This window comes from Neofelis nebulosa, chromosome 10, assembly GCF_028018385.1.
Source record: "Neofelis nebulosa isolate mNeoNeb1 chromosome 10, mNeoNeb1.pri, whole genome shotgun sequence".
NCBI classification, from domain to species: domain Eukaryota; kingdom Metazoa; phylum Chordata; class Mammalia; order Carnivora; family Felidae; genus Neofelis; species Neofelis nebulosa.
Genome location: NC_080791.1, coordinates 90,703,331 through 90,847,509, shown reverse-complemented (window position 1 = coordinate 90,847,509; position 144,179 = coordinate 90,703,331).

The window sequence follows — 144,179 nt, the reverse complement described above, 5'->3', positions numbered from 1 at the left end:
AGGCACCCCATCTTTGCTTTTAAATGGAGATAGATAAAGAGAGACTTCGATTCCTATCTCTGGATGAAATTATCTGCACAAGATATTTGGAATCGCCATAAGCCCTCTTAGGGCCTGAAAGAAGCTAACCTAAGAAAACAAATCAACATTGTTAAAGTTGGCAGAAAGAAAAAAATGAGAAGAACAGGGTCCCTGATCATATAATCAAGCAATCAATAAATCAAATCTGGAATCATCTAATTTGTTATATAACATAATAAATCTATTTTGAGTTTGGTTTCTTTTACTTGTATCCAAACTTACTAATGCACTAAAAAGACATTAGCCAGAAATTCTAATATTCATATTCCATCTATTCCAAAGAGACCATCAGGTGAAAACTCACACCAGCCATTACACAAAAGTGTGACTACTCACAAAACGTGTCTATACTCCAAGGGAAGAATGTTCTGTAAACTAAGGCAATACGTTCTTACGTACAATGTCAGAGTAGACCACTAATGTTTCCTTGTATAATGTGAAGGCATCTACACACCATGCTACTTCACCTTATATACGTGTGAGTTAATCAATCAAAATTTAAAATATCGAGATGGTTTTCACCTAGTATATGATCTTCACTTAGGTGGCCTCTCCCTAGTAAGTGGTTTCCCGCACATGGTTTATGGTATTCCTTCAGATTGCCTAAAACTATCACAAAGGCCTCGGTTGCAAGTAAGTTTCAACTCAAATTAGCTAGAAAAATAAAGAGAATTTACAGGCTCCTGGGAGGCTCAGTTGATTAAGCGTCCAACTTTGGCTTAAGTTATGATCTCATGGTTTGTGAGTTCGAGACCGGCATCGAGCTCTGTGCTGACAGTACGGAGCCTGCTTGGGATTCTCTCTCTCTCCCCCTCTCTCCCTGCCCCTCCCACAGTTGTGCTCCCTGTCTCTCAAAATAAATAAATAAACTGGAATAGAAAAATAAAGATAATTTATTGGCTCACAAAATCCAGTTGCTCTAATTACGTCAGTTAGGAGCTGGGTTTCTCTCTGATTCTCTATTCTGCCTTCTGAGGGCTTTGGCTTCATCCTCAGGCTCTACTAAACTTCTCTTTGAACCAATCCAGCATCAACACAGCCATACACAATCTTGCTTCATGGTAGAAAAATGACCCTAGCAGTTCTCAATGTCAAATCCTAACCTCACAGTCTCTAACGGAAGAGAAAAAGCTCCTCTTTCTTGGAAGACTCAACAAACATCCCACACTCATTGACTCTAATTTATATATAACTATTGGCTAAGTTAAAGGATGGAATACATCAAATGGTGTAGGTTAATCAGTGTCAACACCTGGAATTGGGGTGGGGTTAATTCTACCTAAACAAATTGGTTGATGAAGAAAGGGGGATATCCAAAAGGAAAACTGTTGTCCTCTTGGTGAGATAAATAGGGAGGAATGGATGCTTGGGAGACAAAACAAATATCCATTACAGCGTGGAGAAATTAGTATGCATTATTTAAAGAGACAAACATGCAGGCAAAGGAGTGAAACTTTATTTTATTTTATTATTCTTAAATCCTAATTAAAAAAAAAAGTCTGACTTCTCCCTAATGAGTTTAGGTAGAAGGGTTTGATCCACATGATCAAACCCTTTGAATGGGTGTGATCTACGTGAAATAGACAAACAACACTATAGAAAAATTACACACACTACTGTACAAATCTTGAGTTCCAAGGCTTATATTTGGCAGTTTGATTATTCATTGCATATTTTTTATTTTCCTTCTAACATTAAATTCCAACTGTCTCCACAACCCCCACAAATCTGTCACTTGTTTTACTTTGAAAGCTCCAAGAACATAAGCCACAAAGGAAATTTAAAAGAAAGTTTAAATGTACTTTTGAGTATCATTAAACCTGGTGCACATACCTGCCTCACCCCTTTTTGTTCCTCTCAATACCTCTACTTGGCTGACTTCTAGTTGGCTGGGGGTAGAAAAAGAGAAGGAATTTAAAATAAAAATATTAGTTTTTAATGCCCACAATTTCCACATAATAAATTTTCTTTTCACGTTAAATACTTGCAGAGTGTATTCAGCTATGCTCCATTAGCACCATGTTATACAATTTTTAGCTAATTGTACATTGTTTCCTATATAAGATTACCACTGTGTTATGTCATTCATTTTATTGTAAGCTTTCTGCTCTTTTGAACAATGCAGAGTACAAAACAGCATAGAAATGCAGGATATGACTCTCATTATCATTACCATACTTTAGTAGTTTTAATGAGGTAGGGCTTAGTAATTCATAATAAAGATTATGCAATTTTCAATATTGTAATTTTAAAAGTGGCTTAGTATCTGCTCAATTTACCGTTATTTCAAATATGCATCACATTATCACCTGCAGGTAAAAATTCTAGCTATTTACACTAATATCATGATAAAATCATCATCTGACACATTTATTCAAAATCATTAAGACCCAGTCAGCATATTGCAATGGAGTTATATTTCATTTATTTATCCATCCGTTCATTGACACATAAAAGCATTCAGCATTTAGCATTTATTTTCTAAGTCAGGTATTGTCTATACAAACGTAATGACACGCAGTTTGCTTCTTAAGAGTTCAGTATCTAACTTGTCCATGTGCTCAAGCAATTTATTAACATAGGTGAGTTTCTCAACTTCTCTGTGCCTCAGTTTCCTCATCTTTCTAATGAAGATAATAATAGTACCTACTTTGTGGGCCCGCTGTGACAATGGAATAAGAAAATATGCATGAAGTGCTAAAAACAGTCCAGCAATCTAATTTGTACTCATTAAATATTAGCTATTATTGTTAGTATTATAAAAGAGAATAAAAATCACAAAAATAATAACTAGTTCTATTAATCTGTTCAATATATTCTGAGTGCTCACCATGTTCTGGTCTATGCAAGTCCCTAAGAAGATAGCAAAGAAGGACACAGATACATTATCTGCCCTCATGGGCGTCTGATCTAACTCAGGAATAAGAAAATCATAATAATATTCTGGGGCGCCTGGGTGGCTCAGTCGGTTAAGCGTCTGACTTCGGCTCAGGTCAGGATCTCACGGTCCGTGAGTTCGAGCCTTGCGTCGGGCTCTGTGCTGACAGCTCGGAGCCTGGAGCCTGCTTCAGATTCTGTGTCTTCCTCTCTCTCTGACCCTCCCCCGTTCATGCTCTGTCTCTCTCTGTCTCAAAAATAAATAAGCATTAAAAAAAATTTTTTTAAAAAGAATATCATAATATTCAAAGGGAGCATACAATATGAAGGAGACAATATAAAATATGTTGAATATCTAGTATGTTCCACATCTTATGCCAGAAACTTTAGAGAAATTATCTCATTTTATCATCCTATGAGGTAAAGCTCACACAGTGGCCCAAGGTCACACATTTCCTAGAATAGCTCTATACTGTAGCTCAATACTATTAAGACCTCCTAAATCACAGAGCAATTAGGGTAGCTGAGGAAGTCTTCACCAAGAAAATGAAGAGCTTTGAAAGATACCACTTTGAGAAATAAATTGGAAGTAACTAGCAAATTAATATTTCCTAATGTGTGTTCTATGGAGCACTATTTGCACAAGATATGGACAAAATCACTTAACGTGGAGAAGATAGCAGTGTTGGTATATTTTTTAATCTTCCTGAGTCTCATCATAAAATCAGAGCAACTAGGAAAAAAAACCAAAAACCCACCAAAAAGAAGTTATAACAAAATCAAGGGGCAAAATAGCCCCGTGGCTCAATATTAGGGGGTGAAAACCACCACCAACTCTATACCTGCATGGTATCAGAATCCGTTATGGGAGGAAACAGAGCGAAGCAACTGATGAACCAGAGAACAGAGAAACCTTAAAACTGTCAAGAGGTTCTTAGCAGCAGCCAAGCTTCTAAACTAGGGAGGGGTTTTACACATTCATAGGTGATTGGAAGGAGTCAGTGGTAAAGTCTGAAGGACTGAAGCAATCTGGGACTTATGTTATGCCCTTTCTAATCCATCTACCAAAGTCCCCCAGGACAAACAGCAGCCAAGGAGAAACTTCTGGAAATTGATTTGAAATTGTAAAAAATGGAGCTATTAAAGAAGAAAAATAGAATACCCAGATAAAAATTTGAGTGGGGAAAAGCAAGTCTGAGAACATGGTTGAGGAGTTCACAAAATAACAAAAAAGGTATTTATAGACCCAGGATGTTAAAAACAGCTATTATGACCAATTTTCCTTTCTTCGTTTCTTTTTATTTAAAAAGATGATCAACAGAAAAATTTCCGGTAAAATCCTATAAAAATAAATCATAACAAAGGAGAATAAGGATTAAAATAACATCCTTACAATTAAGTCATGTCCGCAAGATCTACCTAGAAACTGATGAAAAGTACAACTCAATATTTCCGATACAGAAAAATGATATAAAATATAAAAGTACAATACAAATGAAAAATAGGAAACTCATAAATGGGTTTTAAAACTCAATAGAAAAACATGTCTTAAAACATTCCGGGCACAAATGAAGGCTAAACCAAACATACATAAGAGCAAATGAACACACACACATACAACCATACTCACACAGCCTCAAAGAGAAATAGTAGCTGAAAAGAAATGAAAAAAAAGTAAAACCATAAAATAAATTTAAAATATTAAATACTTTGAGGAAAATATAAAATATAACAGGTTAAAAGAGAAAACTCAACGTAACTATAATTGGTGCTCCCAAAGAAGAAAACCCAGGCAATGCATCTAAAACAATATTAAAAAACTATAAGTCCAGAAAACTTACCTGAAATATATAATAAAATGGCATATTGCAAAATATATATGTATAAAATACATATTGAAACATATGTATAATATATATTTATATTCAAATTTGTATACATAAATTTGTTTATATAAATATAATTATATTTATATTTTGTGTGGATAAAAATATATCCATATATATGTGAAAATACATATATTTTCACATATATATCTGAAAATACATATTGAAAATGGTGAATTATGGTACCTGTCATAGTTTCAAATACTTACATTCAAAACATAAATTTCTGGGGTGCCTGGGTAGCTCAATCTGTTAAGTGGCTGACTTCGGGTCAGGTCACAATCTCATGGTTTGTGGGTTCGGCCCTGTGTCACACCCTGTGCTGACAGCTCATAGCCTGGAGCCTGCTTCTGTTTCTGTGTTTCCCTCTCTCTGCCCCTCTTCCACTCTCGCTCTGTCTCTCAAAAATGAATAAACGTTAACAAAATTTTTAAAAAACGAACATAAATTTCTGATTCTACTACAACTATCCAGCAACCCTACAGCTAAAAAGCAACTCTCAAGGAATTTCAAAACAAACGTTCCTTTTAATTAATTATTTTAGAATACTATTACTCTTAAATGTGTAATTGTTCTTATAACTCTTTTAACATATGAACAAAAATGCTATTTTTTATTTCTTTAAAAGTCAAATGGATTCATTAATTTGTTTGTCTCTGAATCAGAGAACCTATAACAAATTCAGTATGTCTCTGGACTATATGCTGATAAAAAACATGCAACTAAGTTCTGATGGCCTTTAAAGTTATAAGTACAAATTAAAGTAAGATTAGGTTTCCATGTGTCTGATCTGACATTGCACAAATAACCCCCAAAACTGCCAACTTTCACAACACTGACACCTGAAACACTTAGGGTACAAAACTCTTCAATCCCTTCAAATCATTCTATGCAATGTTACCTAGCCATTCTGACCATTATTATTTCCCTTCCTCTTAACTTCCGTGGAAATTATTTTCTCTTATTTGGCCCAATCCTTCCTACTGGATAAGATTTCTTTGAGCTGTTCCTACTAACTTTTTTCCTCATACATAAACTTACATTTGTAATCTGGTTCACTCCATTTCTGGCAACTCTACATAACACCATTGTTTGTCCTATTCCTTAAGCACATGGGACCTTCATCATCATTAGCTCTCTGGGCTTATTCTTTCTTGAGCAGGATCTTCCATCAGGCCCAAGCAGTTCACCCAAGTGGGCAGATTGAATAGGAGTCAGCAATGCTCCATACTGCCACATCTTTCCAAAAGACCTAGGAGTGCTAGAATTAAGAATCTGTCCTGTATGCAAAATAGATTAGTTTGGGATTGACATGCCATTTGCTGTCACTATTCATTATCCATGTCCTAAATTTTCTTTTTATTCCATTTAAGGGATAAATTTAATCTCAGAATCGTTCACTCATATACTGAACACCATTATCTACATATGAAATCCATCATCTACAAAATTTATACCATTCAGCCATGTTTTTTTCCCCTTTCATGTCAAGTATATACATCAACAAAGCTTTTATTTGCACAAAGGTGTTCTGATAATTTTCTTTTAAATAATGTGATTTAGATCTTGCCATGCTGAAAGTACCATAAAAATGTTAAATTTTATTTGCCCTAAGGTAGTGCTGAGACTGATGAGAAGGCCTTGGGATAGTATAGACTGTGTGTTGACATCATACTTTTTGGAAAAAAAATATTTTTTCACCTTTTTTATGGAATAGCTAATAATATAGAACACTGAATATTGATGAGGAGAGCCCAGGATTAAGCCTTTCAGTCACTAATTTCCTATTTTCAGCAGCTGCCTTAGAAATAGATGCCCACTTAAGTGATTTGATTAGTTGGACAAGTTACTTAATATTGCTTTTAAGAAGCCCAAATTACCAGATTAACAATTTTCAATAGTTTTTGCTGTTGTTGTTCTGATTCAATTTAAGTGAGATATATGGGAAAATAATTAGCTGCAAATGATCAAGGTAATTTTCAAGAATGTTAAGACTTAATCATTACTTCAATTACCTTACTCTGATGTTTTTGAATGAGTATAATCTTTTTTTTTTTTAAGAGTCTTTTAACCTGTTTGGGGAATGTCTAAATCCAAGACTGTGAGCAATGTGTCAAGTGAAAGAGAGAACTAACATCATATTACATCTAAAAACCTTTAGAGAGAGCAATTAGTACCAGAAGGGCAGAAAGGGAACCCCAAAATCCAACTTATCCTGGTCAGTCTGCTAAAACTCTGCAGGACCATTACATACAAGTCTGAATGACCTCCAATCCATGAGTTCAAGAAATTTAACAATTTTAATTAAGGTTACATCATTTGGTTCTGATTCTTTTAGTAACCCTATAGCAACAGTATGAGACAAAATTACTATTGAGTAAAGCTCTTTTTTTGACTACCTAAAATAATAATGGATAATACTTCATGAGTATTTATTATGTGTCAGGCACATTGCTAAGTAGTTTTGTACATGTGTGTGGCTAATTGATGTGCCAACTTTACTGGGCGTCAGTGCCCAGAACATTTGGTCAAAAAGTATTCTAGATGTATCTGTGAAGGTATTTTTTAAATGAAATTTAACATTTAAACCAGTAGACTTCAGGTAAAGTGGATTATTCTCTACAATGTGAGTGAGACTCATCTAATCAGTTGAAGATCTTAATAGAACCATGACTGACCTCCTTTGAGCAAGAATGAATTCTGCCAGCAAACTGCCATCTCTTTCCTGGATTTCCAAGCCTGTCAGCCTAGCCTGCAGATTTTGTTCTTGCCAAGCCTCCACAGTCACAGGGCCAATTCCTTAAAATGTCTCTCTTTCTCTCTCTCCACACACACACATCCTGTTGGTTCTGCTTCTCTGGAGAACCCTGACTAATACAATGTGTTATCTTAGTACTCTGACAACTCTATAAGGCAAATAGTATTGATATTCTGGAATTACCAAGAGACTAACCAAATCAAGATCATAAGGTTTCAATTTAAGTCTGTCTACCTCCAAAGCCTAAGCTCTGGCTGCTATATGATAATGCAAATTAAGCAAGAAAATAAAGCTGCTATACTGGAATGCAAATTAATTAAAAGCAAGTATGTGAACATATGTGCACATGGGCATGCGTGTGCATGTGTGTTCACATGTGTTTAAAGGTGTGTGGGTGTGAGAGGAGTGTGTATGTTGGGAGGGTGGTAGCCATAGAGCAATTTAGCTGAAGGCAATTTTCCTCTGCATATTTGGAAACTCCTCCATTTAAAACAATCAGACATTTCTTAAGTGGTTGCATTATGTTTTTTAAATTAAATAAGCATTATTAGAAGCTTCATCTCCATATGAGTAAGTCCTGTCTTCTTGGATCTGGAGAGAAATTCTAGGTCACTCTCAAGCTAATGAAAAGGAAATTATTTTTAGAGGAATGCAGAGGATAAGTGTCAAGTTATTTGGATTTATATCCCACAGAGTAGGACTTAGTATCTAATTCCTTTAGCATATTGCTGACATGGAGGTGTTCTAATATCTACTACATCGTCTAATTGTGTACTTAAAATACTTCATATACATATAAATATATACATGATATGTTTATGTTTGATCTTGATATTCCCCCATGTTTATGTGTCAGACGGTGATTCATATACTTGTTAAGAAAGGAAGAATATATTTCTCTCCCATGTCCATTTATTCCCACAAAGTAAACCTGGGCTTGATCCAGGGGTATCAATGAGCTAATATACCTCCCAAAGTGTCCAACTCATGATTAACACAGTCAGGTCACAAAGGTACCACTTAGCAGTTCTGGAAGAAGGCCTAACTTACTGCCAGGCAGTAGTTCAGATGCCCCAGGAATTTGGCTCAACATCACATGCAGTAGCTCTGGGAAGCACGCTAAATCATACTCATCAAGATTTCTGCCAACAGTGATGCTGAATGGGATCCACAATTATTCTAAAGCCATGCCAGAGACACTGCCTGTGGTAACAAACGCATTCTTCTGCTTTAGAATAGAATCAAGAAATGTCAGAGCAGCAAGATAATTTAGAGATCATAAATCAGCACCCTATTTTCCAGATATAAAAACTCAGTCTCAAAGAAGGGAGGGGACTTGTTCAAGTATACCAAGTTGCTGCTAGCATGGTCTATTGTCCCTTACATGGTTGATTTTGTGCTATTTCCACGGTCTCAGGCTCCTCCTAATAAGGTGTGCTTGCCAGAAAGTTCAGACTATCATAATTCAATCAAAACTAGAGACTTTTGTCTTTTGTCTATTCCTTCATCACTTTTCCCGGTAACTTTCCACAGGAAATCATAATTGTTGTTTAGGTCTTCAATGATGCTGCAAGCAGCCTTCCTTGAGTGATCCTGAGTTTATCAGTTTTATTCACAAGAGTGGAAACACTTTTCTCTGATGTGGAAGGCAGAAAGGCTACAGTCCCCATAGCAGAGCCCTGAGCCTGGCACCTCCACCTGGACAGGCAATTGTTTTCACCTCCTCATGCCCTTGCTACAAACTCTGCTGCTCATATTTTCCAAACATCAGGGGGCTCTGCAGTGTTTCTGCCACCAACAGCAAAACCCCAAATAGCCCACAAGGTGAAACTCAGAAGCCTGGAGCAAAGCCAGACAGGCCAAGAGGATGCAGAAGAATCCCAGAGAGACATAGTTCTTGGTGAGGTCAGAATGGACATCTTTTCCTCAGGTTCAATATATTTTATACCATTTATAGGATGAAAACGGGAAAGGTAGCCAGAATTTACTGTTTCCTCTCTACTAGATATGGTTCTCAGTGCTTTATATATTATGTCCCCCATGGCGCTATGTATGAGTGCATATTACTTGTTGTTTACTGATGAAGAAGCTGAGACTGGACACCCAGGCAGCAATCGACAGAATTAGGAGCCCGACTCCAGAGTCCTTGTTCAACAGCCTGTGCTTAAACAGCAGGCACATTTCATGGGGATAGAAGAATGCTAATCACAGAAAGCAGTGAGGTCCTAAATGGTAAATAAAACCCACCTTGTTCCTCATAAGGACTGCAACCTAGGCTTTTCTAACTATTATTGATAAAATAGGAAACCAGACTTTTTAAATCCTAAACCTAAAATAGAATATCCAATCAATCCAGTCAACCAGTTAATTCAATTAATTCACTTTAAAAAAAAATAAGCAAAATCTATTCATTTCACTAAAAAGGGTTGGAAGTTTGCCTTGAATGATTAATCAGTTCCATCAAAACAGACAATTTGGTGGCTCAGTGTGGGCACTAGCACCCTCTTGGGAAAGATGGCAGAACAGTCTGATACAAACAGCGTGGGTTTTCATAGCTTCCATGGTAAAAAGAAGGGAGGCCAAAAGGATGCTAAAACATCTGAGCAAAAATCGTTACATGAATAAAATAGTAAATTAAAAGCTGGGATGATAAAAGCAAAAAACTCAGCAGAAACTGGCATGGACAAGAGTCTTGAGAGCATTTCTCTGAATAGGCAGGAACCTTGCAGTTTGAACTTGAAGGACCTACAGATGAAATTAACAGAAGTGAAATTTGAAAGGTCACCAGTGTGTAAATGAGATCTCTAGTCATAGCACAAACTGAAATGACACCAAGCAGGATTGCCATTAGTTATGTAAATGTGGGTGTCTATACTGACAGCCTGATTGATGTAGGTTCAAAAGGGTAAACAAGAACCAATTCAAACATTGCCAGCTCAGAAACAATACCAGGTCTCAGTGCAGGTAGCAAGGAGCATGGGACAAAGATGAATTATCTTGTGAGAAATTGAACTCAAGAAATCCTGGCTTTGCATGTGAGGCAACTCATCAGGAAATTAAGTTTCAGCAAGCAATAGTCAAAACATGGTGTCATGGTAGTCATTGTGAGAGCGAGTCAATATAACCTATAACCTGAAAAAAGGAATAACAATCTAGTATCAAGCTAAGTCTTCCAGTGTCAAGGGGCTACCAATCCCTGATGTAGGCTTTCTCAACTTCCTAGCAAAATATCAGTAAAAACATAAGATAAAAATTTCACAGAACAAGAAAACTGAGCTTCTCAAGGGAAGAATACTATGAAGAAATTTAGGTCCTGCTAGGCTGTGAGCAGGAAGAAGGGCAACTTAAACATCCTTTTATGATATGTCCAACAGCTCTGCCTAGTTCTTTCCTGGTTTCACAATCATAGAGAAATAAACAACATGGGACCTGTTCAAAACACTTATCAATACCCAAGAAATAGAATGTTGCCTGCAACAGAATGCAAAAAAGTGGCCACAATCCATGACTCATCTCTGTATCCACATCCTTTGCAATGCGACTTTGCCTTTCTGCCATGAAAAGGTGGAATCTCCTTTCCTTCCCCTTGAATCTCAGCTGGACTTGTGACTTGCTCTGATCTTTGGTATGCAGCAGAAGCAATGCTGTGCCAGTTCCAAGACTAAGACTCAAGAGTCCTTGCCCACTTCTGCTGTCTCCTGGAAACGCACTGCTGCCATGCGAACAAGCCCAAGCAAGCCTGAGGGTGGTAAGAGACCGTGTGCACAGAGATGAGTCGTCTTCCATAAGACTGCGAGAGCAGCCAGCCCCTAGCTGACCTGGCACTGACTGAAATCCAATGAGCGAGCTCAGCCAGGCAAGAAGATTATTCAACTTGAACCCAACTCAAATTCCTGGCCTGCAAAATAGCAAGCTTAATAAATGTTGTTTTAAGCCACTAAATTTTGGGGTGGTTTGTTTTACAGCCTATTTGATATATCACCCCAAAGATTCCTTACTGGGAGTACAGAACCCTAATAAGGATTTATTACCGGAATCAGAACCTAACATTAGCAGGTGTTTGGCAGGGCATTCTAAATCCAATACATCTACTTGTTTGTTTATTTGGGAGGAATGATGTCTTTATATTCTTTGCATTAAAACCACTATTTTTCTTAGTAGGTATTTGTTTCATATGCTATAGAAGCCATTTCTTCTTATAAAGCAAGTATGGGAGAAAATGGCAAGATGAGACTCAAAAAATTGCAATAAAAGTAAAATTTTAATTTAAGTATATATTGGATGCTAAATAAAGCAGAACTGACCTTTGGAAAATGGATTCAATAAAATGAAAGGCAAAATTGAGATGTCCTACCAGGATGCAGAGGAAAATAACCAAAAAGAAAATAAAAAAATATTAAAGTATCAAGAATTTGTATAAAAATTCCAAGGCTATGATAATGAAAACTGTGAAAATAGTATAGGAATTTAGCCTAAGTGACAAAGTCGAGGTTTGGAGGAAGGAATTCAGTTATCAAAATAAATACAACCACCATAACTCCTATTATTTATGGAACACTTTTTTATAGATTTGATATGGTGGCCAGTGTGAATTGCTCAGCTAAGCAACACTTTTACCAACTGATACTTGGGCAAAGCTTATGCCTTCTTGAGTGGGACATCAACATCCCTGATAATTCTGAACAGCAAAATAAAGTTACCTATTTATTTATCAGCCAGTTGTGTGGTGGTATCAGGTGCTTTGGAAAGAAGGGGAAGTCGCTAGAGAATGTATGATAGAATCTCTCCAAAACACAATTGCCTTGTATGATGACAGTTGCCATTGAAGTTTCTCAAATCAGAAAGTAGGCATGTAATGGTACATGCAAGGTACAGGCAAGATCCCCACAACCTGGTAACCAGTCACAGGATCATCCAATACTAGAAAGGGTTTTTGCCTTCCTCCTCCTAAAGTTTTTTTATTTTTTTTATTTTTTTTATTTTTTTAACGGTTATTTATTTTTGAGACAGAGAGAGACAGAGCATGAACGGGGGAGGGTCAGAGAGAGAGGGAGACACAGAATCCGAAGCAGGCTCCAGGCTCTGAGCTGTCGGCACAGAGCCCGACGCGGGGCTCGAACTCACGGACCGCGAGATCATGACCTGAGCCGAAGTCGGACGCTTAACCGACTGAGCCACCCAGGCGCCCCTAAAGTTTTATATTCTACCAATACTAAATGCTTACCATTCTAAAATTTTTTATATGTTTTATTTATTTTTAAGACAGAGAGAGACAGAGCATGAGTGGGGGTAGGGCAGAGAGAGGGAGACACAGAATCTGAAGCAGGCTCCAGGCTCTTAGCTGTCAGCACAGGGCATGACGCAGGGCTCCAACTCACGCACTGTGAGATCATGACCTGAGCCGAAGTCGCACGCTCAACCGACTGAGCCACCCAGGCGCCCCAAAACGCTTATCATTCTAATTCCACACACCATGGTGTTTCCTACCTTTGTGCCTTTGTCCATGCTTGCTTCCTCCTCATGTTTGCACATCTTTCTCTCACCCTCCCACCTGCCATTCTACCAGTGATACACCCTCCTTGTTTGTTCTTCCATGAGTAAATCTACTTATTATTCAAGGCTCAGCCTAAATACCCTCTTCTCCAAAAGGCCTCAACATCCCTCCCACTGTCCTGGTACTCGCAAAGCATTCTCAGAGTTCTCTGGGCTGTTCTATTTCCAGGCAACGACCACGTGTATTGAAAAGATCTATTCACTCATCTGTTCCTCTCTTAAAGGAGAAATGCTAATGAATAAAATAATATTGAAGTAAATCAACCAAAAACAGGAAAGTTTATCACTTTCTATTTCAATAATTACACTCATAAAATAACGTGTAACAACATTAAAATTCTCTCAAAGTGTAATGTAAATAAAGTAATAATAATTGTGCAGTGGAGAGGTACTGTTTGTAATATCCTTGACATGGAAACCATAACATCAGTCAGTGCGTGTGTTACCTCCTGGCATCATCTGATTCATTAGGTCATTTAGAAATAAAAATAATAAAACATTCTTATGAGAATACTTGAATGAAATAAATATTATACTTCCCCAAACAAAGAAGCTTATTAAAGTAAAAAAATGAAGATCTAAATAATCTTTTGAGGGGCTCCTGTCTGGCTCTTGATCTCAGGGTTGTGGGTTTAAGCCTCGTGTTGAGTATAGGGATTACTTAAAATAAAATCTTTAATATAAAACAATAGGGGTGCCTGGATAGCTCAGTCAGTTGAGCGTCTGACTTCAGCTCAGGCGATGATCTCACCATTCGTGAATTCAGTCCCAATCAGTCTTGCTGCTGTCAGCGCAGAGCCAGTTTTGGATCCTCTGTCCCCCTCTCACTCTCTCTCCAAACATTAAAAATAACAATAATAATCTTTTGAGTTAAAAAGCAACTATTCTTTTTGAAACATGATTGTTAGGCTAATTATTTTTACTTTACTATTTATTTTTCCAATAGACGTTTTTTCACACAAATCACTCACACTTGTTAGCTATCTATTCCTTAGGAAAGAGTAGACCTTCTTTATCAATGCATAGACTAGTTCTGTTTGTCAATTCAAAAAGTGCACCCAGCTAGCATCCTAGAAAAAGCTTTAGTCTGATGACACATAGATGGTGAATCCTCAGCATGTACTTATTTCGTATACACCGTGATACCTTACAGTGCTTTATGATTTACAATTACCTACATATATATTATCTCATTCAAGCCTCACATCAATTCTAGGTGGTACGTATTAAGATCTTCTCCATTTCGCAGATGACAAAATTAAAGCAAGTAGCAGGTCTGGCCTCCAACTCAAGGCTTCTTACTCTGATTCCAATAATATTTCTATTATACTACAGCTATACCCAGCCCAACCTTGATAATCTATGTAATAAATTCATTTACAGTACACAACATAGTACAGTATTTTAAGTACACACACAGAATTCATGGTTTGTGGGTTGTTGTTCATTCATATAAAACAGTAACATTCACACATTCAATAAACATGTACAAAATCATTGTAGACATTGTAGAAACAAATTCATGTCTGGGGAAGGTTGAAGGAAATCGACAAAGACAATAATAATACACAGAATTTAAACTAATAATTTATTTTTTATCTATTTGATTATTTTCAATAATCTGGAAGCTATGCTAGTATTTACCTTATTAAATTTCACTTTTAAAAAAGCATTTGAGTAATTTAGCTTGTTTGATTTGAGTTTATTTACCAATAAATTCATTTACTAGGTTAAGCCATATGGAATTTCCAGCATTCAAATATTTTTGACCTAGAAAAACAGTAATTTCAGGTGATTCAATTTAATGTTTGTATAAAGTGGTATAGAACAACAATATTTTCTGTCTCCCCAGTCAGCAAACAGATTACATCAAATTTGATGAGATGCCATCCAGTCTAAGACAGACTGACAACTTCCTAAACTAGTCAGCATTTTCATGAGTAATAAATCTCATTTAGCATTATTTAATGCACTTTTAAGGAAAATTTCTAAGGCTTTTTTGGCATGGCTTTATCTGTATTTACCACCATAGGAACATAGATATCATGACAGAGATAGAACCATGAGGGTGTCAAATCTGTTACAAAAGTAGCAATATTGGGGGGTATTTCAAATTATATCGGTCAATGGCAGTTGACTCGGTAAATCAATTGTTTTCAACTTTTTGTGTATTTTATAATGCCTGTGACAAATATAAAAATGAACACCTACGGAAATTCTGTTTGGGTACATCGGGTTGAGATCCAGGCATGCACTTTGACAAACTTCTGAAATTATTGTGATACATGCCATAGGTTAGAAGCCACTGTAATAAATGCCATTTCAATAAGATAAATGTCGAAAGTAATTCATTCACATGGGCAACCCAGTCTGCTATCGTCTGTAACTATAATTTATTGAGGAAAGCTGAAGAGCAACCTGTCAGCATATACCACAGGATTCATGTAAGAGGGCAATATTCAGATAGAAGCAGAAAATACCAGTGTCTTACAAAGCTGTTTTTTTTTTTAAATATTCAGATCTGTAGTATTCCAAGCCAGAAACTGCAGGTAGGACACAATAAAGCCCTCACCATCACTCCCTTCTATTCTGAATGGACCATCTATTTATCCCTGCTGAGGTCAATGAGATTTCATCATCCTTCTTGAATTATTTACTTCTTCTGCTGTAGCCAACTACCACAAACTCAATAACTTAAAGCAATACAAATGTATTTTTTTATAGTTCTGGTCAGATGTCAAAAATCAAACTGTTGGCAGGGCTGCATCCCTTCTAAAGCTTCAGAAAAGAATCTGTTTCCTTGCTTTTTTGAGCTTCTAGAACTGCTTTCCCTAAAATCTTTGGCTTATGGCCCCTTTCTCCACCTTGAAAGCCAGAAGTGTGGTCACATACCCATCTCTTCTGTAGTCAAATCTTACTGTCTCTTAGAAGAATTACTCCCCACCCAGATAATTCAGGACAATCTCCCCATCTGAAGATCTTTAAATTAACCACATATGCAAAGTCCCTTTTGTCATATAAAATAATATTCACAGGTTTCCAATACTAGGTCATGGATATCTTTGATATCTACAGATAGACAGATTATCATGGATATCTGTTCAGCCTACTGCACTTGTTAACACAACTTTCCAGCTGAGTATTATCACTGAGTATTATCAGTGATAATAGATGGAGGCTGGCCTGTGCTATGAAACATCATTTCCTGAGATGAAATATCTTTGGATTCTGAGTATGCAATTTTAGAACTCTAAATTCTCTCATCCAAAATCCTCATTTTACAGATTGTAAAACTGAAATCTCCTAGGGGTTTGCATAAGGTGTCTTGGATGGCAGACCTTGCTGGTGACAAAGATATGGCTAAAGCCTACGCCTCCTAATAGCGACACCAATGCTCACTCTGTCACCATCCAATGACCTGATAAACAGATACTCAGAAAGCAGCGGGGTGCGGAGAGCTCTATTCACTGTGATGAGCTTACTCTCTGCCAAGCACTGAGAGACAGAAAGGGCCCTTGTTGCTTCCTCCAGGACTCAATGAAAATCCTGATGTCCTGGAATGGGTAAGGGTTTGTATGTGTTTTTAGAAAAGCCAATCAATTAACTAATTTCTTGGTTGCAGCAAAATTTGCTACTGTAAATTTAGTCAGAAAATGAGGCTAATGTCACAAAATATAGATATCTGTAGTTTTCTCACAAACTTATGTTGACTGTTTTCCATGCCCATCCTTGAAAAACGATTTGCTATAGCAAATAGAAACAGGTGGGATAGAGAGAAAAAGGGAAGAAAGAGGTTTCCTTAGGTGGGCAATAGGAGGCCTGTCTAGACAACTCTCTCTTCTTCAAAAATATGGGGGCAGCATTTGTGATGCTATGGGATTGGTTATGGAAGCTGTCTGTACAATGTGCCCATCCAGTAGGGTATGACTATGACATGGACACTGACAGCCTGGTGTTGAATTTATGCCTCTTGTATTACTTGGTTACATACAAATGAAAATAACAGAATACCTCCCTGATAATAGCTTAACCCATAAGAATACTATTTGCTTATCTAACAAGACATCTGGAGGCAGAAATCCCAGGGTTGGTTCCAAACTTAGTAAGGCCATTAAGGAGCCAAGAACTTCCCATGTATCTGCACCACCACCTGCAGCATACAGGTTCCTATCCACAGTCTAACTGCCTCATAGACACCACATTGCTGCCACAGGTTCAGTCACTGAGTCTTAACACAATAGCGCTAAGAACAAGAATGTTGTTGGATAAGGGATCCAAAGATAAAACAACATATCTTCTTGTGCCTCTCTCATTTAAGGAAAGAAAAACTTTGTTAGAAGTCACCAACAGACTTCTGACATCCTAGTGGCCATAAGTAGGGGAAAAGCTTTCTAAAGATCATTCACTAATATGGGTGAACTAAATTTCTATGATTGCCTAAAGCAATTATATTTCATCCCATGTGTCTAGTCCCACTGCTACATAAAGAGGCAAGGATGTTCTGTAATGAGAAAAAAACAAGGAAATATTGTTGGCCAGGCCAAAATAAAGTGGTTGCCACCACATCCACATGTATGTCACACAGGACCACTCACCTGTCTCTCCTTTACTCCAGGCCCCCTACATGGACAGGTAGCTTTCATTTACTATTCCAATTAATTTATTTATAAACAAGCGTCTTCCCCAACCAATATGTCTTTTAAATATTAAAAACAAGTTTTGGGGCACCTAAGCAGCTCAGTAGATTAAGCATCCAACTCTTGGTTTCGGCTCAGGTCATGATCTCATGGTTCATAGGATTAAGCCCTGCACATGGAGCCTGCTTAGGATTCTCTCTCTCCCTCTCTCTCTCTGCCTGTCCCCTTCTCTCTCTCTCTCTCTCTCTCTCTCTCTCTCTCTCTCTCTCTCTGTCTAAAAATAAATAAATAAACTTAAAAATAATTTTAAAAAGATTTTTTTAAAAAGCCATACACATACACACACACACACACACAGTGAGCAGAGGGCTCAAGCCTAAGCACACAGTCTTCAGTGACAGTAATTTTTACAAGCTGTTTTCTCACACATTAAGTACATATTACAAAAATCTATGGGCATGGAGGAAGCTACTATAAGGTTTAGAACACACACAATATGATATGGTAAAACCTAATTAGTGCAGTTAACACATGTCATGCTTGGCCTGGGACAATTCTAGTGTAACCTGTTGCCCTGTGTAAGTATAAATAGTATCCAGTTTCACTTTCAAAAGTGTCCTGATTTGGACAATAAATCATTTCATCTCTTTATCTAGTACATCTTTCATGGCACAGTATATTTACAACTTTTGACCACAAGTAATGAAATGCAACTCAAGCTAGCATAGTAAGAAAAGGGGAATTCATTGACTTATGTTAACTAAAACTTCCAAAAGTAACTGGCTTCAGGAATTATATCTTAGAGCATTGTGTCTTTTTCTATTGCTTAATGAATCTATCTTCAGGTAGCAAGGACAATCACCTTTGCAAGTGACAGTCCCTTTGTCACACCTTACCAACCTGGCAACAACCTGGTGAAAGACACCATTATGTTAAAGGTTCCTGCAAAAGATCCCGAGGGAGGAGTCTGGATAGCCTGAATTGAGCCACGTGCCCATTTCTAAAACCACCATTAGGTTCAGGAGAATAATGTACTTTCATAGCTCAAGCCTGGACCCTGTGTCCACCCCTGTGTTTGGGGCTGATTTTATGAAGTTAAAGGACTTATCTTTGCTAAAACATATGGAATAGCTTCCTCAGAGGAAAATCAGTTCTGTTATCAAAGAATTGGAAAGGGGGAAGCTAAATAAAACAGATGTTCATTACCCATAGGGACAATTTTTTGACTAAATCTTTCAGAAGATGCATGAGATGTTCTGCTTTTACTATTGCAACATAGCATTTGTCTTCCAGCTCAGCAATAGGCCTTCTATGTGTTAAACATTCATTATGTTCATAACAACAGAACAGAGAAGGAAGAAACAGGACTTGAACTGTTTAAATAGTTCTTTCCTACAGTAAAGCTTACTTGGTTCACAATTAGCCCACATGACTACAGCTTATAATAGTAAGAACCAAAAGTACATGGAAAGAATGAACCAGAATTCTAACACACACAATCGGTACAAATTATGTTTTAACAGGTTCTATTTCAAATGAACCTTTTCCCCCATTTTTTTCTGCCTGAGAATTATTAATGGCATGGCAGGGGTATGTGGCTAAGGAGCCTGTAGAATCTTGGCCACTTTGCATTGCCTCTGTTCTGTAGTTGCCCTGCCTACAGAAGGAGAAATCACTCCTATACCCAAAATCAATTCAAATATCAAGTCTAATGACATTACACATCACCAAGAGAGTATAGAAAGGTTTATGACTCATATAATGGGATTTATTTTTCATAGAGCAGGATAGGCACCCAAGCTGGTTGGGAGCAGCTTGAAGAGAGGGAGAGACAAGTGGTTTGGGTATTTATTGTGGCTAAGAGGTAGGAACAGGGATGCTCTGCTCATGTCCTGAAGTTTTGTGATTTGAGTCTCCATTTATAGTGCTCAGATGTAGGGCAAAAGGGAAAGGTGGAGGGTGGTGCCTCAAAGTTGTCAGTGGTCAAACATCAAAAATGGAGGCAGCTGACTTATTAAAGCCTTGTGTTAGAATCCCAGCTCCACCATTTACTAGCTACATGGCCTTAAGTGACATCAGGTTTCTGGATTTGTTTATATTATAAATGAAGACCATCATATGTACATTATAGGGTTGTTGTAAGGATTGAATAAGTAATAGTAAACGGCTTAAAACTGTGCCTATTTCATAGTAAAAATGTAACAAATATGATTTCCCCCTCCTCCTGTGCACCTGTAATCTTCTTTATGCTCTAGGTGGTATAGTCTAGGAGGCCATTCTTGATCTTCTTTCACACAGGAAAAAAATGAATACATTTATTCATAAATATATATGATATATACACACAAATACACAAACACACATGCATACATGTAATCAAATGTATGTTTGTTTATAAGAGAATGCCAAAGTAAAAGTAAGGATTAACTCAAGACAATGAATGGTTAAAGAAGGGAATATAAGCCATCCAAAAGGCCACAGTGGACAAGTTAGTGGCTATAGCCTCAATTCAACCTCCATAGATATCAGACTACTTCATATATGTTAAGTGTACCATATCACATCCAGAATGATGGCAAGGTAGATATTACTTTCTGTGAAGCAGCCTAAAGATGGACATAGGAAGCACCATCCAAGAATGTAACCAAGACAGTTTTAATCTTTCCTCCAGCCTAACCAAACTTTAAACAGGTTTCTTCCTATCTCTAAGCTCGTGACCTCCCTTTCCTTAGAGCACTTACTTGAGAAAACTTGTGAATTCCTTTTCCACTCCTTTGAAATGTATATAAATTTTCTCCAAGCTCTTGCCAGCTTTATTACCTGGGAAACGTCTTTCTTAAGAATGTGTACACCATCTCTTTAAAATATAATCATCAGTGAAGAGAGCACTCCTATCTCCCAATTTCCATAGGAGAATGAGACCCTTGCTCCAACTGGTAAAACTACTTCTTGTCATGAAGATATAAGAAAGCTTAGTTTTCCTATGGGTAAAGACAGTTAGCAAACATAGATGCCTTATGATCCCCTCCATCTCAGCTCCTACAAACTCTCCAGCACTCTGTTTCAGTGGACTTGAGCTCCTATGGGTTCTATCCTCTCTCTTACATTGCAACAGTCTTGAATAAAGTCTTCTTTACCTGTTTATCTTTGTCAGGAATCCATTTTCTTTTAACAGGTACTTTCTTTGTATATCCAATCTTAACATTGTTTTACTTTGCAGAAAATGCTTTCATGCATGAGCTAGTAGGTTTTCTTTTCCTTCCTCTGTGTGTGTGTGTGTGTGTGTGTGTGTGTGTGTGTGTGTGTCCGGGGGCATATTTCGTGCTGTGCATTTACCCAGTAAAAGGGAGACTCCATTCAGGCAATAAGTACACTCTGAATGATACATGAGTCTCAATTGCTCGTGCTTCCTCAGTGACTTCCTGCATGAGATTTTCACACACTGTGGACAATGAGTTATCCCTCTTATATATCAAAAGTTGCAATGTCATTTACTTCAGCGTGAAGAGAAGAGTACTGTGTTCTAAGTGTGCTAACTTCAGGGAGAGTGGATGGCAGTATTCTTCAGACACAGGAAAGGACCTTCCCAGTGTCTCACTGAATTTCAATGCATTTTTAACAGCTGAAATTCCAGTCAGGGACAATAGCCCCCTTGGAGAAGCACCCTATTCCTTGTTTATTTTGACTTGCTGCTATCACAGTGGTGTGGAGATGACAACTGATAAGCTTAACCAAAAGGAACCAGAGTCTGGGAAATGAGTGAGAGAGTAAGAAAAAAATAGAGAAAAATGATAATGAGAATAGCAGATGGCTCACTTAAAAGAAAAAACAGTCAAAATATAAGATGCAAGTTATTCCCAATAAAGTTATCTCTATTTACACTGTGGTTTTGTATATTTTACACAATACACTTCTATTCTCTGAAAATTTATGCTGTAATTCACTATGGAGTATTTTATATCTATTTATCACTGAATCTTATTCTCAGAGTTTCAAAATGTAGCATACCTACAAAGAGATTAATAAGAGTATCAAAAATAGTTGTGGCCCTAAATTATCAGACTGTAAAATCTAGGTTAGGTAAAACAGGTTACCAGTTATGTCATATACTATTATGTGGGGCAGAAGGAAATAATAGGAATGAGGAGAGCTAGGCTTATGACTCCACCCCAAAGAGCTGAGGAATGCCAGAAAGAAAAACCGAAGGAGTATATTCTCAATAATACCAAGGGAGAACTCTAGGGTAAAAGCTGCTTCAGAAAGATAACAGCAATAAGTAGAGAGAGGCCTCTCCCAAAACAAGGGGAAACATCCAAGTGATTTCAAAACATGTCTCCTTAATAATAAAGAATATATGAATTTCAATCCTAAGTTCAATATTAAAACCATCTGCATTTAAATTGTTGAGCAAATAGTAATCGAAAAAAAAATTTATTCAAGCTTTTAAAAGACATTTTCCCTTATAAGTTTTCCTTTTAATTCTTTGTCATCTTATTTTATGTGTTATTTTTAATATACAAGCAAACTTATTTATTATCATCTTAAATGATTTTTAAATTATTTTTATATAATTATACTAGGTCATCGCTTTTTTAATGCCAAAAGATTTTGGGGAATGAAACCATCTATTCCCACATACGACTTGGAAACTAAGGAGCAAAACTACCTCCTCTCACAGAGCTGTCTACATTAACATGACTTTATTATTCCCATGTCTTCATTAGCATATTTATTATTCTATAAGTCTCTTGCCCAGGCAAATAACTTGGCTGCTAATTACAGAAACTTCCTGAAATATCCATCTACTCTTCCATAGAATACATTAATAGACAGTTATGCCCTAAGAATCTTCTGAACCTCTTGCCTTTAAATCGTTGCCTTCAAGTTTCTACCACTTCCAAATTGTTATATCATGGTACTTACTCAGTTCTAATTAAGCCTTCCTCATCCCCCCCAATGCTAACATCGAAAGACACACCTTAGCTCCAATTATCAATAAATTCAACCCTTCATTCTCCCCTGAGACACTACCAAAGCTTTGGAAGTTTTGTTTCCTCTTACCAAGAACAGCAAAACTCAGTTTTGCCTTATCAACAGTCTGTGATTATTTATAAGATGACATTCAATGATACTTCGGCTTAAATGACTAGAATTCCCATGCTATGAATGAAAACTTGAGCTCCAGAGCAGAGATAAGCTGCATCTCAAGGGGTCAGGTTCCATCTGGCCACCAGATTGCTTCCAAAGGAGACATAAGTAGTGTTCCTGTCTAGCCACTGTTTTTGTCTCCCCAACAAATTCTTTCTTCCTCCCTTCTTCTCATAACAGAACACATTTTCTTATGAGAAACCCATCCCATAGAGTTTGGCTGAGACTCTCCCCTCTCTCATTACTGCATGTGTGGCCCATGATGCCAACCTAGATAATCAGAGCACTGCAAGCCACAACAGTCCCAAAAGGACCGAATCAGAGGCCTTCCCATGATCATCTATTTTGGAAAAGGGATGTTGTCTTCTCTGGAATGTCAAATTATGTGACTGATTTACATTTAGAGTTTTCAGGGGCCATCTTTCCTACCATATGGTGAGAACTTGTTTGAGAAGGAAACCAGCACAGGGATAAGAAGACCCAGGGGTTAGGGGTGGGGAACAGACATGATCTCTGATGACTTGAAAATTCCTGAATCTAGTCGTTACTGAAATATTGCCTTTGAATGTCTGTGTGAATAACCTCAGCTGTTAAAAAGTCAATAAATCCTTTTAGTTCAACTTAAGGAGGATGGGTTTCTGACATTCGTAATCAAAGTTCCTTCTGTAATGGAGAGAAGAACAATGCTAATGGACTGATCCCACTGAAACAAAAAGTATAATCCTAGATGAGGGCTATCCATGTTGCCATGAGTTATTATAAAGTTCACACGAGTTGCTCTGTGAGCACACCCACATGCTTCTGCTAATGTTGGCTGAGCTTCAGTCATACCTGAAGCTCCTTGGACTTGACTATCAGTTAAGAGTCAAATGAAAATGTTTCTGTTTTTATGAACAGGAAAACCTCGTCTCACATCCTGCCACTGAAAGTTTTATTCACAGCTTACAGATATGTATGCTCAGTGATCACCTCCTTTGTATAACTAGAAAGTAGCTTTTGATACTCATTCTTGGTATTTGTTCCCCTCACTTTGTCTAAGAACACTAGACCCACTATGCTGAAGAAATACATTTTGCTTTTCCTTCTTCCACCATACTTAAATAACTGTAACTTCTCTAAACCAGGATGTTCATAAAATAAAATAAAATAAAAAGGAGTAACTGGAAAATTATAAGGCAAAAAGTATCATTTAGTTTCAGGGAAAGAAAAGCTAATTTTGACTAAATTTTCAGATCTGAAAAAAGGAAAATATTTATTCTGGATTCCAAAAACATTTCACCCAATTTTGATTATGCATATTACTTTACGTACTCCCCCTAAAGATAACTTATTTAATTGGTATATAATAGTTACTGTCAGGTATCGTAGATTCTGGGTCTAGAGTTCTTTCTTGTCCAGCAAGAAAGCAGGATGCGGGATTAAAATGTCCGGGAGAAGACAAGAGCCCCAATTAAGGGTCCTTGCTCTGTTTTATTAGGATCAGAAGGCTTACAAAAATGGTGATGGACGTGCACAAAGAGACAATGAAACTGTGAACATTAACTCATGGGCCTGAGGGAAAGGGGGTTTTGAAAATATGTGGTGTTAGGGGTTTGGATTAATACAAAACAAAATCTTGGTGCTGGCTGGAAGGTTGTTTACAGCAGGCATGAGGCACCACCTCTGTTTACCTAAACTGGTCTAGGGGACAAGAAAGACAGAGCAACCTACCTCAGGGTCAACAAGACACCTTTCTTTTGCTAATTAGCTCAGCTCTGGGCAAATTGGCCCCACAGGGGTCTATAGCCCTATATACTTGTTTACCTAATTTGGCCCTTCCTTCCTGTGAAAGTAGCCTTTTGCTACAGTACTAAATTGGGGGGCGTTTCCACCCTAAAAACCTAATCTTGTTTACCTCATATACCTTTGTTCTATATGGGGGACTTTGCCCAGCCCTCTCTATACCTATTTACCTACTCTTGTTTACCCAAATTTGGGAGTGAACATTCTATGGCTTTCTAATTCTTTATGTCTTGTTAACCCATCAGTGCAGGGTCAGGGAATTCCTAAGCTTATTCCCCACAGTAAGGCACCTGGCTGGCTCAGTGGGTTAAGTGTCCAACTCTTGGTTTCAGCTCAGGTCATAATACCACCATTTGTGAGTTCAAGTCCTACATCAGGCTCTGCACTGACAGTGTGGAGCCTGCTTGGTGTTCTCTCTCTCCCTTTCCCTTTACCCCTCCCCAGCTCTCTCTCTCTCTCTCTCTCTCTCTCTCTCTCTCTCTCTCTCTCTCTGAAAATAAATAAACTTAAAAAAATAGTTTTTGTCAAATAAGTTTGCCTTTACTTCCCCTCAAATCTCCCTAAGTACAGTAAACAGCATAAGCTAGGTTATGCTGTGATAATAAATATCCCCAATTTCAGTAGCATACAACAAAGGCTTACTCTTTACTGAAACCTTCTTGGGGCATCTTAACTCTGGGACTGATACTGACAAACCAGCCTCTAGGTGGAACATTACGGGTTATTGTGGCAGAACTTGGTAACACACATGCTGGGAATAAAAGCTGCCACTCCCATGTTGTTAACCAAGCCTAATATCAGTGTGGTAAGGACAGCATAATCCTTCCCCCCCCCAAAAGCAGCAAATATTCCATTACAGTAATCTTGTCTACTCTACACATACTGATAAATGGGAAACTGAATTTTTAAAAAATCAGAGATGTTGTTGGAAGTCCATCACCTAATCTGAAATGACTTTTAAAACTCAAGAAAAACATGCTTTAAGACATTGATTACAGATCTGATAAAAATTCATTAGGAATCTGTGACAAGCATTTTCATACCTATACTAGCTAAGGAGATATTTGCCCCCTGTTCTAGTAACTGAAAGATAGCAGAATATGCCACCACAAAATACACCTCTTTGGCATAAGAATTATTTTAAGCTGATAGCGACTGAGAAGCAGCAGATACAAGAAAAGCTCTCTGCTCTCCTCTTATTTGCCTAAAAGCAGAAGATAAATTTTCAGAAGTATCCCCACCCCCTCTCCACCAGGAGGAACAAAAGGTAGAAGACAAATTTTCAAAAACTATCCCTACTCCCCTCTCTACCAGGAGGAACAAAAGTTAATGACTAGACACAACTTTAGACCCTATCAGCTTGAAGAAGGCACTAAAGGAATCTATTTAACAAACTTTACTTAGAAGCCTAAACTGCTTTTCTTTGTTTTGTCATTTCTCTACAAATTTTATTGTTCTTAATCAAAGATACTCTATAATCTGGAGTTCTAAGCCACTGCTTTGAGTTATTCATTTACCCTGGATATCTCCCAAGTATACAAGAAGCTAATAAACTTCTATTTGTTTTTCTCATGTTAATCTGTCTTTTATTATAGGATGCTCAGCCAAGTACTCAGAAGGGTAGAGCGAAAATTACTATTCCTCTCCTAAAAAATTAATAGGAAGCTAAGAGAAAAATAAACCCAACATTATCAGTTCAAGGAAGATCTAGCCTGGTAGCCAAGAAATTTTAATGAGCAATAAATTCTTCTATGCCCACCCTTACTTTGTTAAAGCACACAGCAACAAATATTTATTGGTTAAAAAGACACCATCAGTAATGCATACAGAAAACTTCTGAATTACAAACAGCTCCACTGACATCCATGTAGCACTCCTCCTAGGACTTTTCTAATGCTGAGGAGTTGATGCTTGCAGATGATAAAAAGTTATTATTGTTTTGTGCATTATCAATATATGATAGAAAAGATGATTATCTTGTTCCTTAATATAATACTTTGTCTGAGGGAAATGGAGAAGAGAGAAAAATACCTCCTCTGTTGGTCAGTAGATTTTTTTTACAAGAAAAAATATCTAATAAAAACGAAATAATTGCATTCACCTTGTTTTGACATTTTTTTAAAAAGGTTAGTACAAATTTCTCAGTTTCCATTGTTTTGTTAATATGGAGAAAGCTTATAAAATAACAATGATCTTCCTTAGGAAAAATCAAATTACTTCAGTAATAAAGAGTTTCATTTATAAAACCCAAAGGAGGTAATAAAATATTAGAAAAGCACTTGATCCAGGGTTTTCGGTACTCTTAGTAGTTAGATTGATAACACGGTCAAACTAACCCCCTGGACAGAACCAGTCATTAAGATGCCAAAAACCACTGATTCAGGGACCATGAAAAAGTGACAGTACTGATAGGGAGTGTTATTAGGTTTCTTGGTATATTTTGCAGCCAATCTGTTCACACACAGATTTCTATATAGACTTATTCCATAAAACTCACATCAGAATTCTACTTGGCATATAGTCTATTCCTACTCTCAAACATGCCAGGTTTGTCTTTGGAAAATTCAAATAAAATGTTTTAGTGGGGGAAAAAAATAAAAGAATTTGCACTAAAGATCCTAATGCATTACTGGAGGAAAAAGAGGATCCCTGAGACACATTAGGGGCCATTAGTTTTACTTAGTGCAGAAGTACATTTTAGTTGTTCCCTTTGAAATGACTATAAATACGAGAATTTATTTGGAAAGGGTCAAATAAACTGAGATTGGACAAATAAAATTGATATGGTAATTACTCTTACACACGGCTCATCATACCGACAAACATCATAAACACGGGTAGCGTGATGAATTACAAGTATTCAATCATAGGGAAGCTGGCTATATTAGCTTCATGGGCTTATTTAGAATGTGTTGCACTAATAAAATGGAAAGGAATAAGTGAATAAAAATTCTCCCCAGAAGCCATCATAAATAATTCATGTAAAATATTTCTTAAATTGGTACAAATTTCAATGTAAACTGGGTACAAATTTTTCCCACTATACCTCCAATTATTTAGCCTCTATTGTGAGACCAGGACAGGTATCCTGAGGTCTAGAAGTCAGTAATACATTGCTATTTCTATTAACAAAAGGCATTCATTCATTCATTTATTCATTCATTCATCATGGAGAGTATTCCTTTTAGTTTCCAAAATTTAGTATCAATAGGGGTAGGAAGTCTTATTCTATGCCTTCATTGTTAAAATGGAAATAGTGCTCTACTGAGAAAGTCTCCTGATCCCAGCACATCCCACCATCCCACACCCCTAATCCATTTCTGGATTGAAACCCTAGATATGCCTGTCTAAAATTTAGAAGAACTCAGTGCACTTCCAGTCATGCACATTGAGTCAGTCACTTAAAACTGTCAGGGTCTCGCTTCCTTCACACAATAAGAGGAATGGTATCCTCAGTGCTGGCAAGCTACAATTAATATTGTAAATAAAATTCAGATATCTTTGCAGACATAGTGAAGATAATTTGTTGTAGACAGAATTATAATCCATTGAAGTTTCCCATTCCCATTCACCAAAGTGTCTAGACAACTCTGTTGGGAGGAAAAGCTTTTTCCTCTTTCAACCTAGGTCTAGAACTTGGGGGTCTACAGATTAACTGAAAATAGACACATAAACAAAAGGAAAGAATAGTTTTATGTACACACGCACAAGAGAGTTGCTCTGAAATAAATAATTTGTGAAATAGCTCTAAGTAAAAGTTTATATATATCGCCTTAACAAAAGAAGGGTTTTTAGGACTTCAAAAGGAGGTTATGGAAGATTCTATTGGGTTTTCTGGGTATTCATGGTAATGAGCAGTCTGAATTTTCAGGAAATTCTCTGGGATGGGGGATTAAGGGTAGTTGTATTTATGGAGGCTCTACTTCAGTCAGATAAGTGTTCTTCCTGAATATTCTGTAGTTCAAATGTTTCCACTTTAAAATAATCTTTATATATCAACTGCAGATTCCTAGGATTCAATCCTAGCTTCAGATTCCTAGGATCCAATCCTGTCTTTACTTTCTTTTCTAGAAAAATACTGACCATAAACAGGGTCTACTGATGGAAGAAAGATTTTAAAAATAAAAGGCCTTTTGCTTGGACTTTCATTTGCATTTGAAAGAGAGACCAACTAGGCTGTGCCTGTGATTTGAAGATAATTACACAGCATGTGGCCACATTAAATTTTGAGGACTTGTTTTAAGTTACTTTTAGAAAAAGAAACAGAGTCTTGAGGCTTTCTTCTTTTTGTTTGTTTCTTATTAAAAGTTTTGTAGTCTTTATGTAATTATTTGTCTAGGAAAAAATTTAAATATATTTATAAATTGATTTTGCCTTTTTCATCATATTTAATTTTTCTCAGTAATATTTTAGGTTTTATCCCTAGGTCTGAAAGGTTAGGGATCTTGCCAATTAGGGCTTATTCTTAGGTCACTCTATAACTTAAAGAGCATCAAAGCTTTTATGTTTTTCTTTTTCCCATTACATTTTTCATTCTTGTAGCCCATAGATGAAGTTTCTACAACTTTTAATACATAAGGCATTTGTTTTCATACGAATCAAAGCTACTACTATCTTTTTAATCAAATAGTTGATATATGAAGCCACTACAGTCTTGTGCAATGATGCAGGAATCTGAGAAACTGAAAGACAAAAATACAAAAAGCAGGATGCAAAACAAAAGGCAAATTAAAATAATGAGATTCTTAACTTTCAGGAATTTAGACCTTAAACGGATGCTAGTACTTAAATTTTTCTTGAAATCATGGAAAAGAGCTGATTTAAGCCTGAAGAGTAGCAGAATATCTACCCTAAAATATGCCTCTTTGGTATAAGGATTATTTTGAGCTGTTTATTCTTAAGAAACTGCAGACACAGGAGGAGCTCTGAAAACATATTACTCTTTTGTAAGGGAAATATACATTTACAAAGGAAATCTCCATTTGTAAGGGTGTCTCCCAGCCTGTACCAGGAAGAGAAGGATGACTCTAAATCACAAGAAACTCTCATCAAAGGAGAAGGCACAGACTTGAATCTGCATAACAAACCTTACCATTATTTACAGTACTTTTGCTGATAATATCCCATAACTACACTCCCACCCCCAATCCCCAACATTTATTTTCTCTTTAGCTAAAGCCGGTATTTAAGGCAGTGGTTTGGGCCAATCTTATAGGGAGTATTACTGTTCTGGGTATCTCACCTGCATCACAAGGTATATATATTATTGAGTTTCTGTTTTGTAGTTGTGGTTGTTTCTCATATTAATCTGTCTTTTCTTACAGGGGGTTTCAACTACAGAAACTAGAATGGTGGAGCAAAAATTATTTTCTTCCTTTATAGTCTTCTGCTCAGATGGCTTCTTATTCAGAATTACTGCTAAGTTTTGGCCCTAAAGATTAAAAGAAATGCTTAATACAATATTCCAAACAATGGAACATTTTTTTATGAGGTCAGTTCTCAAACAGGGGCAATTCTGGTCCCTGAAGACAATTAACATCTGGAGAATTTTTGGTATTCTACTGAGATTTACCAACTGGTGAAGTTTTAGGTGATGATGAGGTGGTCCAGAGTCTATGGCCAAGAAAGAATTCTTGAAGACATCTTTGGTTCAAAAAGTTGATTTTATTAAAGCATGGGGACAGGACCTTTGGGTAAGAACAACTGTACTGGGGTCATAATAGGTAACTGATTATATGTCCTCAGGTTGGGAGGGGGTTAGGGATAGAGTAAGTCTCTAAGGAATTTTGGAAGCAAGGTATCCAGGACCTTGAGAGTTTAGGTGTTGTTAGGAAAATGCCATTTATTCCCATTTACTAAAATCTCAGTCATGAAACCCTTCCGATGTATATCAGAGGGCAGTAAGCCTAGAGTATAATTGCCAGCATGTATCTTGGGGCAGTGGAGATAAAGAAAGTTTCCAAAGTATTTTTATATGTTAGTGTAGACTTAGAGGATCCTCAAGGTTGCAATAATGTTAAGGTAAGATTCTGTTTTGCACCTAGCAAAATGTCATCATCATGGAAGCAGCTGAGTTCCTAGAAGGGGTCACTCTGCTGTTTTCAAAGACTTGTCAATGGGCTGTAGGCAGTAAGAGAATTTACTTTTTCATTTGTCTTTGTTTCCCACATCATCATGGCAAACACTTAAACCCCTTTCCTTTGTTCTTGGGTAGCCAGGAGTGTCTGAGGAATATCACACATACTCCATTGGGGAAGGGGGTACTATTAGCCTGTATTTTGCCCTCATCAGGGACCAGGGATGCTGTTCAACATCCTACAACACAGGACCTTCCCTACAACAAAGAACTAACTGGCTCAAGATGGTCTACCACAGGTTGAGAAACCCAGTGATACCTTGAGAATATAAGGCTTGCTCTACAGACCCACACAAAATGGATGCTATTTTGAACTCTAGGGGAAAAATGTGTTTTAGTAGATTCAAGTTATGAGGAATTTGGGATGTATAATTTTTGTTTTGTTTTTTATTGCTTTTTTCTTGGAAAGTATAAACAAAATCTTTTGAGATTAGCCACATGGTTTCAGATCTGAATTCATCTACGTATTGGGCCAAATGCTTACTGCTCCCCAGCTGGTAATTTAAATCCTGGACCTCCCATCAGTGATAAAAAAAAAAAAAAAAGAAAACAGTTAAAGCTGGCATCTTATCTTAATCTTGAAAAGTGAATTTTGAAAAACGTATTATCAATGCTACATAATGATTTCTATCTGTATGAAGCAAAATGATTCTTCAAGAGAAAAACACAGCTAACAGTGCCAAACTTACATCAAAGGGCACATGAGAAATTATGAACTTGATTATGCATCTGAAGATTCTAAAATCATAACTATAAATAAATAAAAAATTGAGGGCATTAATTGAAGAACACCTCCGCCTAAACAAAATTTTATAGGTATAGTCACCTTCATAAGGAAAAGTATGAGGTACTATCTTCTTTTTTTTGTCTTAATTTTTTAAACTACTTTTTTTTTTTTGAGAGAGAGAGCACGCTCACTTTCATGGGGGAGTGGGAGAGAGAGAGGGAGAGAGAGAATCCCAAGCAGGCTCTGTGCTGTCAGCACAGAGCAGGATGCGAGGCTCTATCATGAACTAAGCCGAAATCAAGAGTCATACGCCCCTAGATTTGTATTTTAGAAAGACAGTTCCTTAAAAAATTTTAAATAAAAAAGAAAGGGGTTCTCTCTTGGGGTTCTCCCTCTCCCTCTCTCTCTTTTTCCCTCCCCAACTTACACAGGAGTGCACGCTCTCCCTCAAAATAAAAAATAAACGTTAAAAAATTAAAAAATACAAATATAAAAATGATACTTCTCTAATATAGAAATCCATACTGTCTCCCTGCCTAAAAGGCCCTTTACAAAATAATTCAAATAACTTCTCCTGACTTAAATCTCTGTTTTTTTTTCTCTTGTTTATGTCCTAATCACAATGTCCAATCAAAAAATACCAAATTTTTTTGTTCCTTAGTCCTTTACTAGAAAGGAGGCAAAGTTTTATCTCTATCCTCTTAGAGTCTTTGGCTGGGTCTGAGAATTTAATTGACATACAGCAAATTAATAGGAGAAAAAAACCAGGGTTATTTAATAAGTGCTTTTATATTGAATTAAACAACCAGAGGCAGTTGTCTCAAAGTAGCTAAACTGTGTGGGGAGGGTAAAGGAAGCTAAGAATTATTTTGACAACATCTGTTTGTACAGATTCCTCTTGGCTTCACCATTCTGCTCATAGTGATGAAAATATTTCTTCCTTCCTGGTATAAACATGACATCTTCCATATTGGAAGTCTTATCTTCTGCTTTGAAGAAGAAAAGGGGGAAGGGTCACAGTGCCCTTTCTTAAGTGCCCTTAGCTCAACGTAACTTTTATGTCCAAGTGGCATATTTTGGGTGACATATTTTGTCATCGATTGTCTTATGCCTGTCAATATTTCCTGCCTTTCCACATTTTGAACTAAATTTCTTCCTGTCCTGAGACAATTTTGGACTCTTTTTCTGCTCACACATCCTCAGCTTCAGCAAGTCTTCCAAAGCTAACTCTGCCATTTCCCTTCCCAATTGTACTGGGTCACGTTTTCTTTGAGTGTTTAAACCTGGTTCAGTTGGCTGTCATCACAAATTACTATTGTAAGTATTTATAACTGTTTATGCACATATTCTTGACAGATCTATATGTAACTACTACATATAGTAGACACCAAATATGCTATATTTGCAAATACATGTATGTATGAAGAAACTAATTTTGTGATAAAAATTTCAATGACCATAATCTGATCTTCCTTAAGGCATTTTATAAACATTTTATAAACACATGAAGGGGCTTATTACTTTGGGAGTGGGGGAATCATGAATATTTTAATTAATAAACATCTATTACATAAATATGAATATATGATCACTAATTACCACAGTGATATGCAATTAAGAATCTAAACATATTCAACACTTGGTAATTCTGAAGGTATAAAATATGACCTCTGGCTTTAAGAAGCATAGAGTCAAATTCAAAGACAAGGTAGATACAGGATGGAAAATACAATTAAATGAGACAACCCAAAGTGTTTTATCAGTTTTGGGCATGTATTAGTGCTCAATGAATATTATCTTGATAATAAAGATGATGGTGGCAATGATGCTAAGCATCAAATGAGTTGTAAAGACATTAAGACACTTATTGGCATTAAGATAAAAACATCCTGTGAGCAGAAACAATTTGGCAAGTCTTAATAATAAGAAAGATAGGAATTTGATCATTGGAAAATAAAAGAAATTATGTGCAGGTAGTTGGTACATGATCAGTGGCACATAAATAAGAAGATGCATTTGTATTAATTGAGCAAGAAAAAAAGAACATTGTCTAGAAAAGCAGCAGTTAAAAAAGGATATAGAGAGATAGATAAGGTCAAATTTGTAGGATATTTGGAATGTCTGGCTTCAAAATTGATGTTTACTCTGAACGTTACAGGGAATCATCAGAAGTTTATGAATGGGAAGGATGACATTTACAAAAGTAGCACTTAGAATGAGTTTCTTATTCAAAATTACTGCTAAGTTTCTCACGTTGCCAGAGAGGCAACATTGGTGTAGTGAGAGCATAGGGTCTTTTGAGTGGCAACTCATGCTCTTTCCCTCTCTCTCTCTCAAAAATATATAAACATTAAAAAAAATTTTAAAGGGTATGCATAATAAGTGAAACAGTTCAGAGAAAAAGAACAAGGAAGTCATTAGGGAAGGCTTCAAGAAGGAAGTGACTTGAATTTGCTCTGGAATGATGAGTAAGATTTAAGTGGCCAAAAAGGATGGGAAAAAAAAAAGACATTTTGATGGAGACATATCATAAGCAAAAATGTGGAGATGCGAACGTGTTTAGCATGTGCTTGAGACAAAAAGTGTAAAGAATGAGTAGTTAATGAATCTGTGCAGGGTTTGAGAAGGGTGGATAAATTAATAAGGTCTAATAGAAGCCTAAATGGAATCATAGATCAATATGTGTTTACTATCAAATTAACTACTTAATGCTAGGTATTACTCCAAAATTACAAATGTGTTTGTTTAACACTCATAACAACCCTGTGGAGTAGGTATAATCCCCAACCCAGAGATACAGAAACTTAGGCCTGAAAAGCTTAAGTAAGAAAACAGGACTTTGGTTAACATTTTTGAGCTCCCACTGTGTGTCCAAAGTGCCAAATCATCATATATATATATGATATGATTTTTAATATGATTTGATTTTCATATGATATAATATATATATTGTATTATTATAGAGTCAATATTTGAATTTAAATCCATTTCACTCAAAAGACCCCATGCTCTCACTACCCCAATGTGGCCTCTGTCTATCTGGCAACATGAGTTCCAGCAGAGAATCTTGTATACGTGAGTGACAGGAAGACACTATGGTTGAAATTTTAAGTTCAGAGGAGTATCACATCAAGTTGCCTAACACGTGTTTTTCATCTTTTAGATAACATAGTCATCCCTTTTATTGCATCCTTTAAAAAAAGTATTTTTTAGCCATAAAAAGCAGTTTCTGAAACTAGAATTATAAATGGGGCCATAAGCCAGTACTTTGCAATTCAGATGAAATCATTAGAAGGCAGCACTGACATTCTGTCTTAGACTCCTCATGTGGAGGGCAGCTCTGACTCAACAGGATTCAAACCTGGGCTGAGACACATCAGAATGAGTGAGCTAGGGGGATACACTGTAGTGGTTTTAGGGAAAAAAAAACACATAGCATCATGTCAGAGCTATTGGTAGAAAACCATAATGGGCTGAAATGAGATTTAAATTAAATGGATACATGCTTCCAGTGACCATTATAAAGACTTTCAAGCTAGCAAGAAAATCAGGCCAAAGAATAGCTATGTCTAAAACTTCCTACCAAAAAAAACCGAAAAACAAAAAACAAAACAAAACAACTTGGCAAGAGGCTGAAGGGTGGCAAGAGTATACCACCCCAAAATATGCCACTTTGGTGTATTGATTATTTTGAACTGTAGGTACTTGAAAAACAGCAAATGCCGGAAGATGTTCTCTCTGAACTCTTATCTGCCTAAAGACAGGTCCTTCAAAAAACACTCAATTATCATAAATCCCTTCCCCAGGAGTTTCATCAATTGGGGTCGGGGGCAGGGGGAATCTGATTTTTATCACAGAAGGGTAGAGTTCCATAATCTGTCAAGAAAAATTTTGTCACGAACTATCTATCATACCTCCCATCTATTCTTCTAAAGCCTCATTCATCATTCCTAAAAATCATTTACTCTCCTCTAAGGAGCCTACATCCCCCCTCCTCTTTCCCTATTAAGATGGTATTTATGCCACCTTGGAGAATCACTCATTTTTCCCTGGTCATCTCCCACATTATATGAAGTACACATGTTAATCAACTCCTGTTTGTTTTTCTCTTGTTAATCTGTCTTTTATTACAGAGTCTCAGCTAAGAACTAAGAAAGTTAGACAGAAAATTAATTTTCCTCCCCTACAATATCTATGTCTATATCTAAACACACACGCACACACACACACACACACACACACACACACACTCTACACACAGTCACTTGCTGCTGGCTGGCTACAAAAATGATGCCTTCCAAAATGATTATTTTAAAATGCACATACTAATTTCAGCCAAGCCAAATATAGCCCAAAAAAGCTACTGATGCTAATATACAATATTATTATTGACTTATTAAATTGACTCTTAATGGGATGTTTGCCTTCAAAGTTCAAAGTTAAGCAACTTAATATAGTGGAAAGAGCATGGAAGCTGGAGTCTAAATGGTATTCAACAACCACTTACTACTTATGAATAATAGTAACTTTAGCAAGTTACTTATTATCTCACTCTCACTATTATAATTTACAAAATGAGGTATGATTACTAGGTTGCATGGTTTTTATGAGTAATAATTGAAATCAAGTGAAGTGATAGTCTGGAGTATGTCATATAGGATATTGAAGAAATACTAAGTCCATGTGTCCGGTTGCCTTGTTTGGGATGCCTGAGAAGCAGCTCTCAGACATGAATTGGAGTGTAAGTAATAATCTGGGAGGTGATGCCTGGAAATGTAGTCAGGAAAGGGGAGAAGAGAGGTGGGGAAAGAGGCCAATAAAGGAAGTGTTAGCAAACCATCAGGCTTTGGGTAAATGGAGCAAGATGCCACTGTAGAAATCTGGGAGGCAAAGTAGAATACACCTTAAAGTTACCAAAGTGAGGGGCAAGGAAGCTGGGATATTTATCCACTACTCTCCATCTGTCATGGTCTAAAGCATGCCTACATGGTCTAAAGTAATAACTGTCTGGCATTCCTGGCTTATCATATATACTGGACTATGGTTCTTCCCTTGACCAGAAAAGAGTTCTCAGGCACAGAGAATCACAGGTGTTTACAGAGTCGAACTCCTTTAGACTAGAGAGAGGTGAGTGCCAAAAGCTTGTGCATCAACAACATCTACTAAATGGATATATAGAAAAGTATTTTAGGGGTGCCCTGGCTGACTCAGTCAGTAGAGCATGCAACTCTTGATCCTGGGGCTGTGAGTTCAAGCCCCATGTTGGGTGTGGAGATTACTTAAAAATAAAATCTTAAATAAATACCACTCTTTCCAAGAATTTACCAAGATTCAGTCCTTATCACTTCAATTTGACTCCTCCAAATTCTATATGTACAGCAGCCATAATGGTCTTGTTTACTGATGTATCCCAAGCTCCCAGGAAACACTAGGCACTAAATAGGTATTTTTATTCATTTTATAATATGTAACATTTATTCTTCACTTATTAAGAACCAGGCATTCTGATAAGAGACATAGTTACATTATTGATATATTATTTCATTCAGTCTTCAGTATTTTCCTATTATCCTCATTAATAGAAGAGAAAAAAAGGAGAGGTTAGAAAATAAGCTTAAAGCCATACAATAGATCTGACTAAAAAACCTATATGCTTGATTTACATAACACTGCCTTCCTCCTGACACTCAGACCCTTGCAGACACATGTCCATTTTCATACATTGAGCAATCACCATCAGTGGGTGAGACCAAGACCTAATCTCTAGTCCTCCTTCTTTGGATATCACACCCATCCCTTAAATTAAATCTCTTTAAAGTGAAGCCCTGTTTTCCACCACAAATTTATTTTGCAGACAAACTGTGTGGAAGGTATCAGGCTCAAATCCCTGATGCTGCTCACTAAACCTAGCATAGCATCTGCAAGCATATTAGTTTATACCGATCCTAATACCAATCCTTTCACGGATCCTCTACTAGGTATTAACGGCTTAAGTGACTTGGGTCTTATGAAGAATCCTCTTATGAAGATTTGTGTAAGTCCAGATGCTAATTTGGGCATACACATCATGAAGGAGATAATAGTTAAGAACCATACACAAGGTAAAAAAGTAATGATGTGTGAAAAGGTGAGATGACAAGATTATAAAATTCTTTGCAGTCTTTTTCTGACACTTGCCTGCAAAAGGCCCACTATTTCAGGATAGGATTCCATCTTAAAGAAAATAGTCTTTTCTTTGCTCATCGTGGCTATTAACCATCCTTGTGGAATCACTGCAAGAATAAACTCTGTTTTGCAGTGAGTAGCAAGGGTAAATGGAGGTGAGGTTATTTCACTACTGCTTTAGGCCTGGCTAGAACTGCCCTGGTTCTCAGGAAAGTTTGAGACAAAGTCATTATTTTTTTGCCAGTCTCTTTTCAGGCTCAGGTGTTGGAGGAACATATTGATTCAAGCTTTGTGATAATTCAGTAATTGATAATTTTAGGTCCCAAAAGGCCTTTAAATCCTAAACATACTGAAATTTACAAAATAATTATTTATCTCTCAACTGGGGACAATGCCATCAAGGTGAGACACATGGCAGTAATACAATGTTGTGTCGGTTGAGGACTTATTTCCCCAAACAATAGTTATTTATTGTCTACTATGAGATGAGAATAGTCTAAGTGTGGTGGGTACAGAAGTAAACAAGATGTTGAGGCATGTCCCTGGAGGGGTGTGTGGGGGTAGTGGTTGCAGAGTGACTTAGTTTCCTTGCTGGAGGTTGAAGCCTAAATTAAAATTGTTCAAGGCCACTCTTGTCTTTCTTACCATTCAGAAGTCATAGAATTATCCAAGAGTTCACTTAGAATCTGCTAAACAAAAGGAGGCCAGGAATCTACTGACCATTATAAAAGGCTCTGTCTAGAAATATATCAAAGATTCCAGTCTTAACATGCCTTGATATTAGGGGGAAAATGAAAGACAGCATAACCCAGGCATTCACTGAAGACAGATGCAAGACACGCCTCTAGGTTCCATGTGGTACTAGTCATTTCCATGCACTGCAAGTGAAATCATAAGGTGCTCATGTCTGTAAAGTAGTAAACCTTACTGCAAAGCACTACAAGACAGCTTCATTCATATTCCTCGCCTTGGAATTCATTCCACACTTTACCTTCACTTTCAAACAGAAATCATTCCACGCCAACTGAACATTATAGAGACAAATAGAATATTTGCCTTGTACCCTCCAGCCAAAATTAGCAAAGGTTGACATTCTATTATGTTGGCTTCATATATTTTTAGGGAAATAAAATTATAAGTTCAGTCAGAGTCTCTCTCATAACTCTTCCAAATACAATTCCTTTGCTCCCTCTCTGGAAGTCCATGTGCATCCCTTCTATCTTTTTCTATGTATTTTTGTATCTATAGATAACTGTAATAATTTTGTTTACTTTTATGTCTTACTTAAAATGAACATCTGGAAAAAAACTCCAAACATATGAAAGTATCATTATACAGCTTGCTTTTTTCACTTAACTCCTTATTTTGAGATCTGTTCGTGTTGATACACTTGGATCTGATTTTCATTTTATCTGCTGTATGGTATTCCATCCAGTGGGTTTGCAGAATAAAAACAAAGCAAAAAAATCTATTACCATAGTGATATACATTACAATGTAGCCCCATATAATTTTCTGGCAAGATGCGGTGGCTCTTTTTTATTCTTATTGTTTTAACTAAGGTGGAAATTCTGTCTCCCATGCCATTTAGCATAGAAAATATTGTATGCTCACAGATAGCTACTAACTAGGAACTAGAAGTTGGACAGTCAAGTCCCAGATTTACCTGTAACCAATTATGTTACCGTGAGCTTGTCACAGTCAGCTCTGGTTCACAGTTTTCTCACCTGTGTACTACCTGAAATGACTGAGTGTTGGAGGGGAAAACTACTGCATCCAGAAAAATCACATTTCCCTTCCATTTCATACATCATTCTTATGAGTTGGTAGATATGAAACTTCAGAACCAAAAAAAAACAAAACAAAACAGAGGAGAATAAAAATGAATGGCACTTTCAGATAGAATTTCCTTGCTCCATTTAGGGCTGGAAAACAAAGACCATGGTGGCTGTTATTTACACTTAATTACTAATATAGACAGCCAAACTGTATCATGCACGGATGGAAAGGCATGTGATTTGAAGGATGACAGGAAGCACCACACCCCCCACCTCATACAAACACAACACAATACCACCGCCTTACCTCCCCATCAGCTCACAAGAGATCTGAGTTTATCTTTCCCTAGAAATGTTCAGATAAGTCTTGGTGGCAAAATGGAGTGCAATGTGAAATTGATTAGATTGTAAAGACTTCACTATCTCAATAAAATATTCTTTGCTTTGATACCTCCCATTCACATCTGTATGATTGGCCTCTTCTCTTCTGCAGCCTCATTGGTACCATATCCACTGCCACCCATTTCATGTCTTTTAGCACTTAAAACTTTGTTTTTCAATACACCAAGTTCCTTTTCAAGTCAAAGGCTTTGCTTATGGTATTTCTCTCAGCCTGGAACACATTTCCCCTGCTTTTCACTTGGCCAGTTACTACTAATCTTTCAAATTTTAACTTAAAAACTCAAACCTGGTTAGGCAACTAAGCCATATAACTTCAAAACATCCCATAGTCTACAGTAGTACTAACTGCATTTGTAAGTAAATAGCTTTAGTGGAATACTTCGGTTGACACCTTTCTTTCCTAAGCAATTCTGAGCTCTGTCTCAAACCCAGAGTTTGTGATTCAGCATATTTGAAATGGTACCTGAGAATCTATATCTCTGATAAGTTCTTAGGATATGGTGATGGGGGTGGTCCATTTATGCACCTTGAAAACAGCTGCAGTAGATAGTTCACAGGTAAAGATGCGGTGAGAACAAATAAACTGTGTACAAGGGATTTATGATCTCAAAGAAAGTGTCTTTGCAAAATGACAGAGATGAGTGTTCTTGATGAAATGCTCAGTAGGATGGACAATTCTGGCAATGCTCCACTGAGGACTCAGGAAAATGTTTGTCTTCCTGTGCATCCCACTAGATTGTACTTACTAGACCTTGCTTAAGAAAGCGTTTCTGCCATTGTTTCTCTATATTCCAGAATCCTTGCTATAGAAAGCAACTCTTGAGAAAACATTTACATAATTTATTGAACTTACACTAGCCACAAGAAAATCCACACGAAAATTAAAGATGACAAAACAACAACATTTATGCATTACAAAGTTATAACAGGGTAGGATCTGGACCAATTGCACTTTGAATTTATTTAAATAATTATTATAAAATCTAAATTTACAATTTATTTCATATGATCCTATAATAGCTTTTCTTTTGGAATGGTTTATCTACTTCTGAATTGGTGTGTCCCATTATAATGAAGCTAAGATCTTTTTTTTTTTTTTTTTTTTTTTTTAACATTTTTTATTTATTTTTGGGACAGAGAGAGACAGAGCATGAACGGGGGAGGGGCAGAGAGAGAGGGAGACACAGAATCGGAAACAGGCTCCAGGCTCCGAGCCATCAGCCCAGAGCCTGACGCGGGGCTCGAACTCACGGACCGCGAGATCGTGACCTGGCTGAAGTCGGACGCTTAACCGACTGCGCCACCCAGGCGCCCCTAATGAAGCTAAGATCTTACAGTAATGTCATAAAAAACCTACCTTTTGCTGAGAAGTATTCTCAATTATACTGGAAAGAAATTAAAATCTCAACTCAACACCCAAAAAACAAACAATCCAGTGAAGAAATGGGCGAAAGACATCAGCAGACACTTCTCCAAGGAAGACATTCAGATGGCCAACCAACACATGAAAAAATGCTCAACATCACTCTTCATCAGGGAAATACAAATCAAAACCACAATGAAATACCACCTTCCACCTGTCAGAATGGCTAACATTAACAACTCAGGCAACAACAGATGTTGGCGAGGATGCGGTGAAAGAGGATCTCTTTTGCATTGTTGGTGGCAATGCAAGCTGGTGCAGCCACTCTGGAAAACAGTATGGAGGTTCCTGGAAAAACTAAAAATAGAACTACCCTACGACCCAGCAATTGCACTACTAGGCATTTATCCATGGGATACAGGTGTGCTGTTTTGAAGGGATGCATTCACCCCCATGTTTATAGCAGCACTATCAACAATAGCCAAAGTATGGAAAGAGCCCAAATGTCCATCGATGGGTGAATGGCTAAAGAAAATGTGGTACACACACACACACACAGACACACACACACACACACACGATGGAGTATTACTCGGCAATCAAAAAGAATGAAATCTTGCCATTTGCAACTACGTGGATGGAACTGGAGGGTATTATGCTAAGTGAAGTTGGTCAGTCAGAGAAAGAAAAACCATATGACTTCACTCATATGAAGACTTTAAGAGACAAAACAGATGAACATAAGGGAAGGGAAACAAAAATAATATAAAAATAGGGAGGGGGACAAAACAGAAGAGACTCATAAATATGGAGAACAAACTGAGGGTTGCTGGAGGGGTTGTGGGAGGGGGGACGGGCTAAATGGGTAAGGGGCATTAAGGAATCTACTGAAATCATTGTTTCACTATATGCTAATTTGGATGTAAATTTTAAAAAATAAAAAATAAAGAAAAAAAGAAGCAATCATACTGTGGTAATCATTTCACAATACACATGTATTAAATCATCACGCTGTACGCCTTAAATTTACATGTTATAAGTCAATTGCGTCTCCATAAAGCTGGGAAGGGGCAGACAAAAACTGCTGCTTTTTTTGGTAAAACTGTATTTTTACTGTATAAACTATGCAATATATTTTAATTATTTAAAACAAAAAAGAAACTAAAATCTGTAAGTTGACCAAAATTAAAAGAGGTAATAAAAGATGAAAGATGTTTTAATAAGGATTCGAGGCTTATGTTATGGGGGGGGGGGGGCTGTGGGGAACATGTCCTGTAACTCTACAGACTTGAGTTCAAACTCCAGTTCCCAGTTTATTAACTGTGTAACTGGAGCATGTGCTCGGCTCTCTGAATCAACTTACTTGTCATCACAGTGATTTATAGGAAACTTCTGATAAAATGACTTGCACACAGTATATGATCTATACTTTCCCCCTTATCCTCATGTTCTCACAACTCTGGTGAGCTAACTTGTGAGATGGAATGATGGGGGGAAATGCCCAGGGGTTCACCACATACTCTCTACAACGGAGTTCAGACCAAATTTTGTCTATTTCCACTAAAGATAATTTTTCAAACTCTAGCTATGATGAACATAAAATTGCATTCTTTCTGTTTCTTTAGCAGTAGGTGACTTTCCAATATCACTACTTTTTCTGAAAATAACTATTCTTGAGGAAGAATTTAAAAAATTTACAGCATTTAAAAGTAATTAGGGACAGAAGAAGTAAAAAAGATAAATAAAATGAAAAAGTCACTAATAACATTATATCAGATAGTGATTTGAAATTTCTCTGACTCTAATGGAGAAAAGTTCAGAGTAAATGAGAAGTTAAAATCTTATCTTTGTATCCTCCAGAGCGCTGAGAACTTGCACATAAATTCTCAATCAATATTCAATAGGAAAGAATAAAAGTAAATTATATTTTTCTTCCATCTAGAGATTTACACTGTTCATTTCTAAACTTCTAATCATGGTCCCATAACAAGAATATTTTTTATTTTTTTGGAAGCTCAACTCATCAGCCACTCTAATAATCTTTTTCTTTTTAATATTTGATAGTGGAGATTTTAGAAAATAGAAGAAAAAAATGAGACTGTCTTATCGTTTCTTACTGTCCAAATCAGTCATCTTACTTATGACCTAGATGACTTCCAACAGTAATATCTCAGGATGCAATTCTACAAGCCTACCCAATCACTTTAATGAACTTCCACCATGTCTGAAAAGTAAAATGCCATTTATGACTAATTTAATGGTCAGAGATAAAGTTGTCTTGATTTCTCTCCTAAACTGCCTGGCCTAGCAGCCACAATCAGCTTCAACCCCCTTCATATAATGAGGAAAAAATTGAATTAAACTGGAGAGCCTTGAGCCATTATAATGGTTAAATCATATTTCTCTACATTTTATGCCATGTATCTATATTTCTGCTATATAATAGCAAAGGAACTTAGAAAAGGGACAGCTAATAAATGAAGGAATATTGTAAGATAATAACTACAATTCTCTTTAAAGGTCATCTATAGATGAGAAAGTATAATGCTCTATTAATACTGCTTGTCATTTTATGACTGGGCATCATTTCCTTATAGAAATGTACCCCAGATGTTACTTTTTCTCTCTCCCACACACACAAAAAACAGATTAACATCTGATAAAGTATTCATATTGAGAAATGCTTTGCCTTATAATGAACTTTAAAAATGAAAAAAAATGTATTCCGAATGAGGAAAAATGTTCTCTTGCAAGTTGCCAAGTATTATCTCATTTCTTTCTCTTTGGTTTTCTCTGGTCGTCCAATCTCTGAAAAATATTTGTCAGAGCTTTTCATCATAAAACAGTATCCAACAATATCTTGCCCTTGCTATTAGTATAAATGAGAGTCAAATTGATATATTAATTGAATAATATATAGAGAATATTATTAAACATTCTAAAAATATATATTTGTTGTCTGAGTATAAATGCATTGTTATTTGTACATTAACACAGCAATTAATGCATTTACATCTATGTACTAATTAATAAGTATTACAATTTATAGCTAATGTTTTATTATCATTAAACATTATATTATTTATTATTTTCTCTAGTATTGGATAGTTAATTATTTCTATGATGTAAAATAATGCTCTATGAACATTCTGGTAGGTAGAGTTTTATGGATATCAGTAGTTATGTCTTCTTGCAATCATACTTTGAATACTGCAATCTGGCTCAGAGTAGTTACCCAATAAACACATATACAGTCTTACTAAATTCAGGAAATAATGCATATTCTTGAGATAATAGGCAAAGAACTACCTTTGTCATATTTGATACAAAGACCACATATGACACAGACACTTCAAAGAACTATAAATCCTCACTGAGAACGCTTAGGTCGATCTGAAACTTAATAACGAGTGTGTTTCTTTCATGTGTTTAATCTTCCATGTTCTGGTTATTTCTTGGTATATTCAGATTGCTTCTTGGTTCCCATCGTCATGTGCCTCAGGCATATGTGCCTTCTAAAGAATCACACCGCTCTTAAGAAACTTCTTTTCTCCCTTTACTTATTTTTACCTTTCTAACACAATTATCTATTTTCATCAGGGACTGACTCTGTGCTTTATCAGCCAGAATACTTAAAATAAGTATTTAATTAAGATGTTACTATGTGACCAGCACTGTGATGTACACTATGGGAAAATACTGAATTAGCATAGTCCTGTTTCATTTTTGATATGGTGATTTCTGTCATTAAGTAACTGACACTGTGTTCCTCAAACAGGAAGAGCCCTAAAAACAGCTCAGAGTTCAGATTAAGAAACAGGATAACACAGTATAGGCTAAAGTAATTGGGAAACTTTCATGGAAGGATTGGGACTTGAAAAAACTGTGAAAAATTAGTGAAATTTGAAGGAAGAAAGGGAAGGTCATGTCTGGTCAAAGGAAGAACATAAGGAAAGGTATCACAAAACACCATCCATATAGATTTAAGGCATTCTGTTAGGGAGTAGTAAGGAAGTGTTAGTCAAAGTTTGAAAAGCCAAAAGTAAAAAAATGGCACAGGACGAAGGGGTTATATGATGGAATATATTCCAATGACTCTAATATGCCAAGGTAGTGTTTCTCCAAAGTTTGCTTTTCATGGAACACACAGAAAATACCATTTATACAACAGAGTGGGAAATGTGATGAAGTTATAAATGGTTGAATCTGATTATCCTGGGGGTTGCAGCTACCCAGGTGCAGCCCTGCCTGCCTCAAAGACAGAAGGAATGAATCATCTCAGCAATCTAATCCTCAGATCAGGGGAAGTGTGTGTAAAAGGTCTGGATATGCTAAACAGCCTTAAGTCATGACTAACTTGTGTTCCTGTTCTCAAGGAACAAACTTTAATAAAACAGAGAACTGGTGAATAAAATTGTAGTACCAAAGGATATCTCTGATAGACAACCAATTTTTTGGTTGATTGAGATTTTAGCAACATTCAAATCAAACACTGGTCTTGTTCATTTAGCATAGCATTTAAAGACCTAACACCTTGTCTATATAATTTGTTATAATCAAGTGGCTTTGTGTGTAAGTAGGCAATGATATAGGCATGGACAAATTGAATGACTGGATAAAGTGATCTAAAAAATTTGGAAGTAAAGTATGTGTTCATGTCAGGGTCACGACAAGGTCACCAGTAGCTCAATCAATAGAATAAAGTGTATTCTTCCATTATATAAAATCTAGCAAATTTTTTAGTCGTCTGTGTCAACACTATGTGAAGTTCCATAATAAAGTTAAATGGGAATATGCATAATCTTACATCTTAACCCCTCATTTAAATATGTATAAAGGAAAACCAGTGAAGGGAGGCAATCTATTTAAAGTACCTTAGGGAACTGAATATCCAAGACAGGGCTAGAACCCAAGTTTCGTTACACCTAGCCCAAGACTCTTGATAGGATACCACACTGACTCATTGGCAATTTTATGTGAATATTAGAATACAATCTAGTCAGTTCCCAAGAGTGCCAAGTCATTACATTTGGAAGATTCGGTTGGAGCCAGTGTCCCTACACTCCTCTATCAGATGCTATAAAAATGAAAGCAAAATGTATCAGCTATCACTGTGTAATAAACCAACCCAACATCAATAGTTAAAAGAACTATATACTTAGCTTATGATTTTGTGTATTGGCAACTTGGATAGAGCTCAGATGAGTGGTTCTGATCCTACTCACTCATGTGTCTATGATCTGGTACTGGAGGCTGGTTGGTCTAAGAGGACTTCAGCTGGGATGGCTCATGTCTGTTCCATATGGTCTTTCATCCTTTACTAGGCTAGACCGAATTTGATAACATAGTGACTAGACAGAATTCAAAGAGAGACAGCACAGAAGCATTTAAGGCCTCTTGTGGCCTATGCACATAATTAGGATAGTATCACTTCTACTACATTTTATTGACTATAGCAAGTCATAAACCTAGCCCACATTCAAAAGGCAGATAATAAAATCCACATCTTGATGAGAGGAGCTGCAAGTCAGCTTGAGGAAAAAACTAGGGCCTATTTGCAATCTACTGCAGACAGGAGGGACTTTCATCAGTATTCTTGCTGCATTTACAATATAAGAAATAACTGAATTGAATGGGGCACCTGGCTCCCTCAGTCAGAAGAGCACATGACTCTTGATCTCAGGGTTGTGAGTTGGAGCCCCATGTTGGATGTAGAGATGACTTAAAAAATAACTAAATAAATGAACTTTAAAAAAATAATTGAATTTTAAGTTAACTGAAGCTAAGTCAGTTCTCTGAGTTTATAGTAACCGAAGTCTTTTAGCAATAGAGTCCATATCCTTAAATGTGTACTTTTGGGAGGAAAAACAAACTGCAGAAAATCATTCTTGAAAAAAATGATTTAAAGAAATTAACAATATTAATGATTGTGAATGAAAATCTAAACTAACAAATTGAGAATGTATTACTGCAAATAAAAACATGTGAGATCTTTCCTTCCTCCACCAGGCTTGCAAATAAATGTTGGGCTGCTACAGAATTCTGTCCTTGGAATTTTTCTTTTTTTTCTCCATATTTTCACATTAGACATCATCAGTCCTATCACCTTAAATATCACAAATATGTCAATGGCTGTCAAATTCTTTGGCCAACTCACAGCTTTTCTCTAAAACCAGATTTACAAGCAATAGCTTACTGTCCATAACAACTCAAACTGACCTTGCACTAAACTAATCTACAGAATTGATTCTGTAACAAACAAACAAACAAACAAACAAACAAACAAACAAACAAATATAATCTTTCCCAAGCTTTTTTTTTTCCATCAGTATTAATTACCCAATGTGCAGGTAAAAACTATTTCTTCCCTAAATTCTTCATATTCATCCATTAATTGTTTTTGTTTCTATTTACTTCTAAAATGCACCTTAAATCCAAGCACAGTTTACTAACCTACTGATTAGTTTAATGAACATTATTTTGTTACTTCCAACAAGTCTCTCACCATTCTCCCTGGTTCCTAAATCCCATCTTCCAAGAGTAGCCAGAATAACCTTTTAAAAATGTATAATAGACCATGTCATTTTCCTACCTAAACCCTACCAGTGGTACCCCATTTTATTTAGGCTAAATCTGAACTCCTTGTTTACCACAACCTAAATGGTCACATCTAACCTGGACCTTGCCTCCAGCTCCAACGTCATATTTATTGTCCCTTATGATGCTGCATCTAGGCCTTTTATACATGCTGTTTCTTCCACTTACAAACCTCTCTTTCCAAATTTCTGCATGACTGCCTTCTCATTGTTTGGGTCCCAGCTCAAGTAGAATCTCTGAGAGGTCAACCCTAGCCACACTAGGCAGAACCATCCTTCATCCCAAATACTCTACCATATTATGTTCTTTTATTTTTTAGCAGTGAAAATAACTGAAATCTCTACTTACTTTCTTAACTTTTTATTGTCTATCTCCCTAGAATGTAATTTTATTATTACAAAGATTCTATTTTGTTTACCACTGTTCTCATAGGACATGCTTGATAAATATCCATTAGCCTTTAATATTTTACAAAACTCTACTTCCTCAAATATCTAGGGCAAACCTCTCGTCAATCCCTACTGACCCCCCCTTTCAGCACTGACTCAGTGAGAATTCAATATATCTATTATCAAATCTGTTAGTGAAAGAAGTAAATCTAGATGTAGAGAAAATATTGAATTTACAGGTACTATGTAAAATTGTAAAATTTATCTATTCTAAAGTTTGCTGCTGCTGTTGTTTTTTCAAACCAAGGTAGAAATTAAATCTTTCATATCTCTTGGAATCATCATTCCTACCTCTTTTCTCACATTTCTTTTAAAATGACCATAAATGTTATAAATACAAGGATTAATTTACATGAATAAATATGCATATATTTGGCAGAACAACTAGACAAATTTATATGTCCAACTGAGCTAAATGTTATTCTACATTCAGGTTATGTTGGTATTATGAAAATTTTGTCTAAATAACATTAATGTTAATTTTTCTAGGACCATGGAAGTAAACCTGACTACCCAGGAAACCAAAGAAAGGGAAGGAATGAAAGTAAATTATCCAACGTGATGTCTTTTTTAAACTCAAAATTGCCAAAAACATACAGCAGCCTCATTTTGAACTGAATTTCATAGATTATAAATTTTTCAGATGGCAATTAACTTTAGTAAAATATTTTTATCTACTTTAAATGTCTTAAGTGTCTAAATATAAAATAAAACACGACAGGTATTGGCTAACTGTTTCTTTATTCAGCATGGCATGAAAAATTTAACACCCAAAGTATTTTCTCCTCTATAAACTACTGAATGGAATAGTTCAGATAGTGCTGTTATATTTGTTCATTTGAAAATTGATAGTGTACAGATGGGGACTGGGACTGTTTTTTCCCTGTAAACAACTAAAGAAAATAGTGGGTTTATATTTGACAGTGCCTGAATCTGAATAAGTTTAAATACTTGTCAAGATAAGACATGGCAAGGCTTTGTGTCTTGTGACTATTTTAACCTGTGAGATCTACTGCAAAATCTATAAAGTAGTTTGTATTTCCTCAAACTTTGCTTTCATTATCTGTGTGATGTCATTATACTTTTTCTCCTGTTCAGATACAAAACCATGCTACAATTCTTTGATATAAAGAAAGAAGAAGTCTAGTAATACTGAACTTAGTGTCTCAGCTCTCAAGATTAGCACATTTCAGACTTAACCAAATCTATTTTGTCAAAAAGATGCCAAGGTGTGTACCTTAGTGAGCATATTAAAGAGGGTAGTTCTGCAGCAAATGCAACTGTAAAAATGTGGCATGACCTTAAAAAATAATACCAAAACAATTCTGAAACAGAAAACAGGAAAGAGGCAACCTGTCAAAAAAAAGATACTTCTTCTATAAGAGGAAATTAAGGAATTCCATTAATAATCATGGTGTAAACACAAGAAATGAATTTAGCCTACAGCCTTCAACAACTAGAAAACTGGAGAGAATATATTAATCAAGTATTCCCACACACTGGAAAATGGATATAAATGACTATGATACCTGAGAGAAGGGAAGTAAGATGAATTCTGTAATTGTTTCAGGTTATTATATGGCCTGAAGGCAGTTTCCAGACTGTAGGGGAGAGATGGGACTCAAAAAGAACCCAGCAGTCTCACTATGTTCAGGAGACAGAAATGAATGTTCATGGAAGTGAAGCAACCAGAATTAACAGGGCCCAACACTAGAGAAAAGAGAACTTCCCAGCAAACTCTGTAGATACACAGAGGGGTCCCCCCATGTCTTTAAGTGAGTACTGATCTGTGGACACGTGAGAGGAAACTAGCTGAAAAAGAACCACTGGAAAGAAGTAGGCAGAGCAGTTTCCAGAGCTCACTGTGGGAATAATCTGTGCTTCTCCCAAACTTCCTATTTTAGGATGCATCAAGTAGACTCCTCAGAATGTAGTACCTTATATTTGGAGCTCAATTAGTCCTAGACTAAAACCTAGTCTGGAGTCACTCCAAAAGAACTAAAAACCAAGTCTCAAAAGGATCAAACTGAACCCAAATAATTTAACTGTCTGCCAGGACAAAAGTCAAATGCTAATGAAAAAATAAAACACAATCTAAAATTCAGCAATTTTAAATTCATAACCTCCAGCATCCATTGAAAAAATTGGGAGGCATTTGTAAAAGTAGGATATTATAACCCAACCAGGAAAATAGGAGTCAATAGACACAGAGACAGAAACAGTGGGAAAAAATGGAATTATTAGATACGGATATTAAAGCCACTGTTATAAATGTGCTCCATTGTTTTAGAAAGTAGAAGAAAACAAGTATGATGAGAAAAATATAAAATATTCTTTAAAGACTGCCTATGACATCTAAAGATTAAAAAAATACAATATATGAAATGAAAAATATACTAGATATGATCAACAACAGCTCAGTTTATTCAAAAGAGAAAAATCAGTGAATTTGAAGACATAGCAATAGAAACCATCCAAAATGAAGCATGGAGAGAAAATAAACTGGAAGAGCATCAGTGACCTAAGAGATAATATCAAGCATTCCAACATACAAGCAATTGGAAAGTCTGAAAGAGAAGAGAGGACCAAAAATACGTAAGTAATAACCAAATACTTCCAAGAGTATCAAAAAAACCTAAACAAAAAATAATAAAGAATACCATGCCAAGGAACAGCAAAATCAAATTGTTGAAAACTGTGATAAAGAGAAAAACTTAAAAGTAAAAAAGTCAGGGAAAATATAACAATTTTTCTAAAAACCATAAATCTTGACTGTTTATGAGAAGACGTAGCATAATAATCACACATATCTTCTGATTTCCAAATAAATAAAAATTCTTGAAGCAAATGAAGGGTAGCAGATTACATCACTACAAAATATGCCACTTTGGCAGAAGGATTATTTTGAGCTGAGACAGATGAGGAAGCAGAAGCAAGAAAAGGTTCTTTCCCTCTTCTATTTGCCTAAAAGCTGAATATAAATTTGCAAGGTATTCCTCCTCCTCTCTCTAGCAGGAAGGACAAAGGTTAATCCCTGCAGATAACTTTAGATCTTATCAGCCTGGAGAAGTCACCAAAGAAATCTACATAACAAACTTCACCAATTAGCCTTTCTCTCAGCCCTTAGAAGCCCTAAAATCTGCTTTCCTTTGTTTTGTCATTTCTCCACAAATGAACTGTGCTTTCTTAAAGATGCTCTAGGAGCCAGAATTCTAAGCCACCACTTTGAGTTACATATTTTTCCTTGGGTATCCCCCATTTATTCATAAATTTATATCTGTTTTCTCTTCTTCCCTCCTCTTAGTCTGCCTTTTATTACAGAGATCTCAGCCAAAAACTCAGAAGGGTAGTGGGAAAATTATTTTTCCTTCCTTACGTATATTTGGCAAGGCGAAGGTGCTTATAAAGAGAGTGAAAACCTGTTCAGGGAGTAATAGTGAGATTAGGAGAAGATAAAAACTGTAGTGCCTGGTTTTATTTTCTAGTTCCCAATATTGTAGCATTTCTACAGGATTTTTGAAACTATCTTGACTTTTAATTTTTTAATTTTAATTCTTGTAAAATGTTTATTCTTGAGAGAAATAGAGAGAGAGAGACGGAGAGACAGAGACAGAGCCAGTGGGGGAGGGACAGAGATATAGGGGGACAGAGGACCTGAAGTGAGCTCTGTGCTGACAACAGAGACCTCAATGGGAGGCTTCAGTTAAGAAATTGTGAGGTCATGGGGCATCTGGGTGGCTCAGTCTGTTGATCATCTGACTTTGGCTTACATCATGATCTCATGGTCTGTGAGTTCAAGCCCCACGTCAGGCTCTGTGCTGACATCTCAGAGCCTGGAGCCTGCTTCAGTTTCTGTGTCTCCCTCTCTCTCTGCCCCTTCCCCACTCACAGTCTCTCTCTCTCTCTCTCTCAAAAAATAAACATTAAACAAAAGTTGTGAGATCATTACCTGAACTGAAGTCAAACTCTTAACTGACTGAGCCACCCAGGCACTCCTAATTTTTTTTAAAGTAATCTCTATACCCAATGTGGGCTCAAACTCACGACCCCAAGATCAAGAGTCATATGACCAATCGCATAACTGTAGGATTTTACAGGTAAAAATTCCATAGAGATTATCTAGTCCTATGCTGTTGACTTATAGAAGACATGTGATAACAAAGCAGGTAATTAAAATCAGACAGCTAGACAATGACAGAGATAAAGCCAAAGCTTAGTTCCTTTTCAAAGAAAACAACTTTCCTTTTTATGGTTTCCTACTTTACAAGAATTGCCTGAATGTTGTTAATTGAATATATATACAAACAAACAAAAAACCTTGACCTCATCTCACACATACTAAAAAATGAGTTAGGATGAATCAGACACCAAAATATAAAACATATAACAATACCACTTATGGGGGCGGGGGGAAGAATATCATTATGGCTTTGGAATAGGCAAGGAAGTTTTGAATAGAATGTAGGAAGCACTAATGATTAAAAAAGAATTGCTTAACTGCCTTTAGTGAAAATAGAGATTTTGCTTATCAAAAGATACTACTAACATCAGGAAAAACGCAAGCCACACACTTAAAGATAAATTTGGAATGCATATTTCTGATAAAGGACCTATATTCAGAACATATTCTACAAATTAAAAAACAAAACAACCCTGAGAAAAAGACAGGCAGGCACTTCACAAAAAGAGTGTATCCAAGTCACTAATAAATATATGAAAAAGATACTTGGTATCATTACCCATTAAGGAAAGACAAATTAAGGCTACTATGAGATACATCTACATACCTACCATGATGTCTGAAATTAAAGAACTCACAAGGATCTGGAATAGCTGGATTCTCCTACCTTTCTTATGGGAGAGTCCATTGGTACAAAATTTTGGAAAACTGTTTGCAGTGTCTCCTAAAGCTAATTGTACCTACACCTTAGGATCTAGTAATTCTACTTGTGGTTACATAATCAAAAGAAATTAAAATATATTTATAAGAACCCTTATGCATTTTTAATCATAATATCCCATCTGGCAACAATACAAATGTGTCAGTTCTAGAACAGGTAAATGAAGTGTGGTATTTTCTATTCAAAAAAAATTTTTTTGATGTTTGTTTATTTTTGAGAGAGAGTGCAAGTGGGGGAGGGGCAGAGAGAGAGAGGGAGATACAGAATCTGGAAGCAGGTCCCAGGCTCTGAGCTGTCAGCATAGAGTCCGACGCAGGTTCACACTCACGAACTGCGAGAGATCACAACCTGAGCTGAAGTTGGACACTCAACCAGCTGAGCCCCAGGTGCCCCCGAAGTGTGGTATTTTCAAATATCAGAATAGGATACATCATTGAAAAGGAACATAATTCCTGGTACACACAACAATGGATAAACCTCACAGGCATAAGGTGGAACAACAAGAATCCACAGTGCACTCTTCTGCACAGCCATGGTAGAGAACAACCCAGAATGACTTTGGCAAATTATGTTTACACATATCACAGGATGCAGCCATTCCCCTGATGATCTGTCCCACTAACATTCTCACAGGTTCATAAGGGATCAAGTCTGAGGATATTCACTGTGATACCACATATTGTGGATGGGAGTAGGAGGCTACCCAGGTTTCCTGTAGGAGAGTGGTAGGTAAAATATTGTAGATAGACCGTGCAATCACAAAGTACACTAGATTACAGTACAAAGAGCAAAATGAAAAAAAAAAATATATATATATATATATATATATATAGCGCTGAATTAAAAAAATGAGGAATAGAATGAGGTCAGTAGTACAGTTCCTCTTCTGTAAATGATGTGCAGTAAAACAATAATGCATTTTGCTAGGGCACGTGCAAATAGAATCTGCATTAAAAAAATAAAGGGGCCCGTGGGTGGCTCAGTGAGTTAAGCATCTGACTCTTGATATCGGCTCAAGTCATGATCTCAAGGTGCTTGAGGGGATTCTCTCTCCCTAGCTCTCTGCCCCTCCTCCCTCAGGAATGGGCACACACTGTCTCTCTTAAGATAAATAAGTAAACATTAAAAGAACATATAAGAATGTTTGGGGGGGAACCGGTTAAATATGAATAGTTGGGAAAAGAAATTAAGAAACAGGCTTTGTATGGACAAATGAGGACAGTGTACCTTGAACTGAGGTGTGTGATTGATTCAATGCTCTTCACCCGATGTCCAAAAAAGTTAGAAAAAGAAAAAAACTAAAGCCGAGGGTAAGATGACAAAGGTGAGAAGTGTAACAGCTCTATGAGCATCCAATGCACATGGCAGTGCATTTCGTTTCATTTTTTTTTTCAACGTTTTTTTATTTATTTTGGGGACAGAGAGAGACAGAGCATGAACGGGGGAGGGGCAGAGAGAGAGGGAGACACAGAATTGGAAACAGGCTCCAGGCTCCGAGCCATCAGCCCAGAGCCTGACGCGGGGCTCGAACTCACGGACCGCGAGATCATGACCTGGCTGAAGTCGGACGCTTAACCGACTGCGCCACCCAGGCGCCCCTCGTTTCATTTTTTAACATCCCTTTGCAAACAGGCTCTGGGATCCAGCGGCGAAAACTGAGTCAGACACTGTGAAGGAAATGTTGTGTTATAAAAATACACCTCTGTTTTACTTCTACTTTGATTTCTGAGGCAGGGTCACAAAGTGAAGAGAAATAGGATTCTGCCAATTGTCCGGAGCAAGCCAATATAAAAGTTCCCAATTTAAAATAGGAAGGGAGCCCAGGGTTCATTTAGCTCAATTATCTCAATTTAAGAACTCCAGAAATAGTGGGCCACAGTGAAGTGACTTGCCTGAGATACACAGCAGGTAAGCAGCATAATTGCAGCTAGAACCTCACTGTCGGCCCCCAATCCATGAGGTTCCTTTGGTTTGCTTCACTGAGCTCACTGCTCTCCTGAGGAACATACCCGACATAGGGAGGCTACAAACCATGGTGAAAAAATACTCAGAGGTCCGTATAAAATTACATCTCAGGCAGTCTGAAACTATTTAGAATATGTTTGTTAGGGTGATTGATTTTGAATTGCCTTGATGAAAAACACAATTTCAGTGTCGGTACTTACGAAGTGGACTGTTTCCCCAAAATATCATTACCCGCTTTTTGGCCTGGGTAGACAATTTGAAGAAAAATTTAATTTATTTTCACTTAAATGAAATATTTCATGGTCCTCATTTGGAACTCAAGTCACTGTTTGTAACCACAGATGAAGGAGGTACAGAAGATTCTGCCAGATCAGTTCTTATCCCAAAGCTATTAGCTGGAAATTGTGCATTTTGATAATTTTCTTGCCATATGCCACTTTCTCTGAAAGTTTCAGTGTTAATAATAATGATTTCAGTCATCGAGTGTTCTGTTAATTAAATTGGTGTATCTAGGGGCGCCTGGGTGGCTCGGTCGGTTAAGCGTCCGACTTCGGCTCAGGTCATGATCTCACGGTCCGTGGGTTCGAGCCCCGCGTCGAGCTCTGTGCTGATAGCTCAGAGCCTGGAGCCTGTTTCAGATTCTGTGTCTCCCTCTCTCTGTGACCCTCCCCCGTTCACGCTCTGTCTCTCTCTGTCTCAAAAATAAATAAACGTTAAAAAAAATAATAATTAAAAAAAAATAAATTGGTGTATCTAATGGAGATTTCATAGTTACCATTTTGGGTAAGTTGTTTATTATAATTAATAGAAGGTAATTTATAGAAAATGTATATATGGAAAGAGATGCCACATTGCCTCTACCAGCATTGGTTTCATTTCTTCTTTATCACGTGGCAACCGCAGATTTTGCCTGGGATTGACCTCATTCCTCCTCCAGAATTGTCTCTGAAGTAAACGGGTCACTTTGATGCTTCTCATGCCGTAGTGACTGAGGCACAGATGGGCAACAACATCCAATCAACCCAACCCCTTCAGTCTGGGTGTCCCTCTGACCTCAGTGTCTGCCTCTACCTGGTCAAATCACATCAAGAACAAAACTCCTTTGTTATGGTCAAGGCTAAGCTAAACTGCCATGTTTGGCCAAGAGCCACAGCTGACATTGTGCTTCATGAAGCAAGCATGCCGCACTGAGGATCAGGCCTTCACACAGAAGAGGAGGCAGAGCTAGAAACATCTGAGAGGATGAGAATGGACCCCCTGATGCAACTATGCCAGGAAGCCACTCTACTCTGAGGCTTCCTATTCCAGTATGCAAGTCCTATTTTTTAAGCCAATCTGAATCGGTTTTGTGGTTATGTACAACCCAAAACACCTGAAATGAGACATCCTGTAATTTTACTATTTAGAGATAATCGCTGAGAACAATTTACTTTAGAGACTTTAATGCTTATGTTGTGTTTGCCTATTTGAGTTAAAATATCTTAAGACGGGCATCTGAGTGGCTCAATCAGTTAAGCGTCTGACTCTCAATTTCGGCTCAGGTCATGGTCTCACAGGTCATAAGTTTGAGCCCCACATCAGGCTCCATAATGATAACATGCTTGGGATTTCTCTCTCTGACCCTCCACTGCTTGCATGTGCTCTCTCTTTCTCTCTCAAAATAAATAAATAAATAAACTTAAAAAAGATTTTAAAACAAAGTTGGGAATCAATAGTACATACAGTTTTGTAGGCTGTTATTTTATTTTAATGAAGATGTTATGAATATATGTGCATGTCATTAAATTTAAATCACATTATTTTTAATGACTTCACACTATTACATTATATATTTGTGTCATAATTTATTAAATAGAGACTTTATATTTGGACACTTAGGTTGCTTCCAATTAAACAGCAACATAATGAACTTTGCAGCTATATTCTCTGTCATATCCATGCTTATTACTTTCGAATAAATACTAAGAAATGTGACAATTATAGGGTCAAATACTGTGCATAAGTCTAAGGATTTTGATTTACATTCCTAACTTGTCCTCTAAAATCACAATTTCAACCTCAAAAAATTGCATAACAGTGTTCATTTCAACATTACCTCCATGATACAGTTCTTGGTAGGAAAATGATAAAAACTTCTTCAAAGGTATGAAAATTATAATTTACACATTATTATATATTATAAGCAATATCTATGATATTAATATCATAGTTAATAAAAAATATCTATCATTACTTGAGCAATTTATTTTGTGCCAGGCTCTTTAAGGTTTTCCTAATTTAATCCTTCACAATATTCCAGAGAGTTAGGTGTTATTAACTTTATTTTAAATAGGAAAAAATAGGTTTAGAGTGCAAGTAAGTATCTTGAGATGGCATAGCTAATAAACTGCAAAACAACTCAATTTTACTATTATTCGACCCAACAATCTCTGGAGAGGAAAAGAATTCAAAAGATGCCCTGGAGAAGTCCAACCTGGATAAGGAATGTGATGACCATAAATTTTGTCACAATTGATTATTGACATATTCATTTTGTCACATCATACCACCAAGATTAGTGTTTGTGTAAGATTTTTCAACTTTAATAAATTATTAATATTAACTATATTAAAATTAGCTAGGATGATCACTGTGAACTTTATTTATTTATTTATTTATTTATTTATTTATTTCCAGTATAATTAGCGTACAGTGTATTAGTTTGAGGTATACAATATAGTGATTCAACAATTCTATACATTACTCAGTGCTCATCACAATAAATACATTCTTAATCTCTTTCACTTATTTAACCCATCCCCCCACTACTTCCCCTGTGGTGAATACCAGCTTGTTCTCTATAGTTATAAGCCTGATTTTTGTTTCGTCTCTGCTTTTCCTTGTTTGTTTGTTTGTTTTTAATTCCACCTATGAGTGAAATCCTATGGTATTTGTCTTTTCCCTGGTTAAATTATTTCACTTAGTATTATACCTTCCATATCTATCCATGTTGTTGCAAATGGCAAGATTTCACTCTTTCTTATGGCTGAGTATTTTCCCATTATATATATATATATATATATATATATATATATACATATATGTATACATATATGTGTGTATATATATATATATATATATATATATATATACACACACATACATAACGGAAACACACACATGCACACACCACTTCTTCTTCATCCATTCGTCTATCAATAGACACTTTGGTTGCTATCATATTCTGATTATTGTAAATAACGCTGCTGCAAACACAGGGATGCAGGTATCTCTTCAAATTAGTGTTTTCGTATTCTTTGGGTAAATACCCAGTAGTGGAATTAGTGGATCATATGGAAATTCTATTTTTAATTTTTTGGAAAACCTCCATACTGTTTTCCAAAGTAGCTGCACCAGTTTGTATTCCCATGAACTGTGCATGAGAGTTCCTTTTTCTCCACACCATTACCAATGTTTCTTGTGTTGTTGATTTTAGATATTCTGACAGATGCAAAGTGGTATTCCATTGCAGATTTGATTTGTATTTTCCTGACGATTAGTGATGTTGAGCATCTTTTCATGTGCCTGTTGGTCATTTGTATGTCTCTTTCGAGAAACGTCTGTTCATGTCTTTGGCTCATTTTTTAAAAATGTTTATCATTTTTATTTTGAGGGAGAGAGCATGTGTGTGAGCAGGGGGAAGGAAAGAGAGAGAGGAGAGAGCGTACCATGCAGGCTCCAAGCTGACAGCACAGAGCCGCATGTGGGTCTTGATCTCACGAACCGTAAAATCATGACCTGAGCCTAAATCAGAGGTCAGACGCTTAACTGACTGAGCCATTTTTAAATTGGACTGTTTCTTTTTATGTTGAGTTCTATAAATTTACATATTTTGGTTTATTAACCCTTACCAGATATGTCATTTGCAAATATCTTCTCCCATTCAGTACACTGTTTTTTTCAGTAAACCTTAATTTTTACTTGCAACCATCTACTGGTGTGTAAACTGCACATACAGTGAACGTAGTTCTCACTTTAACACATGGTTAAATATGAAAGGAGACCACAGTTAACACACCTTTCTTTACCAAGACCCATTGCTGACAGAATCTGATACCCTTTTTGAGGCAAACACTGAGCACTCACCGATTAAACAAAGTGTGCTCAGATATGAGCAGTTAGGGTCAGCTTACAGTTTCTGATCTCAGCTGAAAGTAGAAAATTTATTTGATGTCCTTGCTAGGAATTTGGTGGACAAATAGTTGTTCTGTGGGACTGGCTGTGGACAGGCCAGTGGGGAACGTGGGCAACATGAGGGATTAGGTTAGGTGTACATGAAGTAAATGCAACAAATAAAGGCTAACCAGTCGTACCTCTAAAGAGTGATCCGAAAACCCTTGCTACACTTGTTCTGTCATATATTAAATAATACAAATAAAAGACTACTTTATTGTTAGATGATACTTTCTAAGTTTATAGTAAGTTGCTTCAGAGGCAATGAGCTAAAAATAAAGAAAATATTTTTAAATAAAAAATTAATGACTAAATTTTGTCATGTAAAAAAGATGATGAGGTGCTCAGCTTGCAACAAATATGTCAACAATTATTCTCGATCATAAGAATAGTGATATCATTGACCTCATCTAAGCACGAAGACATGAATTTATAGAAGATATATCAGTACCTACCTCAAAGGTTAATATAATTTCAAGAAAATGTGCCCCAAGACAATTTAAAATATGCAGCTACAGAAGATGTTAGGTATCATGGCTTTTCATTTAGATCAAATAACTATTTCTGAATTCATTTTGCTAATTTTCAATTCCAAAATTTCGTACACACAAATGAAAAGTGAATCAGTTGCTGTAATGGCTAGCTCCATGAGTAGCATGTATGCCTCGTAAATAGTTTAATTATTTGAATTTGATTTCAGTGTCTCATATATTTGAATAGAAATCAATTAATTCCGTTAATGGAGTTTTAATTCAATTTATGAATCCAACATACAAACGTTTCAAAATTCATTCTGTTGAAGGTGAAAGATCTAATATTGTCATTGATAATATTAAAAATTTACTTAAAAAGTTTAACATTTGTAATATAAACAAAAATATTGCGGGAACAGTGTTATGACAAAATCAGCATTTTTACTAATTTGTTTCCAGTTATAGTTTCTATAGGAAATTATCCGCAAAAATATCCTCCATCCCATATGCTCTTCTTATGTGACCTTGACACTCCTCTAATAAAGTGGTTGGAATATATTCCCCCTGCCAAACATTTGTTAATGCTCTATTAGAGTATGGCAAATGTCATTAAGTGACTTCTAAATTCTGATGAGAAACACCATGTATTTCTGCTTTGCTCCATTGAGACACCTGCTCTTGTCGTCTAGCTGCCACGTGGTAAGAAAATCCATATAAGTTTATTCAAGGAGACTACTTGATGAGGTGACATGCAGATGTTCCAGGCAACAGCTCAACTAAGGTCCCAGTGGACAGTCAGCTTCATTCACTAGATGTGTGAATGAAGATTCCTCCAGATGACTCCAGCCCCCGGCTGTTGAGTTACTCCAAACATTCAAGTCTTCCTGGCTGTGATCCTAGACATTGTGGAGCAGAAACAAGCCATCCCTGCTGTGCCCTGTCCAAATTGTGGACATTAGGGAATCTATAAGCATAATAATGTTGTTGCTTTATGCTATTATGCATTTGGATAATTTGCAGCTAATCAATGCCTTAAGAAACCCATGGAAAAATGTATTTGCAATTGATTATGATACCATACATAATTCAAAGAAGTTTTGAAAAAATTATGATATTCTAAAAATTTAAATAGAAGCTATAGTCGTCCAAAATTTATGAATATTTTATATGTATCTTTTAGAGTAAATGAAATATAAGATTTCATGAGGGAGCTGAAATTAATATAAAAACTGTTAAGTATAGTGGTATGAGGGCGGGTTCTACAGGAAGATGGTGGCATAGGAGGACGCTGGGCTCACCGCGTCCTGCTGATCACTTAGATTCCACCCACACCTGCCTAGATAACCCAGAAAACCACCAGAAGACTAGCAGAATGGATTCTCCGGAGCCAAGCATAGACTAGAGGCCCACGGAAGAGGGTAGGAAGGGCGGAGAGGCAGTGCCGGCTACAAGGACTGGTGGGGGGGAGCCAGGGTGGAGAGGCAGCCCGCCGGCAAAGCAGAGCCCCCGAGTCTGGCTTGCAAAAGCGGAGGGGCCGGACGGAGTGTGTTGGGACAGCAAGCAGGACTTAACATCTGGAAGGTTATAAGCTAACAGCTCTGCTCCGAGAGCGGGAGGGCTGGAGGACAACGGGAGGGAGGGTGTTGAGCCCCGGATGACAGAGCTCAGCTTGGCAGGGAACAAAGGCGCTTGCCAGCGCCATCTCCCTCGCCCATCCCCCAGCCAGAATCCCAAAGGGAACCAGTTCCTGCCAGGGAACTTGCTTGTACCAGGCAAACACCCAAAGCTGTGCTTCTGCAGATCCATCCCTCCGGAGGGACTGACTCCCTCCCGGTGCCGCAGGGCCCCTCCCGAAGCGGATCTCCCAAGGAAAAGCGAGCTGAGCCTGCCCCTCCCGCCCCTGTGCACCTTGCCGATCCACCCCAGCTAATACACCAGATCCCCAGCACCACAAGCCTGGCAGTATGCAAGTAGCCCAGACTCGCCACGCCACCCCACAGTGAATCCCGCCCCTAGGAGAGGGGAAGAGAAGGTACACACCAGTCTGACTGTGGCCCCAGTGGTGGGCAGGGGGCAGACATCAGGTCTGACTGTGGCCCCGCCCACCAATGCAAGTTATTCAAGACAGCACAAGAGAAGTGCCCCACAGTTCTGCACCACTCTAGGGACTATCCAAAATGATGAAACGGGGAGGGGGCGGGCGCCTGGGTGGCTCAGTCAGTTAAGCGTCCGACTTCAACTCAGGTCACAATCTCACGGTCCGTGAGCTCGAGCCCCGCATAGGACTCTGGGCTGATGGCTCAGACCCTGGAACCTGCTTCGGATTCTATGTCTCCCTCTCTCAATGCCCCTCCCCCGTTCATGCTCTGTCTCTCTCTGTCTCAAAAATAAACGTTAAAAAAATTTTTTCAAAATGACAAAACGGAAGAATTTCCCTCAAAAGAATCTCCAGGAAATAACGACAGCTAATGAACTGATCAAAAAGGATTTAAACAATATAACAGAGAGTGAATTTAGAATAATAGTCATAAAATTAATCGCTGGGCTTGAAAACAGTATACAGGACAGCAGAGAATCTATTGCTACAGTGATCAAAGGACTAAGGAACAGTCAAGAGGAGCTAAAAGATGCTATCAATGAGATGCAAAATAAAATGGAGACAACCACAGCTCGGATTGAAGAGCCAGAGGAGAGAACAGGTGAAGTAGAAGATAAAATTATGGAAAAAGAAGAAGCTGAGAAAAAGAGAGATAACAAAATCCAGGAGTATGAGGGGAAAATTAGAGAACTCAGTGATGCAGTAAACAGAAATAATCTACGCATAATTGGTATTCCAGAGGAGGAAGAGAGAAGGAAAGGTGCTGAGGTGTACGTGAAGAAATCATAGCTGAGAACTTCCCGGATCTGGGGAAGGAAAAAGGCATTGAAATCCAAGAGGCACAGAGAACTCCCTTCAGACGAAACTTGAATCGATCTTCTGCACGACATATCATAGTGAAACTGGCAAAATACAAGGATAAAGAGAAAATTCTGAAAGCAGCTAGGGATAAAGGTGCTCTAACATATAAAGGGAGACCGATAAGACTCGTGACCAATCTCTCTACTGAAACTTGGCAGGCCAGAAAGGAATGGCAGGAAATCTTCATTGTGATGAACAGAAAAAATATGCAGCCGAGAATTCTCTATCCAGCAAATCTGTCATTTAGAATAGAAGGAGAGATAAAGGTCTTCCCAAACAAACAAAAACTGAAGGAATTTGTCACCATGAAACCAGCCCTACAAGAGATCCTAAGGGGGATCCTGTGAGACAAAGTACCAGAGACATCGCTACAAGCATGAAACCTACGGACATCACAATGACTCTAAACTCATATCTTTCTATAATAACACTGAATGTCAATGGACTAAATGCGCCAACCAAAAGACATAGGGTATCAGAATGGATAAAAAAACAAGACCCATCTATTTGCTGTCTACAAGAGACTCATTTTAGACCTGAAGACACCTTCAGATTGAGAGTGAGGGGATGGAGAACTATTTATCATGCTACTGGAAGTCGAAAGAAAGCTGGAGTAGCCATACTTATATCAGACAAACTAGACTTTAAATTAAAGGCTGTAACAAGAGATGAAGAAGGGCATTATATAATAATCACAGGGTCTATCCATCAGGAAGAGCTAACAATTATAAATGTCTATGCGCCGAATACAGGAGCCCCCAAATATATAAAACAATTAATCACAAACATAAGCAACCTTATTGATAAGAATGTGGTAATTGCAGGGGACTTTAACACCCCACTTACAGAAATGGATAGATCATCTAGACACACGGTCAATAAAGAAACAAGGGCCCTGAATGATACATTGGATCAGATGGAATGACAGATATATTTAGAACTCTGTATCCCAAAGCAACAGAATATACTTTCTTCTCGAGTGCACATGGAACACTCTCCAAGATAGATCACATACTGGGTCACAAAACAGCCCTTCATAATACAAGAATTGAGATCATACCATGCATACTTTCGGACCACAATGCTATGAAGCTTGAAATCAACCACAGGAAAAAGTCTGGAAAACCTCCAAAAGCAGGAGGGTTAAAGAACACCCTACTAGGGGTGCCTGGGTGGCTCAGTCCGTTAAGCGGCCGACTTCGGCTCAGGTCATGATCTTGTGGTCTGTGAGTTCGAGCCCCAGGTCGGGCTCTGTGCTGACAGCTCAGAGCCTGAAGCCTGTTTCAGATTCTGTGTCTCCCTCTCTCTGACGCTCCCCTATTCATGCTCTGTCTCTCCCTGTCTCAAAAAATAAATAAAACGTTAAAAAAAAAAACACCCTACTAAAGAATGAATGGGCCAACCAGGCACTTAGAGAAGAAATTTAAAAATATATGGAAACAAAAATGAAAATACAACAATCCAAACGCTTTGGGATGCAGCAAAGGCAGTCCTGAGAGGAAAATACATTGCAATCCAGGCCTATATCAAGAAACAAGAAAAATCCCAAATACAAAATCTAACAGCACACCTAAAGGAAATAGAAGCAGAAGAGCAAAGACACCCTAAACCCAGCAGAAGAAGAGAAATAAAAAAGATTAGAGCAGAAATAAACAATATAGAATCTAAAAAATCTGTAGAGCAGATCAATGAAACCAAGAGTTGGGTTTTTGAAAAAATAAACAAAATTGATAAACCTCTACCCAGGCTTCTCAAAAAGAAAAGGGAGATGACCCAAATAGACAAAATCATGAATGAAAATGGAATTATTACAACCAATCCCTCAAAAATACAAGCAATTATCAGGGAATACTATGAAAAATTATATGCCAACAAACTGGACAACCTGGAAGAAATGGACAAATTCCTAAACACCCACACACTTCCAAAACTCAATCAGGAGGAAATAGAAAGCTTGAACAGACCCATAATGAGCAAAGAAATTGAATCAGTTATCAAAAATCTCCCAAAAAATAAGAGTCCACGACCAGATGGCTTCCCAGGGGAGTTCTACCAGACCTTTAAAGCAGAGATAACACCTATCCTTCTCAAGCTATTCCAAGAAATAGAAAGGGAAGAAAAACTTCCAGACTCATTCTATGAAGCCAGTATTACTTTGATTCCTAAACCAGACAGAGACCCAGTAAAAGAAGAGAATTTCAGGCCAATATCCCTGATGAATATGGATGCAAAAATTCTCAGTAAGATACTAGCAAATCGAATTCAACAGCATATAAAAAGAATTATTCACCATGATCAAGTGGGATTCATTCCTGGGATGCAGGGCTGGTTCAACATTCGCAAATCAATCAACGTGATACATCACATTAATAAAAGAAAAGATAAGAACAATATGATCCTGTCAATTGATGCAGAAAAGGCATTTGACAAAATTCAGCATCCTTTCTTAATAAAAACCCTGGAGAAAGTCGGGATAGAAGGAACATACTTAAAGATCATAAAAGCCATTTATGAAGGCCCACAGCTAACATCATTCTCAATGGGGAAAAACTGAGAGCTTTTTCCCTGAGATCAGGAACATGACAGGGATATCCACTCTCACCGCTGTTGTTTAACATAGTGTTGGAAGTTCTAGCATCAGCAATCAGACAAGGAAAGGAAATCAAAGGCATCAAAATTGGCAAAGATTAAGTTAAGCTTTCACTTTTTGCAGATGACATGATATTATACATGGAAAATCCGATAGACTCCACCAAAAGTCTGCTAGAACTGATACATGAATTCAGCAAAGTTGCAGGATACAAAATCAATGTACAGAAATCAGTTGCATTCTTATACAGTAATAATGAAGCAACAGAAAAGACAAATAAAGAAACTGATCCCATTCACAACTGCACCAAGAAGCATAAAATACCTAGGAATAAATCTAACCAAAGAGGTAAAAGATCTGTATGCTGAAAACTATAGAAAGCTTATGAAGGAAATTGAAGAAGATATAAAGAAATGGAAAGACATTCCCTGCTCATGGGTTGGAAGAATAAATATTGTCAAAATGTCAATACTACCCAAAGCTATCTACACATTCAATGCAATCCCAATCAAAATTGCACCAGCATTCTTCTCGAAGCTAGAACAAGCAATCCTAAAATTCATATGGAACCACAAAAGGCCCCGAATAGCCAAAGTAATTTTGAAGATGACCAAAGCAGGAGGCATCACAATCCCAGACTTTAGCCTCTACTACAAAGCTGTAATCATCAAGACAGTATGGTATTGGCACAAAAACAGACATATAGACCAATGGAATAGAACAGAAACCCCAGAACTAGACCCACAAACATATGGCCAACTCATCTTTGACAAAGCAGGAAAGAACATCCAATGGAAAAAAGACAGTCTCTTTAACAAATGGTGCTGGGAGAACTGGACAGCAACATGCAGAAGATTGAAACTAGACCACTTTCTCACAACATTCACAAAAATAAACTCAAAATGGATAAAGGACCTGAATGTGAGACAGGAAACCATCAAAACCCTAGAGGAGAAAGCAGGAAAAGACCTCTCTGACCTCAGCCGTAGCAATTTCTTACTTGACACATCCCCAAAGGCAAGGGAATTAAAAGCAAAAATGAACTCTTGGGACCTCAGGAAGATAAAAAGCTTCTGCACCACAAAGGAAACAATCAACAAAACTAAAAGGCAACCAAGGGAATGGGAAAAGATATTTGCAAATGACATATCAGACAAAGGGCTAGTATCCAAAATCTATAAAGAGCTCACAAAACTCCACACCCGAAAAACAAATAACCCAGTGAAGAAATGGGCAGAAAACATGAATAGACACTTCCAAAGAGGACATCCGGATGGCCAACAGGCACATGAAAAGATGCTCAACGTCGCTCCTCATCAGGGAAATACAAATCAAAACCACACTCAGATTTCACCTCATGCCAGTCAGAGTGGCCAAAATGAACAAATCAGGAGACTATAGATGCTGGAGAGGATGTGGAGAAACGGGAACCCTCTTGCACTGTTGGTGGGAATGCAAACTGGTGCAGCCACTCTGGAAAACAGTGTGGAGGTTCCTCAAAAAATTAAAAATAGGGGGGGCGCCTGGGTGGCGCAGTCGGTTAAGCGTCCGACTTCAGCCAGGTCACGATCTCGCGGTCTGTGAGTTCGAGCCCCGCGTCAGGCTCTGGGCTGATGGCTCGGAGCCTGGAGCCTGTTTCCGATTCTGTGTCTCCCTCTCTCTCTGCCCCTCCCCCCCGTTCATGCTCTGTCTCTCTCTGTCCCAAAAATAAATAAAAAACGTTGAAAAAAAAAATTTAAAAAAAAAATTAAAAATAGGGGGCGCTTGGGTGGCTCAGTCGGTTAAGCAGCCGACTTCGGCCCAGGTCATGATCTCGCAGTCCGTGAGTTTGAGCCCCGCGTCGGGCTCTGTGCTGACAGCTCAGAGCCTGGAACCTGTTTCAGATTCTGTGTCTCCCTCTCTCTGACCCTCCCCCGTTCATGCTTTGTCTCTCTCTGTCTCAAAAATAAATAAACGTTAAAAAAAATTTTTAAAAAAAAAATTAAAAATAGACCTACCCTATGACCCAGCAGTAGCACTGCTAGGAATTTACCCAAGGATACAGGAGTACTGATGCATAGGGGCACTTGTACCCCAATGTTTATAGCAGCACTTTCAACAATAGCCAAATTATGGAAAGAGCCTAAATATCCATCAACTGCTGAATGGATAAAGAAATTGTGGTTTATATACACAATGGTGTACTATGTGGCAATGAGAAAGAATGAAATATGGCCCTTTGTAGCAACGTGGATGGAACTGGAGAGTGTTGTGCTAAGTGAAATAAGCCATACATAGAAAGGCAGATACCATATGTGTTCACTTTTATGTGGATCCTGAGAAACTTAACAGGAACCCATGGGGGAGGGGAAGGAAAAAAAAAAAGAGGTTAGAGTGGGAGAGAGGCAAAGCATAAGAGACTCTTAAAAACTGAGAACAAACTGAGGGCTGATGGGGGTGGTTGATGGGTATTGAGGAGGGTACCTCTTGGGATGAGTACTGGGTGTTGTATGGAAACACGTTGACAATAAATTGCATATATTAAAAAAAAAAAGTATAGTGGTATGAACTTTCTCTCTTTTCTGCTCAACACCAATTTTTTTTAATTGCTCTTTTTATTTTTTGGTATGAGCACTTAACATGGGCTCTATTAACAACTTTTAAGTGCACTCATACAGTATTCCTAACTATATACAATGTTGTGCAATAGATCTCTAAAACTTATAAATTTTGTATAACTGAAACTTTATAGCTGGTATGATAGCAACTCTCCATTTCTCCTTCATCCTAGTCCTGGTCAACCATCATTCTATTCTGTTTCTATGAGTTTGCCTACTTTAGGTACCTAATATAAAGAGAATTGTAGTATTCGCTCTTTTGTGACTGTCTAATTTCACCAAGAATAATGTCCTCCAGGTTCATCCACACTGTCATATAAGGCATGATTTCCTTCTTTTTTAAGGCTGAATAATATTCTATTGTATGTATGTACTGCATTTTCTTTATCCATTCATCCACTGATGGGCAATCAGGTTGTTTCCAAATCTTGGCTATTGTGAATATATGCTCAATGAACACGGAGGTGTTAATATCTCCTCAACGTAGTGACTTCAGTTCTTTTGGATATATACTCAAAGGTGGGAATGCTGAATCAGATGGTAGTTCTTTTTTTAATTTTTTGAGGATTCTCATATTGCTAGAGTGGCTGCACCATTGTACATTTCCACCAGCAGTGTGTAAGAGTTCAAATTTCTCCTAAAGAGCACTTGTTATCTTTGGTTTTGGTTTTTGGTTTTATAATAGGCATTCTAACAGATATGATGAGGTGATATGTTGTTGTGATTTCTATTTGTATTTTTCTAATAATTAGTGATATTGACCATCTTTTCATGGATTAATCGTTCATGTGCACATTTCTTTGAAGAAACATGTTTAGGTCTTTTGCCCCTTTTAAATTAAAATATTATTACTATTTTTAGTATTAAGTTGTAGGAGTTACTTATATTGTTTGGATTATCAGCCACCTATCAGATATAAGGCTTACGGATATTTTCTCCCATTATGCAGGTTGCTTTTTCACTCTATTGCTTATTTTCTTTGCTGTGCACAAGCTTTTTAATTTGATGTAGTTCCTCTTGTCTAGTTTTACTTTTGCTATGCTTTTAATGTCATATCCAAGAAATACTTGCTTAGATCAGTGCCATAAAGGCTTTTTTCTTGATTTCTGCTAGGCATTTTATAGTTTCAATTCATTTTTGTGCCTGGTATATGTTAAGGGTCTAATTTTATTATTTTGCATGTCTATATCTGGTTTTCCCAAAACCATTTGTTGAAGAGGCTATCTTTCCTTACCAAAGATCAGTTGATCTTTTGTGCATGGATTTATTTTTGCTCTGTAATCTGTTCCTTTAGTCTATATGTCTGTTTTTATGTGAGCTTCATACTATTTTAATTACTGTACCTTTGTAATATACTTTGCAATTGGGAAGTGTAATGTTTCCAACTTTGTTCTTTCTTAAGGTCACTTTGGCTATTCAGAGTCCATAGTGGTTCCATATGAATTTTAGGATTTTCTTTTCAATTTCTGTAAAAAAATGTCATTGTGATTCTTATAGAAATTACAATGAATTATAGATCACTTTGGTAGTATCGACATTTTTGCCATATTAAGTCTTTCTAACAATGAACACAATATGTCTTTCAAATTACTTATATATATATATTTTTTTCATCACTATTATGTAGTTTTCAAGTACAAGTATTTCACTTTCTTGATTAAATTCTCTCGTATGTATTTTATTCTTTTTGATGCAGGTGTAAGATTGTTTTCTTAATTTCTTTTTTGGATAGTTCAATCTTAGTGTATAGAAACAAACTGATTTTTCTATGTTGATTTTGTATCCTGCAACTTCACTGAATTTAGTTATTAATTCTAACAGGTTTCCCCCCCATTTTTTGGTAGTCTTAAGGTTTCCTATGTATAAGATTATATCATCTGCAAACAGAGATAATTTTACTTTCTCCTTTCTGATTTGGATCCCTGTTATTTCCTTTTATTGCCTAGTCCCTCTGGCAATAAAAGGAAGTAATCCTAGAATCCTTAGGATTTCTAGTACTATGTTGAATGGAAGTGATGAGAGTGAGCTTCTTTACCTTGTTCTGATCTTAGTGGAAAAGCTTTCAGTTTCTCACTGTTAATGTTAGCTATGAGTTTGTCATGCATGACCTATTATGCTGAGTTTAAATGCCTTCTAACCTTTTAAGAGTTTTAACATGAAAGGGTGTTGAATTTTGTTAGATGCTTTTTCTGCATCTATTGAGATGATCATGTGATTTTATCCTTTATTCTATTAATATGGTCTATTATATTAATTGATTTGTATATGCATCTCAGGAATATATCCCACTGAGTCGTGGTGAATATTGTTTAAAGAACTACTTTTGAAACTGGACTAAATATCATATATAGGATGAAAGTTTTATAAAAGAACTCTTAAATTTAGGTTGCTTTTTGTGAAAATCATTTGTACATTTTTAATATTCAAAGTATTTAGAAGTGTAACACACAAACATGGGACAGCTTTTAAAACTTTTAACAAAATGTAAATATTAAAAATCAGTATTTGCTTCTAAACAGAAAGATAATGAAGTTTGTATCAAAGCAAAGTATGAATCTTAAGATCGATAAAGTTGGTAATAATATACAAATATAATTCTTAAATTCTATAATTAAACTTTGGAATATCTTAAATTTGAGCAAAAATATTTCTAGAGATTCTATTTTTGTTAAAAGCATTTATATTCTAAATCAGCATGAGGTTGAAATCCACAATTTTATATTTTACCTTAAAAATGTTGTCTTTAAAAATAATTTTTCAAGCAAGAACTTGGAATGGAGTAGAGAAAGACAGCATATATAAAAATTTTGTGTAGCTATATTTCCACATTTCAAAACAAAGTAAAACTTAGTGAGAATATTCTCTATCTAGTAGAATTTGATCTTATTTAACAAGGTATATTAGCACCTATAGTGAAAACATTTCCTCAACTAAAAAAACATTATGGCACATCAATCGAAGATGTCAATATCAAATATATTAATGATAAAATACAACTGTGAAAGTGATTGAAGTCAAGTTAATTTTACAAATAAAAGCATGTTGTAAGAAATCCATTCTTTAGAAAAATACTAAATTATATCAGAAATAGATAAGCCTAAAAATGTGGTTAAAGCATACAAGCACATACCATTATTATTCTGTTTGTTATTTTAATGTTCAGCTCATTAAGAAGAAAAGTTTTTTATTTTTCTCCAATGTACACTGATGTTACTTTAAATTTTTATAAAAATTTTTCGTTCATAAAATAATTCTACATACGTCTTTTTATATCTACTGATATAATAAAACCAATGTTAGTCAATAAATACCCTAATATATAAACAGAGGAGACAATACATTTTCATATATGTGTCACAAATATATATATATATTCAAATGTACATATATGTGTGTGTATAAAATTGTAATTATTAAAATATTGTAACCATTTTTAGTATCCCTTTTATTTTCAGAAGTGTGCTAGTGTGGGCAAGAAGTTATATGGCTACCCTAATAAAAAGAGTCCAGGGACACCTGGGTGGTTCAGTTAGTTAAGTGTTCAACTTGATTTTAGCTGAGGTCATGATCCCAGGGTCATGGGATTGGGCCCCACATCAATCCTGAGCATGGAGCCCACTTGGGATTCTCTCTCTCGCTCAAAATGAACAAACATTTTAAAAAAGAGTGCATTTTAAATATTATTCAAAACTGAGCAGTGTGCTTTCATTGCAGGTCAGTAAAGTAGGTTTAATTCTCATAAGGTGGGAAGCTTTGGGGATCGAGTCTATTTTTGAGTTGGTAAACACAGTTGAGAAAGTGAATGGCTCTATGGCAGTTCCTAGGCTTACAGATGGTGGGTCTGATCAGAAAGCTGACAGAGGAAGTTGGTTTCTAAGTAGCAACACCAAGCAGGGTAGGGGTGCGTGCTCCAGCACTCAGTGGCAGATACAGGCAATAGTCAAGTTGTGATTTGGTGACTGTTTTTCACTTCTCTTCTCCTCTTACCCTACTGACTTACCCATCTGCTTCTTACCCATGGGCTTCCAAACAGCACTGCAAGTGTTCTAGAAACTCAATTAATGTAGCAGAATCAGATGGCAGAAACTGGGTATTCTCTAAAGTAGGCCAAATGTTTTCAGCTGTGGTCAGCCCTACAAAATTTAGAAAGGACCTTCATTTTTCTTCTACATACAGTACCAAAGTAGGGACCTTGTAATTTAAATTATGTTCATTACAAACTTACTCATTTAAAACTTCACAAAGTCAGATCGCCTGTGGAGCAGGGAAACTGTAATGAGCTAGCGCCTGCCAAAGTTAGGGCAATAATGATTTTAAGGTCATGGACTGACAGAATGCTGAAGGAGAAATGGCTGGCAAATATCAAAGATGCAGAAGAAGGAAGTGTATTCCAGGGATTTGTTGAAAGGGTGCCACAGCTAGAAGTAGCTTAAGTAGGTTTGAGAGAGTAACATTAGCAGGGTTGGGAATAAATGCTGCTTTGTGAATGAGTCTTGTGCATAAGTAAACCAGAATGATTCTACAGCTAATCTGAAATGGGAAAAGAGAGCAAGAGGTTGGGGGGTGGGGTGCAGGTGGAGAAAGAGAAAAGAGGAAATGATTGTCTTTCCTCGTTACTTCCTCGGTCAGAGTCATGAAAGAAATAATAGCCATATCTCACTGAGTAAAGAACTCTTCCCTTTAATCCACAGCCCAGAGGAGAACCAGCTAATAAAAATATGTAACAATTTTTCATGTTTTCACATATATCTGAGTGCCCAGTATGAGACAAATGCAGTTCGTGGTGTAGGTGATTCAGCAGAGAACAAAGCAAAAAACCCTACTCCCATAGGGGTTCATATTATGGTAGACACCAGGTTAGTATCTGAAAGAAAGGGATCATCAGAAAAGATAGCTGAGCAAGAGATCATAATAAAGTAAAGCAGCTAGCTGTCAGAATATCTGGGGAACGAGTGTTTCAGGGCAAAGAGAAAAGTCATTGCAAAGGCACCATGTCAGCAGCATGCTGGGGAACACTGTGGGACAGGAAGGAGTGCAGCCAGCCCTGGAATGGACTGAAGGAAAGCAACAGGGATAGGAAATAAAGGAGGGATTTACCATGTAACAGACCATCACAAGACACAAAAATCTAGTTATCTGTTGGGCTAGTATTTTAGAGTTTGGGAAGTCATATGTGAAAGTATTGCTAAAGCCTTCATTGTGGTTGAATGCTGAAATCAGCATTTCAGACAATTCACGTGCGTGCAATGTCCTCACATGGGCCATAAGCCTTTCTTGACTGTCTGCTCTGCCACTGCCCTTTAAACAGAGCTGCCTTCTCAGGATTCCCAGGAGTTTGCCAGGGCTTTCTTCCACCTAGCAATTTAGTATCTGCTTTCCTAGCTCATGGCAGGCCACCAACTATGGGTTCTTCTTTGAAGAACACCCCTGGACCCTGCTTTGTAACTTTACAAACACACGCCTGACTCTTTTGGCTTCATCCCACCCATTTTTCTCTCACCTCAGTCCTGAAAACTGCTACACCTACTGTTGCCTGTCTCTAATGTGTCCGCCCATCTCTCCCCCAAAATCCATTTACCCCTCACACACCAGGTTGCTCCAACAGAATGATGGCTATGACTGGGTATTTGAAAGATTGAAATAATTAATCTTGATGGCAACATTGTGGAAAGAACCCTAAGGACATAAATTATTTGGTCTTTCTTGATGTCTCATAGTAACATTTGACAAGCTCAGTGAAATCTATGCATCACGTGGACAAAGTTATCCCATGTTAGGTTCCATTTGGATGTTCACAGTTGAAGTTCTTCTGTGATGTTCTTATTTTCATTTTAGTTACAACAAACTATTTCCCATGACAACAAAAGCATATTAAAGGATTATGTGTGTGCCTGTGTGTATGTTAGACTAACGAAAAAGAATCTTATACTTCATCCCTGCTCACCAGTGCCCACCACCCCTTCAAAATGTTATCTGTTTACAGAGCTCTTGCAAAACTCTGTAATAGGAAAGTGTCCACTTTAAAGGTCCTACACCTGATAACAGACAAAACATTTTCATCTGATCTTTAAGTCCCCACTCTGTCAAAAAGGAGTGGATAGCAATTCTCTAGAAACAATAAACAATGTTGTAGCAATTAAAATTGAGGCAACCAGATAGCACTTAGGAACCTTTCTTTCCTTCTTTTCTTTTCTTTTCTTTTGTTTTTTCTTTTCTCTTTTTTCTTCTCTTTTCTTTTTCTTTCTTTCTTTCTTTCTTTCTTTCTTTCTTTCTTTCTCTCTCTCTCTCTCTCTCTCTCTCTCTCTTTCTTTCTTTCTTTCTTTCTTTCTTTCTTTCTTTCTTTCTTTCTTTCTTTTTTCTCTTTCCCTTTCTCTTTTTGAGATAGAGAGGACACAAGTGATAGAGGTGTAACTGATCTCCTTGAGAGAGGGAGAATCCCACAAGGGGCAGAGAGAGAAAGAGAGAAAGGCAGGGCTCACCCAAAGCAGGGCTTGTGCTCACCTGCATTGGGGCTTGAACTCATGAACTGTGAAATCATGACCTAAGCTGCAGTCAAATGCTTAACTGACTGAACCACCCAGATGCCCCAGGAACCTTTCTTTCCAAGCAGAGGAAAATATGAATGAGCTGGCATGTTTACCCAGGAAATCATGGATTAAATTTCCAAAAGCCCAGGTCTCAATTCTTTGCAGAGGCTACTGGAATCTAGCATCGTCATCTTTAGTTATTAATAAGCACATGAAGCGCACTGCTTCCTATGTCAACCCAAGGGCATCTTCCCATTAACCTTACTCCATTCGAACAGAGCACCCTCCTTCCTGAGGGCTTAGCCAGTTTTAATCTATGTCGAGATGCTGCTTCTTCACTCATTATTTATTTCCAAAATAACTCATTTATGGGAGACCTTATCAAGAGCCAAATAAAACAATAAGAAAGGAAAAAGAAAACTACGTTCAAAAATTATTATCCGGTTTTATTAAGCTTTCTTTCCTCTTGGAAATTCCCAATAGGTTAAAAAAACCCACAAGCTTCAGGAACAATCATGTGGTTTAACCTTATTAGATAATGCTTACTCTGAGGATTATAGTGTTAGATTTTCAAATGATCACATCACTGTTTCTTAATTAAACCTTCTCATTATTTTTAAACAGCTTAAATGAAGAGCCTTGGTCTGCAATGCCTGAAATTAGGTTTTTAAAAAAGTGTTTTTACATAGACAAGGCAATAAGAAATGAATAACTCTCAAGCGTTCCTCTATCAATCCAATCTGTAATTTTGTCACCCGAAAAAAATACCACTGAGTTATATCAAGTTGATAGGACCATCTTAAATTTTTCTCGGGCTTCTTGTAAATTGTATCTCTCTTATAAAGCATCACCTGATTCATTTCCATTCAAGATTCTTTTATTAAGATAAACATCCCTATATGGAAAGAATTTAGATTATCAATGTCTGTTAAAAACAAACCAAACCAGACAAAACAAAGAAACCTACTGGTGTTGGCTCAGCAGTCATCTACTTACCTACTCCTTCAAACAATAATCCTTTTTATAAAAATATGTTAATACCCTTTGTTTTATTCTTTTCCTTTCTTGCTTTACTGTTAAGTAATTTTCTTCACATTCAGCAACTGACTTTGGTTTGCTTCTGACAGTGGGGACATATGTAGTAGTTTGAGATTTTGCATTACGGAGAACAATATTAGTAAGAAAATTAACTTAAATCTCAGGACAAGATGTAATATATAATCATTTCAACTATCCCTCGGAATGTGACTCTTTGAAAAATTGGTCTAGGTTGTAAACCTTGATATAAAAAAAAAAGTGATCTTCTCTAAGTGCTTAATCATTCCCAAATGGACTTCTGAACACATTTCACCTGGAAGGTTAGATAAAAATGGGATCAATTAAGTGTCCACTAAAATTCAGCAAATGTTTCCGAACATGAACTGTCATTTGACAGGTTGCCCCTTTACACGGACCAACCAAGAGAAACTAAGCAAGCAATGCATCTACCAGATTCTCTCCTCTGGGTAGGCATTTCCTCTAAAATAAAAGTATCCCTGAAGGGAGACGGAATTATTCTCAGGCCCAGATTTTGACAGAATGACTATGTTTGAGATGCACTAGCTACCCCCAAATTCACTATACACATAGGAAATGGAAATATGTAGGAGTTGGAAAAACACTAAACTTAATGTAAAGTTGCTGACATTACCATATAGCTGTGAGGAAAAGCAAAATTACAGAGAATATTAGTAATGTAGTGGAATCTCAAAAATCTAAAACAACCAGCACTCTCAATTTGCCAGTATTTTCCAAAAGTTAATTATTCAGAGGACCCAACTAAACTACCTGGAGAAGTTTGCATCAGAAATTTAGGTGGTAGTAATAGTTTGAGTTTAGAATTAAGATCAATTCATATTCAGTCACTGGTACCATATGAAACTATGAAACTAGACAACAAAATTTAATGGCTCTTAATTTTAATTGCATCAGTCCCCTCCCCTCTTTCCCTCTCATTCTCCCTCTCCCCATCTTTCTCATATGATCACACCCCTCTTGAAAATCTCTCCTCTCCAAACATCCATTAGATGTCACACTTTTGGTTCTCAACGTTACACTTTGATCACTCCTCCTTGGGTGTTTGCAAATGACTACATGACATCTTGATCTGAATGTTTCATTAGTACCTTAAAACTCAGTATTCCTCAAATGAACTCTTCTTTTGCCCACAGCCTGCTCCTATTTCCATGTTCTTAATCTCCAGTGGTGTAGATGTTATGTTCTTGAATCACCAGGATGCAAATGTTGGCTGTATTTGTAACTGATTCCATTCACGCTTTACCCCATCTGAAATCAACTGTCAAGCCCCTTTTAGTGCTATCTCTACAGTATCTTACACATTCATTTTCTTCTATTTCATCCCATTCCCTCCACCATTGCTTAGACCTTTTTCAGCATTCCCTAAAATATCAGAATAGCTTTCTACTAAGCATCTTCCTGTCTGTCTTCATCTTTTGTTCATTTCACACACTGGAGAATTGTTAATTATCCTATACTTTTTAATAGACTGCAAGCTTTCTCAAGGACAAAGTCTTAGCTTTATTCAATGTCTTCCCTACTCTGTGAAACAGGCTGATGGAGACCTCATTGTTGCAAATGTTGCTGTAACATGGGAAAGGAAAGAAAACAAGACCCAAATGAAGTGTGCAAATCTCATGGCTACACCTAACTTCAAGGCAGTGGGAAGGCACAATCCAGCCATGTACCTAACAGAATCAGACTGTTTGGTGGACAGTACTGATGATGACCACAGAGCTGCTCTCACATGCTTTAATAACCAGAAATTCTCTATGAGCCCCTACAGGAAAATTATAGTTTAACTTGCTGTAGCTCTTCACCACGATGGACAAGGATTTTGGTCCTACTACAAACAGAAGCATCTTTTGTTATTCTGCTGACATGGATTTATTATAACAAACTGGAAATAGCCTTATAAACAAGGGGATTTATAATAGATCTGTAATCTGAAAGAATAACACCATCAACTAGCTAGGTTTTTAATATTTCATAATGTTAGAAGATAGGAGACAGTATTTACATATATTAACTTATTTAATCCCCCCAATATACCCTAAAACAAGCATGATTATTATCAACATTTTACAGAGAAGAAAAAAACACCAGAAAAGTCAAATAATTCATTCAGGCTCATAGAGCAAGTGGGTGAAACAGAGTAGAAATCAAACCGAAGCAGTCTGACCCCACAGCTAGCCCTTTTAACCATGGCAATGTACTACTTTAGTTGAGTATCTTTAATGATTTATTAAATTAATTATATGGTCTGCTTCCAAGAAAGAAAAAAAGTACATGTAATTATCAAATGCTGAAATAAGAAGAGTTTATTAATCCTCTTTAAATGCAGAAATACTGAGTTCAAAGTACCTTTATCTGAGAAGTTTAATCATTAATTCTTTGAGGTTATGATTTACAGCTATCATATCTTGGCACAAGTCTGAAGTCTTCATCAAAAGAAGATCACATGTAGAGTATAAATGAGGTCCTAGCAGAGTCTTGGAAGCCAATTGGTTAATGAGTATCCTTAATAGTTTATTCAGGTCAAAACCTCTTCTCCCAAGCAAATGAGATAGATGCATAGGATCTCAGATTCCTTAGCCAAATTCTTGAACAAATTCAAAATTATATTTTGGAAAAAAAACTACCTATTTATACCTGGCAGCTTTTCTTCCAAATGGGAGTTGAATGACCCTCTGTCAAGATCAGAGTGTGAGCCAAGTTTCTCAATATTCAGTTGAGAATGCCAGGCTTTCTGCCTGCATGCCACACACATAAAGCATATGGATGGTCCCTTAATTGACAACACAGAATATCTGCCCTGCAGCATTCCTGAGAGGGTACAGCTGAGAATTTATTATAGTCCAGCATTTGAAAAGAGCCCATTTGACATATTCTAAAGGGCATAATAGCTGTTCATTCCTACAGGTGCTTCAAGTTCCATCCCTATATTAGATTGGCTCATGAGATAATAACTTTTGTTGCCTTTACTATCTTGAATTTTTACCCCCCAAAATTCTTAAAGACTTTGTTGAGTTAACATCTAGGTTTATGAACTTAGTATTTATAGAGGGCTCATAGAAAAATTCACTAAATCACATTTCTCTAGCTCCTATTAATTTCTTGGCAAAGACTTCATGTTGTATGATAATCCTTGTCTAGAGATCTCTAGAAAATGCTACTTTCATAAAAAAATAATTTAACTTGTCTATTCATTGTTTAGTGCCATATAACAAATTATCAAATAACATACATGTATCATCTCTCAGTGTCTGTATTTCATGAATGTAGCTGCAATGTAGTGGGGTCCTCTGCTTTTGCTTCTCCTGAAACTGTAATGCTTTCAAGATTAAGGTCTTATCTGAAGGCTCAACTGGGGAAGGATTCCCTTTAAGCTTTGCTTACATGATAGTTTGGTTGTATTTGTTTCCTAAGAATTGTTGGACTGTGGCTTTCACTTCCTTGCTAGATATTGTCTGGAAGCTGCCCTATAGTTCTTATAAAAGGATCTCTCCAGCATGACTATTTATTTCATCAACACCAAAAAGAGAGAGCCTACCACTCAGAAAGACAGTAGTCACAAATTTATGTAGTCTAATTATGGAAGTGACATCCTCTCCCCTCTGTTGTATCTTATTGTTTAGAAGCAAGGTACTCGTCCAGGCCATACTTAAGAAGAGCCAATCTTAGAGTCTGCCTGTCACATCTTGTTAGATGAATTTTGATACATTACATCATTATAGTGTTCTTTGAATGTTGATAAATAAACTTTTAGCGCTAAGTTTCAGTAATTAACTCTTCCAAGTTTTCTAATGTATTTTTCTCTTACCACCAAATGTTTCCTAATCTTCCTTTAAACTTGTAATTTTCATTTGCTTTACTTGATTTTATTACCTCACTATTGTTAGGAAACTCAAATATAGTTTGGAACAACATGTGATACAGACTAAGTAATAATAAATGGTGACCTGGTGTCTTAATCTGCTTGAGTTGCTATAACAAAATACCATAGACCAGGTGACTTTATAGAGTTTTATTTCTCACAATTCTGGAGGCTGGAAGTCCAAGGGTGCCAGCATGGTTGGGTGGGGGCCCTTTTCTAGAAAGCAGACTTCTCACTGTGCCCTTACATGGAAGAAGGGGCTAGGGAGCTCTGTGAGCTTTTGAAAAGCACTCATGCCATTCATGAGGGCTCTACCCTCATGACCTAATCACCTCCCAAAGGCCCCACCTTCTAACACCATAACACTTGGCATTAAGATTCCAATGTAGGGGCGCCTGGGTGGCGCAGTCGGTTAAGCGTCGGACTTCAGCCAGGTCACGATCTCGCGGTCCGTGAGTTCGAGCCCTGCGTCAGGCTCTGGGCTGATGGCTCGGAGCCTGGAGCCTGTTTCCGATTCTGTGTCTCCCTCTCTCTCTGCCCCTCCCCCGTTCATGCTCTGTCTCTCTCTGTCCCAAAAATAAATAAAAAACGTTGAAAAAAAAATTAAAAAAAAAAGATTCCAATGTAAATTTGGGGAAATATACAAACATTTAGACCATAGCACGCGGGCTACTTAGATCAAGGTCCTAATACATAAAGTTGCTAATACCTCAACTCAGCAACATAGGTAAATGTAAGTAAGCAAGATTTTTGAATATAAGTAAGCAAGATTTTTGAAGAGTGCATCCCCTTCTTACCCCCTCTAATTGGTTATTGGCAACCAAATAATTTCTCAAGTCTGAATGTGGAAAACAAAAAAAGACTTTGAGTGCTGAATATCATGTTAAAGAAAATTATCGCAATGACATTTAGGAAAAAGGACAACCTAGTCAATAATATGTAATCACAGCTACAGTAGAAATCTTTTCCTAATGTTATAACACAGGTTTTGAAATCATACGTGAATTTGACTTAATGATTCTGCCATTTCGCTGTGCCTTTATTTACCTTTTAATTGGAGTTGTAAAATAATTCATCATTTACATCTTAATGTGTTGTATTCTATGCCAAATTTTATGCATTAAAGAATTATGTATGTATGTATTCTATGCCAAATTTTATGCATTAAAGAATTAGTGTCTTGATTACTAATGAGTAATCAAGACACTAATTTAAAGCTTACCTCACTTCCCATGCAGGGTAACAATCATAAATTATTTTAATGACAACATCAGGAATGCTTGAAATATCTGAAAGGGTCATTTGTCTTGCCTGAGCAATATTCAGAATCGGAAAAAAGAAATGATTTACATTATAGTAATTAGGCCCTTTTTTAATTCGTTTCATTCTTTAATCAAGCTATAACCTGATGAATTAAAATTATGATATGTCAGTGCCTTTCAATACAATAACAAATATTTTCTGGCATTTCTCTGGCTTGAACAAAACTTTGGTTTCCATGGATGCCAGTTATACAGCTTCCAGTTGTTCAGCCTCACAACAAGGAAAGAAAAAAATTGTTTTTAGTGCTGGTCTTTTAACATGAAGCATAAAGGGAAACCATGGAATGGAGCATTGGTAAATGATTGTTCTCCCCAGGAGGAACAGCCTTTCAAGACGATGCTACTAGCAGATTCATGCAGGAAGGACAAGGAGGTTCAAATGGAACTAATGCTCTCACGTCTTCTATTTAAATGGTTACAGCTTCACTGGAGAGGAACTGGGTTCTGAGCTCATCCTCTAGTTAACTGCTGGATAATTGCATGAAATACTCAGTAAGTTCACCATGGTCATTTCAATTTAAAGACTTCTAGGCTGACCTGGAGTTGCCTATAAGCTTGGGGAAAAAAATCATTACATTGTTTTAACAGATCCCACAAAATAGATCCCCACAAAATAACAGATCCCACTGTCCCTGCTGCAGCAGTGTAGTATGCATGGAATTAATGAGCTCCTTGAGGGCAGAAATCAAGACTTTTTTTTTTTTTTTTTTGTATCTACAATATTTAACATAATGGCTGACCCATTGTAGGTGATTTTTTAGAAAAGATTTTAGAAGTCAACCAAAATGCTTTGCTTCTACAAATTATGTAGTCACTTCCATTTATTGTCATAAGTATTTTCTTCTTGATATTTAAGCGATTGGTCATTAACAATCTACAAAATGGCCAGAGAAACTTAATGAAAGCAGAGGTAATTTGTGGAATGTAGAGTGCTTCAGCGAATGAGTGGAAGTCAATAAGTACTCCACATGAGCCTATTGTATGCTGGAAAACTTGTAGAATTCTATACAGGAGACTACAGAAGGAGTTTGCAATCTCAAACACTAAAGTTTATAATCATATCAGATTAACTTTATATTCAATGGTAAAAGTCTCTTTATAGAGATATCATAATACAAATTACATTAATTTGAATGTACCTATAATTATGTCCATTTGTGTGTGCGTGTGTGTATGTGTGTGAGATGCCTTAAGGTAAGTTTTAAACCAAGGCTGTACCTAATTTAAACAAAAAATACACATCAGATCCATTTCTTCCCAAAGTGATTTTACTTTCAAAACTAAAGAATGGTGCTACACAGACATCTATGTGTGTCTAATAATCTCTTTAGGAATGTAAGCAGCTTAGAATCCAAATGCTTGAGTTATTTTGGGGTTACATGAATTTTATTATCTGATATGATAGACAATAATAGGTAGCTCAGCCTAGGTTTCAGCAACTCGAAAATGACTACCTAATTAATTTAAAAAATAGGTGAACTATCTAGTGAACTGAATTAACATCAACAAATTGCTACTGATGCATAGAACCAACATTTGGAAACTCAGCAGATGAGGCTCTTTCTACAACAGGAAATATAAAAATGTCTGGTTCTCAGTTATTAAATCAGTAGCATTTGGTTAAAAATCATCAATGCAAAGTATGTTCCCAAGTAAATGTGTAAATTTTCCCTGAATTATAAGCGTATATTTTTTAGGAAAGTGGCAGTCATTCCTTCTTTTTAAAAACTTGGTCTGTTTTTAAATTAAGAGAGGTAGAGAGAGGCAATTAGAGGCCATATTAAAAAAATACAAGGGGCGCCTGGGTGGCGCAGTCGGTTAAGCGTCCGACTTCAGCCAGGTCACGATCTCACGGTCTGTGAGTTCGAGCCCCGCGTCAGGCTCTGGGCTGATGGCTCAGAGCCTGGAGCCTGTTTCCGATTCTGTGTCTCCCTCTCTCTCTGTCCCTCCCCCGTTCATGCTCTGTCTCTCTCTGTCCCAAAAAATAAAATAAACGTTGAAAAAAAAATTTTTTTTTTAAAATAAAAATAAATAAATAAAATAAAAAAATACAAAATTTTATAATGGAAAAATTTGAATGTTCCTATCTCAGGCTTAGTGGAAAGGTCGCTATGATAAATTTAGAATAACATAACCAAAATAATTATTTTAGGTAAACCTCCTTGTCTTTAAGGAGGACTAAATCTAAACTGTTCTACAAAGAAAATTATCTGTCATGGTCTTAACATTTTCCAGAGAATATTATCAATGTTCATTGGCAATATAACCTATAATTGTACAACTTTCTGCAAAATATCAAGTGAAGAAAAGTAGTTAAGAAAAAACATTTTTAAGCAAAATTATCCAGAGGAGTAGTTTGCAGTATTCTAGTTTAATTGAATTATGATTGTGATGTATTTGTCATGAGAAGCAGAATTGTTTTTTAATGTGTCCCTTAAAACTGAAGGGTAGACGAATATGGAATTTCAAAATATACACCACTTTGGCATAAGAATTATGTTGAGCTGGAGAAACTTGTAGTTTACATGTAGCAGATAAAAAAAAAAATGCTCTCTGTCCTCTCCTATTTGTCTAAACCTGAATATAAATTTACAAATGCTCCCACCTCTCCCTTCTATGAGGAAGAACAGAAGTTAAATTACCAGAGAAAACTTTAAACCCCAGCAACCAGGAGATGGCATTTGAGGAATCCACATAACAAACTTGAATGAGCATTTATCTCCACCTTTGGAAACCCAAAACTGCTTTCATTTGTTTTATCATTTCTCCACAAATATACTGTTCTTTGTTAAAAATGCTCTGGAAGCTGGAGTTCTAAGCTACTACTTTGAATTACTCATTTTACTTGGATATCTCCCACATATATATGATATGTACATGCTAATAAACTTCTGTTTTTCTCTTGTTAATGTGTCTTTTATTACAAAGTTCTCAGGCAAGAACTCTGAAGGGCTGAGGGAAAATTATTTTTCCTCCCCTACAAAAGAGTAAATCACTAAACAAGACCTTGGGGATCTGAAAAAATATTTATAAGCTAAGCAAACTTTCCTTTGGTAGAAGGTCACTAAACACATTGGATGAATAATGGATTTCCATTTTGAAATAGCAGCAAACCTGGGATAATCCCATCAAAATGTGAACGTAATAAGGTATTGGGTATTGGAATGTAACTAAAATGTAGTAAAAACAGTTCAAAAATACCATTTGTTCAGCACTCACTATTGATGTCACCATTGTCAGGTATTACCCTAAACTCTTACTTGATTAAACTATGACAACCTTGAGAGGTGTCCCACCTTTTAAATAAATGCAGAACATGTACAAATTCATATCCAGCTTCATCTGACCTGAAAACCTATATTCTTAACCAGTGGTCACCATGGAACATAGTCATTGAGTTGAAGCAGTAATTTAACATCCAGAACTGAGTCAACTGACATCTACATGTCGATCAGCAAGAGAACGAGGGCTCTTAGATTTTCATCAGTAGAGGAAAATATGCTCACCCCTATGGTTTGTTGTGGAAATCAATTTTCTAACCTAAAAAGTATATATAATTGAGGATTTTAGGATTTCAATTTCTAAAAGGTGAATACGCCTAGAAATAGTAGAATAAAAGCAAGCAGAAACGAAAAAAAGAATCAATAAGACTAAATAAGATAGTAATAGTCATTAGCATTGATTTGACCTTTCTTTATATTCTGGCAGGCATTCTATACCTACTATCTCTAATCCACATCAGGAACTTTCAAAGTAGATATCTGTTGAGGTGAAGGCCAAGCAGTATCTGTTATGGCATCCTCCCTTATTTCATAGAGGAGAGAGAAAACAGAAACCTTGGTCAGTAACTTTGACCAAGGCCTGGAACCCTAAGTCAGGTATGTTTGACACCAAAACCCCAGCGTTTTCAAACATTATATTCTCATTCAGTTACAGGTGATCCTTGAACAACAAAGGTTTGAACTGCATGGGTTCACTAAGATGTGGATTTTTTTTTTTTAAGTTTATGTATTTTTTTTGAGACAGAGAGAGACAGAGCATGAACGGGGGAGGGTCAGAGAGAGAGGAAGACACAGAATCGGAAGCAGGCTCCAGGCTCTGAGCCATCAGCCCAGAGCCCGACACGGGGCTCGAACTCACGGACCATGAGATCGTGACCTGAGCCGAAGTCGGACGCTTAACCGACTGAGCCACCCAGGCGCCCCAAGATGTGGATTTTTTTAAATACAGTATAGTACTGATGATACACTTTCTCTTTTGATGGTTTTCCTAATAATATTTTCTCTAGTTTAATTTATTGTAACAATACATATAATACATATAACATACAAAGTATGTGTTAAACAACTGTTTAAGTTATTTGTAAGGCTTTGTTCAGGTCCACAGTAGGCTATTAGTAGTTAAGGTCTGGAGGAATCCAGTTTTATGGAGATTTTTGACTGCACACGTGGAAGGTATCCCAACCCTTGTATTGTTCAAGGGTCAAGTGTACTCTTTGGCTTTAGTTGTTTGCCATTCCTATTTTCTGTTACTCAAGCATTCTCCACTACTAAATAGTAGCAAAAGGTAGCATACCACATGCTGAGGGACTGATGGATTCCACAAATCCCCCTCGATTAATCTTCTAGCTTTGCCTGTGCCAACCTTTGCTGAGATCAGCAGTTCCTGCCACTCAGTGCTTCGGGAACACAATGTTACATTAACCAGAAGAGCCCAGAGACTCTACTTGGTCCCACAGAGTGTTATGTAATAGAACATTCCATTATAGACAGTCTCGGGTTTAAACAGCTTCGAAAGATTGTATAGAAGAGTGGCATGGGGAGAAAAGAGCAGTCTTAGACATTGGGTGTGCAAACTGCAGAGCTGAATTTTGCAAATTACAAACAAAATATCTAGATTTAAACAGATTTTCGTCCCACTTTTAAGATTGCATTTTGGCTCCATTCGGACCAAGCCCAAAGCTGACCTTGATCAAAGCTGCTTTTGTTCTTTTATCCCCAGTGCTGACTGGGAGTGGGCAGGCTACTTTGTTTCTACATTTCCTATGGCTATGTCTCCATTTGCATCCTTTCTCTCTAGGCAGTTTGGGCACATCTCTGCTCATTTATTAATATCTTCATAAATGTAAAACCTAGGGCCCTATTTATCTAGTCATTGTAAGTCTATAAAACAGTAATGTGGAATGTAAAATATTCAGTGATCCTAAAGGGAAGAAAATTCTATATTTGACCTTATTTCCATTGGTCCATTCATCAATGACTCAAAAATATTATCAACTTGATCATCATACATAAATAAGAACTGAATCTCTAATGAGGGATTAAACTAAAATTACTTTAAAAGCAAGCATATCCAAGTCAATGTTTTATAAAACCTTGACTTGGATCATAATTTTGCTTGTCATCTTTTTCATAAAAGAAGATTTACACATCCTATGATAGCACTAACCTTTTCAAGAATGGCAAGTACACTTCATATATTTAAGTAATTATGAATTATGACCACTAAATTATGGTATCTAAAAAAATCAGAGAAAATGTGGGAAAATAGGAGAACTCAAATGAAAAGAGAGGGTGACTTTATTCTATTTTCAACCTTTTTGTGTTTAACTCCGTAATATTACCATATCTGGTGCTTTTAGTTAAGTGATTCCTATTTCCTTTTATTTTCCAGATCATAAATAGGCATATAAACAAATTAATTAGACAATTCAAAATTATTTATTGAGTACCTACTTTTGGCCAAGTGTAAAAGTGTTTCAGTACACTAATGTTGGTTAGTTTATGAGGGAGAGCATAGTGTATCCATAATAACATCCATCCATTAAATCACGCAACAAACATCTATCAAGTACCATCTCTGAACCTGGAACAGAGAGGTGAATATTATACTACTGCCCTTCTTCAGGGAGCACAGGAAGGGGAGGGAGAGAGGTGAACACACAGAGCTGTATACAGCTGTAATACAGTGTAGGAAGCACTTTGTTGGAAGCATATATGAGGTACATTTGTGGCACAGAGGAAGAATGAATGCCACCCAGGGATCCAACAGTTGGGTCTTGAAGGACAGTATGTGGCAAAGTGAAGGGTAGACGCTTAACCGACTGCGCCACCCAGGCGCCCCTGATCTGCAATTTAAATAATATCTTTCTTGGGCCGCCTGGGTGGCTCAGTTAATTAAGTGTCCAACTTCAGCTCAGGTCATGATCTCATGGTTCACAAGTTTGAGCCCCATATTGGGCTCTGTGCTAACAGCTCAGAGCCTGGAGCCTGCTTCGCATTCTGTGTCTTCCTCTCTCTCTGCCCCTCCCCTGTGCACGCTCTGTCACTCTCAAAAATAAACATTAAAATTTAAAAAAATTTTTTAAAAAAATGTATCTTTCTGGACGTACTATGGAGGATGGGTTTAGAAAAGGGAAGAAGAGATTTTGAGTCAGAGAGATCAATTAAGAGCCAAAATTTGATGAAAACCTAAACTAACCATAAAAATAATAAACAGCAAATATCTGCTAAGCACTCTCTATGTACTAACCTCCACACTAAGCATTTGAATGGATTCTCTCACTGAATTTTTTTCATCAATCCCAATTCACTTCCCCTAACATTCACATCTTCCACATATGCATTTTACAGATGAGGAAATGTGACCTAAGGAGGTGAAGAAATCTGATCAAAGTCACATGGCCAATAAATGATAGACCAAGAATCAGCCCAGGGAAACATTTAAGAGATTGTTAGGAGGCATAATCGACAGAGGTGAATAACCAATTAGATGCAGGAGATAAGAAGAAGCTACAGAAAGTACTCCACAACCAATCATTCCCTTTTCCCTATTATACCTAGAATATTGGCATGGCTGGAGAGGGCGGCCATTATAATACTTGTAAAGGCGACCTACAACCTGACCATAGTTAGGACTTCCCTCAGATGACCTATACGATTGGGAAGGAGTAACTGTTATACCCAACAGCCACAGAATCTGTGGGAAACCTGCACCTATTTTCGCAGTTACTGCTCCTATATCGCTCGTGTAAATATCCTCATTCTAGAAGATGCAGTAAGAGACTACATAAAAATTCTTCCACAGATCTTTGATTGTAGGCCCAGTGTCTTACATTGATAAACTGACAGATAGAATTTATTCCAGCAAATCGAGGATGCCATATAGCCATGATTAGAATGGCTTATATTTCACATCCTCCATAAAATTGATATCCCCACACTCTTTACAGAATTAAAAGCTAAATAAAGAAAAAAACATGTGGTATAAATTAGAGAAAAGCAATGGTGCCATCACAGTGAATAAATTTAAGCCCTCTAGCTGTAGCATGTATGTTCCATATGTTTTATGTACATATATACTACGTTACTGTGGGGGATTTTAGGTCTACATGGCTTTTAACAAATAATTTCTATAAGAGTTGAGAATGTGAACTCAATTGGCAAATGTTATTGAGGCACATTTAATTCACAGACTGATAGAAAATTAAAAGACTACTGGACAGTTCGAATACGTTTCTCTGTAAACCTATGTCATCTATATAAAGGCCTTTATAATTTCACTCATACACCTAGCCTTAATTCATTAACCTGTTCCTCTAATGATCCAGTAAGAGATTATTTTTTCCATATGAAATGAATTTTTAGCACCTCCTGGGTGGCTCAGTCGGTTAAGCCTCAGACTTCAGCTCAGGTCATGATCTCACGGTTTGTGAGTTCAAGCCCCGCATTGGGCTTTGTGCTGACAGCTCAGGACCTGGAGCCTGCTTCGGATTCTGTGTCTCTCTCTCTCTCTCCCCCTCCCCTGCTTGCTCTCTCTCTCTCTCTCTCAAAAATAAACATTAAAAAATTTTTTTGATGATTTTTAACAAGTCATACTCTGTATAAACCATCATCTAACATGTTCCTTGAGGGCAATTACTTAGTTACAGGGTAACCAACTATTAGAATTATAAGGAGACCATAGGAAACATTCTGTATAGCATTTCCTTTTTTTTTTAATGTTTACTTATTTATTTTTGAGAGAGAGAGAGAAAGACAGAAAGGCACAAGTGGGGGAGGGATAGAGAGAGGGAGACACAGAATCTGAAGCAGGCTTCAGGTTCTGAGATGTCAGCTCAGATTCCAATGCAGGGCTTGAACCTATGAACCATGAGATCATGACCTGAACTGAAGTTAGACACTTAACCGACTGAGCCACCCAGGCACCCCATCTGTATAGCATTTCTAAGTTGACTTAGATGAAAAAGTTTAGCAAAATGGGGTTTTTCATGAATACTGGATACTTCTGACAAATGCTTGGGAAATTGGATTATATCAAGTTCAACACATTACTGAAACCACATTAAAACATATTTTAATGTGTTAATAAGGAAGATAAATTCCCAAGAGATATGTTCAGAGATTTTTTAAAAATTTATTTTAATACAGAAATCTTTTATTTTAGGAATAATTATCAACACCAATGTTTTTGAGAGCCTGGTTCATATAGCTAACCTAATTTCATGTTCTCATTTTATATATAACACTGAGGTATACAAAGGATAAGTCAAGTTTCTCAAGGTCATAAAATTTCATACTGACAGAACCAGGTCTCAAAACCTGTTTTTTAAATATTTCATTCAACTCTGATTTTTTGTTTGTTTGTTTGTTTGTTTTTACTTTCCTCTCACCTTTCATGTGTTTAACATGTGCCGTATTTTTTTCCTCTGGCACATTACACACATACAAATGACAAGCGTGAGTTGGTAATCAGTATATACTATAATGAAAAATACTAACAATGGCTACTATTATTGAGTGCCTATCATATGCCAGGTAAAATCCAAGGATTTTAGAGCCTGGCTTTTTTCTCACAATAATCCTGCAACATATTGAGATCCATATTATTCTCCCCATTTTACAGTTGAGGAAAGTGCCTCAGAGGCATTTGTAACCGGTCAGGTCACGTAGCTTAAAGGGATGGAGCAGGTCTGGCTGACTCAAAGCCTCTGCTTTTGCACCTGACCACCCATCTTGCATGTTAGAAAAAGTAATGCTCTTCACAGGACTCACCCAGACTATTTCCCAGCATAAATTTTGCAGAAGTAAAAAAGTGAATGTGCTTTCTGAAACAGCCCTTCTCTCTTCCACTATAGCACCTTGGAATCCATCAAATATTGACTTTTACACATTATGGAAAACCTCTACTCTGGACCACTTTTGTCCTCTCTTAGATTTCTGGTTTTGAAACCTAATGGTCCAAGATATTTTGCAATTGAAAATGTTAAAAGTGATCACTGAAGCATATTCTAATAGTTAAATTATATTAAAAAATAGCCAAGATATTCTAGGTAAAATTTCATCTAAATCTACTGATAGGTGACTTCAGCTAAAGTAACTAAAATAATGAAATATAGTCTAATCAACACAATAAAAGTATATTAGAGTTTAACAGAAAAAGCCAATATAATCTGGTTCTGCCTTATACGAAGAATCCATTGATCCAAGATTTCCTAAAAAAGTTAAATTAATTTACCACTATTCCTCTACATACCATATATACCTATTATGAAACACAACATTAGGATTAAATCCATTATAATCCAAGTCAAAACCCAATTCTCACTTATTTAGTTACCTTATAAGAAAGGAAAAAAAACCAAATAGATCAGACACTACAATCAACAAAATAATATTAATAATAATGACCTTCAAAATTAGGCAGTTAAGGCACCAAAATATAAAATAGGTATTCATCAGTCTGCTTTGAAATTGACAAAAATAACCAAAGAGAATAAAATGGCTCCTCTCTTACTCTCTTTACTGATGACGATTAAAGAGGAATACTAAAGTTTTGAAATATCCATTAGACATTAAGTAGATAATTTGATGGCTCTTGCTATTTTGTTGCCAAGTTGTAGCTTTATTAACAATAAGACTGATCCCACCAGCAAGGGCATGGATGTGACTGATACCAATAGTAATAAAAATATTATCCATTGAGGCTTGTCAACACTTCTTGCTTGCGGCAGCATGAGGAGATCCCTTGACAATGATTCATGGCTTGAAACTCAGAACCATCTGCTCTGTTGGAGAGTTCCTCAGCCAAGGTGAAGAGGGGAGTTTTCACAGCTGTATTCTTTTTCCTTCTAAAGTCTATGGAAAAGCATCCAACATACCACAAAAATCTGGCACTAATTTGAACATGGCAGACATTATCCTCCATATGTTCTTGTTTCAATGGACTCTTTTTACAGTAACTATCTCATTTGATGCCATTTCTTTTCTCTCTTCACCATGTGAAGTGTCAATTTTGCTCACTCTATAAACTTCCTAATATCTTTTCCTTCCCAGGCAGTTCAATTATTTGTCCATCTATATTTTAATGGACAGTATTTTTTGTTGTTGATAAAATTTTAGGATTTAACTGAATTTCATCAAGTTACATCACTTATTTTATATTTAAGGAAACCAAGGCAAGGAAAGGTTAGATTGTCACCCTAACATCCCATAATTTGACAGTAAAAGAATGAGGACTCAATCATTTGTCACCCAAAATACTTTGCCCAGCATTTACTATTTTATTGAAGGGAAGCTTTAGCGTCTCTGCTATTCTCACTTAGATATCTTAATAAGAAATTGTTTTTGGTTCATTTATTACCTAACAAACCACAGGGAATTTGTCAGGTGAACCAAATAATTCTTATCAAACCAATATGAACAGAAATACATGCAATTCTAAAAGTCTGCTTTTCTTTCTTATATAGAAAAGATAAAACTTTTAAAGTTAAAAGCAAAAATTGGTTTTAAATATCTTCACCTCATATTCCAAAATGTGATTCCAAATAAGTTCTAAGAAAATCTAGCATATGTAAATTAGATGATTACATGATAGAAACAAGTCTGTTGCTATCTAAAGATACCAAGTGAGCTATCACAGGATTCAAATCCCTGAGACTAGACAGTGGGTATGGTTAAGCCTCAGTGTTTTAGGTATGAATAGGTATGAGATACTCCACTTTTGAGAAAATGAATATGGAGCTACTGTAGCAGATACGGAAAAGATTAAAAAATTCAAAAAATCATTCTTATAAGCCATTTATTTATGCTACAGCCACCAAGGGTATTCCTTTCACACGATACAAATAAGAAACTCAAAAAGGTGGATAGAAACTTGCCTTGGCTCAAAAGTGGTAACTCTCTTCTTCCACATTCCACTGGCCAAAGTAAACCACCTAGCCAAGACCAATATCAATGTGGTGTATTAAACCATGAAAAGAGAAGGGAAAGAAGAAAGAATCATGAGCAAATAATTCACTGTTACAGGGAGAACAGCTGTTTCAGTGGAATAGTGTAGGTAGAACCCAAATGTGAGTGTGTTTTAGAAAAAATGGAAGGAGCAGAAATTGGAGAGAGTGAAAACAAAATTTCTTTCAAGAAATTTGTTTCAAAAGACAGCAAGGAATGAGAGTGGGAGCAGGAAGGGGTGAGAGTTTTATTTAAAGGAATGTCCTATTGTTTTATATAGTGGGGAAAATATCAGTTACTTCTGTCCTGATGGAAATGATCCAAAAGATAGTGAAAATTAATGGTTCAAGAAAGATGATGTGGGCATTTCTTGTGTGATAGTCTTGACTAAGCAGGAAGGCAAAAGTGCTGCCATGAAAGAGGATGGGTTACCCATAGAAGAATGGTTGAGAATTTTATCTATGATAAACAGGAGAACAAAAAGTGTTCTAATACAGGCAGTTGGTTCAATGTGGTGATGAAAACTGGTGAAAGTTCTCTTCCAATTGTTTCAATTTGCTCAGTGAATTAGAGCAAATGTCATCAGAGAATAAGGATGTCATATAAAATGTTGAAGATTTGAGCAGGCAAGAAAAGATACAAAGTTTTCATCCTAGAGAACTGGTGAGTGAAAGAATAGAGAAGGAATAGAGAGTAGAGAAAGAGTGAAATAGAGTGAAAGAATAGAGAAAGAAAAGATAGGATTATCAATGTCTACTGACACTGAAGAATTATAGATAACCTAGGTACACAACCAGAAGTTATGGCTGAAATAAAAAATATGAGAGATTTCAGCTCTAATAGGTAAAGAATTTGGCAGTCATCACTCCCATCCTTAAGGTAAGAAATTAGTGGGAAAAAAATGAAATTCAACCACCTTTCTTGGACTCATCAGAGAGTTAAATTCATAGGGCAAACTGCCACCCCAATGTCTGATAGGAACAAATACAGACAATCACAGCATTCTATAAACTGAAGTGTTTGTAAACTTTAAATCAGAGCTACAGACTGTCAGTTTATGGTAATTTTGACAAATTACTGGAGGTTGAGTGTGCACCACCTTGAGAGTGAGAACTCTCAAGGGCCTCGTCTTACAGGATTCCCACAAATTCAGGGACCCTACAGTTTCTCACAGAAAAGACTAAAGAAAAAATCCTTTGTGTTTATAGCATGGGAAAGAGAAAAATAACCATTTCAAAATATGCCCAGAGTATTCATCATAATGAAGGCCTACTCTCTAAGGGAAAAGATTTTACAAAATCCTTCTATGATCTGGAGAGGGGCAATTGTCCAACTTCAGTCCCCTCTAGCCTTCCTGTTTTACCTTAGGGGAGAAAAAAGAAACACTTGTGAAGGTCACAGCCCAGGGACACAAGCCCATAAAAAGACTAAGGCTTAATCATAAGTTTCCTTCCTCCACATCTTACTACAATACCAACACATCTCCAGTATAATACTGGACTACAGCTGAATGAGCTATAATATACAGATTTCTACTTGAGAAGGAACTTTGAGGGAAGCCCAAACACAATAAGTGAAACAAAATAATGACACTAGAGGAAACAGAAGCCTTTGGCACATACAGCTGAAGCAAACATTAAACACATTCCAACTCCCAGAAATATTAACACCGAAGGCCTATTTACCTATTGTCTAATACATCTCCAACAGCTTTCAACATAAAAATGACAAGGCATGCTAAAAGATAAATACAAACAAACAAACAAAACACAGTCTGAGGAAACAAAGTATTCATCAGAAATGGTCTCAAATATGGTACAGATGTTAGAATCATCAGATAGGGTATTTTAAGTCACAGTGATTAATACGTCAAGGGCTGTCATGGAAAAAGTGGAAAACATGCAACACAGATAGCTAATATATACAAAGATATGGAAAATCCAAGAAAGAATCAAAAGGCATGCTCAAAATAAAAAATACTGCAACATATTGAAGAATGCCCTTAATGGGCTCATTAGTAGACTATACGTGGTGAAAGAAATAGTGAGCTTGAAGATATATTAATACAACTCCCAAACAAAAACAGAACATCAAAGAATCATAAAATATTTTTAATTGAGTAACATATATTATTTGGAATACCAGAAGGGGAAGAATTGATCAAATATATAACTGTTTATATCAAATAATAATAGTAACAATGCATCAGGTGATTATATAACATGGGTAAGTTAAATGAATGGCATTAAATGAATGTATCTGTACTTCATTCCTTTTTATGGCTGAACAACATTCCATTAAATGTACATACCACAATTTGCCTATCCATTGATTAATTGTTGGGCATTTGAGTCGTTTCTATCTTTTGGCTATTGTGAATAATGCTGCTTTGAATGTACATGCATGTGTATTTGTTTGAGCACCGGTTTTCAGTTCTTTGGAATACATACCTATGTCATGAGGAAAAAACTGTAAATGCTCTGTTATAAGGAACCTGTACTATACTTAAAGTAGTTTAGTGTTACTTAAAGTGAACTTAGGTTTATTGTGAATACATGTTGCAGACTACCACAATCACTAAAACAATTTTTAAAAGAAGTGTAATTGACATGATGAGGAAGGAAAGAAAACAGAACCTTGTAAAATACTCAGTCCAAGGTAGAGATGGCAGAAAAAGAAGCAAAGATCGTATAAACAAAAAAGAAGGGATGCATGGAGGAGAAAAAAAGGAGCAAAGAACCTGTGCGAAACAGAGAAAACAATTACAAACATGGTACATGTTAATGCAACTCTATCAATAATCATTTTAAATGTGAATTGTCTCAATACACCTACTAAGATATAGGGATTGTCAGAATAGGTTTAAAAAAAAAAAAAGGACTCAACTTTATGTTGTCTTTCAATGTCCAGTCACAGATTAATAGTAAAGGTATGGGTTGAGAGTTACTCAATGTTAAACACAGAATCATGATTTGACCCAGTAATTCTACTCTGTCTTGGTCCATTAGGGTAGCTGTTACAGAATACCATAAACTGAGTGGCCTATAAACAACCGAAATTTATTTCACACTTTTCTGGAGACTAAGAAGTCTTAGATCAAGGTACCAGCAGATGCAGTGTCTGGAGAGGGCCCAATTCCTGGTTTATAGATGGCCATCTTTTTGCTGTGTCCTCACATAGTGTCAGCAACAGGGACCTCTTGAGAACCTATTTTGTCAGTGCACCAATCCCATTCCCAATCTCCCAAGATAATTTGGAGGTCTCACCTCCAAATAACATCAGAGCTTGGATCCCCACATGTGAATTTTGGGAGGACATAAACATTCGATCTACAGCACATTCCTGAATATACACCTCAAAGAGTTGAAAACAGGTAGTCAAACAAATGTGCATGCGTGTGCATGCACGTACACAGCAGCACTATTCACAATAGTCAAAACGTAGAAACAACCCAAATGTTCATCAATGGATGAACAGATAAACTGTGGTATATACAATACAATGAAATATTGTTCAGCCATAGAAAGGAATGAGGTACTGAGACATGTATGCCACGGTGTGGCAGAACTTCAAAAACATTATGCAACATGAAAGAAGCCAAAACCAAAATGTCATAGATTGTATAATTTCATTCATCCAGAATAGGTAAATCTGTAAAGAAAGAAAACAGATTAAAAAATTGCCAGGGGGTAGGGGGAAAAGATAGTGGTGGAGCAATTGCTTAATAAATACAGTGTTTCCTTTGAGGTGGTGAAAACATCTTGGAACGAGATGGTAGCACTTGCATGACATTGCAGATGGACTAAATGCTGTTGAATTGTTCACTTTAAAATGGTTAAGTGTATGTTATATGAATGTCACCTAAACATTTAAAAAGACACATTGAAAAAAAGAAGAGATGGGGAAAGGTGTACCTTGCTAATGCAAATCAAAAGAAAGTTTGAGTAGCCATATCAATTTCAAAGTAGACATTAGACAAAAGAAATTTCAGGTTAACGAGGGGCATTATATAATAATAAAGCTGTCAATTCTCACAGAAGACTTAACAATCTTTTTTTAAATTGTTTTTTAAAGTTTATTTATTTTTGAGACAGAGAGAGACAGAGCATGAACGGGGGAGGGTCAGAGAGAGGGAGACACAGAATCTGAAGCAGGCTCCAGGCTCTGAGCTGTCAGCACAGAGCCCGACGTGGGGCTCGAACTCACAAACCGCGAGATCGTGACCTGAGCCGAAGTCGACCGCTCAACCGACTGAGCCACCCAGGCGCCCCCGACTTAACAATCTTTAACGCATATGCTCCTGACAACAAAGCATCAAAATGTATGAAGCAAAAACTAATAGAACTATGAGAAACAGACCAACTCACTATCACAGTTGGACACTTCAACACCACTATTTTTTCAATTAATATATCCAGCAAGCATAAATATTTCATATTTGAAAATATGAACAAAAATTTTATAATATTAATCTAATAGTGGAAGGAAGGAAAAAGAAAGGGATTGATTCAAGGCTCATAATGTCATTTCTGGCATTTTGGGATTAACATTTAAAGTGTCAAATATACCATGATGTGGAACAGAGATAATAATGCCTAAATTTTTCCCTGTCTTGTTTTCAGAGAAAGCTTACACTGCCAGAGAGAAATTATTAATATAACACTTCCAGGTTTCCTTTCCACTCCTATTCTCCTCATCAAAGAGGAGTGACTCATTGATTTCTAAGCTTGGGAAAGACTTGAGCCAAGACCCTTTATATTCCCAGCAGTCTCCTCCATCCCTATTTGGTCAGTACTCCTCCTTGGATATAAGACTACTGAGCTGCTCTTTCTATGCCTGGTTTGGTAGATGTAAGTATTTAATAAAATATTAGGAAACTCATGGGACTGCAAGTCAATGTCATGAGGCCTGATTCAGCTCTACTGACACTAACACTCATTTCAAGGTCCTTCAATCTGACAGCTGTGTAGGTATCAACAGGTTCAAAAACTCAGACTAAGAAATGGTTTGATTTACTAGCCCCTCAAACCTCCAACAGCTATCCAATAGGGCTGTAAGGAGAATAAAATCAGATGGCATTTATAAAACACCTGTCAAGTACTTGAACTGAAAATTGAAAGAATGATGTGTTGAAGTAAATTTCTGTAGCTAACAAACAAGCCTAGCCTCTTGGTCTGGCAATGATATCTCAGTTGCTGGTATTTTCAGCTACCTGGAATCATCTTTCCAGAATGCTGAAAATGTACTCTTTCACAAACTTTAAGTCATAGATAGAGACTACCTAAACCTGAAGTAAATGCCTAGGGGGAAAAAAAGGTTTTGTTTTGTTTTGTTTTACTTATTGGTAAAAGGGAAGTGTAAAAAAATTCCCCATGCTCAGGCACCTGGCTGGCTCAGTCGGTTGAGCATGTGACTCTTGATCTCAGGGTCATGAGTTCAAGCTCCACATTGGGCGTGGAGCCTACTTAAAAACATAAAACTATAAAAATGTAGACAAAAAATATTTTTAACAAATGTCCCCATGCTTCTGCCATCTTCTAAATCATGGTCTCCTCTAAGTTGCTACTTTTTGGATGAGACACCTTTTATGTAAAAAAATTTTAAAAACTTTATAGCAAAAAATCCTACTGTGTTTATAGGCCTCAGAGTAAAAGGTACATTTGAGGAGTAAGACAGCCCTATGGAAATTGTTCACAGTAATAAATGAAAGGTATCTATGAAGTTTCAAGAATCCAATGTTGGCAGTAATCAAAAGGCTACCAGAGAAATCTATTCATAAGCAAAGTTTATTAGTCTTACCTTAAGAGAGAACTCTTAAAATACATAGAACAAACTGAGGGTTGATAGGGGGGTGGGGGAGAGGGGAAAATGGGTGATGGGCATTGAGGAGGGTGCTTGTTGGGATGAGCACTGGGTGTTGTATGTAAGCAATGAATCATGGGACTCTACCCACAAAACCAAGAGAGAACACTGTATACACTCTATGTTAGACAATTTGACAATAAATTATATTAAAAATAATACATTTATATTTTACTAGAGTGTTAACTGTTTTTAAGGATTAAATAGACACAGTAAGTTAAAAAAAAGAGAGAGAGAACACTGGACAGTCTTAAAAATGTCTCAAAATGAAGAAATTGGGAAATGGTATACATAGGGTTTTAGGTCATGGGCCAAATGATTTTAGGTGAGCTATTCAAATAGGAAAACTCTGGGATTAAGTAGATTTGATGACATAATAGCTTAGTATCAATGAGCACATCCAGGTGAATTTTTTGAATGTGTCTTGTTAAGTAAATAATCCCACTTTATTAAAATTCTTATCTTTCAGGGGCAAGTAATTCCTGCAGGAAGCAACTAAAAAATTTTTTTTCTTGACTGATCCCAGTGTTGTTTCACACAGGGAAGACAAACTATGCCTGGACTCACTGTGGTTTAGTGCATAGCTTAATACAGACATTTTCTTTCTCCTCTTCTCTGCAGGTAGGATAGGTAAGTAGGCAGAAGAGGTGGAAAGAAACCAATGACAAAACTTTTAGGTAGGCTAGCTTTCCCCAAATGGGAAACTTCATTGGTAATTGCTACTCATTCCAAAGTACCCCATGGGGGCATCAACCTCTCTGCCGATCCTTTGATAGGCCCGTGGTAGGCTGACTGTTGATCCCCCAAATCATCTAGAGCCTAACCCCTGCAAATGTTATATGTGAAAAGAGGTTTTACAGGTGCAATTAAATAAGGAATCTTGAGGTGGGAAGATCATCCTGTATTCCCTAGATGGGTTCTTCATGTAATCACAAATGTCCTTATAAGAGGGAGGCAGAGGGAGATTGACAATGTCATGACTGAAATAAAGTGTTATGCTGATGGCTTTGAAGATAGGGGAAAGTCCCATGAGCCAAGGAATGCAGCTCTAGAAGCTTGAGAAGACAAGGAAATGGATTCTCTCTTAGAGCCTCTTAAGGGAGCAAAGTCCTGCAGACACCTTTATTTCGGCCCAGTGAAACTCATTTTGAACTCTGACCTCTAGAATTTTAGAAGAATAAATGTTTGTTGCTTTAAACTACCAAGTTTGTGGTAATTTCTCACTGCAGCAACTGGAAACTAATACAGAGCCCACTGCTGATAATAGGTGAGCTTCAAATATGAAAGACTCACCAATTCAAGTCAATCACTAGCTTTGTCTACCAGCCCACCTCACCTCCCACCTCCTTCTATTCTCTTGGTTCAAAATAAGTAAAAACTTCAGAAGATAAATATCAAAAAAATACTTATAGTAAACCAGCAAGTTTAGAGGTTTTTTAAACCAAATAGTTTGTTAAAACAAAAGAACTCAGGGGTGCTTGGGTAGCTCAGTAGGTTGAGTATCCAACTCTTGATTTTGGCAGAGGTCATGATCCCAGGGTCATGGGATTGAGCCCATGTCGTGCTCCGCACTGAGCCAGCTTAAGATTCTCTCTCCTTCTGCTCCTCTCCCCTACTAGGGTGTTCTCTAAAAAAAGAACTCAGATAATTGATTGACTGGACTTTCTCAAACATACTTTCTCTCATTTTTATCAATAGGAATAGCTAATGCCAGAGAATTTCTGGCCTGTTACCTTTGGGAGAATGCAAGCTAATCAATCCTATAAGGCAAATTCCCTCTGGCTACCTTTTTCTTTTTTTTTTTTAATTGAAGTATAGTTGACATACAATGTTACATTAGTTTCAGGTGAGCAACATAAGGATTCAACACCTCTATAAGTTATGTTATGCTCATCGTGTGTAGCTACTGTCACCGTACAACATTGACTATATTCCCTATGCTGTACCTTTCATCCCCATGACTTATTCCTTGCATAACTGGAAGTCTGTACCTCCTACTCCTCTTCACCCATTTTTCCCTTTAATTCCTCAGCAACCACCAGTTTGTTCTCTGTATTTGTGGATCTGTTCCTGCTATTCCCTCTGGCTAATTTTAAACTTCAGTACCTGACTGGCACATCTGCTTATACAATAAACATCATGTAGGAATTCATTTTTAGGGAGAAACAAAACATAAGATTTTTGTTCAGAACCTATCCCCTATTATGTCCTATTTTTGCTGTATTTTCATAGTCCTGGAAGTAACCTCTTTCCTCTCAGAGATTCATTTCAAAAACCATGGAAAAATTAAAAACAAACAAGCATCTCTCCCTTGCATTAAGTAAATTGTAAATTGAGATATTCCTGTTACCTACTTTTGAAAATCAATCTACTTTAATTTACAGTAAAATAAGCTTTATACCACATTTATGATGCCAACAACCAAATTTGGTGATGTGATGGTAAGCCAGCTCTCTGGAAGAAAAGAGGAGGAAGAAAGCCTCTGATTTACAGCAATTTCTAATTTCTATTGGAATACTCTTCTCATGGATAATTTCAAGTTATTAATAGTTTAACACCCAGCTCATGAAATTTCTGAATATTTAACAGTCAGTCCTTATTTGCCAGTTGGTTTTAGCACACCACTGCAAAATGTTAAACTAATGTAATTATGAATGGTACCAAGACTGGTCTTTCTCATTTGCTTTTTGGATATCACAAGACAAAGAATAAAATGAGAAAAAAATAGTGAACTATAAATACATATTTATTTTACTTTTGGTTCAGTGTTTCCCAATACAAAGACAGAAGGAGAGGGCACAGACAAGATATCAGATTAAGTCCCTGAATAAAACTCGAGAATGAAAGAACAACTTTAATTATCCTAATTAGACTAATCTCTCTCTATGATCCAAGGACCTAATGCATCACCTATACTAACGAGAAATTAAAGAAGTAGAAGAGAGAATGAAACATAAATAATTGAGAAGAGCTGATGAAGCTGAGTGCTAATTCATCACAGAGAGTAGAAAGAGTCTTCTTAGGGTACATCGAGAAGGAACTCAGATGGAACGAACTGGTGTTTAATCTACTTTACTTTTTGAACTAAGAGTTTCTAGCTCTCCCTGAAGTTATTATAAGAAACCTATAGCTGTCTGGGACAGAATCAAATCTCTGTCCTCCAAGGATGGCAATTAAGAGAAAATTTTCAGAGTGCAAGGGGCAGCTAGATCTTATAGTCTTTAATCTCATGTAGGGACAAGGTTGTTATCTCTAGTACTCACATTCTATGCATGGACTGACCTGACCCTTCCCTTAAATATCAATAGCATAGTTGGACAAGCTTTTGCATTTATTTAAACCAGACTTAATGATTCAAGCTAAAGGAAACAATTCCAGGAAGGCAAATATAATATTAACTGATCTAACAACAGGATGGTGCATCTCCCAGGGGACCACTTAGCCAGCCCACTGTCATGAGGTTCAGCTCACAACAACCTCCACTTGGTAGAGACCATCTTTCTATTACCACCAGAGGTTATTCTTGAACATATCATAAATCCTTAGAATCCAAATCCAGGAAAGGATTGCTCTCTGAAAAGAAAGTACTCCTTCTCTCTCTGTTTGGGACTTACCTTCCAAAACCCCGTTTTCTATCTTGGGATTTACCTCTTTATAAGATGATGAACATCAGAAATACTGACATCTAGTCTGGCTAGACTTTCTTTGATCCACAGGGATACGGCTTAGACTTGCTTTCCACCGGAACAACTACACACACATCCAAAACCTGTAAGATATCATTTTACTGTGCATTCAACGAGTCTATGAATGATTTTGAGATCTTCTTTGTTCCTTACTTCTTTCTGGAGATTTCTGCCTTAGTTCTGGATCATCTTGAAATGTTTCAAAACACATTTGTTTTGTGAGTTCTCTAGGAAGCCTTTCTCACCTGGCCAACCATTTGGGAAAAATAGAATACCTTGATCACGTTACTATGGGAATGGGACCTTGCCAGTTGCACTTGGTGCCTTTGGTTTAATTCAGAAAATTAAAACTCTAATAGTAGTATTGAATGCCAGAAACAGAGTGGGAAGAGGGCTCCTGTAAAGATTAATAGAAGGCTCTCCATTGTGAACTTAGTTTTTAAAAGAAAATGACTTGGAAATTGGCATAGGGTAGAGTAAGGGATTATAGATTCCGTTTGGCTTAAAAAAAATTACAAGCTTTTGGGGACTGTCTTCTCCTAAAGTGATACTAAGTAAATGACTTTGATCCTCTGTTTCTCTGATTCCTTATAAAAAGTAAAATATCAATTCTGACTTCAAATGAAGGAACAACAACAGAATCATACCACAGAGAAATTTACATAAGGACCATAAGAAGGAATTAAATCTCTTCAAAGCTAAGGGTGAAAAGTAGTGCCTGGGCCAAAGAAGATAACTAATATGTAAGCTCAGGAACTCCACTAGTAAATTACGGGGTAGAATATGACTATCCCTGTATAGACACCAGTTCTTAGGTTTGCCTTCTGGCCAGACTGGATAAATAGCTCACCTTACCAACATGAAACTGCTCAGAATCTCAGGAGCCACAGCCAAAGGTACTATGTGTATGTATATTTACATCCTCAGTGCCTACAGTATAAAAGCTACAAGAGCGCTTGGCTTCGATCACTGCCAATTCGCATGGAATTCTACTCCTCTGCTGTTGCAAAAGAAGCTGTTCATTCTCTCTGTGTATCTGGGCTAGAAGTCAGTCAAATAAAATAAGGCCATAATCCAAAAGAGAATACACTGTGTGTTTTAAATGTTGTTGCAATATGGTGGCATGCAATACTCAGCAAGTTCTTAGTGAGAGCATTGTTAGAAGATCTGGATGATCTCACTAGTATTTAAAACCAATGCCCACTTTTCTGCAGATACCTAAAACCTGCTTTTTAATCATTAAAACCTCCTTCAGACATTAAATGCATTAACTTAATTAATGCATCTAGTACTATACTGATCCCATAGTATGTGTTGTCTAAAAGGCATCACCTCTTATGCAAACTTTGAAGGCAGATGCTGGGATGTCTTGGGATAAATGATGTGCTGAGGAAGGAATCCTAAACTTTTCAAATAAAGTTCATTTTACTCTAAGTTTCCTACAGGGAAGTTACAAGGGAAAATATCTCACCAGAATTGAGCAGTGACACACTTGCATTTCCTAATGGCAGTTCTAGAACATTAGTTACGTAGTTTCACCCTCATTATTAGTAACCTCCTATAATCTTTCATCTGCCTAAGAAACCCACATTAGCATGATGGCTGAATAATGTAATAGTAAATCCTTTTGGCCAGTGAAACTCATTCTCACTGCTTTTAAATACTCATTTCACACTCCATAGTTTAAAACCAAAAGTGAGGTTTGATTTGAATGTTTTTTCAACAGAAAGCTCTGTTGAGTGCATGTACATGTGTTTTAGATGGATATACATAGACAGATAGTTAGATGTGAGAGAGAGACAGAGAGAGAGAGGCAGAATATTTATCAGAGCAACTGCACAAGGCTATCTGGTCTACAATCATGCCTTTGCCTTTGAATAGGTTAGATATTCAGATATTATTATCATCTGTTTTTCTAGTTGAAACAGCTAAAATTTACAGATTTTAACTGCTCACAATAAAAATGATAGTAGAAAGTAGAATAGGAATAGAAACCCATATCTTCTGCTTCTTGACATAATTTGTTTACATTATTAATATATTTCATTTCCTGCATTTTAAAACATTTTTAACCTTAAATATTTTCTATATACAAAAAAAGGTGCAAAAATAGTAGAGATTTCCCATATACCTTTACTCAGCTTCCCCAATGGTAACATCTTGCATAGTCATCATACAAAGATCAAAACCAACAAATTAACATTAGAATAATACTATGAAATAAATTACAGATATCACTAGCTTTACACTAATGTCTTTTTCTTTTCCAAGATCCAACCCAAGTCACATTTGATTGCATTTGATTTTCATGTTTCCTGGGTCTTTCCAATCTAAGTGAAAAAGGCAAAACTACTTAGTAAAGGAAATTTGATATTTTGAAAGAAATAATTATTCAACATAGAGCCACAAAATGAGCTAAGTATTAATTAGTGACAATATCTTAGAGCCTTCATATTCATTTTCATTTTATACTTCATAATGGCCATTACACATTTTTCTGTCTATATTCTAAAGTGGAAATAACCTGAAATTTACGTATCCCTTTTCCTTCCATCATTTTCCCATTTTTACATGGCAAATGTATGATTCAGTAGTTCTGTCTTTTTTTTTTAATATTTATTTGTTTTGAGAGAGAGCATGGGGGAGGGGTGGAGAGAGAGGGAAAGAAAATCCCAAGCAGGCTCCACGCTTAGCACAGAGCCCAGTGTGGGGCTAAATCTCAAGATGGTGTGATCATGACCTGAGCTGAGATCAAGAGTCAGACACTTAACTGGCTTTCTGTCTTTATGTCAAAGAAGTATCAGAATGGACAAATTAGCAAAGAAGAAAAAGCTGATCATTCGCTATCTGTGTAACCATAGGGAAATTACTTAAGCTCTCTGGATTTCCATTTCTTTGTAAAACTGAAAGCAATGATGTCTATTTCTCAGGGTTATTGCAAAAACTGAATGTAAAGCTCCCAGCCCAGTGTTTAGAATATGATCATGTCCCCCAGTGGGACATTTGGCAATGTTTGGAGACCCTTTTGACCATTACAGTTGTAAAGAGGTGCTACTAGCCTCTAGTGGATAAAGAGGAAAGATGATGCTAAGCATGTCCCAATGCACAGGCCAGTCCCCCAGAACAAAGAATTACCTAGCCCCAAATTTCAATAGTGCTAAGGTTGAAAACCTGTGTTTTAAATGATGACATCAGTTATTCTGCATCCTGCCCTGGGATGTGGTTAAACTGAAGATAATGGAGAAGCAAAAAATACTTCACAAATTCAGCCCTTTCAAACATAAACCAACCAAAGGTTATCTTTAAATTGAAAAGTGAAATAAAGAAAGAAAACCCAAACTACAACATGGACACTCTTTGAAATCTAGGATCTTAATCAATCTTGCTCTGCTTTATTGCCTTCCTTCTCTGGTTTGCCTGATCTTAGACCACTACCAAAAGAGGTAGTGTATAAAAACTAGGCAGGCCAACCTTTCCTTAAATTAAGGGAAGGGTAAGTAAAATGTTTGCTTACCACCTCCACTAATTGTTTCAGAGAGTTGAGGGTAGAGGTTGGCCAATACTCTCCTACTCCTATCATACATTTCATTTAAGGTATCTCAGAGCCTGGAGCCTGCTTCGGATTCTGTGTCTCCTCCTCTCTCTGCCCCTCCCCAACTTGTTCTCTCTCTGTGTGTCTCTCTTTCTCTCAAAAATAAATAAACATTAAAAAAAAAAAGAAATCTCAGTACTATTATTACTTTTCTCAGCTACCTTTCTCCAGGAATATGACATGTTTGGAGCACAACTCATTTTTGTGCTTGTTAGAAAGCCACATCCTTTTCAACTCTCTGGAAAAGAAATGAACAAATAGGAGATTCAGTAATCAGAAATAAAAGGCAGGTTCCTTGGATTTAACAAAAGTGAAAGATGAAACATTTTCTATTATTTTTCAATATAAAAGAACATCACAGGAAGTATGATCATGAAAAAAGGAATTTACCTTATTCGTACTGTGGAATCATGTGACAGCCCAAACACTGCAGTGAATATTAAATCTGAAAAGTTGGGCTGTAGCCAGGATGCTGGGTACCCTAAAATAGCTTAAATATATAAGTATATAGAGATGGCAGTGTAGGCAGATCCTGAACTCACCTCCTCCCATGGACACTCTGAATCTGCAGCTACAGAGGAAACACTTTCCTCTGAAAAGACCTGAAAACTAGCTGAACAGCTCCTTCTAAACAAACAAAAAGGTCACATTGAGAGGGATAGGAAAGGCAGAGACAGGGTCTTGCCAAAAACCCTACCCCCAGTGTAGCAACCCACAATCAGGAGGGATCTCACAAACCTGGAGCCTCTCCCTGAGGACCAAAGGATTCACACCCCACATGAGACTTGTGGAGAGATAAGCCCCCAAATGGCCTCGAAAACCAATGGGGCTTACATCAAGGAGACCAAAGGGCAGCAGAGAATTGAGATTCTATTCTTAAAGGGTCCATGTACAGACTCATGCCCTGGGAGCCCAGCACAAAAGCAGCAGTTAGAGAAGGGCCTAGACCATATTTGAAAGTGACTCATTTGTTAATCTTCAAACATCTGCCAGAAGGGCAGGGACCCATTGGGAATGAGGTGCTGGCAGGAGTCATTTTTGCGCCCTCCCTCTCCCTTGCTAATGCTGATGGCTCTGCACATTCCCTGGACTCTTTGGCTGCCCCACTAACACTGGAATCCATGTCCCACCCATGCACCCTTCTGCTGCCCCCTCAAGCAAATGGTCATGTGCAGTCCCCAAAGGGATGCTCCTGGATTGCATGGCTCTGGTGTCCAATAGGGCTTTTGTTCCTGGGCACCATGGGACGGTAACAATTAAAAAGATAGTTCTACTACCCTCAGGGCACTGAACGCACAGCAGACTGAAACAACATAACCCCAGTCTTCCGATGAAAAAGGTTTATTTACTTGTCCTGGAGCATCAGCACAAGGGGCATGACTCAGGTTTGCCACATATCTAGAGGCTATGGAGGTTATCTCAGAGAACAGAAGCCAGGGGATGCCATCTTTGTGCCCCCCCCAACCTCACTACAGCTCAAAAGTGCTTTCCAGAAAGGAGCTTATACACTCATTTGGCATGCTGGTCTTTGCAACTGTTGCCCAGGGACAACTCCAGATCTCCTCATCTGGAGACTCACAGAGTTTATGATTAAGGTCCTACCAAACAGTATATATCTGCATACTTTAAAAGCTGCTGCCTGAGGGTCTGGCTTAAAGATAAAGAGACAACCAAGAGCTCTGGCAAGGCTGAATAAGTTTCATCTCCTACACAAGGTCACTCCTTCAAACAAGCACATAGAAACAAACACATAGAGTCAAGCGAAATGAAGAAGCAGAGGAATATGTTCTAAATGAAAGAACAAGATAAAACCTCAGGGAAAAAAACACCATAATAAAATGGAGATAATTTACCTTATAAAGACTCCAAAGTAAGGGTCATAAAGATGTTTACCAAATTTGAGAGAAAAATGGAAGAACTATCACAAAGAGAAATTTTAAAAAATCCTACTTGTAATTGCATCAAAAATAATAAAATAGCTAAGGAATGAATTTAACCAAGGAGGTGAAAAACCTGTAAATTGTAAACTGTAAGACATTGATGAAAGAATCTGAAGAAGACACAAGTAGAAAGATATTCTGTGCTCATGGATTAGAAAAATTAATATTATTTAAATTTCCATATTACTCAAAGAATTCTACATATTCAATGCAATCCCTATCAAAATTCCAAGAGCATTTTTCACAGATACAGAACAAACAATCCTAAAATTTTTGTAGAGTCACAGAAGACCCCAGATGGCCAAAGCAATCTTGAGAGAGAAAAACAAAACTGGAGATGTCATACTTCCTGTTTCCAAACTACATTACAAAGCTACAGTTATCAAAAGAGTATGTCAGCATAAAAGCACATATAGTTCAGTGGAATGGAACAGAGAACTCAGAAATAAATCCACACATGTATGGTCAATTAACTTATGACAAGGAGGCAAGAATATACAATGAGGCAAGGACAGTCTCTTCAATAAATGATATTGAGAAAACTGGACAGCCACATGCAAAGGAATGAAACTAGGCTACTATCTTACATTATATGCAAAAATTAACTCAAAATAAAGACTTGAATGTAAGACCTGAAACCATAAAACTCCAGAAGAAAACATAAGTGGTAAGCTCCTTGACATCTATCTTGCTGATGATTTTTTGAATCTGACTCCAAAAACAAACTCATCAAAAACAAAAATAAATAAATGGGACTATATCAAACTGAAAAGCTTCTGCACAGCACAGGCAATCATCAAGAAAAAGAAAAGACAACCTACTGAATGTAAGAAAATATTTGCAAATCATGTATTGAGGAGTTAATATCCACATTTTATAAAGAACTTATATGACTCAGTAGCAAAAAAAAAAAATCTATTTTAAAAAATGAGCAGAGGATCTGAAAAGACACTTTTCCAAAGAAGACATACAGATGTCCAACAGTCACATGGAAGGATGCTCAACATCACTCATCATCAAGGAAATGCAAATCAAAACCACAGTGAAATACCACCTCATATCTGTCAGAATGGCTGTTATTAAAAAAGATAAGAAACAAGTGCTGGTGAGGCTTGGACAAAATGGAAATGTCACACGTTATTGGTGGGAATGTAAAATGGTACAAACAGTATGGAGGTTCCTCAAATAAATTAAAAATAGAACTACCATAGGATCCAGTGATTCTACTTCTGGGAATTTTTCCAAAGAAAATTAAAACACTAATTTGAAAAGATATATGTACCCCTACGTTCATTGCAGCATTATTTACAACAGCCAAGATATGGAAACAACCTATGTGTTCATTGGAGGACGAATGGATAAAGAAGATGTGGTACACACACACACACACAAACACACACACACACACACACACACACACACACACACACAGCTATAAAAAGAAAAAACTCTTGTCATTTGCAACAACATGGATAGACCTCCTTGAGGGTATTATGCTAAGTGAAAGACAAATACTGTATGATTTCACTTATATATGGAATCTAAAAAATAAAATCAATTACTAAACAAAACAAAACAAAACTCATAGATACAGAGAAAAGAACAGTAGTTGCTGGGGGTGGAGGGGGCCACAAAATGGGTGAAGGTAATTAAGAGATACACACTTTCACTTATAAAACAAATAAGTCATGGGGATATAATGTGGTAACTATAGTTAATTATATTGTGCAGGCGCCTGGGTGGCTCAGTTGGTTTAAGTGTCTAACTTCAGCTCAGGTAATGATCTCATAGTTCATGAGTTTGAGCCTCACATTGGACACAGAGCTCACTTTGGAACCTCTGTCTCCCTCTCTCTCTGCCCCTCCCCCCCCACTCCATCTTTCTCCCTCAAAATAAACATGTAAACATTTAAAACATAATAATATTTTGGGGTATATTTGAAAGTTGCCAAGAGAGTAAATCTTAAAAATGCTCATTAAAAAAAAAAATTCTTTTTGCAACGTTTCATAGTGATGTATATCAACTAGAGTCATTGTGGTGATCATCTCACAATGTATACAACTATTGAATCATTGTATTGTACACCTGAAATGAATATAATGTTATATGTCAATTTTACCTCAATCTAAATGTATATATATATATATATATATATGTACTTATAATATTTATCATACATATATGATATGACATATATATATGATAGTTATGGCAAGGAAATCTTGTGCCATTGCAGCTTCCAAAAACAGATAATCTTGCTTCATGGGAGTTAGCAAGATAGGGGCTTGAATATAAGACAAAACCTCTTATATTAATACTAATAACAATAGGAACAGCAAATAATAAAAAATAATACTAGCTAAGAAATTCTGAGAATTCAATATATATATCAGGCAGTAGGTTCATTTAGGCCCATTACCAAATTTCATTCAAATAGTAAACTGATGGGGCGCCTGGGTGGCTCAGTCGGTTAAGCGGCCGACTTCGGCTCAGGTCATGATCTCGCGATCCGTGAGTTTGAGCCCCACGTCGGGCTCTGTGCTGACAGCTCAGAGCCTGGAGCCTGTTCCAGATTCTGTGTCTCACTCTCTCTCTCTGACCCTCCCCCATTCATGCTCTGTCTCTCTCTGTCTCAAAAAGAAACGTTAAAAAGAAAAATTTCAAATAGTAAACTGAGTTGTGAACTTATGAACTATTTACTTATGAACTATCATTATCTGCAGTTTAACAATGGGGAAACTGAGGCACACTGTCACAGAACTAATAAATGGTGGTTTCAGGACTTGAATCCATACCTATTAGCACACCAGATGGTACACTTTTGATGAAAGCTTGGATGCAATCAAACCACATTTATCTTTACTTTATTAATTTGAGCAAAGTAAGGAAAAGATTTGAGCTAAGATGATTTGTGTTTAGCAAACCCCATACAGAGTGCAAAATAATTTACTCTTTCAACAAACATTTGTGAGTGTTTAGTAGGTGCAAGGTGCTCTCTTGGAAATTCTTGGAAAGATAAATCAAATAACAGATTAAAGTCTCAAGGAACTTATAGTGTAGTATGAGATATTAAAAAAAGAGAGAATCAGATATTTCCAGGAAGCTGAAGGAAAGGATGTTCCCCCCCGCTATAGAGCTGTATCCAGGCTGTATATGGATCATAACAAGCAATGAATGAATGAGCACATACATAAATGAATGTGTGAGTAATAAAAGGGAGCACAGAACTGGGCCTCAACATACAGCTAGAATTTACACGCAAAAAAAAAAAAAAAAAAAAAAGAGAGATGAAAACATTCAGACAGGGTTACTGGAGAGAATTAATAGCATAAACAATACTTAGCTTATTTATCTACTGTGTAAAAATGAAAGAAAACAATTTTCCTTTATACAAAGATAATAGGCAGGTTTCTGTAGAAAATTCAAACATAGAGAAAAATATACAGAAGAAATAGAAAAAAAGGGCACCTGGGGGGCTCAGTTGGTTGGGCGTCCAACTTCGGCTCAGGTCATGATTTCAGGGTTCATGAGTTCGGGCCCCGCATTGGGCTCTTTGCTGACATCTTGGAGCCTGGAGCCTGCTTCAGATTCTGTGTCTCCCTCTCTCTCTCTGCCCCTCCCCTGCCTGCCCTCTGTCTCTCTCTCTCTCTCAAAAATAAATAAACATTAAAAAAATTAAAAAAAAAAAAGAAATAGAAAGAGCCAAGGGGCCATCTGTAAGTAATTAGTGGAGCAATAAATCTGAACTAATCAATTTTCCTCATCCTATGTCCATTTATTAAAAAATTAGGACCATTTTACTGCTCTATCATCACTATGTTTTGTTTTTTTTTTTCCCATGGAGACACTCATGTTTATTATATGGGTGAGAACAAAGATATTTGTTGGACCTCAGACCATGCAAGAAACTACTAAAACAAACAAAAAATGAAAAAGCAAATGTTTGGAAAAATGTCATGTGAAACCTTGGATGAAAAAATGTAATTAACTGTAACTTTTCATTATTTGCTTAGGAATAAAGACATCCTCAATAGCTAGATCTCTGGCAGTGGTTGACCCGGGATCTGTTGTTTCCATTTTAAACAAAGGTCAGTCAATCAGGGAAAAAAAATCTATCTCCCTCAAATAGTAATAGGAATGCTGAAAAAAGTCATTCTTTTTTTTTTAATTTTTTTTAACATTTTTAAATTATTTTTGAGACAGAGAGAGACAGAGCATGAATGGGTGAGGGTCACAGAGAGAGGGAGACACAGAATCTGAAACAGGCTCCAGGCTCCGAGCTGTCAGCACAGAGCCCGACGCGGGGCTCGAACCCACAGACCGTGAGATCATGACCTGAGCCGAAGTCGGACACCCAACCGACTGAGCCACCCAGGCGCCCCTGAAAAAAGTCATTCTTAAGCTTTTCCTAATGTATTACCCATTCCAAAATATGTTTCTCATCCTGCTCCCCCACACTCAATTTCAACTTTGGCAAGCTTTGATAAAGATACAAAGACTTGTGGTACTTTAATAATTGTGTTGTGCTTTTTAAGGCTTCCTTACCTCAAGATTAAGCTCTCAATTCTGTGTGCATTTTTAAAATAAAAAGTTATGACTAAGTATCTTTAAGCAAAAGTGAAAGGGAAATAATACAGACAGAGACTGCAGTCATGGCTGCCCAACACCCCAGCTGGTCAACCCATTTGCAAGTAGCAAATTTAATAATTTTTTTAAAAGATTTACTTTGAAAGAGAGAGAGAGTGTGTGTGTGAATCCCAAGCAGGCTCATGCTGTCAGCACGGAGCCCCACCTGGGGGTCAGTACCACAAACCTCAAGATCATGACCAGAGCCAAAATCAAGAGTCAGATGCTTAACCAACTGAACCACCCAAGCGCCCTACAAATTTGATATCCTGACAACCGTTGGATTCATTTGAGGGACTGGTTGCAGGATAAGTACCCACTATGTGTTGATGGGGTTCTCAATAAATACATGAAAGGTAATACCTTTTATTGTCCTCCTGGTGGGTTCAAAAGGATTGACCGTCATGTTTAAGTGTTTATAATGTCACCAGAGTGAAGAAACCAGGGTGACCCATGACATTTAAATAAGGCAAGATTCCATCAGACCTCCACTGCCTCCAATTCCCACATGCTATTTGATGAAACACACAGACAATCAGGTGGAGAATAGAGCCATATACACGCCTTATAGCCAATGCATCTAAACCTGAATCTATAAGGACATTGATTTGGAGCATTACTTGAACTTCACATCCCCTCACTGCCCCAATTTCCTAATGTCCTGAAGGCCTAAGAACAAATGCTGAAGCTACATATAAGCCAACTGATAGCTGTAGTATAAATTGTTATTAAAATCAATAGAATTCATGGCTAAAATGAAATGGCCCATGGCAAGGCTCTTGTGTAAATAAAACCATTGTTCCTTTGTATATTAAAATTGTATTTATCAAACACAGAAGAGGAATGAACACAAATTGCATGAAAAAGGCAACTCATTTAGGACAAGATGATGGTGTGTAATAAAAAGATTTATTATGTGACTAAGATGAAAATTAAATTCCTGTTAAAATATTTATGTGGATGTGGCTGAAACACTCTGCTGAGAGATAAATCAGAGAGGCCTTTGGCATTTCACAGATATAATTCCTCTATTCTTCTGCTGCAAATTTAGAGCTTACAAGATGCTAACGGCATCGTGGTTTCCAGGACAGTCTCTGCAGACTACTTTTGCTCGGCAGGTGGCAAGAATTTGCATCCATATTTCAAATATACTTCTATCTCATTACTGGCGTCTTATTTCTTTGTGATTTATATCTCTATAAAATCCCAGCTAGTGCAATGGGGAATGGGATTTCAAAAAGGCAAATTCTGCATAATATGAACATTTATCACGTTCTTCTTTCTTTATTTTTTTTCCTTCATCTCCAGGGAGATGGGGGGAATGACATGTGGCACTTAAAGGGGGGGGGGTGTACTTTTCTTAAAATAATGCCATATGAAAGCCTTCCAAATTAGGAATATTGTTCTAAATGACCCTTTCTAGTAAGTGGCAATATTATTTGCATCGTTGCCTACATTTAACTGAATTGTGATCTTTAAATAATATATGTACATTAGAAAGTAAACTCACTCGGTAGCTATTAATTTGTAAGAGTCTTAATCACTTAAAATTCAGAAAGTGCTTTTTGTAATAAGTCTGAACATAACGAATCTATTTGGTATTCATGCAGGTGTCACAAGCAATTTCAGAGTTGTTACACTATAATTCTGTGCTACTTAATAGACATTAGGGTGGTAGCAGTTGTGTCACTGTAGATAAGACTCTTTCACAGTTCCTGTGTCAAATTCACCTCTTACTGGTGTTTAGAATTTAGCTAAAGCAAAATTACATGCTTGTGAAACCTGACAGGTTCAGGGATTTAGAGGCATTTTCTGGGGGCGAGAAAGAGCGGGTTGTAGTGAAATAAAAGGCAGCAGGGAGGTATGCAGGCAAGGTTGTTGAATATTACTAAGATTAAACTTAGATATGTAAATTTTTAATTTGTATGGTAAATTAAAGAATGTAAATCCATGTATTTCTTTCTAGGTCTTCTCCTTTTAGTATTCCATTCCAGAAGAGAAATTAAAACAGTCAGTGAAATTTTATAGGCCATATGCTAGAATAGCAGGTACCAGGCTGTCTATCATATTTAAAAATTTCATTGATATTTTGAGCAATTTTCTCAGTGAAGTTCAAAACATTTTGCCATCTGACTCAAAATATAATTGTTACATTTAATGAACAGTTATTATGTGTTGAGGTACTCAACATTTTTTATTAGATCAACAGGCCTGAACAATAAAGAGAATGTATTGGTTCACATAATTAACATATTCAGACAAGAGGTTTGCTCCCATAACTTAATAATGTCTCCAAAGATTGAACTCTACTTTTTCTCTCGCTCTGCTTCTCAGGACACCAGGTTCTTTGCACGATGGCAGCCAGCAATGACGATGCTTCCACGTTTGCACCCAGCAGGGATAAGGGGAATCTCTTTGGGGAGTTCATGCAAAAGAGTAAGAAATCTTTATTCTCCAAGCCCACAGAAAACGTCCCGTTAGGTCTCATTGCCCCAAACTGAGTTATGTGCAATCTTTCAATCATTTGTGTGTGTGTGTGTGTGTGTGTGTGTCCAGAAAATGGGATGCATAAAGTAGATTAACCAATGCCAAACCCTGACCCTGGACATGGGTGTCAAATCTGTCAGAACAGAGTGGCTGAGAAATCCATGGGGGGTTATGAAAAGGAATGAAGGAAATGGGTGGTGGTGAGGCTACACGCATGTGTGCTCTGGGCACCATGCATTTAAGCTACAGTTTTAGTTACTCCTCAGAGCAATCCTATGTCCTGGATATTGGAGATTCCAAATTTCTAAGGCATAAAGAAACTGAGAAACATTATGAAACTCACTCTGATGTAAAGAGTAGAGAAAGGTTTGAAACACAGGTTATTTGAAATCTGGATACTATGATTTAACCATCTTGTTAATCGTGACATTTCCTGGCCTGATCATCTTCTTTTCCGCCAGAAGCTTTATTATTGAAGTGAATAATATAAAAGACATGAGAATCACTTATTTTTTTCCATTTAGGAACTAATTATCTAGTGTTAGGTTTGGAGACAGAAGCATCTCCCTCCCCCCTTTATTTCTTTGTTTCTGAACAAGAGAGACTTTTTCATAGACTTAGAAGGTAAGCATTAATGCTGTCTTCCATACTCATAAGATGTAGTGGAGAATAACATGAAGAGTGCCTTAATGCATTAAAAGATCCACCGAGGCAGGATCTTTTGTGTAATTTTTTTTCTCTCATCTACATACCCCTAAGTTCTAGGAACAATGCCTGAGACAAAGTAGGAACTTGACATGATACATGTTGAGTGAATACATGAATAAGAATGAATGAATGTAAAGAGAACAGTTAGAAGTCAGTCTCCCATGATTCTAGGCAAGCATTGATGGTTGTTGATGGTGGGAAAAGGAGGTTATGGGACTACAATGTTTCAATAGCCTGCAAAGTCTTTCTTTGTCCAACCTGATAGGAACACGACTTTGGTCAGTGGGTCTCAGCAGGTGCAAACAAAGAAGCTCAGACCAGCCGTGTGCTCTGTAGCCTAGAGCTGTTCAAGGGTGTCAGCCATCTGTCCCCCTACTACACGCCAGCATGAGCAGAGTCCTATCTCCTATCAGGGAGAGCCACATTTATAAGCTGGACTTCCTGGGGGCATTTAAGGACAGCCACACACTATGGGGCAGGGTCACCCAGGCAGAAGTAGTTCCATACATTCTTTAAAATATTCTTAGTTAAAAGCCAATCATAAATCAATGTTTTCGACAAAACACTTCCACTTAGATTTGATTGTAGGAACCAGCTTTCTATTTAAGGCTTGAGGCTTTATACCCTTTTTTAAATGTTGTTAATGTAATTTTGTTTGTTATTCTTGAGAGAGAGAGAGAGAGAGAGAGAGCGCATGAGCGGGGGAGCGGCAGAGAGAGAGAAAGGGAGACACAGAATCTGAGGCAGGTTTCAGGCTCTGAGCTGTCAGCACAGAGCCGGACGCGGGGCTCAAACTCACAAACCATGAGATCATGACCTGAACTGAAGTTGGACACTTAACCGACTGAGCCACCCAGGTGCCCTCAAGGCTTTATTTCTTTAAGAGACAGTACATAAGTAAAGAAAAATTAGTTTCAGGATGGTCTACGCTTGGGTAGATCTCAAGATCTGTTGATATTCCTAAGGATATACTTACCAAACAAAAAACAAAAAACAGAACAAAACCAAATGAGTTCCAGAAAATCTTTTAAGGGTATGCAACCCAATTAAATCTGGGTGGTCCCACAGTCCTTCATGAGATAGGGACACATTTTAAAGTACAGTCTGATAGTCAAAGGTAGTCAAAAGTAAACAACTATGTTAATATCACCTCAGCATAGAAATAGAAATATTAGTTTCCAGAAGTCCCCTGTGTGTTCTTATATCAATTATAACCCCTCTCCTCTAAAAATAACCACTATCCTGAAATTTTTGCTAATCAGTTACTTTTCTTTATAGTTTTAAATCTATGTACATATCTCTAAAACAGGATAATTAATTCTTTGTCTAAGGTGAATTGCATAGATATATACATACATACACACACACACACACACACAAACACACACACACACACACACACACACACACAAACACACGTATACACACATATCCTCTTCAGTGTCTTGCTATTTTTCACTCAGATAGAGATACAGGTATATTGATATATAGATACACAAATTTATACATGATTCATCCATGGTATGGTATGTACAACTATAGTTCATTCATTTTAATTTTCATTAGTGTATATATTTACTTGTTTGATTTTGCCATGATTTATTCATCCACTCTACTACTGATGGATATTTAAATTTATTTAGATTTTTCCAGTATGGGGCTCTTACAAATAGCACGGCTATGAACATTCTCCTATACGCACCTGGATACAAATATATATATATGTTTTTCTAAGGAATATAGTTAGTATTAGAATTGCTGCACCATAAATGTACCTCTCTCCAACTTTATTTATTTGTCCCCATGTTGCAACTGACACTTCTATACCAGAAGCTGACTGGGAGAGCTCGCAAACTGAGCACCTGTGAGAGATGCCAAAGAAGCAAGCTTGAGCAAAATGAAGCTATGGTCAATTCCACAGAGATCCCTGAGGCTATGACTGTCTCAGAATCACTGTAAGTTGAGGCAGTGGGACCAGGTCATTGCATACACCTACTGACCTATTATTAGGTTCAGGCTTCCCCTAAGACAGAGGAGACTTTGTCTGAAGTCTCTGTGCCTGATGGCAATTCCTGCGCACTACCACCCCTCCAAAGCAGCTTGAGAAATAGGTCCTTTAGTCTAGAATAAGGATCTGAGCCTGTAGTAAAGTGTCCACTGTGGTAGGTAATACCAACCAGCTTTCCAAAGTGGATATCAAAGGGAGGGAAACACTTTCTGAAAGGCAAACATCCTAAATTTCCTCTTTGCCTTGCCAGAATCACCCTTGCCCCAAAACTCTCTCTCTCCTCCGCTTTTCAATCCCAGTGATGCTTTTAGTGAAAGAACAAGAGGGACACAGAGTTTGAGAAGAACTTCTGATGCATGGAGAGATGGGGAGGCATTTTCTCCACTAACAGAGAGGTTTGGAGAATAAGTAAGGGAGTTTACCAGGAGAAGGACCCAAAATGTAAAAAACCCACTTAAAGGACCCAGTGAAAGACCACTGTGAGTAGCATCATTTTAGTACTTCTTATCTCTCTATGCTCAGCCATTGCCTACATCAAGCCCCTGCCCCCACCTCCACTCAAGGGCAAATCTAACCACATGGGTCTAGAGCTCTGTTATAGTTGGTTCTCCATCAGTTTTCAGCACTTTGCCTGTTGATAGCCCAGCAGGAGTGAGGTCTGTTTGCACCACATTTCGTTTTTACTTCCCCTTCACACTTGTCATCCCAAGAAAATGATTTGGGACGTGCATACTTTGTAGAGTATGAGCAGGGAAGCCCTGGCATTTGGGAAGAGAGAACTGATCTTAAGTAAAAAAAAAAAAAAAATCCTTGACCTCTGAAAGGAGTGAATGACACTTCCCTTTAAGTCATTATTTTATATTTCAGTGCCTTCTGAATTTTGGATTCATGCTCTACCCTGAACATTACTTTGATGTCAAATGTAAGCCTTGACATTTATTTACCCCTTACAAGGACAAAGAAAGAGACTCATACAATTACATTGATGTTGCTATGCTGAAAAGGCAGATAGCTCTCACTTTCAAGCTTGATTTTTATTTTTTTAAATGAATGTATCAAAGGGCCTCTTCCCAAATAATCTTTTAAGGGATTTTCATACCTTTGACATTCCCATAATTTGTCCGTGAAGCATGGAGGAAACTGATACTCATTTCCTCATTTTCTTTCCCAATTAAGAAAGAGCAAGAGAGTTCAGATGACTTGTCTAGGGTCACAGAGCAAGTCAGTGGCAACAACCTGAGTCCATTAATTCCAGTCAGACAAGACGCACTGAGCATTGCTAGTAAATTCAGTTCACTCAGTGACCACAGAGAAGACAGAAGTCAGATATTTGTTACTGAGATGTCCTCAGGGTGAGACCCACTGACCTGCAGAGGATTGATTGAGCCTTCAACACTGCCAAACCCGATGAGGGGTAGCTCACTAGTAAATTAAACCTTGGCTATGGTTTGTCCCTCAGTTCTTAGTAACATCTTGGGATGAATCAGGAAAGCATCATATGTTCAAATATGTGACTAACACAAATATTTTATTAGCCCATATTGTGTTCAATTTCCACAGCCAAGAAGTGGGCTGAAATTTGTGTTCATAATGTATTTCATTAATCAAAAAAAAAAAATGCCTGTGATCTACATTCATATAACTCTGTAAGCTTCATAGATTCTGGTTGAAATGGATTGACCCAAGAACTCCAGATGTAGGTGGAATTCTTTTATCAATTCCAAAGCAATGGATAAATACAAGTGTATTGTAAACAATTCTATCATCATGGAAGGATACAGAATAAAATAAGGCAGGCCCATCCTCACATCTCCATGGTTATAATCACTGGAGGTAACTACTTCCAAGTGGTGTGTATCATTTCAGACCTTGGGCTATGAATTTTCATATGTGTACATGTATATAAATGCTATATAAAAATAAGACTATAGTATACTTATTTTCCAGCCCCTTCTTCCTGCAGACATCCTCTTTCTCATACAATAGAACTGTATTCTTCCTGTGCTCAGATCAAGCATCATTTAAGTCATCTAAACTCTTCTCACACCCATACTGGTTTATCATCAAATCTTACTGCTGCTACCTCAACATATGCCCAGAAATCATCCTCATGCCAGCACTCTGGCACAAGCCACCACTACATCTTGTCGAGGTCATTGTGGGAACCTCTCCAATGCTATTCAGCTTCCCTTCTTACCTCCTTTAGTCAGTTCTCAGAGTAAGAAATGCTATTATAATATAAAGCAGAACATCTTCCTCCTTTCACCCCAAACCCCCAAGTGGCTTCCTATCTCATTCCGCATGAAAACTAAAGAATCCCCATCAGGAGCTCCCAACACCCTCTGTGACATGGCCCCCTCCCCACTAATGCTATGCCCTCATCCCCTGCTGTTCCCTTACTCACTCCACTCCAGTCTCAAAGTCTCCTTTATGACCCTCAAACACACTAGGCACAACCCCACCCAGGAACCATGTCTTGCCAGTCCCTCCGCCCAGACTCCAGGTCTGTATCCACAAGTTATTGTCACAAGGAAGCCTTTTCTGGCTACTGAATCCAAAATGTCAATGTCTGCTGTGTTAACAGCCCATCCCACACTTCATTTTATTTCTTCTTAGCATGTTTCACTGTGACAGCTTTGTTTTAATTTATTTGGTTTTTTATATTTCCTTCAAATGAATGTAAGCTATGAGAGCAGGATTATTTTCACCATTTGAGCTGTAGTGCCCAGCAGCTGCATTCAATTTTTGAAAGAATAAAGAAATGAAATTAATAAATCAGATATCTTTCACTTCATTATATCATGTCTGTCTTTTCACGGTATTCTCTACAGAAATTTCTATGGCCACATTATGTCGGCATTCAATGTAACTAAATCCATACTTGTGAATTTTCATTTTCAAGTTTTATAGAAGGAAATAAAAAGCATTTTTGGGGTGCCTGGGTGGCTCAGTTGGTTCAGTGTCCGACATCAGCTCAGGTCATGATCTCACGGTTCCTGTGTTTGAGCCCCGCATCAGGCGCTGTGCTGATAGCTCAGAGCCTGGAGTCTGCTTTGGATTCTGTGTCTCCCTCTCTCTCTATGCTCTTCCTTTGATAGTTCTCTCTCTCTCTCTCTCTCTCTGTCACTCAAAAATGAACATTAAAAAATTAAAATTAAAAAAAATTTAAAAAGCATTTTTTACATATATCTTTCTCTCATGTACAATTGCATGCCTTTTCTGCCTATTTTACAGAGAAGAACTGAAGCCCAAAGATACCACAAGGGTTGCTTACAATCAGGAAGTAAGAAAATGGCAGGGTTGGTACCATGTTGTCAGACTCTGGCCCGACACTTATTTCCTTCTTTGGAGTTGCCTTTCATCAATTGTGTGTGTTATGAGGGTTTCTAATCCCAGATTCCCACCAATTTTATTTTAAAAGTGGATCACTGCAGTCTTCACTGATGGCCAGTGGCAAAGAATGTTACTATAAGAATGGTCAGAAGCAAAGAGAAAAGAGAAGGGAAGATCAACATTGAAGCCAGTAATGACAAGCAAGAAGGAGTAGGGACTAAGAAGAAATAGGCTTCATAACTTAGGAAAGAATGAGAAGTGTGGGTCAATAATTTATATGAATATGGAAGTATAATGAATGTGTGAGGGGGCACCGTGAGGTGGCTATAAAAAATATTTAAGTAAGCATGAGATAATAAGTTATTCTGAGGAGGAGAAAGTAGTTGGACACTATGATAATTTGAATTACGAGCCTGTGCATGCCTAACAAGAATATCTTTGTGAAATTATACCCTCAGCTAATTAGGCATTGCAAGGAAAACCTAATGATTATGCTACATTTGTCTACAAAGATACATTATGGTTAATAGAGTAACGAAATGTTTCAATGTCCTGAGCTGTCACTCTCATTCACCCTGAGTATGGAAGGGTAAAGAATATGAGTCAGCCCTCACGTGGTCTGTAATTGAGAAAGTCTATCTGTGGTAGTAATATTACTGTTCTCAATTATTCATGCCCTTCCTGATCCTGTTTTAGAATTACCAACCCACATCCTGTAGCATTTGTCTTTGTGGTTCCTTCTACTAGAGCAAGCACCCTCTTCCCATTCCCCATAAAGTTTAGCTATCTGACTTGTTTTTGTCAATGTAAAGTGTGAGGCAGTGAGAGTGTGCTAGTTCTGGGTCTTAAGACACATCATGTGTATCTGCTCAGATGCTTACATTTCTGTGATCACCATTAAGAAAAGCAGGTCTAAAAGAGACTCTGACCTTTCAACACAGGCCTCAGAATGAGACACATGGAGACACGAGAAACTAACTGAAGATGAATTAGCAAAAATGAAAATAAAAAAGGCGTGATGGTTGTTATACAGCATTATTGCTGCGATAGCTAACTTACACACTATCCAAAGGACTGCTCTGCCTCTCACTCCCTGTACCTACACAATAGTATAGTCTAATGCTATCCAATCAGCTGCCTTTGTCTCTCACTTCCATCACTTTCTGTCTATTTGACTGTGGGCAAGTTATTCAACCTTCCTGGGTTTCAGCCCTATTATGTGTAAACTAGGAATAGTAATGCCATACGGAGGACTAAAGGAGATGATGCATGAAATGCACATAGTAAATATTTAATAAGTAATAACTGCTTTTGTTGCTAGTATTGCTATACTATTATTATTCCCACCATGATTCAGAAATTCATCAGCCAAAAAATATTCCCTCCTAGGCTATCTGTTAGTAATTGTGTACTTTCTGGAAAGCACCCCTCATACCAGCTCCCTTTTCCTGATATGTCCCCATCTTGACAGTCCACCCAGATTCTAAGCTTGGAAGGAACATCCAAAGGTATCTATCAAGTTCATATCACCTTCAGTAGGTAAGAAAGAAAGGGAAACAGGAGAGAAAAAATAGCTACATCCTAGTTTCTGACTCTAAATGGTATTTATTCCCAGAATATTAACTCCACCTGCTCTCAGGTCTTGGTTTCCATTTACCCCTGAGACCCTGGAATATAGACACTCTTTGGGAAATGTCTATGGCTTTTATGGCATCTACTGTCAATTGATCTAACTCAGTTTACTTACATAGTAGATGATGCTGTGTCCAAAATGAAGGGTTCTCAGCAGGTAGAAGTAAATTCTGAAGATGTTTCTTTATCCATAGCAGCAAAAACTTAAATGAGAATGTGACTATTAACATTAAAGAAAGCAAACCCCACAGAGCACAGAGTAAAATCCAGAATCTTGGGAGATCAAACTGCTAGATGAGGCTGTAAGTCTTACCAACTCTGGTAAGAGATGGTTTTACTCCCACAGTGACCTCTATATAGGAAGTTATTAGTAGTATCTTTTTACTCCTCATACTGGAGGTCAAGGTCAGGCCTCCCAGGGAAACTGGGAAAGCAACTGGAAGATATGTAGGGGACCTTTGAGCCTCAAGGTCATACAACCCTACTAAATTCTTAAATATACATTTAGGGAAAAGACTTCTTTACCTGCTTGACATCCCCAACTGTAAAGAAAATTCCACAGAAAAATAATTCAAATAAACGTTTTAAGGGTCACAAATTGCTTTTGTAGAAACATCAACCCCATAGACAATTCTTAGAGAACAGTGAGGAGGAAGAAGGCCTTTGGCTTTCAATGCACTATTTTGCATTGTACAATTTGACATCTATCTCAATGCTAAGCTCTAAAATAGTGTTTCTCAACCTTTTTGCCTTATCATGCCCTTAAGAAATATATTTCTACTTTTTATTCCCTGAATTCTTCCCCTCCTCTGAAATGTTAACATGACCGATATACTGCATAAATAATGGATCTATGTCTGTGCTTTAAAAAATTAGTAATTTTTTTCTTCCTCTCCCCCAATAACAAATTTTTGTCCTCTTAGAAGAGATAACACCCCCATTGCAAATGCATGTTCTTAACAGAGCTCAATATGTGACTTACATATTTAAACCAAATCAAGTAATAATGGTGAACCAATCTGGAAGATACATTTTACATCATTCTAGAATTCGTTAAGAGCAATTTCGGGATCTTTATGTCCATTTACTTATAGAATAACAATCTATAACGTTTCCATAACTTACTAATGACATTTTTGGTGGACTCTAAGCACTAGAACTAAAATTTCTTCATCTCTAAAATGAGGTCAATGCCCTTGGAATCATAATTAGTGACATTTATTAATTTAGCATAATTTAGTAATTTCTCAGAATGATGAAAGGTGGGATAGTATTGAATGGCTTCATCAATTAGATACTTCTGTTGATGAAACTGTCTTATTAACCCTCAGGTTGTAGAGACATTTGTGAATCTGAGAGGTACAAAAAATTCATTCATTTTCCTAATAACACCAGAATTTCCCTATGAGAAACTCTCTCTACCCCACTGTGCGGAGTACGTAGAACAGTAAATGCAGGTTCCTAATAAAGGTGCTTGCTTTTCTTGCAGAAGTGAGAAAAATCCAATCTTTGACCTCACCTCAAAGGAAAGCTACATGCATGTGGCCAATGAAGCATGTTCTTCTGCAGCTTTAAACCTCAAACAAATAAAACAGTAAGAAGAGAAACATCATAAAAAGGGAAACCCTATAGGTGATCCAAAGCAGACTGTTGCAGCTCTGAAGCACTGCTGAGGGAACTACTCTCTAGCTTTCTGAAATTATTCTGATCTTTCGCCATTTTACAAGCCCAGGTACTACCTATTTTTAATTTCATTTGCCCACTGTTTTTTTCCAGCACATTATTTTGTTGTTTAAATTTACTGTTGGTTTCTACTTCCCCTCAAATTCTAAAAACACCAGAAATTTGATAAAATATGAACTGATCAGTTACTTTGGTAAGTCTCTGGGGAATATTCCACCACCATGTGTCCAATACAGTAGTCATTAACCACATGTAGTTCTTTAAATTGAAACTTAAATTTAAATGTATTGCTTTGGGCAATAGGGCACTTCCCAATGTTAATTCTTACAATCCATGAATATGGGATTTTATTTGTATCTTCTTCAATTTCTTTCATCAATATTTTATAGTTTTGAAGAGGTCTTTCACTTCCTTGGCTGCTAAATTGATTCATAATTTTTTTATTATTGTTGCTATTATAAATGGGATTGTTTTCTTAACTTTTCTTTCAGATACCTCATAGTTAGCACATAGAAATGCTACTGATTTGGGTATGTTAATTTTGTATCCTTCAACTTTACTGAACTTGTTTATTAATGACTCTGGCTGGAATTTCCAGTATTATGTTGAATAGAAGGGGTATCCTTGTCTTGTTCCTGATATCAGAGGGACGTTTCACACATAGGTAATGTAATCTCTATAAAAATCCCAATGGAATTTTTCACAGAAATAGAAAAACAATCTTAAGTTCATATAGAACCACCCGAGACACCTAAGAGCAAAAAAAAAAAAAAAAAAAACAAACAAACCTTGGGGGAAAAAAAACAAAACAAAACTGTAGGCAGCGCACTGCCCGATTTCAAAATATACTACAGAATGACAGTAATCAAAATAGTATGAGATCAGCATAAAAACAGACATATAGACCAATGAAGCAGAATAGAGAGTCCAGAAATAAATCCAGGCATACAAGGTGAACTGATTTTCAACAAAGATGCCAAGAACATACAATAGTGTGGGGAAAATTGGGGAAGATGATCAAAAGGTACAGACTTCCACGTATAAGGTAAATAAACCTTGGGGATATAGTGTATAGGATGGTGACAATCCCTAACAAAACTATGTTGTAGATTTGAAAGTTGCTAAAAGGGTACATCTTAAAGGTATTCATCCCATGAGAAGAAAATTTGTAACTATTTCTGGTGGTAGATGGTAACTAAGATTATTCTAGTAATCATACACACACACACACACACACACACACATATAATCAACTCAAAAATTATTAAAGAGTTTAGTATATGACCTAAACTGTAACCTACTAGAGAAAAACAAAGGGAAAAAGCTTCTGGACACTTACCTAGGCAATAATTTTTTTGGATATGTCCCCAAAAGTACAAGCAACAAAAGGAAACATAGACAATGGAAATGCATCAAACAAACAAATAAAACTTTTGCACAGCAAAGGAAACAATTAATAAAGAGACAACCTATGGAATGGGAGAAAATAACTGCAAAACATACATCTGAAAAGGGGTTAATATCCCAAATATATAAAAAACTCAAACAGGGGCGCCTGGGTGGCGCAGTCGGTTAAGCGTCCGACTTCAGCCAGGTCACAATCTCACGGTCCGTGAGTTCGAGCCCCGCGTCGGGCTCTGGGCTGATGGCTCGGAGCCTGGAGCCTGTTTCCGATTCTGTGTCTCCCTCTCTCTCTGCTCCTCCCCCGTTCATGCTCTGTCTCTCTCTGTCCCAAAAATAAATAAAAAACGTTGGAAAAAAAAAAAATTTAAAAAAAAAAAACTCAAACAATTCAATAGTAAGAAAACAATCTGATTTTAAAATGGGCAAAGGATCTAAAGACATTTCTCCCCCCGCCAAAAAAAAACAACAACATAGAAATGGCCAATAGGTATATGAAAGGTTGTTCTGTTCCACATTACTAACCATCAAGAAAATACAAATCAAACCTCAAGAAGACATCACATCACAGCAATCCCTATCAAAGTAACACTAGCATTCTTCACAGAGCTAGAAAAAACAATCCTAAAATTTGTATGGAGCCAGAAAAGGCCTCAAATATTCAAAGCAATCTTGAAAAAGAAAACCGAAGCCGGAGGTATCATAATCCCGGACTTAAGCTGTATTACAAAGCTGTAATCATCAAGACAGTATGGTATTGGCACAAAAACACACATTCAGATCAATGGAACAGAATAGAGAACCCAGAAATGGACCCACAACGTGTGGCCAACTGACCTTTGACAAAGCAGGAAAGAATATCCAATGGAATAAAGACAGTCTCTTCAACAAATGGTGCTGGGAAAACTGAACAGCGACATGCAGAAGAATGAACCTGGACCACTTTCTTACACCATCCACAAAAACAAATTCAAAATGGATGAAAGACCTAAACATAAGACAGGAAGCCATCAAAATCCTCGAGAAGAAAGCAGACAAAAATCTCTTTGACCTTGGCTGCATCAATTTCTTACTCAACATGTCTCTGGAGGCAAGGGAAACAACAGCAAAAATGAACTACTGGGACCTCATCAAAATAAAAAAACTTCTGTACAGCAAAGGAAACAAGCAGCAAAACTAAAAGGCAACCGAAGGAATGGGAGAAGGTATTTGGAAATGACATATCAGATAAAGGGTTAGTATCCAAAATCTATAAAGAAGTTATCAAACTCAACACCCAAGAAACAACCCCGTGAAGAAATGAGCAGAAGACATGAATAGACACTTTTCCAAAGAAGACATCCAGATGGCCAACCAACACATGAAAAAATGCTCAACATCACTCATCATAAGGGAAATACAAATCAAAACCCATGAGATACCACCTCACACCTGTCAGAATGGCTAACATTAAAAACTCAGGCAACAACAGATGTTGGCAAGGGTGTGGAGAAAGAGGATCTCTTTTGCACTGCTGGTGGGAGTGCAAAACTGGTGCAGCCACTCTAGAAAATGGTATGGAGGTTCCTCTAAAAATTAAAATTACAGCTACCCTATGATCCAGCAATTGTACTAATAAGTTTTTATCCAAAGGATACAAAAATGTTGATTTGAAGGGGCACATGAACCCACTGTTTATAGCAGCACTATCAACAATAAGTAGCCAAATTATGGAAAGAGCCCAAATGTCCACTGACTGATGAATGGGTAAAGAAGATGTGGTGCGTGCGCGCGCACACACACACACACACACACACACACACGCACACTGGAATTTCACTGGCCAATCAAAAAGAATGAAATCTTGCCATTTGTAACAATGTGGATAGAAGTGGAATGTATTATTTCAAGTCAAATAAGTCAGTCAGAGAAAGATAAATATACGATTCCACTCGTGGATTTTAAGAAACAAAACAGATGAACATAGGGGAAGGGAATGAAAAGTAAGATAAAAACAGAGATGGAGGCAAACCATAAGAGTCTCTTAAATACAGAGAACAAACTGAGGGTTGCTGGAGGGTGGGTTACATGGGTGATGGGCATTTAGGGGGGCACTTGTTGGGATGAGCACTGGTTGTTATATATAAGTGATGAATCACTAAACGCTACTCCTAAAACCATTATTATACTAGGTGTTAACTAACTTGGATTTAAATAAAATTAAAAACATAAAAGAGTAGATCTTAAGTGATACATGCACACACACAAATAAGTATGTGAGGCGATGGATATGTTATTTAGCTTGATTGTGGTAATCATTTCTCAATGTACATGTATATGAAACAACATGTACACTTTATTTTTTTTAATGGTTTTTTAAATTTATTTTTGAGACAGAGAGAGACAGAGCATGAGCAGGGGAGGGGCAGAGAGAGGGGGAGACACAGAATCTGAAGCAGGCTCCAGGCTCCGAGCTGTCGGCCTAGAGCCTGACATGGGGCTCGAACTCACAGACCGTGAGATCATGACCTGAGCTGAAGTCGGACACTTAACCGACTGAGCCACTCAGAAGCCCCAACAACATGTACACTTTAAATAGGTACAATTTTTACTTTTCAATTATACCTCAATAAAGGTAGAAAAAATAAACTTAATTCAATTTAAATTAAATAAAAACAAAAATTCAGTCCCTTAGTTGTACTGGATACACTTCAAGTGTTCAATAGCCAAATGTAATTAGTGGCTAACATTTTGGATAGCACAAGCTTGGAACATTTCCATCATCACAGAAAGTTATATTAGTGCTATTCTAAAATGCTTATGATCTGTGATGGAATATTAAAAGTAGTATCAAGAAATCCTCAGAGAAAAATAAAAATTGGCTTGTGAGTACAGGATCTATCATATCCAGGATTTGCTAAGTGTGATGAAATCTGGTATATATGGGTATATGTCTACTATAGTACCTGATACATGGTAATAGTCAATATGCACTGAATTAATTAATGGCTATGATGATTAATAAACCTCCAATCTTTGCTATTTCTGCACTTTTTATTATTTGCCTTTCCCATGTCACTTGGAAGAAATTAAGGAAATAGGTAACCCCTCTTAAGTTTCTGTTACAGAAAAAAAAACCCTGAAATGAGATTATAAATATGAATGCCTTGAACGGTACAAGGCTTGAAAGTACCCTGTGTATATATAATGTGTTCTCCAGACATTTAAAGGCATTTATTTTTAATAGGTGAAGGATCCTGGTAATAAGTTAGAGAAACAAAGTCTATGTTAACCAAATGTAGGAGGCTAATTTTTTGAGATAGGAACCAGTATCTTTTCCTCCAGACAGTTGGCTTTCTTCTTCCCACTGCTGCACTGCTCCAATTAAAGCTGCTGTTCTTTTCCATGTGCAGTGCCTTAGGGAGGGATGTGGAAAGCAGAGAAAATAGTTGCAATCTTACAGCTGGCTTCTAAAAGTCTAACTCCTTAGGGGAAAAGCAGGTTTGGAGGCAGAGACAAACGATGTGGGAGAAATATTAGCAGTGAAAGCAGTGCCTATGGTCTTTCCTCCACCCAATCCAAAAAGATGGTTTTCTGGACTAGGGGAAGAAAGGGAGAGAAAAAAAAAGAAAACTGGTGAGAGTACAGACATTGGTGGTTTCTGGAAAGAGAGACTCGCAGCCTCAGCCTGGAAAGAGTGATCCCTGTAGATGAACCGTCTGTGCCATTTGCATAGTGTGTCTCTGCAGAGGACCAGTTACGTGACAGAGAGCTCTCTGTCCCAGTACAGCAAAACTGCAATCAGTCACACTCAGCTTAGAGGGGGAAGAGGGAGCATGGGACCCCAAAGGGCCCAGCTGACTGGAATAAACATTGGTCTGCCATGACTGAATATGTGGCTCCAGGCAGGATGAGGGACATGTCAGAAGACAGTCTGCCTGGGCAGATTTCTGAAAGAGCTGATAGCCTTGCCTTTGGGGCAAAAAAAACCTCTCAAGCAAAGCAGAGCCCCATGCTGGCTGTTGCTGTCCAGCAAAGGGCTTGGGAAAACATCACTTGCTGCAAATGGGAACTAACAGATATTTTGCAGCTGCAAGAGCCAGGCGGTTTCCCCCACTTTCTCAGCATGGCATGGAGAACTGTGTTTGGGAAGGCACCACTGGACACATCTTGGATCACGATCTGGGACAGGGATCTGCTCTTGCTGGGGAGACTTGTAGGACTTTCACGGGAGCAGCCTTGCAGTTTGGGTGCTGGCTGCTCAGGGAAGAATCATGATAGTTCAGAGAGCCCTGTTTCCTGGGAACATCTTGGAAAACACTCCAAGAAAATGCTTGTTTGATCCAACGGCTTTCTCGTATCCACTAGCTTACATCAAGTTATCAGTGAAACACATTTTTAAGTGGATTTTTTTTTTCCCAGAGGGGGGAAAAAAAAGAAAGGAGTGATTTGGGAACATGAGTCACTGCAACACGGGGCGTGTGCCATATAGGGCAGGACATCAGTGTAGAACTAAGCAACCAGAGCAGGGCCTGGTGCTTCCTGGATCCTGTGGGGGGGAGTCAACCAGCCCAGAATGAGGATGCAACACAAGAATAGGACCAAAAAGGTGAAAATAGGAGACTTTAGGGAAAGAGATTCTGAGGCAATTTAGAACCATAAAGACTGTGAAATATATCTGTGCTTTAATTAACAAGCTGGAAAATAGGGCTGAATTGTAATTTTTTAAATAATTACATACTTAATATAAAAAAGGGAGGCAATTGGTGCCCGAAGAAGTCGTTTCATAATAAAACGCTATTAAAAGAAAAGCTATCGTTTAAAGTGATGTTTAAGAAAACTCTTATAACAACAGGAAATTGTTCATGCTATATTAAAAAACTTAAATTAGATGTATTATATGCATAGTATAGGTTATATAAAATTACCAAATACATTGAAAATTAGTAATAGTTGTCTCCAAATAGAGCTAGTGTTTGGTTCTTCTACTCTTCTAAATGTTCCTAATGTTCTATAATAACTAGGCATTATTTTTTTATAATGCAAAAATAAACTTTGCTTGAAATAATATCTGCACCCTTAACGGTTTTTGAATTAAGACATTAATTAAACAAAACTAGGTCTGTGGTTATTAAAGTTTAACTTTTGAATAATGAACCATTTACCATCCAGGTTATATAATACTAATTACATTTAATTCATTCACTTTTTTTTAAATTTATCCATCCATTTCTCACTCATTATTTCACCCAGCTATTTATCTTTTAAAAAATGTTTTATGACAGAGGTCAGAAAATTATCGTCCATTGACCAAACTCAACACATCCTCTGGTTTCATATAGCTTATGAGCTAAGAATGGTTTTTGTTTATTTATTTTTTTCTTAATGTTTATTTATTTTTGAGAGAGACAGAAAGAGACAGAGCACAAACGGGAAAAGGGCAGAGAGAGAAGACACAGAATCCGAAGCAAGATCCAGGCTCTGAGTTGTCAGCACAGAGCCCAATGCAGAGCTCGAACCCACTAACTGTGAGATCATGACCTGAGCTGAAGTCAGACACTTAACTGACTGAGCCACCCAGGCGCCCCATCAAGAATGTTTTCTAAATGCGTATAGTTAAAAAAAAGTCAAAAGAAAAATAACATTTGGTGATGCATGAAAGTTATATGAAATTCAAATTGCTTCTCCAGGTCAGGGTTTCCATATCTCTAAAAGGAAGTGATTGGTCCAAAATATTCTTTGAGTTTCTCTTGATCTCAGGGTTAGAGAGCAAGAAGGCAGCACAAACAGACAGAAGAATGTAGTTCAAGAGTGCTGTACTGTCTAAGATAGCAACAGCTACTATAGCCAGTAGCTATTTCAAGGGAAATAAAATATCATTAATTATAAACTCCACCCCTGAAATCACTTACCTAGTGATGTGATACGACAGAAACATCCCTGGTTTGCTGCACCAAATGAATCAAATCAAAAGAATAACGGCAAGTACATTTATAGTTTTCAAACATGGTACCCCAAACCTTAATGAACCCACCTGGAACTGCTTTCTACCATAACTACATGTGCATCCATTTCAGAGCTTTAAATTTCTAGAACAGACCAAGCCAATGATCGTTCAGACAAACCCTCGACTCTCAGTCATTTACGAAGACGAATGAGAATTTCCTAATGCCCAGCTGCCTACTATATTCAGAAGTGGGTTTTTTTTGTTGTTTTGTTTTGTTTTTGTTTTGTTTTTGTGTGTTATAATAACTCGCATAGAAGCTTAAGCACAAGAGTCCATGATAGTTCTCACAATTTCTTTCTAATTGTAATGTCTGTAATAGTATGTTGGGGTAATGATAAAAGGAAATCTTAGATGACAGAATTAAATGCTGAAAGAATTTGGTAGGCTGGGGGTGGACTCAAGTTAACACAATTTACATTTATCAGAGATACATGTGACAATATGCACTTAGGTCTAAATCTACCATGCAGGTCATTTACTTTAACAGTGGTCTGTAGTGAAAAAAAGACATAGGTTTCGTGGACAGCATGCCAAATATGTGTTAAACTTTAAAGTCCTTGCATCATACCAAAGGGAGAATATAGTATAGTCCCCAGTAGAAAAGTCCCCACACTTTTTTTTAAGTTTATTTATTTTGATGGGAGGGGGCAGAAAGACAGGGAGAGAGAGAATCCAGATGTGGGGCTCAATCTCACAAACCCATGAGGAGCTGGACACTTCACCCGCTTAACCAACGGAGCCACCCGGGCTCCCCTAGTTTCATTCTCTTTGAAATATCTACTCATGTAATTTAATCTACCTTTCTATGAGGACATTAGCATTCTCTTTTGTTTTGCACAAGCTTTTACCTATCCTATTTGTTTCGGGGTATCACTTTTAGGTAACACGAGGTGGCATGTAATCCAAAATATAGTGACTTATTTACAGTGGAAATGGAATTCTCTGAATAAGCAGAATAGGATGGATTTGTTTTTCAACCATTCCTTTTCAAACTTTCTCCCTTGCGCAATATCCTATTGACATTCTGGGGCATAAAGCAGCATAAAGAAAACATTAAATATTATGAACATGGCCCAGGAAGCAAGGAATACTCATTTAAATAAAATGTGCTGTTTAAGAAACGTGTAGGTGAAGTTCTCACTCTGTTCCTGAAGGGCCACTTCACTGCTGGCACACCCATGGTCCACAGCAGAACAGACTGGTCTCTGTACTGCCTTTCCTTAACCTTGCATTTTGCCTTCCATTAATGTTCAAAAATTGTTAAATAAATTCAAAATACGTAACTCTGCTTAAATACCAAGGTCACAGAAACTGTATTTAAATATGTACAATTTCCTACACCCTCTCTAACCCAAACTGCCAATCTTTTTAAAGTGAGAGTTTCATGGGATTGGGGGAGGGAATAGGGGTGGTGCTAAATCAGTGAAAGAAAGACTCACCAGGTTGCTATCTGCCTATCACCCAGCATCTTTTTAAAAAAAAATTTAATGTTTATTTATTTTTGAGAGAGAGACAGAGCATGAGTGGGGGGGGTGGGGAGGCAGAGAGAGAGGGAGACACAGAATCTGAAGCAGGCTCCAGGTTCTGAGCTGTAAGCACAGAGCCCCCTGATGTGGTGTTCAAACCTCCAAACCGCAAGATCGTGACCTGAACTGAAGTTGATGCTTAAGCGACTGAGCCACCCAGGTGGCCCAAACCCAGCATCTTATTTAATGTACAGGCTCATGGGAAATAGTCACATAAAATTAAGAAAAAAAATTAGTCTCACAGGACAGTTCATCTAATTAATGGCATGGCCTACTGATCCACTCTGAACAATAGGAAGAGCATATAAGCAATGAGAAAACCATACCGAGAAAAGCAACTTCCTTTTTTTGGACACTTAAAGAGAAATGATGATTTAATACAGTACAATTGACTACAAATATGACTTCTAGTTGACACAGCCTCTTTAATCAGAAATAAAACCTAGTCCTTGAGGTGGAGGGCCAAGGGGGCAGGACTACATGGACAGAGACGGCAGGGTTTTACTTTTCCTAAATACAAACCCCTTTGTTTGCCAAATAGGATCAGTCAAGAGTTTAGCAATGTATTTAACATTTGGCAGAAAATAGTGAGGTCTAAATCACTTCGAATACATCTATATCTCACCCATCTTTTTAGGGATAATTTGTATGTGTTATCAGTTGCACATCTCACTAAAAGCAAGAAGAAAATTATTAAACTAATAAGAAACTCTTTAATGGTAAGAATTAAGATTCTTTAAGTTAAATAGATAAGCTGATATTCTTCGATTAATGTAAAATTTCCTCTTTTGTTTTATTTTTTCTTCCTGTTTCTGGAAAACAAGAGTGTTCCAGGGAATGTAAGAGTTCATAAGCAATAGTGCCTTTCTTTTAATTCATATTGATGGATAATTGATTATGAGTTATCATATAAGATGGAACCACAGTATTATGTAAAAAGTGATATAGAAAGCTAATAACCTCCTAATACAAGGTCATTCAGACACCCCTGTAGTCTGATATAATAGGAGGAAATCACAGAATAATAATATTTAGTGGCTGGTTATGACCTCAGCAATCATCTGGGGTAATTACCTCAAGGAACAAATGAGAAAAAACTCTGACCCAAATATGTTAAGTGACCAGGTCATGGTCATGAATCTAATTAACACCTAAGCTGAAATTGAATTTGGTTATCCTAATAATACATCCAGTTTCCTCTCCACTTCACCTGCTGGCAATCCTCTAGAGACCAGAATATGTCAGAATTTATGCATCCAACAACTATTTTGATGGAATAAGAAAGCCATTCTAATGTAAGTACAAAATGAATGGAACAAAATTATTAATACGTAGTATAATTTCAACAAAAAAAGAGAAATATGTAAAATGATAATAGTTATCATCTATAGATTAGGGTATTAGAGATGTTTTATTTTCTTCCTTACAATTTTCTGAATCTTCTATAATTTATAATTATAACATAACAACATTAATGATACACATAAACAATGTCTAATTATTACATATCAGAGAAGATTATATAATTATATATCATAGATAGGATACCATATATTATTGTATATCACAAAATATATTATAAGATATATATTACATATAATTTACTAAAATATGCTTTTATACTCTTATAGGAAATTGATATCAGTGTTTCCCAAAACATTATTTGTTTAACATAAGTCTGTTAGGATAACCCTCACAACAAGAGCTTGATGGAGAAGGAATTAGCTTTGAAATACTATAGCTTTGGAACTGGAAATCCTCTACCTCTAATGAATGATTTACACTGACATCTGAATAGTTCTGAGACCTATAGTTTTGAGCAAAGAAAGCAACTTACATCTGTTTTGGCCAGCACTTCCCTAACTTATTTGAACACAGAACTGTTAGGAGGTACATGCTGAATAAGATTGTATAGAACACACGTGGGGAAATCTCAAATCTCTTTAAAATTCTAGATCACTCACCCACAGAAAGGTCAATCATTTAAGGCTCTTCACTGAGCATTGCTTACAAATATCTTTATGGTACATTTATAAAATGAACTGTAGGTTTGAAATGTATACATAATTGGACCCATATCTGAAAGGCTTCTTTTTTAAACTGTAAGTCTGATGAAATAGGCAATGAGAAGGTGATTTCTGTGAGTTATTAATGCAAGTTTTCACATGTTTTGCTCATTGATTTTAATGTTCAAGGTGATAAATTTTAATTTTGCTCCTGCCCCAAGGCTTTCTTGCAGAAGATCAATAATATTACAATTAAGAACATCAATTGAAGTAAGGCCAGAGCCATGTCACTTTCTTTATCTTGGTCCAGACTCTTGGGCTTAAAATGGGGTTAGTTCCATGACTTTATCTTCATTCCCAGGGCATCAAACCAGCATACTGACTTAAGAAATCCATATAAATAACCTGAAACATACTTGAATATGTATATCCTTTCCATTCCTCTTCCTTCTTAAAACTCACCCAATATTTAAACTACTTACACTTGAATATTTCCATTTGCCTCCACTGTATGTGTTTCTTAACTTGTTTGTGCCTCACCTTTTTTCATTTTTTAATCTATAAAACAGGAAGGAGATGGAGTGCCTGTGTGGCTCAGGTGGTTAAGCATCCGACCTTGGCTCAGGTCATGATCTCGCGGTTTGTGAGTTGGAGCCCCTGTCAGGCTCTGTGCTGACAGCGCAGAGCCTGGAGCCTGCTTTGGATTCTGTCTCCCTCTCTCTCTGCTCCTCTCCCACTCCTGTTCTTCTCTCTCTCTCAGAAATAAATAAACATTAAAAAAAAATTTAATGGGAAGGAGAATGGCACTGACCATCAGATTTATGCACAAAATAAATAAGACACTACACAATATGTGCTTAGAACAGAGCCTGACACACAACACCTTCTCACTGTTTGGTATTAATCTGAAACGGGATATAATTTTTTCTCTCCCTCTGTTCCTGTTACTGGAAATACTGTCTTCTCTCAGTTACACAACAAGAAAACTATAGCATCATCTTTGCTTTCTCTTTTACTTTTATCTTCTCAATTCTACAAACTGTACACACACATCGTACAAAATTTACTTTCATCATTCACACACACACACACACACACACACACACCACATAACACACACATTATGCAAACCATTTAGAAGTCCTTTTGGTTCTTTGAAATCACTGTTAAATCTATCTCTTTTAGTCCATCTTGTATTCTCACTATGACATCAGGATTCATTCTCTTACATCTGAACTAGTATAATAGCAGAGCACTTAATCTCTCTACTTAAAAACGATTTCTTCCCCAACCTGTCCTGTAAACAATATGCTCTAAAATTTCATTTTGCTTAAGTCAGTTCTCAATTCACAAGCTATCACTAACTTCCTATTTCTTACAGGATTAAAATCTAAACTCTAAAGACAATTCCAGGCATTCTATAGATAAACCACACATTCTATCCCACACTCCCCAAATGAAGTCTCTATTCCAAATTCCATTTATGCGGTGCCACTGGTGTGAAATAATCAGATCTCTCTTCTCTGTATTTCCAAACGAGACTAATTGATCTTGAAGACCCAGCCCAAATCACATATCTTTATAAATACTCCCTGAATACTTGGATGTAAACTTTTTTTTTTTTTAATTTTTTTTTCCAACGTTTTTTATTTATTTTTGGGACAGAGAGAGACAGAGCATGAACGGGGGAGGGGCAGAGAGAGAGGGAGACACAGAATCGGAAACAGGCTCCAGGCTCCGAGCCATCAGCCCAGAGCCTGACGCGGGGCTCGAACTCACGGACCGCGAGATCGTGACCTGGCTGAAGTCGGACGCTTAACCGACTGCGCCACCCAGGCGCCCCATTGGATGTAAACTTTTTACCGCCTTCTGAATCTCTTGCAATTCCTTAAAATGACTTAAGATATGTTACATGTTTCGGGGGAAAGGTACATTCTATTTTGAAGGTATATAATGAATCTCCTCATGTTTTGGCAGAAGTGTTTGGGGAAGACAGATGCATACCTAGAGTAAGCATCTGTTCCAGTAAGAACAAAGCACTGTCCCTTCCATGATGGAAGAGGTAAACAATCTGCCACCAGTTAGCTGGTTCTACTTAGGGAATGGTGCCATACTGGGGACTTGGGGTTGGATTGGTATCTCTTGCTGGAAAATAGAGTACTGGAAAATAGCAATGGCTGTAGCCACTCATCTGGGTAGGTGGAAGTCTATGTTGCTGAGCCCATGCATACATAACCTCTAACCCAACCACAATGGCCACTTTATGCATGAGCCCATTAAATAATGTCAGGAGTCAGGGAAGAGGGGTATTCATAGAATAAGCCATCCTACCCACTTGCTTCATAACATTATCCTTTACTGAGGTCACTCACTGGTAAGTGTATACACATAGGATACAAATACTTTAAATATCCTCACATTTTTTGCCTAATCAGAAAGGTCTCTTCACATACCACATTCCATTCCCTTGCAAGAAATTGGCTTACATGATTGTGCAGACTAGATAAGCAAGTCTGAAATCCAGAGGGCAGGCTATCAGGAAGGTGAGGCTGGAACTGTCAGGCAGGGGCAGAAGCTGTTATGCACAAGTGGACTTTCTTCTTTTTCAAGGAAGTATCACTGATATTTCTAAGGTTGACCAACTAATTAAATCAGTCCCATCTAGTTATCTAGGATAGCTTCCCTTACTTAACTTCAACTGATCATGGACTTTACTCACTTTAGCAAAACACTTTCACAGCCACACCTAAATTGGTATTTATATTTTATTGAATAATGGGGGACTATAGACTAGCCAAGTCAATGCATCAAAAGACCATCATAATGAAGTTGACATATACTGTGGTAGTAAGACTGAGGGAGAAACTGAAGAAAAAGGTTCAGAGATTTGTTTCTAGACATGCTAAGTTTGGCATGCCTATTAGAAACCTAAGTGAATATATCAAGAAGGTTGTTAGATGTACAAGTCTTGATTTGAGGAGCTAAGAAATACATTTGAGAACCATCAACTATTTAAAACCATGAGACTGAATGAATCACTGAGGGAGTAAGCCCTGAGGTACATTCGTACTAAAAGGTTTGAGACATGAATGATAAACCAGCAAACAATAGTAAAAAAGAAAACCCATTTCAATCAAATGCAGAAAAATGCAGCATCCTGGAATCCAAGCAGAGAAAGAAGTTCAAGAAGGAAGGAACACCTAGCTGTATCAAAAACTGCATATTGTTCAGACAAAATGAAGAATAAGATTTGAACACTGAATTTAAAAATGCAAACGCTATGTGGCGATCTTGCAAAAGCTAAGATATAGGACATGAAGGGATTAGTCCTAATGGACTCATGATAGATGGTCCCATCAAGGCTATGGATTTTAGGTCATTGGCAGTAGATTGGGAAGGAGGAGGTTGAGATCTGGGACTCCTTCACTTCTGCTAATCCTCAAGTAGAGTGTATAATCTTATCAGAAACACATGGGGGTTGGCGACGCCTTTTGGATTCCAATGGAAGCATGGAGGCCAAGAAAAAACAAGGTGATTTATACTTGATACCCTTTAAGTGCTAAATGACCTACATGTATTTCTTTTTTTTTAATTTTTTTTAATGTTTATTTTTTCTTGAGACAGAGACAGAGCGTGAACAGGGGAGGGTCAGAGAGAGAGGGAGACACAGAATCTGAAACAGGCTCCAGGCTCTGAGCTGTCAGCACAGAGCCTGACGCGGGGCTCGAACCCACGAACTGTGAGATCATGACCTGAGCCAAAGTCGGATGCTTAACCAACTGAGCCACCCAGGCGCCCCCCTACATATATTTCTAATAGGAAAACAATATTCACTTGAAATTATTTAATAATTATTCAATGTAACTATTTGTTTTAATAATTCCATTATCTATCTTAAAACAATTGCAGAAATTCTTGGGTACTACCACATCAGACATCAGTAACAAAGTATGTTGTAGAATGCCTCTGAAATAATTTTCTTTTGGGGCGCCTGGGTGGCGCAGTCGGTTAAGCGTCCGACTTCAGCCAGGTCACGATCTTGCGGTCTGTGAGTTCGAGCCCCGCGTCGGGCTCTGGGCTGATGGCTCGGAGCCTGGAGCCTGTTTCCCATTCTGTGTCTCCCTCTCTCTCTGCCCCTCCCCCGCTCATGCTCTGTCTCTCTCTGTCCCAAAAATAAATAAAAAACGTTGAAAAAAAAAAAAATGAAATAATTTTCTTTTTTATTAAAAAAATAACCACTAACTCTGTAAGAAAAATTCTGTATTCACAAATGAAAACAGTTCTTTGAACTTTGTTATCATCTAGCTTAATACAATGTTTCAAGATAACAAACTCATCCAAGGCCTGGAGCACAGAATTGAATAGAAATACAAGATAGAGGCAAGTGTGTGTGTGTGTGTGTGTGTGTGTGTGTGTGTGTGTGTGTGTAGTTGTAAGCACTGTGTCTCTACTCTTGTTTCTTCTTCTTTAGGATCAGGTGTGTTAATTCAAGCACACATGATTTAAATTATTAAAGGCCGTGAAATAATTTGGAGAGAAGATAAGATGTCCTGAATTTTCTCTAAGGCATTAGGCCTTAATGTCCTATAGGAATTTATATTATTTTTTTATTTTTTTTAAAATAAATTTCTGCAAATGAAACTGCCTACTTAACACAATTAAGAAGAGCAATTAGACACTCTCAGAAAACTTTTTTATTGAGCTGAAGGATGACTTATCCCCTACTTTGACCAGTCTGTGGTTATCAGCTGAGCCAGCTCCCCTAACAGAGACCTGGATCTGCTTTCTCCCCACCTAAAATGATCCAGAAGGACATATCTGAAGCACCAGCAATGCCATCACAATATCCAAATACTAGTTCTCAACAAATGAGACCCAGTGTAAATATTAGTAAGGTTAGTGACCGTAGAGTAAGAAATCTGTCACTTTCTTGCTTTCTTGCTCATGTGCACATGAGGACCTCAGTGCCTGGGAAGGAGCATGAACTGTCAAGCTGATGTCCTCTCACTCCTTCTCTAGGTTAAATCCCATGATTAATCATTGTCTTCACCCCCTTGCATGCACCTTCAACTCCTTTGCTCATCTCATATCAACATTAATTCTTGGCAAAGCCACAACCTAGGTTAATCCCTGCCTGCCGCCCAGCTGCAATCACACAGCTGACAGAGGTTTTAGAACAGACTGGTGAAGCATTCCACCACACAGACTTGTTTCACTTCCATTTAATGGCAGTGAAACTCAGAAGGGCACTTGGTACTGTCGATTACTAATTGTACTATTTTCCCCTAGTCCAATCATTCCCTCTCATATTTAATAGATTCATCTCTCTCCTCAAACTCTCAACATCTTTTCCAATCTCGTTTCCAGCTGATCACTTAGCCTCCTATTTGACTGGAAAAAATGGTAGCAGTCAGAACATATCCACATACTCCAAACACTGCATTTACCTACCTACCACCATGGGGACTCCCAGTCTATCCTCCCACACAACTGCACAGATGAACCACCCATTCTCTTATCTGAAATGGATGCTTCCACTTAGGTACAGGCCCTGTCACTCACTCAAGCACATCTCTCCAGAGATTCTCCTGTTCTCTCCTTAGCATCAAATTTTCACAGCCTATTGGATTGTTCCCATCCACATCCAAACAAACTGTAATTTTTCCTGTCTTGAGTTTTTCTGTTCCTCACAAGATAGTGCACAGTGTCATAGCAACACTTCAGGGAGTGTTGAAGGAAATACGTCCTTGACACTTGAAGAGAAATATCTATACTTGCTTTTCCAATCATCGTTCTCCCATCCACTCTTAAAACTATTTTACTGCAGCTTTCACCCCCACCACTGTACTGAAATGGCTGTCAAGATGCCCAGGGGTTTCCACTTGGATCAGCAGCATTTGACACAATCAATCACTCCTTCTCCCTTGATGTACATTCTTCAGCTGCTTCCAGAATATCAGAATATACTCTTCTAGGTATCTCCTCTTTTTTGGTTCTCAGTCTCTTTTTCTTGTTCTTCCTCTTGTCCTCACACTCTTGATGTTGGAGTGCCTCAGTGCTTAGTTTTTGGTCTTCTTCCCTTCTCTATTTCCCTTCCTTGGTGATCTTGGCTTGAAATCCTTGGCATCATTCTTGGTGCCTCAGTTTATCTTAGTGGACCAATCAGAAGTCTCTTGGCCTTAATTTATTATTTTTTTAAATTTTTATTTATTTTGAGAGAGACAGAGAGAGAGCACAAGCAGGGGAGGGACACAGAGAAAGGAGAACAGAGGATCTGAAGTGGGCTCCATGCTGACAGCTGACAGCCCAATGTGGGGCTCAAACCCATGAACCATGAGATCATGACCTGAGCCAAAGTCAGACACTTAACCAACTGAGCCACTCAGGCACCCCTTTTGGCTCTACTTTAAAAATATCTACAGCATTTGACTGCCTCCAGGTCCTCCACTTGCTATTTTCATTGATTTTGTCATTATTATTTCTTACCTGGATCACTGTCCCAGAGTTCTCACTTATACTGTACTTCATACCTTTGTCCCTAGAGTCTATTCTCAACACAGCTGCCCAAAGACTCCCATTAAAACAGTGATCCAGGGGCGCCTGGGTGGCTCAGTCGGTTAAGCGGCCGACTTCGGCTCAGGTCATGATCTCGAGGTCCATGAGTTCGAGCCCCGCGTCGGGCTCTGTGCTGACAGCTCAGAGCCTGGAGCCTGTTTCAGATTCTGTGTCTCCCTCTCTCTCTGACCCTCCCCCGTTCATGCTCTGTCTCTCTCTGTCTCAAAAATAAATAAACGTTAAAAAAAAAATTAAAAAAAAAAAAACCAGTGATCCAACAAGGTCTTTTCCTGGATTAAAAACCTTCAATGGCTCATTATCTCACTCACAGTAAAAGTCCATACAGTGTCCCAGAGTCTATTTGTGTCTTTAACTCTACACTTACCCTCTAGTACTTTTTGCCATCACTCATCCCACTCTAGCCTGGCATTTTCTCAGTCGCACCAAGAATGGTCTTGCCTGCCCCTTGGCACTAGCTGTCCCTGTGCCTGACCCATTTTACTCCAGATATCATATTGCTAACTTTCTCACCACCTTCCTGACCTCCCCTTCACTTCCAGGAGATCACCCCTTTTTCTGGACAGTCTGTACCTGCATATGTTTCATTATATATGTTTCTGCCTTCTCTTTGAGACTGAGAGTCCCCCCAGGATCTGTATCCCATTCCTCTCTGTACCTTAGCACAGCACCTGGCCAGTACCTATGTATATTCAGTTAAAATTTGTCACATCAAATTTCTTAAGAAGGAATTTTTTTAAAGAAACTTTACAGGTATGTGATAGAAGGTTGGCAAAAGTTCATAAGACCAGAGGAAAGGATAACAATCCTGTATCCCTATTATAAAAAAGGTCAGCATTTTGGCATCTATCCTTCCAATTGTTTTTCCATGCAAATTTTGTATGTTTGTTTGAAAGACTTTTTATTTAGTTAAATGCACACTTAGTAGCACACTTCCAAACCCTGACCCTCAGCCTTACTGTAATGAGCCAGAATGTGGAGGTTTAATATTGTTTTAAATGGATATATTGTATTTTCCCAAGTGAAAGAGAATGCTTCTCCACTATGGTTGAACGTTTGGATAATTTCCATCTTTTTCAACCAACTTTAAAGGGCTCTACTCAAGCTATTCCATAGAGATAGGCAAACTTCTTGACCATGTGGGCAAAACTAAGGAGTTGCCAAATTTTCCAGTTAATTTAATAAATGGCACTACCCCAGTCTCACAGCATGAAAATACAGATTTAACACAAAATGAACCACAGGAGAAGGTGCCCCCTTCTCCCAAACAAATGGAAGTTTTAGTTTAAGACTACAGAGGCTGTTTTCAATACAAATTTCCACATTTCTTTTAGTAAATTTCCATCTGCCATCCAAAAATATCTCAGATGTTTGCAAAGGCACAGGATGCTTTGCATGTTAAGAAAATATGCTTCCAGGTGCCTTTTTTCCCCTTCTACCAGGTCTTTCTATGCCAGGAGGAGTAAGTGACTTGTGACCTTTACTTTTTGACACAAGGGTCATATTCATAACTGATTCAGACTCTTGGGGGTAGCTGCTAACTGAAGTTCCTGCAGAAATACTGCTGACACCCCTCAGTGCCTGAGGCTGTTGTATCTACAGGCCTGGAAGAGCAGTGAGCTCAGTGTGATTTTTTTTTCTTTGTTCCCCTTGGGTTCTATCCTATTGCTTCTGTAACAGGAAGTTCAATTTGAAGTGCAAATTCAATCTTGCATTGTGGTACTTTTGCTTAATTTAACATTTCTACAGAAATATGCAGTAAAATCTGAATGTGAGGTTTTTCTTAACCCTTCCAAAAATAATTGATCAAATTAGCTAATAACAATTAAGATATGAATTACTAAATTGAAAGCGTACAGATTGGTTTTTCTACTAAACTGTCAGGTTGTACCCATGAGGGAAACATGAGGATGTTGTTCTGTTTCCTATAAATGAGACATAAGTGATTTTTTATCCTCACATTCAGGGCAACTAGGAAGTCCATGTGGCATATATATACAATGGAACACTACTTAGCCATTTAAAAAAGGAAATCTTGCCATTTGCAACAACACAGATGAAACTTGAAGGCATTATGCCTGGACTTGCAAGAAAGGTAATTTAACTTTAAAGATTTGTGATACAATGTCCAAAACAACCACAAAACTGAAGTCATTAGGCAATGATGGTTTTGCTCTATTTCCAAGTGACTTATCTTTATTTTCCTTGTTATATGACTATATATAATAGTAATTGCTATCACTTATTTAAAACTTTCTATATGCCTAGTACCATGATAAGCACTTGAAACATTAGATAATTTATGTAACTCAATAGCAAAAGAACACACACACAAAATCTGATTAAAAAATGCCCAGAAGATCTGAATAGACATTTTTCCAAAAAAAAAGATACACAAATAGCCAACAGGTACATGAAAAAGTGTGCAAAGTCAGGGAAAAAGTGCTCACTAACCATCAGGAAGGTCCAAATCAAAATCACAGTCAGGTATCTCCTCAAACCTGCCAGGATGACTTATATCAAAAAGACAAGAAATAACAAGTATTGGTGGGAACGTGGAGAAAAGGGTGCCCCGCACATTGTTAGTGAGAATGTAAACTGGTGCAGCCACTTTGGAAAACAGTATGAGCTTCCTCAAAAAATGCAACGTAGCACTACTGTATGACCCAACAAGTCTTCTGGATATTTATCTGATGGAAATAAAAACACCAACTTGAAGAGACATATGCATCCCCAGGTTCACTGCAGAATTGTTTACAATAATCAAGACACAGAAACAACCTAGGTGCCTATGAATAGATGAATGGACAAAGACCATGTGGCATATACATACAATGGAACACTAGTTAGCCATTAAAGGAAATCTTGCCATTTGCAACAACACACATGAAACTTGAGGGCATTATGCTAAGTGAAATAAGTCAGAAAGAGAAAGACAAATACCATATGTTCTATGTGGAATCTAAAAAACAAACAAATAAAAACAAACTCATGGATACAGAGAACACATTGATGGTTGCCAGAGGTGGGAGGTGGGGGAGTGAGTAAAGTGGGTGAAGGAGATTAAAAGGTACAAATTTCCAGT